The sequence below is a fragment of the Pleurodeles waltl genome, chromosome 1_2, assembly GCF_031143425.1.
Source record: "Pleurodeles waltl isolate 20211129_DDA chromosome 1_2, aPleWal1.hap1.20221129, whole genome shotgun sequence".
Classification (NCBI taxonomy): Eukaryota; Metazoa; Chordata; class Amphibia; order Caudata; family Salamandridae; genus Pleurodeles; species Pleurodeles waltl.
This window is the reverse complement of record NC_090437.1, coordinates 801,363,590-801,468,620: the sequence shown is the minus strand read 5'-3', so window position 1 is coordinate 801,468,620 and position 105,031 is coordinate 801,363,590. Positions and strand designations below refer to the sequence as shown.

The 105,031-nt window shown below is 46.3% G+C and overlaps 1 long non-coding RNA gene across 1 annotated transcript; it reads left to right on the top strand.

The window, feature by feature from the left end:
• The first annotated feature begins 2,131 nt into the window (after positions 1-2,131).
• Positions 2,132-94,766, top strand: LOC138295849 (uncharacterized). The gene is made up of 5 exons (XR_011203701.1): positions 2,132-2,305; positions 2,401-2,480; positions 2,618-2,686; positions 9,311-9,380; positions 92,812-94,766. It is a non-coding gene; the product is annotated as an uncharacterized lncRNA (long non-coding RNA).
• The last annotated feature ends 10,265 nt before the right edge of the window (positions 94,767-105,031 follow it).

Sequence of the window (105,031 nt, the reverse complement as noted above, 5' to 3'; positions counted from 1 at the left end):
GATTGCAAAAGATCCCGCCAGGAGTTCCAGGTAATTGATATGGAGAGAGAGTTCTTCCTCTGACCATCTGCCTCCCATGGATATGTCCCCGCAATTAGCTCCCCATCCCAGACGACTGGCATCTGATTCTATTATCATGTCTGGTGATGTGCGGAATATTGCTGTCCTGTTCCAAGCTTCCATGTGGCGTATCCACCACTGGAGCTCTGTCTTGGCTTCGGATATAAAGAGATTATCCCTGAATAAGTCAGTCCTCTCTGGAGATGAAACACATTTAGTCTATGTAATGCACAGTATTGAAGGGGTCCCAGAAACATGGCCTGAATTGACGAGGATAGAAGTCCCACTAACATGGCCTGTTGCAGAGAGATATTCTTTCTCTTCTGAGACCTTTCCTGAGTTCTTTCTGAATCTTGGTAAGTTTTGTTAGTGGAAGGCTGAGAGATGCCGTGACTGAGTTTATGAGGATCCCCAGGAATACAATCTGTTGGGTTGGAAGCAGTTCCAATTTTGATGAGTTGATTACAAAGCAGAGATTTTGAAGGAGCATAATAGTTGTGTTCAGATTGAATCTCAGCTGAACTAAGGATTGTTCCGCTAGTTGTATGATTTGAGTCAAAGGGCCAACCACGTCTAGGAGTTTATCCTGGCATCCCCTCTAAGATCTATCAATCCCCTTTTTTGGTCTTTAATGTATTTGCTGAAAAAGGTACATAATTTTGGGTTAATGTCAGCAGTGACAGCTACCTTGCCAGGAAGGGAAGGTCTGGGTCATTGTGCACTAAGCTTTGCCCGGACGCCTTTTTCCAGAGGCTGGCGAATCTTATTGGCCACATAATCAGCCACCTTAGGTTCAGGAACCCATTGCGAGGATCTGGGTCGATAATTTTCGGATGTATTAAACATATCAGATACTTCCTCTAGAGAATCAGGGGAAACAGAACTAGGACACCGGGGTCTATTTATATCATGTTCCTCGTCCAAGGAGTTTTCGGCATCTGATACACCCTCCTCTCCAAGGGGGGCCCCATTGAAAGGGTTTACATTTTTTGCAAGAAAGTTGCTCATTTCCTCTCAGTAGGGCAGATGTTTCAGCGTGCGAGCACTCTTATGGAAGGTCTCTGTATGCTTATCAAAACCTTCCAGGTGCCCTGCGTCACGCTTAGTGGCCTTTACCCCTGATTTAAGACCACTAGGGCCCGGTTTAGATTGTACGGAGTCACTAGAAAGACCTTGAATGCTCTTAGCGAGCTTGTCAACCTGTTTCCGGAGAGCGAAGCGCATTCGCAATGGCGGTGGAAAGTGATTGATTAATCTCTGGGGAAGGTGTTGAGGAGGCCACTCCTGTTCAGCATCCTGAAAGGATGAATTTTCATTACCACTATTATGGTCAATTATGAGGATGGGAGCACAAAGAAAATAAAAATATTTTGTTTAAAATATTAAAATATATTTTATATGTTTTATTAAAATATTTTTAGAATCTAATAAAATATTTATAAACTATTTATTCACCCATGTTTAATTATGGGTAGCCCCCTCGCTGCTGCTCCTAAATAAAATATATTTAGCAACATATCAAATTACTTAAAACACCACTAGGTGCTGCTATTGCTTTGAATATACATCAACCGTTGTCTCAAGTGAGTATTGGTTCAAGGATACTGAAGAATCTGACAGTAATTCAAAGAATTTCCTGTCAGGCTTCCCACAAATCATGCGCAGCAGTCAGCTGGAGCGCTCCCAAGAAGCCGCCTCAGACACTGCTGACGCACCTGACAAGTTGTCGGGTGGCGCACACGTACCCTCGTCAGACCTGTGAACTAAAATAATAAACGAGCGCTCGGGCAGAAACCTACTGCACCAACACAGAAAATGATATTAGCGTTTATAAAACTATTAATACTAAAGCATTTCAGTCGTAAGGAAAACGTCACAGAGGATTTCACTTAACTGACGAGCAGTAAAGAAAGACAGAACAGGAAGCAACGTCATATGTTTATATATGTTGGACTTAACTCTGATTGGACTGTGTTTGGCCTCTGATACCCAGAGCCTCATGGGACATGTAGTATTCCATGGAATGTTTATCTTTATTTCTTCAAATCTGCTGTATGAATAAAGTGAAGAAAGTTATGCATAATCCTCACTTCCGGTCCTGACAGAATTGCAGCAGGCACAGGGAGGCTTCAAGAGAAAGAGGAAATGAAGTGGATGGTAGAGAGAGAGACATCAGAGAAGGTGAAGAGAGGAGAGAATGAAAGTGGACGGATGGAAAGAGAGGGATTGCACGAGGAGATGAAAGGTGCGGGCTGGGCAGAGCAAATTTTTCAAGTCTGCTTTTGGTTCCCCGGTTCGCCCCTGTTTGTCAGCTATAACTTTGTGATGGGTTCTTTTCAGGTTTGTTTGTGAAAGACAAAAGATTGGATACAACTGGTTCATATACTGGATGAATTTATTTGAAATGCTGTATTGCACAGGTAAGTGGTCTTAATTTACTTTCTTTCTTTATCTCTTTTTATAGTCCCCTTTTTTTTCTTTTCTTTGTCTAATTCATAATTAGGTTTCCTCTGGTTGTTGTGTCTAATGTCTCTTAGTTTTCTTTTCTTGTTTTAAGTGTATATCTTCCTAAGCTAACCTCCCACATCGGCGGGACCATGCGGGAAAACAGAACCAGGATAAAGAGGTAAGTGGATCTCTTTTTATTATCTTGTCATTATAACAGTAAAATAGGTAGGGGGAAGTGGGCAAATAGTGTGAGAGGAAACAGAAATAAAAAAAATAAAAGAAATCCCGGGTGGGAAATGGAAGGGTACAGTGTAATCACCTTGTATTGCGCATGAATGTAAGAAACTTTCAAGGCTCAGTGGTAATGTAGTGCAAGCCCAGGTGTACAGGGATTCTTTCCCTCTTTATTTTACATCTGCTTGTTCTCGTCTCACAAGTTATCCTTCCCGCCTCCCCGCTTCCACCAATACCCTGTGGGGTTCGGTATACATGCACGTACCAGCATGAGCCACGTCTCTCCGGGGACGTGGCTGGGTTCTTCATCTTGTCTTGCATTGGTGTCTTCGCTACCCACGTCGGTTTCCTCAATCTGCACGGCGTTCTCCTCCTCCTTCGCACTTCGTTGCGCTTCCACGTTCTTCTCCTCTGTCACGTTCCCTTGCGCTTCCGTGTTCTTCTCCTCTGTCGCATTCCCTTGCGCTTCCGTGTTCTTCTCCTCTGTCGTGTTCCCTTGCGCTTCCACGCTCTCTTCCTCCGTCGTGCTCCTTTTATCCCAGATATCTGGGTTTTAGAAAAGAGTCGGGCCCTCTTTCCTCTCGCCAGGACCCCCAGGGTACGATTATATCGGCCCCGTTTCCTTGTTCTGTGACAGGGTTACCGCAACCCTGTTACACACACTCCCCCTTGGGAAGGGCTGATGGAGACCTTGCTCCATGGGTTGTCTGGGGAGATAGCCCACAGTAGGTAACTGGCTACCTGGGAGGTGGTGAACCTGGAACATAAATGGTTTGAGCTCCATATACCATCTCAGTATCCTTGGATTTGTGTCTTTATGTCGAGCTAACCAGGTGAGGGGAGCATGATCAGTATGTAAACTAAAGAGATGTCCTAACAAGTAATATTGGAGGGTTTCTATCGCCCATTTAATTGCCAGACATTCCCTTTCTCTTACCGGATAACATTGTTCCTGGGGTAGTAGTTTTCTACTGATAAAAATAATGGGGTAAGTAGAATCTTGTTCGTTCTGCTGGGACAAGACGGCACCTATACCGACGTCGGATGCGTCCGTCTGTAGATAGAACATTTTAGTGAAGTCAGGGAACTGTAAAACTGGTTCTGTTGTCAGATTCCTTTTGAGTGTCTCATAGCTACAGAGTTGGTGGGGATTTAAGTCCTTAATCTTGGTGGGTTTCTCTTTTTTTCAAAGATCAGTCAAAGGGGCCACGATATTTGAGTAATTTGGAATAAACCAACTGTAATATCCCACCATTCCTAGAAAGGACCGTACTTCCTTTTTTGTGGTAGATGGAGGTACATTGAGGATTGCTTCAACTTTATTTAATTGGGGTCTTATCTGTCCTTTCCCTATATGATATCCTAAGTAGGCAATATCATCAAGGGGCAGGTTACATTGCTCAGGATTAGCAGTTAATCCTGCTTTGAGTAGTGTTTGAAATACCTTATCAAGTTGTTGTAAATGGTCGTCACAGGTGTTGCTATATATATTACGATGTCATCAAGATATGCTGCCGCATATCCTGTATGAGCACGTAAGAGTCTGTCCATTAATCTTTGAAATGTTGCAGGGGCCCCATGTAAACCGAAAGGTAGGACTGTAAATTGGTATAGTCCAGATGGTGTGGAGAAGGAAATAACTTCCTTATCTGGGGGGTGAAAAGGGTCTGCCAGTAGCCCTTCGTAAGATCTAATGTGGGCATATATTGTGCTCTACCTAGTTGTTCGAGCAATTTGTCTGCCCGGGGTATGGGGTATGTATCAAATTGGTAAATACAATTTAATTGTCGAAAGTCAATACAAAATCAGATAGAGCTATTGGGTTTTGGAACTAGTACTACTGGCGAACACCAAGGACTAATAGAAGGTTCTATGTTACCTACCTTCAGCATGTCTTGGACTTCTTGTTTAGGTACCTTTCTATGTGCTTCTGGGATTCTGTATGGTCGGATACAAATAATTTTTCCGTCTTGGGTTTTGATAGCGTGTTGAACTAACAGGTTTTTCCCCGAAATTAGTGAAACTAATTTTTTATGTCTATTTAATACCTCCCTCAAATGATTCAGTTGGTTTGGAAAGAGAGTGGAATTAATCAAAGGAAGACAATCAGATGCTTCTTTGGGACATAAATTAATTTCCTGGGGTTTCACATTGTTTATTAAGAACCCGGTTTTTGTTGATCCAGAGGGGTCATCTGCTTCTTCCCATTTCTTTAAGAGGTTAACGTGATATATCTGTGTTCTTTTGGGATTTTTTGGATAATTCTATTTTGTATGTGAGGGGACTCACGGGTTCTAGTATCTTATAAGGGCCTTGCCACTTGGCTAATAATTTGTTCTCTAAACTGGGAAGTAATACCACTACCTTGTCTCTGGTCTTGAATTGTCTAAGAACAGTGTTTCTATCATAGCATTTTGTTTGTTTTTCCTGGGCCCCCTCTAGGTGTATTCTGACATCTTCCCAAACATTATGAACCTGGTCTTTTAACTGTTGTGTGTAGTCCAAAATGTCTTTATCTTCACTTTCATTTTCCTCCCACCTCTCTGCAGCCATATCTGGTAGGCTTCAGGGTTCTCGTCCGAATACTAACTCAAACGGACTATGGCCAGTGGACGATTGGACATGTGTTCGTATGGGATAAAGCACTAAGGTTAACTTTTTATCCAAGTCTTTACCAGAGTCTGCTATGGTTTTTGTTAATAACGTTTTAAGGGTGTGTCAACTTTGTACGTTCGGACTTAGTCTCTTTTTTGGAGATTTTCTTCACCGGGACAAACCTGCAAATCAGGCCGGGTCGCGGTTGAGGCAAGCCGGCTAGAGTTGCTGCGGCGGGTCAGTCCCTCTATGGAGCTTTTTTCCAAAAGTTCTCCAAACTTCTGGATCTTCTCCCAGATGTTCCTTTAAGGTTCTTTTGGGGTCCACACCTCACCCCAAGGGTCCAGAAGCTCTGAGATGATCATTGGGGGGGGTGGACTACAACTCCCAGAATGCACCTGGCACAAACTCCTTTTTGGCCGCTGGGCAGTGGTCAGCTGGTTGATTTCTTCAGGAGTTGGTGCAGGGGACTCTGGTTAGCAATTTTTCACCTGTTGCAAACAGGGAGTCCCTCTTTGAACCAGTTGAAGCCAGGCAAGGTCCTTCTTGCGGTTAAGCCCAAGTGTGCAGCTGGTGCAGTCCTTCAGAGTGCAGGTTCCAGGTGCAGGCCAGGGGTTCAGCAGGGCAGTCATTCTTCTCCTTTGGTTCTTCCTTGTTGGAATCTGATGGGGATCTGGTAGGGAACTGAGGTGTGGGTGCAGGTCTGCCAGTTTTATCCTTGCTCCTGGGTGAAAAACAGGGGGGTCCTGGTTTTCCAATCAGGGGCAGGGTCCTTCCCCCTGTGATGACCACTTCCTGTGAAGTGTGGCAAAAATCAATCCCAGGAGGCAACAGTCCTAAAAAATCCATCATGGCTGAAAGTGATTTTTGGAGGTTACATCTGGCTGAGCCCACCCACTGGTGTGGCTAAAAAGCATAAACACACCCATCTCCTGCCCTCTCCTAATCTAATTAAGGGGGCAACTAGTTGTCTGGGGTTGCAGGATGTGGGTGTGTTGCTGGGTTGCTCCAAATGTCCTTCTCTGCCTTTGAAGGCCAGTTTGGCAGCCCTACCCCTTCCTGCCTCACCATCTGCTGAGGGGAGATCCCCGCACACAGGCACATCTCTTTGGGTGAAATCAGGCCACTTCACACCTCATCAAGGCAGCCTGGCCAGGCTGCCAGAGGCTGGCCAATCAGAGCACAGCAGCAAAAACAATGCAGGGCTGAAGTTGACAACTTTTCAGGTAAAGTTTAAAACTCTTTACCTGAACAAGTTATATTAAATCCAACAACTGGAAGTTGTGGGATTTATTATAACAATTAATTTGATACCAAACTCTTTGTATCTGTCACTTAAGGGGACTTTTAGAATTAAAATAAAGTCTCCCCATTCTAGCCTATGAAAGCCATTCACTACAATGAGGGAAAAACTAATTTGGCTGTTTTTACCTCACCAGGGCTCATAAAACTATTTGTATAAGGTCCCTGCTTATAGTTACATGGCACCCAGCCCTAGGGCCACATAGGGCACACCTTAGGGGGTGACATATATGTAAAAATAAGGTAGTTTAAGACTTTGGAACTACTTTCAATTCCAAAGTCGAAATTGCATATGTGTTTAATTTAAAAGCAGTCAGCAAGGCAGGCCTGCCTTTAAAATGACACTGGGCACCTCAGCAGTGCACCTATGGGTGCACTACCAATGCTGGGGTCCCTGAACCTACATGCCCTCCCATATACTAGGGACTTATAGGTAGATTGACTTAGCCAATCATAATTAGGTTAATTTGCATACTGATTTTACACAGAGCGCAGGCCCTGGGACTGGTTAACAGTACCCAGAGCACCATCAGAGTCAGGAAAACCCCAGCAAAAAGTGGTGCAATGGGGGCAAAAAGTTAGGGGGCCTCTGCAATCAGCCCTGTTTTCTCACAGGGTGCAATTGTATCTCTCTACTAGCCCTTCTGTTAGGGGGTGGTAGACTGAAGTGCAAATTTGTTTTAACCCCTAGTATTTGGCAAATCTGTGACATCAATCTGGGCATGAATGGAGTTCCCTGGTCTGTGAGTAGTTCCCTGGGGAATCCCACCCTGGAGAAGAACCCTATCATGGCCTGTGCCACACTTTTGGTGGTCATGCTACTCATAGGAATGGCTTCCGGGTATCTCGTTGCCTAGTCCACCAAAATGAGAATATACATGTATCCCCTTGAGGAGGGATTTAGAGGTCCCACGAAATGCATACCTACACGTGAAAAAGGAATATCTATAACCAGCAAGGGGAAGAGGGGAGCTTTTCTGTGGGGTCTGGGATTGATAAGTTGACATTTAGGGCACTGTTGACAAAACCTGTGAATCTCTGAAAAGACCCCTGGCCAATAGAACCATCCTAATAGATATTCTTTCGTCTTTTCTCCACCAAAAAGGCCACCTCCCATGTGGTTGTGTGCCAAATGTAGGGTCTGTGTACGATATAGATGGGGCACTACTAACTGTGTTTTTTCTTAGTTGTTATGTTGGGTCACACTATGTAACAGACCTTTCTGGACAAGAAAACAGGGACCCACCTTTCCTGGTTTTTTGGTTACAGCGGTCTCCCCTGCATGTTGCAGGGTAGGGTCATCTCTCTGGCTAATCCGGAAAGGGGGTAGTGTCGCCAACACCGGTTTGTCTGCTGGGTTTGAACTACTAGACAGGTTACCCATTTGGTAAGATTGCTTTCCTTCTCTTTTCTTTTTTTTGCTTAATCTCAGTTTTTCCTTCTCTGGAGTGATAGAGATTTGGGAAAAAGGAGCTTCACTCCACCATAACTCTAGTTTCTGTTTGTCATGGACACTGTCCAATAGCATAGGGAAATTGTCGTAGTCTGTGCCTATAATTACTTCTTCTAGTAGGCGTTGTATTACCCCCATCATCAGAGTCTGATTCTGTCCTCTCCATTTGATAGATACTTTTACTAAAGGATATTGCTTCATATATTAATGGATGCAGCAAATGGAGACATATTCATCATTTGATGATACTGTCTTAGGGATTAAGTTCTCACGAACTAATGACTGACTACATCCTGAATCGATTAGTACTCTGATGGGTTGTCCGTTTATTAACATTTCCTTGACGTAGCGAGAAACTTCTTTGCCCGTATAGAGAACTCTACCTCTGGTGACCCCAATTTCCATTGGCTCAGTTTTGTCTAATTTGTGGGGACAGTTCCGTGCTATGTGTCCCTATTCAGCACAATTATAGCACTGGGGTAACTGATTAGGATACTTATATGGTAGTATTTATTTCCGGATAAGGTGTGATACCTCCAGGATTCACAGCCTGATATGCGGCCTGTAAGGTTCCAGTTAGTAGTGGGGCTATATATTGTCCCCACCTATCCTCTGCCCATGTAGCTGAAGCGGCTACTCATTCAAAATTAGAAAAAAACTCATCTGGATCTTCTCCCTCTTGGAACTTCTGTAAAACTGAACTTGGAAAATTGGGATGAACGCAACTGGAAGCAATAGTGTCTGTTAGTTTTTGTAGTGCGGTTTCATGTACCAGTTGGTTATTAGCTATTATTCTAGCTTGACTTTTCAGGGCATTTTGGAGTGTTTCTCGATCATTGCGAGCCTCTCTCTGCTGCTCCTCCCATACCAATTGCAGAAGTCGTTGACCTTCTGCCAATCGCTGAATCATATACTCTAAGGTGGGTTTGCCTTCCATTGTGGTTGTATGTCTTTCACCCAATATCACACTTCTGACACCACTGTGATGGGTTCTTTTGGGGTTTGTTTGTGAAAGACACAAGAATGGATACGACCAGTTCATATACTGAATGAATTTTTTTTAAATGCTGTATTGCACAGGAAAGTTGTCTTAATTTACTTTCTTTCTTTATCTCTTTTTACTGTATAGTCCCCTTTTTTTTCTTTTTTTCTTCTTCATACTTAGGTTTTCTCTGATTGCTGTGTCTAAGGTCTCTTCATTTTCTTTTCTTCTTTTAGGTGTATATCTTCCTAAGTTCACCTCCCACGTTGGCTGGACCATGCGGGAAAACAGAACCAGGATAAAGAGGTAAGTGGATCTCTTTTTCTTATTTTGTCGTTATTATGGAAAAATAGGTAGGGGGAAGTGGGCAAATAGGTTGGGAGAGAAACAAAAAAAAAAATCCAGTGTGGGAAATGGCAGGGTACAGTGTAATCACCTTGTAGTACGTGTGAATATCAGAAACGTTCAAGGCATAGCAGTGCTGTAGTTCAAGCCCAGGCGCAGAGGTATTCTTTCCCTCATTATTTTACATCTGCTTGTTCTCATCTCACAAGCTTTCCTTCCTGCCTCCTCACTTCCACCAATACCCCGTAGGGTTCGGTATACATGCACGTACCTGCATGAGCTACGTCCCTCCAGGGATGTGGATGGGTTCTTCGTCTTGTCCCGCGTTGGTGCCTTCGCGATCCAGGTTGGTTTCCTCACTCTGCACGGAGTTCTCCTCCTTCTTTGCGTTACCTTGCGCTTCCGCGTACTTCTCCTCTGTGGCGTTCCCTTGCGCTTCCGTGTTCTTCTCCTCTGTTGCATTCCCTTGCGCTTCCGTGCTCTCCTCCTTCATCGCGCCCCCTTTAACCTGGATATCCGGGTTTCTGAAAAGAGGCTGGGCTTCTTTCCTCTTGCCAGGACCCACGGGGTACAATAATATCAGCCCCGTTTCCTTGTTCTGTGACAGGGTTACTGCAACCCTGTTACAAACTTTATCTGGAAAGGACTAAGTAAGAGGCATTTGTTTTTGGGATGTCCATGAGTTGTGGTTGAATTTCTTAGAACTGAATACCGTTTGTAGCCTCACAATGTCTTACTAAGTCCCCCATTCTGAGCTCCCCATTGATCTTTGGGCAAATATTGGGGTCCACATTTAACGATCCAGCAGGCATCACCCTGTGAATTAATGATGATATTGAGTTAAGCTCCCTGGAATGGGAAATAACTTCTCAACTAGAATTACCGGGGCCTTTAAGACAGATTTTCCCATATTCAGCAGAGTTTCAAGGCAACACCAGCTGCTCTAAGCAAGTGGTAAATATGTGCAGTGGGCCACTGCCCATCAGGGAGGGTTGGGTGAGGCAGGGAAGGTGTCTGGGGATTGTAGAGGATGTGGCCTCTTTATGGAAGCATAGGCTGTTCCCTCATGGTGCTGGAGGATGCCCACAGGGGCAAAGCTGAACATTTACCCCTATTGCTTGTCCTTCTCTGCACATGGTTTTATCCAGTGCAAATCTGCAACTGGAAAAAACAAGTAAATTTTTTCCAGATCCAGACTTTTTGGGAAGCCCTCTAACTCCAAGTGATTCAGCTCTGGGCAACTCGTAATGGGGGCCAACATGGATTATCAGAGCTGTTGTTGATCTATGCAAGATGTTCTATCTACAGTGTTCTTTTGTGTCTTGGACTCTCCAGTGGGAATCACATTGTTTGAAAAGAATGAAAACAAGGCAGACTTAGAGTTGAGGCTACATTTCTTTCTTTTTTAGTTCACTTTTTCCTTTCATTCTTTTCCGTTTTTCACTTTGTGTGATCACCAACATAGTGTTTTTTTCCCTTTTCACCAAGGATTTCTTTTCTGTATGTTACAATTTAATGTTGTTCTATTAAAGTATATCTTCTTGTACATTTTTCCTTCTTACACTTTATATTTTTCTATCACTAATCTGCTATTGTTTTTATCTAGTTAAATTATAATTGATGTATTCAATTAATTGAATCAAATATGAGCAGTGCTCTGAATTTAAGTTTGATAATATGTATGCACTTTGGGCCAGATGTATCATTTATCTGAGTAGTGATTACCTAGCTGTGATTTTCTGCGAATCGCAATTAGGTAATCACTGTTTGAATGCATGAAACTCCAGGAGTTTCATTTAGCCATTCTCAATGGATCGCAAATTGACCTACCTCATTAACATTCATGAGGTGGGTCGCAGTTGGCAACCCATTGTGAATGGCTACAATCACAGGGACTGGGCTCAGCAGACCACCATGTCTGTGATTGCTTTTAAATACCGAAATCTTTTTTTTAATTGCGGACCGTTTTCCTTACAGGAAAATGGGATGCGTTTTTTAAAAAAATTAACGTTTTCTTTTCATTTTTTAAGAGTAGGCAGCCTGTTCTAAAAAAAAAATTTTGCATGTATTCACAAAGGAGAAGAGGTCCCGTGGGGACCCCTTCTAGTGTGCAAATGGGAAATGTATATGTTTCGGGCCATTTGAGACCACAAAAATGCATAATACATTTGACCCCATGTTCTTTATTTCATTCCAGAAGTCGCATAAAGTTTATGCACTTCCACTGCCTGCAAGATTATTCATGTTGTTTTTTGTCCTCATGCAGATGTTTCAGATCGTTATTATACCACCAAAAAATGTGCCTTTGCATTTTTATTGGTTCTGTTGGTTATGACCAAGACGTAGCTAAATCATAGGAAAATAGATTGATCACTACTATTTTTAAATATGTATGAGAGCGGATATGTGGGTGATGCCTAAGGGTTTATCATTGAATGATACTTTATCTGTAAGAATATATATAATTTTTTTGACTTGCCTATAGCCTTGGCACGGTTTGACAAATCTTCACAACAGTTTCCAAAAAAAAGGTGTCCTATTGTGTCTTATTGTGCATGGTAAGTTTCGGGGTGATTCGTCAAGTGGCGGCTGAGCAAATGAGGGGGGGGTAAAAAAAAGTGCATTTCCCTTGTTAATTTCCATAGGGATTTTTAACACTACTACAGCCCGAACCACCGGGTGTAATTACACCAAATTTGGCATCAAGCTGGCTCTTGGTCCAGAAAGCATACATTCTTTTTGGAATTTGATCTAAATTAGTTCAGCAGTTTTTGAGATATTCAAGGAAAAAGAAATATAGATAACTCCGCTGAGCATAAGCACAGATCTCATGGTGAGCACTTCAACCAGAAAGGCTGACCAATATGCATGATAGTGTTAGTGCTTCTGACCTTAATAAGTAAACTTACAAGGGGAACGAATAGGTCGATGAACCTTTTGACTCGCAATTAAGATGTTCGTACCATAGCACCAGTGCATGATCAATAATCATTAGTATTCAATACCATCAGTAATCAATGGAGTCAGTAAACTGTCACACACCATGAGCTTTCAGCCATAAATAACCACGCCTTTTAGTAAGAGTTAGAATATTTATTTCCCTAAATTAACAATTCTAAGGTCATGTAGCTTCATCTTAGAATCAAATGAAACATATACAAAAACAACACTGGCTGTCCAAAGCGGCGGAAGAAATGTAATCTAATCAAAGCTTGGACAACAACACATTCTAAGGTTATGGTGCAAATCAATAGCAAAGTCAACTGCGTCCATGTAAATATATACGTGAAGTTTAGCAGAGAACTTCACCAAGCATTACCTAGAAAGAAAAAGCAAATGTGCATAATAATATGCATAATAATCACAGTTTAGGTTATACCTATCCTCAGTATAGATCAGAAGGCAGAATCAGTCTTCGTCCTCAGGACATCAGTCGATCAGCAAAGCATCAGGATTCAGCATCAAAGTTCAGGAAAGGCAAAGTCTTAAGCATCAAAGTTAAGCACGTCTCTTGTCAAAATGCAATATGGGTAATGGTCAGAATGACTTTTCGGCTAGCAAGAAAATGGGCAATGGGCTGGCTTCTCTCAGTGTACTCTTGTTAAGCCAAAACTGTTAAAACTACCCCCCAAATCCCTATTGGTCAGTTAATTGTATGTTCACACTTCGTCCAATAAAACTAAAATCCCAAATCTATGAATTCTAATATTACTTTGTTCACATGTCGTCGATCGGTTTGTCTTGCAATGTCCTCATGATCCGGTTTGTCAGGTAAAAATATTGTTGCAGCTTCTACTTTAGTCAGTATCTTCATTGTTCTTATCCTAGGAAAGTCAGTCTCACACACATTACACATAAAATGTTGCATTTGCTGGAACATCATCTCCTAGCAGTCGGGTTTCATGAGAATATTCAGTTATGAGCACATTTAAACAATACAATAGAAATTCACAGTTTAACTTTCTAGAATACCCATTTTATTAAGCGCTAAGAAATACAGCTTTTACATTAGGCCTGGCAAGTAGGCCAAGACGCTCGCTAAGCTAAGGCCTACAACTTGTAAAGCTAAAGCTAAAGCTTATTGCATAACTCTTAATATGACATATTACTGCATTAGTCTTACATATATTCAACAGTTCATAAGTATTAAATCATTGATTAGTACATTTTGTTAATATTGGTGGCCATTCTTCGTAATCACATTTTCAAATGTGTGCATTATTTTTCTACGTTATTATGTTTTCTACACAAACCTATTATTCAGAATACATAAACACTCTTTAATAATTTTTTTCAAATCACCTGCGCTAGCAATAGCACCCATTGAAATACATTTTAGTGAATGGCAGGGTTTGAAGGTCACTAAAAGGAGGATCGATAAAGGGTGATAATAGATTTTAGTTCCAATACAATTCATTTGTTGCCAAAGTGATTTTACCCTTCGAAAAAAACTTCTGCTGGGCAGTGTTGCCAGATTTTTAAAGCCTTCTAAAGCCCAAAGCCATTAAACTACCACCCAAACTAAGCCCAAAATGAACCGATCCTAGCCCAAAAAGTAGCCCAAAAGTTTAACACTGAAATAATGCAATCATAGGTGGAAGCAAACATTTTAAAGCGCAAATCGAATTTCTATTTTAAGCAAATATATGGAACTCACAGTGCCTGAATTATGCATTGCTTTACACACTAAAAATGGCAATGAACATGGAAAAATGGTCACTCGCTTCTTATGATGAGCAACAAAATGGAAGAAGTAGTAGAGAAGGTGGAAGGGGGTCAGGGGCAGCAAGCTGACCATATAGAGTAGGTAGGAGAGCCAGTAGCAGCACAAAAGACTGTGTATTGCAAGCGGGAGGGCTAGTAGTCGCACAATGGCCATGGTGGCTAGGGGGGGAGGTGGGCTATGCACTAAGGACCACGGAGAGCGTAAAAACCTAGACATTCACTGTAAAAAGTGAAGCTATAAATAGGAATTGTAAGAATATCTAACTATGTTAAAAAACCTTAGAAATTCACTGAAAAAACAAAGGTTAAAGGGATGTTATATTTAGGTGACAATGTAAAATATACCGGTTGAAACTAACAAAATCACTGAAATTCACCCTAAACTATTACTTGTACATTCGTCATGTACTGCTTTCGTCCTTGCATATTAAATTACTCACGACATTCGTTGACTACATTTATAACAATGCGAATCACATCTGAAATGCTATCATTCTCCTACACCACACAAGATATTTGTACAGCTTCACACCAGATATTTGCTACAAATCTCTTCGCCATAGTACTCTACATATGAACTAAACCTGCTACTGCTTCCCTTTACAGCCCTCTCCTTCCATGTAGTTTATAAAACTTTTATTGTAAATCTCCCAAATGCTTCTGTAGCCCTGCAGGTGAGGCATGTACTCCTATTGCTACATATAGGCGGTCATTACAACATTGGCGGTAAAAGGCGCTTACCGCCGTGCAGAAGACCGCCAACACACCGCCGCGGCCGCGGAATTCCGCCACAGCTATTACGACCCACATCTCGGAATCCGACAAAATCCAGACACCCACACAAGTCCGCAACACAAAAGGTCAGTGATAAACTTGCGAAAACAAAACCTCCACCGTCACGCCAACAGAAATACACCCATGCTATCACGACCCACGAATCCACGTGGCGGTCTTTCAACCGCGGTATTCCATTGGCGGTACACACCGCTGCGCTCAAAATACACACACATCTCCAAAACACCACCACATTGGACAATTTGAAATACACACAACTGATACACACACCACTCCCACAAACCCAATACAATATAAAACACACACCCACCTCACCCACAAACCCCTATGACCAATATTACAGAGAGAAGGGCAGAGAGAGACACCAGCATCCACAAACTAGCATTCACAGGCACTCAACACCATCACCCACATAACAACCACGCACCTCACACAACACACCACTAAATATCACCCCACACAGCACAACACACACCAACCCACACATCACCCACACCACCTCATGGCACGGCAAAGACACCCCAGGTTCTCGGAGGAGGAGCTCAGGGTCATGGTGGAGGAAATCGTCCGGGTAGAGCCACAGCTATTTGGAGCACAGGTGCAGCACACCTCCATAGCTAGGAAGATGGAGCTATGGCGAAGAATAGTCGACAGGGTCAACGCAGTGGGACAGCACCCAAGAAATCGGGACGACATCAGGAACAGGTGGAACGACCTACAGGGGAAGGTGCGTTCCGTGGTCTCAGGACACCACCTGGCGGTACGGCGGACTGGCGGCGGACCCCCACCTCATCACCCACAACTAACAACATGGGAGGAGCAGGTCTTGGCTATTCTGCATCCTGAGGGCCTCGCAGGAGTCGGTGGAGGAATGGACTCTGGTAAGTCAAACCTTTAACTATCATATCCCCCACCCTACCTGCATGCTATCACAGACCCCCACCCTCACCCCCTCCCCTATCACTACAACTCCTCACAAATGAACTAATAACACAAACCACACATCCCAACACCAAGCCCTGCATGACACAACAAAGCATGGACACCCATCACTAAAGCATGCCCACTGCACATACCCAAAACACCCCCCTCAACCATCATCACACAAGCTCCCACACAGGAATGCTAGCACTGGGGTACACGGTCACCCACCCATTGCACACCATGACACACACAGATGCAATAATCATGCCTTTACACTCCTGCAGAACCACTACCCAACGTCACCAGACAGGAGGATCCGGACATTTCCACCCCACCCACAGAAGAGGCCCACAGTGATGACAGCAGCTCTGTCCAACTGGAACCTGATGACCAGCCCGGACCATCGTGGGCCTCGGGACAGTCGGTTCACCTCACACAGGCACAGCCCACCACAGACCTTCCACCCTCTGGTAAAACCAGCACAGCACCCACCCAGCGGGCCCATACCTCCGTCCCCAGGACACGTCTATCAGCTGTGTGTCCACCCCTACAGGGAACCCAGGATAACCCACCACCCCAACAACAACAGGGACCTGGGGGCAGTGGCAGTGGGCACACGGTCCAGGGGACGGAGGCACAGGAACACAGGGGAACTGGGAGGGCTGCCGTGCAACAGGGGGCGGACAGGCCAAGGGAACCCACTCTCCACGAGACCCTCTCCTCCATCATGAGAGCATACCACCACTCCCAGGAGACGATGGCAACGGTCCTGGCCAAGTTTCAAGAGACCCAGCGCATGCAGGAGGAACAGTATTTGGGGTTCAGGGAGGAACTCAGAACCATTAGCTCTGCCCTGGGCACCATCGTAGGGGTGCTGAAGGAAATACTTAACACCAGGAGGGACACTGTGGCACTCCAAGGGGCCCCTGACACTAGCATGGACGATGAACTGCCCACCACCTCCGCTGGCGCTAGTGGACAGGAGGCACCGCCACAGGACCACCACACCAGCACCCCACCCCCTGCAGACGGAGAACCACCCCGCAAGCGGTCCCTGAGATCCAGGAACAAGACAGAGCACATTGCCAAGACCCCCGCCAAGAAATGAGACCACCCTGATTGTCATCCTACTGTCCCACTTTGTCACCCTGTCCATAATTAAACTGCCCCAGCTCCACTTCCTATGCCCATATGGGCAATGCACCTGTGAGACTAATAGAGTGGACTCTGCCATGGACCTTCCTCCACCATCACCCCTCACCATTTTACAACCCCCCTCCAATATTGAGCACTTAAATAAACACCCTTGAAGCACAAAACAATCTGGAGTCAGTCTGTGATTTCGAAAATGTGTATTAGCAATGACAGTGACAAAATGCGTTTTCAAATGTAATGTCAACATACCTATGTCACTCATCTCAAGTCCATGCGGAATCGAAGCAGATGACACACGTTGGAAATCACACCTGTGAAACCGTAAGGGAAATGTACAACTCAGTGACCATATACTGGATGAAATCGACAGACAGGATAGAGGTAGAAGTGTTAAAGTACTTGTAGTAGGCAGGAATGTTTTCTCACCTGTGTGTCACTGGAAATATCGCTGGATGACTGAGTCCCTGTTGTCAATGTCTTCTTCCTCTGCTTCCTCCTCATCACTGTCCACAGGCTCCACAGCTGCCACAACACCGTCATCTGGACCATCCTCCTGCAGAAAAGACACCTGTTGTCGCAAAGCCAAGTTGTGAAGCATACAGCAGGCCACGATGATCTGGCACACCTTCTTTGGTGAGTAGAATAGGGAACCACCTGTCATATGGAGGCACCTGAATCTGGCCTTCAGGAGGCCGAAGGTGCGTTCGATCACCCTCCTAGTCCGCCCATGGGCCTCATTGTAGCGTTCCTCTGCCCTGGTCCTGGGATTCCTCACTGGGGTCAGTAGCCATGACAGGTTGGGGTAACCAGAGTCCCCTAATAGCCACACCCGGTGCCTCTGGAGTTGACCCATCACATAAGGGATGCTGCTATTCCGCAGGATGTAGGCGTCATGCACAGAGCCAGGGAACATAGCATTTACCTGGGAGATGTACTGGTCGGCCAAACATACCATCTGTACATTCATGGAATGATAACTCTTCCGGTTCCTGTACACCTGTTCACTCCTGTGGGGGGGGACCAGAGCTACATGGATCCCATCAATGGCACCTATGATGCTGGGGATATGTCCAAGGGCATACAAGTCACCTTTCACTGTAGGCAAATCCTCCACCTTAGGGAAAACGATGTAGCTCCGCATGTGTTTCAGCAGGGCAGACAACACTCTGGACAACACGTTAGAAAACATAGGCTGGGACATCCCTGATGCCATGGCCACTGTTGTTTGAAATGACCCACTTGCCAGGAAATGGAGCCCTGATAGCACCTGCACTTAAGGGGGATTCCTGTGGGATGGCGGATTGCTGACATCAGGTCAGGCTCCAACTGGGCACACAGTTCCTGGATTGTGGCACGGTCAAACCTGTAGGTGATGATCAAACTTCTTTCCTCCATTGTCGACAGGTCCACCAGCGGTCTGTACACCGGAGGATTCTGCCATCTCCTCACATGTCCCAGCGGACGGTGCCTAGGAAGGACAACAGCGACCACAGAGTCAAACTACTCAGAGGTATGTACCCACAGTCTACACAGAACACCATTCATACACAAAATGTGGCCTGTATTTGTGTTGTGAGACAAGGCCTAAGTATGTGTGACGCAGTTGGTAATTAGGCCATGTGGGCCCCTGAAATGGCGGCTGTCTGACCTATAAACTGGCACAATGGGATGTGAGGTAAATGCGCTGGCGTTGTAGACCGTCGCGGTAGGCGGTCGAAGACCACGGCGCAATGCTGCATTGGTTAACATTGGACCCTATGGGTCCCAGGAGCCAATGACGATGGACGCCGGCGGTGATGGTACGCACCGCCGCGGACGTGACCGCTGCGGACGTGACCGCCATTTTCTATCTGTTCAATCACTCGATACCTGATCTTCGACAGGAGAGGACCTACACTGCAAGTGCTGCTGTGACCTCGGTCTGGAAGAGACAATGGCTCGTGCGTCTGGGGAAAGGGCCCCTGCCTTCACTGCAGAGGATTTGGAGAAGCTCGTCGACGGGGTCCTCCCCCAGTACACTCTACTCTACGGTCCTCCAGACCAACAGGTAAATACACAGGGAGCATGCTGTATGGGCTATGCCTCTGTGGAGAGGGCTGGTTGTAAGAATGAAGGGGGCACAGTTCTGTGTGCAGGAAGGACTGTGAATGCATGTGCCACATGGCAAGGGTAGGGATGTGGGCCACTCACTTAGACGGTGCAGTTGGTAATGACTTCTCTTCTTCCCCTGTACATGTCATGTAGGTCAGCGCCCACCAGAAGAAGGATATTTGGCGTGCCATCGCCAAGGACGTCCGTACCCTGGGGGTCCACCACAGACGTAGCACCCACTGCTGGAAAAGATGGGAGGACATTCGCCGCTGGAGCAAGAAGACGGTGGAGGCTCAGCTGGGGATGGCCTCCCAACGTGGGAGGGGTGCCCGTTGAACCATGACCACCCTGATGTTCCGGATCCTGGCGGTGGCCTACCCTGAGTTGGATGGGCGCTTGAGGGCATCACAGCAGACACAAGGGGGTGAGTACAACATCATTCAGCGGACTTAGCGTGCAGTGAAGGTGTCTGGGTGGGGGAGGAGGGCTGTGGGTTTCCCTAGGCCAGGGCGAGTACCGTAGCCTAGGCCCCTCCGTAATGCAGGCAATGTGGCACCCCACCCCAACTCTGTAGAGTGCCAAGTACAGGTATTAATGCCCCTGTGTCATCTATGTGTGCAGATGTCGTCCATAGCCATGTAGGCCATATCCCAGGAATTGCATCTGTAGAGCCCAACAGCGCGACGTAGTGCAGGGGGCTGCTGTGTCTGTATTGTCGGTAGCGGTAAGCCGTGCACTCAACCTGTCTTTCTTCTGTCGTCCCCCCCCTTTTTGTGGTCTCCCTGTTCTTGTGTGCATCAGCATCATCAGGCGGAGGTACAGTGGCACCAGAGCACGAGGGAGCTGCATCCCACATGGCCATGGAGGGCCACAGCACAGACTCAGAATACACCAGTGGGACGGAGGGCGAGGGGAGCACCACGGCTGTCACAGGATCTGCAACCAGCGACACGGACTCGTCCTCCGATGGGAGCTCCCTTGTGGTGGCGGCAAAATCTGTGCCCCCCACTTCTACAGGTACAGCCGCCACCCCCCTACCAGCACCGCCCTTCCAGCAGCCCCTCAGCCTTCGCCCCGTGCCCACTCACCCAGGAGGGTGGGCATCACCTTCGCCCAGGCACCTCAGCCCCTTCCCCTGTCACCTCTGCTGCCCTCAGTGAGGAGGCCATTGACCTCCTCAGGTCCCTCACTGTTGGGCAGTCTACCATTTTGAATGCTATCCAGGGTGTAGAAAGGGAATTGCAACACACAAATGCATTCCTGGAGGGCATTCATTCTGGTCAGGCTGCCCTTCATCGAACCCTGCAAACTCTGGCCTCAGCACTGATGGCAGCCATTGTCCCTGTATCTAGCCTCCCCCCTCCAACTTCCTCCACCCAGACCCAATCCCCTGCACCCCAGCCTATCCCAAGCACACCATCAGACCAGCCTGCACACACCTCACCACACAGGGGAAGCTCAGGAAAACATAAGCACCACACATCCCACAGGCACTCACGCAAGCATCACACACATACAGACACACCAACATCCACTGCCTCCACTGTGTCCTCCTCCTCCTCGTCTCTCTCCTCCCTCCCAGTCTCGTCTACACTCACACCTGCATGCTCTACCACTACAGCCACTATGTCCCGCACCAGCACACCCACCACCACACCCCGCTCACGTGCAGTCACCACCCCACTACCATTTCCACGTCCCCTGTGTCCTCTCCCAGTGTGTCTGTCACGCCCCCTCCGAAGATACACAAACGCAGGCATACACCCACCCAACAGCCATCCACCTCACGACAGCCTCCAGCCCATGCACCTGCACCCAAAGCCACAAAAGTTACACCTCCTACAACCACCACCTCTTCCTCCACTCCCAAACCCCCTCCAGCTACCCATCCCAGTGTCTCCCAAAAACTTTTCCTGTCCACCCTTAACCTATTTCCCCTCCCCCTTCCAACTCATAGGTCCCGTACTAGCACCTCAGCCAAAAAATCTCCGGGACCAGTGGTGCCTGTTGTTACAGGTATGTGGAGTGCACCGGCCACCAGGCCAGCCAGTGTGGCACGGAGCCACAGCACAGCCAGCCCCCCCCCCCCTGTGAAGCACCAGAAGTTGGACAGTGCCCGGCGGGAGAGGGGGAAGACTCCAGCCAGCAAAGCTGCTCACAAGGGTCCCGGGGGGAGTGTCGACTCAGCTGTGACTCCTCCCAAGGTGGGGAAGGGGCAGAAGAAATCTCCAAAGTCTGGGAGAAGCAGCACGGCGTAGAAGACCGCCATCATCCCCACTGCCCAGGAGGACACCGCCAGCCCCATCGTCACTGCCCAGGAGGCCAGCCCCATCGTCACTGGCCAGGAGGCCACCGCCAGAGTCACTGCCCAGGAGGCTAGCCCCATCGTCACTGGCCAGGAGGCCACCGCCAGCCACAGCCCAGCTGGCCAGGAGGGCCCCGCAAGTCAAAGCCCAGCTGACCCATAAAGGACTGCCAGCCACAGCCCTGCTGGGCAATGAAGGACCGCCTTGGCAAGGACCGCTGAACAGGCCAGGGACCGCTGAACAGGGCAAAGACCGCCATGGAATGCACCGCTGAACAGGTCTGACACTGGCAACCCAAGCACCGCTGAACAGGCCAGGGACCGCTGAACAGGGCAAAGACCGCCATGGAATGCACCGCTGAACAAGTCTGACACTGGCAACTCAAGCACCGCTGAACAGGCCAGGGACTGCTGAACAGGGCAAAGACCGCCATGGAATGCACCGCTGAACAGGTCTGACACTGGCAACTCAAGCACCGCTGAACAGGCCATGGACCGCTGAACAGGGCAAAGACCGCCATGGAATGCACCGCTAGCCCATTTGCCGCAGGGGCAGTGACGCAACTGGGACCGTCACGGGGTGTGTGCTGCACTCTGGGCACCAGTTCCCCTCCAGAACCAGTGGAGACCTGCATCCACTCCGTCTGTCCTGCACAGGATGAAACACTCTGGGCACTAGTCCCCCTCCAGAACCAGTGGAGAAATACATCCACTACCTCAGTCCTTGGCAGGATGAAGCACTCTGGGCACAAAGCCCCCTCCAGAACCAGTGGAGATTGACATCTACTACCTCAGTCCTTGGCAGGATGAAGCACTCTGGGCACAAAGCCCCCTCCAGAACCAGTGGAGATTGACATCCACTACCTCAATCCTTGGCAGGATGAAGCACTCTGGGCACAAAGCCCCCTCCAGAACCAGTGGAGACATGCATCCACTACCTCAGTCCTTGGCAGGATGAAGCAATGAAGCACTCTGGGCACAAAGGCCCCTCCAGAACCAGTGGAGACATGCATCCACTACCTCTGTCCTGCACAGGATGAATCACTCTGGGCACCAGTCCCCCTCCAGAACCAGTGGAGATTGACATCCACTACCTCAGTCCTTGGCAGGATGAAGCACTCTGGGCACAAAGCCCCCTCCAGAACCAGTGGAGACTGTTATCCACTTGAGAGACTGTGGCTTTGCACTCCCCAGGATGGTACAGTGGGCAAACCACCCACTGTAGAGACTTGAGAGACTGTGGCTTTGCACTCCCCAGGATGGTACAGTGGGGAAATCACCCACTGCAGAGACTTGAGAGACTGTGGCTTTGCACTCCCCAGGATGGTACAGTGGGCAAATCACCCACTACAGAGACTTGAGAGACTGTGGCTTTGCACTCCCCAGGATACATCAATGGGCATGGAGGCCCCTCGTGGATCTGGCGTCGTGCACTCATCCGGCTGAGGTGCCCCCCCTTCCCTTCCCCCTGAGGTGCCTGTTGTATTTCTATCTGATGCCCCTGCAGTGTTCTCTCCGTTTTGATCGGGTATCTTGTGTGCGCCTCGCCCATGCATTTTGAGCCCAGTGGTCCATGGACTATGAATGATGCAAAACCTGGACTATTAATCGTGGTGCATATTTTGTTTATAGTGTATATATATATGTACATTTTTGCTTACTGAATTTTGATATATTACAATAGTTACACTCATTTCCTTTTGTCTTTGCATTCTTCCGGGGGGGTTGAGGGGTGTTACTGTAATGTATAGATATGCATTGGTGTGTGTGTTGTAGTGGGTGAGGGTCGGGGTGGGGTTTGGGATGTTGGTTGTGTGTGTCCCTGTGTTTTTGCCTCCCCCCTCTCCTGTGTCGTAGGTGCAGTACTCACCGTGGTCTTCGCCGCCGGCGTTGATGATCCTCGTATAGGAGCAGGAAGACTATCGCAGGGAGAATATGGAGTTCCGTCTCCATGGTGCCCTCCTTCCTCGTGGAGTGTGTAGAGGTGAGCGTTTTCCCTTTGAAATGGCTGTTTCCGCCGTGTTTTTATCCGCGGTGAATCCGCCCCGGAAAAGGTGGTGGATTGGTAGGTTGTGATACTGTGGGCGGTACATTGTCCTCCGCTTGTCTGTTGGCGGTGACCGCCGCGCTGTTTGTCTGTACCGCCGTGGCGGTCGGAGTGTTAAAGTGGCTGTCTTTGTTGGCGGTTTCTGCCATGGTCATAATTCCAGATTTTTTACCGCCGGCCTGTTGGCAGTCTTAACACCGTCCGCCAGGGTTGTAATGACCACCATAATTCTGTAACTCTACGAGTGGGATAGGTTGTGCAATATAAACATCCAAAATATAATTATCCCATTGTGTTACCACCTAAGACCCAGAAAGACAACATCCATTCAGCCCATGATGTCCTCACTGTGCGCCTTGTGGCAGCCAAATAAATACTCTTTAAAATATGAACTGGGCTGTAAAGTGCGTTCTTTTAAGGACACCTATATAAATAAAAAGTGGTTAAGGTGCGGGGGGAGTTCTAAAATCGAATTTTTTGAAAGCACCATTTTATATTAAACATTTGTGTACATTTTGCAGCAGTGTATCTTACACTGTGTATGATGTAAGTTTAAAATAAAGACATACATATTCATAGTGCTTTCTGTCACCGGCAGCACTACAAGTACACAAGTCACTATTCTCCAAAATCTCCACTGCACCAACAAGATTTAATGCTGTGCCTCTCTGGTTACACCCATACCTCTGCATCACATTAAGTAACAGGGATTTCTTAAATTTAGAGTATTTACCACTGATTAACTTGATCTTTTAATTTATTTCTCCTTTATTCTGTGCAAAATTTTATATGTAGCTACCTGAGGGTGTCAGACCAAAAATATAGATTTGTTTTCAACCACTCTTGACCCTCCCCCATTGCATGTGGCATTACAGTTCCCCTAATTAGAAATTCCTTCCCATACTGTGCAGAAGAGAACAGTCCAGTTAGTCAGTAGTGTGTGCAATCCCAGCTGTCAGTGGAATCCAGCCAAGCCTCACATGACCGTCACTGGGGGCAGCCAGCGGCAACTACGGCCAGGTGCATGGCCCGAAGTGGCTGCGCCTCCACTGTCCAACATACTCACACACTGTAAGTTACCTAAACCATTGGTTGAAGTGCTAGTGCTAATACACATCAACCTCTGGTTTCGTTAACCTACAGTGTGTAGGTTGGACAGTGCCCCCAGTGATGATCATGTGAGGCTTGCGTTGCAGCGGGGGATTGCATACACAGGCACAGTGCACTTTGATGTTCTAACAGAACTTTTTATTTTAAACATGCGCAGCTACATTGTTCAAGCATACAACACAGCACATAGCAGCACTTCTTGTTGTGAGAGAGTGCTGTGCGAGTACGCTGAGACCACCTGAGTTGCAAGTTGCGGGGCACAGCTGGGCCTGAGGGCCGCAGCTCACACGAGGACTGCCAGCTGGGCTGCCCACACCCCACACCAGCAAGGAGAGGGAAGTTGGCTGGGAGACTATAGTGCATATACCACTAATCAACGTAACCTTTTTATTTATTTCTCCTTTATGCTGTGCAATATTTTATATGTAGCTACTTGAGGGTGACAGACCAAAAAATCAATACCCTGGTACTAGAACATTTAGGAGGTCATTACTCCGAGTCTAAGTTTATCCTTAAATTGGCAGGGAAATACACGCTGTACAAAGATTACGTTGAATGAAGTTGAAAGACAATTGATGCCAGTATGTCATTGATGTGTCGACAATGGCAATTCGGCCTCTGGCACCGCACAATAGAGACCCTCACCACATTGCCCAGGGCAATTGGTAGCGCTTTCGACCGCTACTAGAATGATGGCCCTGTGTCCCTATTACAGATACACCCATCGCACCTTAGCTAGGATACATCAGTACATGGGCAGCATGTGTGCTTGCAGTTCACACACACGCTGCAGCAGCACTTATACAGTATTAATGTTTCACTGTATCCACTTGTCACTCCCTGTCCGATCATGAAGTTGCACGCTTTGCTCAGTTGTAGTCACGCGTCGCCACTCACCACTGGCAGCAGCTTCATCAACAATGATCAAATTCCTTATAGCTGAGGCTGGCGCCGCCCACACACAACGGGCTAATAAACGCCCAAAATGTAGGCACCCGCAATTAGGGTTTTTTCTCGCACAAATGAGAAAAATATCACCCATTTGTGCTGGAAATAGCCCAATCTGGCAACACTGCTGCTGGGAATACAGGAATCATGTCTGAGAGAAAACAGTTTTTTCATGATTTTCCCATAGAGATTATGGAAGGTGCTTCAGAAGCTAAAATGAGAGCATATTTTCTGTAAATTCACACTATCTTTCTCAACCATATGAGAATGAAGTCTTACATTCTCAGTAAAACATGTACTTTCAACAGGAGTGACCTGTCAGTTGATTCCCTTGTGGTCTACTGCAACCTTCCAGAGTGTCCTAAAGAACAACTAGCGCGCTAACAGTCTAACTTATGGCAGAAGATGGGCATTTTACTTAACATTAAAAAACCCTAGAAATTCAATGGAAAAAACAAAGGTTACAGGGACGTTATAGTTAGGTTCAGTTTTTAAACGTATAAAACCATAGAAATTCAGCTGTTATAGTTGGAGTTATTTCAAGTAACTACAACTCGTGCCCCAAGGTGACTATAACTCATGACCTCGCCATGCACAGTTCTCATCAATAATTTGAATGCAAATGTTACAGCGATATTATCAAATATGTCATACAAGATGTCTTGATTGATGTAATATCTCGGGTAATTAGCAGTGCATGGTGAGGGCACGAGTTATAGTTACCTTAAGGCATGAACAGCTGAATTTTTGGTTTTGTGCATGTAAAATCTGAACCCTAACTATAATGTCCCTGTAACCTTTGGTGTTTTATTGAATTTCTAAGCTGTTTTTAAATTCTATTTCCTAACACTTACGTCCCTGCAACCTTTGCTTTTTTCAGTGATTTTCTAGTTTTTTTTTAAGGTTCATTAAAATGCCCATTGCAATGCACAGTGGGGGGGGAGGGTTGGGCGCAGGGGCTGGCCTGGTATTGTGCTGCCCCACCCAAGCTTACTGCTCCTGCCCCCTCCTTGCCATCCATTGTCACCGGCACACTTTTTAAAAATATTTCATGAAGATTCGTCAAATGACGCCAAAGATATGGGCACGTCAAAAAACGCTTTTCCTATGGAAACATGGTCCTAACTATAACTACCTACTGGTGCACGCCAGTAGGTAACAGGGACATTATAGTCCGATTCACATTTTAAATGTACAAAACTATTGAAATTTACCAGTTATGACCAACATCCCCCAGGGCTGGCTCCCTATCACCCAAAGTGCCACCCTCGGGAGACAGCAGTTTCCTTTTGCTTGGGAGGAGCTTTGACCGCCAAGCAAGAGCAAACTGTAAGTCTGCTCCAAGCAGGTGGGAGCAGGACAACTGCTCCCTCTCGCTGGTAGCGGACTTTTCTTCTGTTTTCCTGCCTGCTGTCAAGCGGGAAGTAAAACAGATAAATCGATTGCTCCCACATGCAATGAGTAGCATTTTTAGCTGCTCCCTTCATGGAGGAGCAATGCCAGCTCCCGCTGGAGGCGGGGAGTGAGCAGGGACTGGGGGGGCCTTGAGAATCTCCCCACGAGCCCCAGTGGAGGAGTTCGAATTGTTGCTCTTTCGAGCATAATATCTTATGTAGTGACTGTCAAGTGGATTCTTTTTCTAAAATCTGCTGATGAGACCAGAGATTGTCTTTCTCACTTTAATCACTACAAGTACGTAAAATGACCTTGAAGCCTCACATATATTTCCATGCTGCATATACGTTAGTGGTATGCAATGTCTTCTCGCCTTTTTACAGCATGATGGACAATTTACTAAAAAGCTGCCGGAGAACATTTCCGACCGGTTTTAGAGATGAGTTCTTGATACAGAGGAATATGAGCCCATCTCCACCAAACAGAAGTACTTACTACATATAAATAAGACGTAATACCCTTGTTTAGGGGACATTCAACTCTTTGTAGTCAAGTACTCTTTTCTTCATGAAAATTCTTGTTATTGCAGTTTTCCGTATGAAGATGCTTGAGGAACAATCCCATTGCCAAAATTACAGACACACAAGGTCACTGGAGACATTACCTCAGGCACTTTTATGCAGCTGTAGTGTGGAATATGCACTCTACATTGCCCAATGAGGTAGAACTTACTAATTATCCAGTAGAAAGTACTCCAGTGGGGTACATATTTTGCATAAACTGTGTCCTTTTCATTGATAATCAAGCAGGTTAGGATGCATTCTGGCACTGATGCTCATTTCACACATTGCTACACTTGGCGAAAGGCTGTGCGTGGTGCAGGGTTAGATGTCAACGGAGGGTTGGCTGTATTGCTTGGCCACAGGTCAAAGCCTGCTGCCAACCCACCACCTTGCAAGGCCGAAGGTTGTGCCTTGCACCATGCCCTGTGGCCAAAGACCACGTGTGGCACCGGGATAGATGTCTATTGATGGTTGGCTGCAGGCCCGGACATGGGCCAGGCCCTGTGTCCAACTCCCCACTCTGTTTAAAAAACCTACAAATTCTTTGAAAAAAACAAAGAGTACAGAGACTTTATAGTTAGGTTCTGAATTTACACGCACAAAACCATCGAAATTCAGCTGTCATAGTTAGTTATTTTAAGTAACCATAACTGATGCCCTAAGAGAACTTTAACTTGTGCCCTCATCCTATGCAGCTAATTACCCCACATATTACATCATTAATGATATCTTCTATGGAATCATTGATATTATCACTGCAAATTTTGCAATAAAATTATTGTTGAGAAAATACTGCATGGCAATATATATTTATTTGGATATTGATGGAATTGTCTTAATATACTTGTTATGTGTATCAAATATACCATTTGTGTATAAAGAATGGAGTTAATTTGTTGATTCTTTAGTTTCTGATAATACACTGTATATATGTGTATGTCTTTAATAACAGACCACACTTTAGTCAGTAGAACTGCTTATACATGGATTTAAGCTAAGCAGGGTTCAGCTAGATGAGAATAACATGGTACTTTTTTTAATTTACACCATTTTGTTTTCCCTTTTATCTCTTGCGTCTTAGGCCCACATCCTTGCTATTTATTTGACCTTATTATTTTAACATGTCTAAGCCTAAAACTCTTTTTTATTTTATTTTAATTTCTTTTCTTTCATTTATTTGCTGTTTTTTACATTTCTTTCGTTGTGATTTCATTTCAGAGTAATTTCTCAACCAAAGTAGCTTTGGCCATACAGAGTCCCTTTTTTATGTTGATTCCGACACTAAACTGTTGTAGCTACCAGGGAGGTACAATTTCACCTTACCTATATATTCTCAACGGCAACAGGCCCATGCAGATCACATTGCTCACCCAAATGAGTATAGCCCAGCGCCTTTTTAACCTGCCTTTCATTTACACCTTTTTGCTTTAACTTGTTCTAGTCTTGTACCCACCGCTTCATTATTTACCTTAGCTTGTTATTATTTCTTGACTAAGGCCATGGAGTTCTTTGCTCTTTTTAGCTTTTATTCTATCTCGGTTTAATATGCTATGTTATGCTATGTTACAATTTTCTTGAGCGCATGCATAACCAAAGCTGTCTTGGTGCTAGCTCAACTAAACTTAATTATTTCCATCCCAGGGGCAATTATTGTTTGAAAAAAAAGGTTTTATGAGTTTTTCTGAAGAGGAGTGGATTGTTGATGGCTATTAGATAGAGAGGTAGGGCATTCCACGTTTTGGGGGCACTATTGACAAAGCTTCTTCCTCCCCAGAAGGCTAAACTGAATCTTGAGATAGAGACATTTTTTGCAGTTGAGGATCTCAGGGTCCTCTGAATGGAGTGTCACTTGAATTTCTTCTTCAGGTAGTCCAGTCTTATACCATGTAAGGACTTAGATGTGATGCAAAGAGCCTTAAAGATGACTCTTTGTCTGACAGGCAGCCAGTGCAGCTGTCTGAGTGCTGGTGAGACATATGGGAATTTTGGAATACCTAAGAGCAAGTAAGCAGCATTCTGAAGGCTTTGCAATTTATTCAGATGTTGTTGCATGTTCATGTATAGAGCATTGTAGTAGTCCATTTTTGAAAACACCATAGATGTCACTACTATTTTTTGAAGCTCGGATGGTATAAAAAGCAGGACTTTTTCAAAGTCCTCAGAGGGTACAAACAAGATATGTAACTGCATTGACCTGGGTTGCAAAGGTGAGTTTATCATCCAGCAGTACTTCCAGGTTGTGAATCTTTCTAACAGGACTGGGAAGAGATCCTAGTTCAGGTGGCCACCAGGAAAGAGATCAAAGTGAAATTGGGTTTCCAAATGGAATGACCTCGGTCTTTGTTGAGTTGAGTTTCAGGCAGCTATTAGCCATTCACTCACTGACGGGTCACATGCAATTATGAAATCTCATGCCGGTGACCTGATCACTCTGTGTCAGAGAGACCACAATTTGTGTGTTTTTCACATAGGATGTAAGTGGGAATCCAAAAGATCTAATTAAGTCGGCCTGAAACATAAATATTAAATAGTGTCGGAGTCAACGACAATGCCTGGGGACTCCCACAGGGAAAGGAAAATAAATCCTAGGTGAATTTGTTAAGTGCCACTGATTGCTTCCAATCATGCAGGAAGGAGCTTAATAGAGCAAGAGCAGGTCCACCATCCCCGATGATTAGAGGCAGCCAATGAGGAGATCATGGTGAACAGTATCACAGGCTGCTGTAAGATCTAACAAGATAAGAGCAGCACTCCCTCCTTGATCAAGAGATTCTCTGACTTCTTCCCTGCCCTTAATAAGGGCAGTTTAAGTACTTTAGCTACTATGGAACCCATATTGAGTGGTTTCAATAGTTAATCTCCGTTATGTAGGTTGTAAGTTATTGGTTCATTAATTTTGTTACACAATCTTCACAGGGAAAGGTAGCCGAGAAATGGGCCGATAGCTGTTGGGATCAGTAGGGAGCAAAGTTATTTTTTTAAATCAAGGCAAGTATTGAGATTCTCTTCCATTGCTTAGGAAAGTATCCTTTAGCAAACATCTGGGTGAACATGATTGTTAAATGGGAAGCTGTAGTTTCTGATGTTACTTTTGCTACCGTTGGAGAACAAGGGTCCAAAGGTGAGCCTGACTCTATGATTTTTTATAAGCTGAGTGACCTGATCAGTGGAGGTATTTATAAAGTTAAGAAAAGGCTCAGACACAGTGCGGATGGGGGAGATGGTCACCTTTGATTAGAGACCGGAATTGGGGGAGGAAAATCCAGAAAAGATTTTATACACTTTATTGTGGTAGATACGTGCCAGTGAGTTGCAAAATGGTTGACCACTGGTTGCTGGGTTACTACAGGGAATAGTTGTTAGTTTGTTGATCGTAAGAGAGAGTTCTTTGAGTGAGTTTTTGTCAGCCTCGATCCTTTGATGGAAGTAGGTAGATTTACTTTTAATGAGGAGTTTTTTATATTCGGTCATGAGTTGCTTATGTTCCTCTTTTTCTACCTGTAGCTGTTTTTTTCTCCATTTCCTTTCTTGCCGTCTACACCATTGTTTTAGGGCTCTGAGTTCTTCATTGAATCACAGTGCAGAGGGATTCTGTCCTTTGGAGAATGATTTTTTAACCATTAATTGTTGATCCAAGATGAATATTCATCAAATGAAGTGTCTGGGTCATCTGTCAATATGGGCCTAGAATTTGTTAGGGCCTGTTGGAGGTGATCTGATGAGATGTTGTGCTTTAGTAGGTGGAATACTTATCTAATCTTTAGGGGGCCCAATGTAGGTCAAATAAAACTGCATGATGATCTGACCACATTCATAGCAAAGTGTTTAAGTTCTTTAGCTCAGTATTGTTTGAGAAGATACCGTCTAAACAGTGACCTACAGAGTGAGTTGGGCCTCACACTATTTGATTGAGGCCAGCAGTAGATGTTAAATCTCGTAGGGCTCTGTATCTTTGGCTGAGAGGTCTTCCAAATTATAATTAAGGTCACTAAGTAAAGTAAAGTCCTTTACTAATGAGCCAGATTCCAGTATGGTGATCAGGTCTGGCAGAAAGGTTCTTCTAAGGCCAGACGGCCAATGGATCATAAAACCGTTTAGGGTTTAGGTGTTGGAGAGTCCAATGGAATAAGAGAGAGCCTCACATTTTAAAAGAGCTACAGGCTGACAGTTAATAGTCATGTTGGTGTTGTCGATTATAGCTAGACCACCCCTTCTTCTCTTCAGTTTATCTGCTCTATAACTATTGTAGCCCTGTGTACAAGCTGAAATCATATCTGCTCTTGATGTGAGGCCAGGTTTCCATGACAAAGAGAAGATCTACCTTTTGTGTTTTAGTGAAGTCATCTGCTTCATATTTATGTGTTATTTGGGATCTAGCGTTAACTAATGCACTCCGTATTTTGTTGTTTGAGGTTTTCTTATTACTGTGCTGCACAGGACGTAGCGTATTTCGACAGTTCCACTCCACTGTTGTTAACAGCGTGCTGTCCTCCTCCTTGATACTCAAGCCGCATCTCCGACATACAATGGAGGAGTCATCTGTTAAAGCTAATGAGTTAACTTACAAGAATTCAGTATTCTCACCTGGGCCATAGATCCCAGTAAGTTGGCATTTCGTATAGGTTAGACTTCCCAAGTGATGAAGACCAACAGATGTAGGAGGTCTGGCTCTTGGTGTGATCCGAGCGCAGATGGGTGCACATGGGCTTGCCCTTGACGTGCCAGCAGCGTGCCCGCTGCACGCGGACGGACTCTGAGTAGCTTTAAATAGCTTGGCATGAATAGGGGTGTGGCAGGGGGGCATTGTCTCAGAACTTGTCGGCGCTAAAGTGAGTCAGAAAAACAAAAGGACACTGTAAAAAGTTAACGGGGCCAGCAACTTTAGATCCTTTTAACAGGCTCCCCTGTTAGAAGGAAAAACTGTTAACATAACACAAACTAACAGTGAGAAAGAAATCCATAAAATCAATTAAAAAAGGATTAACCCTTTGATAAGATGGCGCCCACATTGTAGAAGCCAGGCACCTCCCAACAAAGTGCATGCTGTATGCTACAAGGAAATCAAAATGTGATACGATTTGTGCGGTTCGGGTTTGGTGTCCAGTAGAGCTGCACAGATTTGCTCTGAGTACCTTCAAATGCTTGCCATGAACAAGGGGTGTGGCGGGGGCATGGCCTCAGCACTTGTCGATGCTATAGTGAGGCAGAAAAATGAAAGGGCCAAATAAAAAGTTAACGGGGGTTAGCAACCCCAGATGTTTTTACCAGGCTCCCCTAAAATCAATTAAGAAAGGGATTAACCCTTTGAACTTGGAAAGTTGACTGGGGGGGGCCACACTACACCCACCAGTAGTCCAGGTGGCAGGGGAATCTGCACACAGACATTTCTGGTGCCTAAAGGCCAAGACAGGGCCTGTCATCGCCCAGAGGAGGCCGGGCCCGGGCCTACTCTCTTGGTGTTTTATCTGTAATTATATGGGCTGAGGGAAGGCTTACTATGAGATGAGAGATTATGCCTATGCCTCGTGTTTGTTGGGACTCATATTATTCTCATATTATTTTTGCAGTATGCCTAGTGTTAAGACATCTAGTCATGAAACAACCAGCAAGGCTGCCCCAGGGACTATGAGCCCTATAGGTCAAGCAGGCCCCTGCAAGTCCAGTATGGACAAATTTATAGTAAGTACTGTGGGCATAATTGACAAAGAAATTGAGCTGGCAGAACGTCAGCTCTCTGTATCCTCTCTAAGCTCCCCTCCTCTGGGAATATGGGGGTCTCTGTTATCATGCTGACGAAGAGTCGGTTGGGAGGGGAGGAAGTAGGGTTGAGATGACCTGTTTTGACCTGGTGATAGATGGGACCCAGGGGGGTGTGGACGAGTCCAAACAGGTTTCAACGCAGGCAAAAGTACCTTCAGAGTCTAGAGCCGTAGTTATAGCTTCCCCACAAAGTTCAGGTGTAGATATCGCAACAGGTGGGAAGAGGAAAGGACCTGACTCTTATAGGAATTATAAGCACCAAAGGAGTGGCAGTAACCAGCTGCTAACTCAATGTTCCACTCAATCCAAAAAAAAGGGGCAGAAGGATTGCTGACCCACCAAGTAATAAGTAGGGAAAGAGGACCACTAGTAACTAATGAACCCACAAAGGGAACTTCCCAACGCCCATGTAGTGATCATCTTGCGGGTGAACTGGAAGAGGCAGCGGACCCAGCTAGTGGTACAGAGGAAATAGGGACTTCGTGTTTACACCCTGATACCCCTGATATACGACCTAGTATTCCCCTGGAATGCACGCCATATATTATCACTCTAGAGAACGTTCCACGGCTATCAAGTGGGATAAGTGAGTCGCATAACTCATTACTATATAAAGTTGCATACTGGCGATGGAAACAGTCGGGCTGGCCACAGGATCTCGCTGGGTAAATTATTACTACCCAAAAGATGGCTTGGGTGGGTCCTACGGCACAATCCTCACAGGGTGACTGTATAATTGTGAACTTCAAGACACCAAATTGTGTCAAATTTTTGTCAAATTTGATTAGCCCAAAAATCAAGAGAACAGGGGCATTAGAGTGCTACCCTTGTTCTTTTTTTATCCCCCAGTAGCAGGGGACATTGGGAAGATCCAGTCGGATGTACATCGACCACCACAACTTCGGGGTATACACCATACTTCTTTTAGGGTACCAATTTGCAACTGCTCATTACTACTCATTGACCTCGTGAGATCAGCTAGACTGACTAGGTTTGTCGGGGCTACAATCTGACAGGAGAACTCTTATACCCCCCGGACCTGCTGTCAATGAATCAACCTTGGAGGCTCCCTTTGGGGGAGCATTCAGTATACTGGTAGACGGCGTTCATAGGGACATTTCTCCTGATACGTCATTTGAATGCAGGACAAATTTATCATTCATTTTCTGGAACGTGTTGGGAGTGAACCCTAAGATGGTAGATACAGAGTGGATCTCTCTTATAGGGAAATATGATGTCTGTGTGTTTCAAGAAACATGGGCTGTTATAAAGTTCTTTGTCTGTGGATGTACCACATATAGGCCCTCATTATGTTCCTGGCGAACATCTGACTACCAGGGATAATGTAGCGGTATGACTGCCACATTATAAGATTGGTGGGTTGGCTGCAGCCAACCCGCCACTTCTCCACTTATACCGCCATGGTGGTATGAGCCGCCGGAGATGTCTATCTCCAGCCCGGCGGCCGGTATAGTACCACCCATGGCATTATGAGCCAGCCTACCACCATGGTTTTCTTGACGTTAGCAACACCACGAAAACCATGGCAAATTCCTTCTCTGTCACTGGTAGGTGGCTTCCCCACCCCTCCAAAACTCACCTGACACCCCCACCCCCTCCATCCAAACTCAGAATACTCACACCCGATACACATACTAACCCCGCACCCTCTCCGATCCACTCACTCACCCCCATACACACACACACCACACAACTGACCTCACCCCCCACAGCCACACACGCACATATCACCCCACTCACCCCAACCCCACTACAGTCACAATGCCCCTCACCCCACACCCCCTCCCCACATACATGCAGACAGACACCCACACGCACCAGTCATACACCCTTTCACTTACACTAAAATACACACATTCATTCACACACTGACATAGACGCATTAATCCATGCATGCTTCCAGACATGCTCACGCACATTCTTACACACAATCACACTGACATGCAGACATGAACTCACTTCACCATTCTTACACCCATTCACTCACACGCATATACCCACGCAAACAACACACACAGACACATTTACACACACACTCAGACATTCATGCACAAACTCAGACACACACACACACCACCGCCCACCCTTCCAGCCCCCTCCCCTGTCAGAAGCCCGACTTACCTTGGGTGAGGAGGTCTTCCAGCACCGCTCCACCAGCAGAACACCGCCAGTCTGTATTACTGGCCATAATACAGCTGGCGGCGTTCTACTGGTGTAGCGGTGCTGGTGGTAGCCGCAATGGCGGCTGTCACCGCGGCATAAGGAGGTATGTACCACTGATGTTAAAATGAGGGCCATTGTGTGGAGACCCTGCCACCTAGGAAAATGGGCTGGGCAATGGGAGGACTCATGATCTTGGTTAGAAATGATATAGCTTGCAGGCACGAATTACTAAGAATAGACTCCTCTGATTTAATGGGCATCAGATTATGATTCCCTAGGGGGTTGACTCTAGTGATATTAAATGTGTATGCGCGCTCATTGCCAACAAATATGAATTCCTCGGTTTTGGTCATGCTTGAAAAGTTAGTGGAGACTCATAAATGTAAATCAAGAATGGTAGTGGCTGGTGACTTCAATACCTCATTTGAACCTTGTTTTGCTCTCAACCTGGTAACTAAAGAAGAGGGTGAGCAATGTTGTGTTCCCCAGTTGGTTGGCAAGCCACTAAGCCAATTTTTTGATACCGCCCTACAGATAGTGGCAATGGTGTCGGCCCATGTGCCACGTGCCTGTAATGGGAGAACTAACTTGGACCAAGCGCGAGTGACTACATTCAGAAGGGCCCTTTAGGAAACAATTCTCACACACCTATTACTTTGCATCTTACCCCAACGTACAGCATGGATCCCAACTTAAACAAACAATCCTTTATTTTAAATCTAAAATGTGTTGCTTACTTTTCTATACAAAATTTACAATCCCCCATCGTGACAACAGAAAAGAAGGACAGAAAAAGAGTGCAATTGGATCAAGTGCTCGTGAACATGAGAAAAGAGAAAGAATAATCAATTCCCACAATACAATTCAAAAAGTAAAAAATTATATATAAAAGCCTGTTGGCTTTGCAAGGTGTGCGGGCACTCTGGAGGCCTCTGAGTAGCCAGTGCCAGCAGGTGAAGTCAGAGACCCCGCCTGATAGGTCCATACCTGATAAGGTAGCCAATCTACCTCTCAGGACTATTTAGGGTCTCTCCTCTGGGTTCTCTTCAGATTCTACTTGCAAGTTTCCAGCAGGAATCCTCTGCAACTACTACTTCATCCTCTGACCTTGGATCAACCACAGCCTATTCCAGGAATAGCTGTTCCCTCTGCAACTTCAGCTCCAGGCGGCAACTGCAACAGTTTTCCACAGTCTGCACGCTCTGAGGACTCCCTGTCTTCACCCTGCACCAGAAGGACCGAAGAAATCTCCTGTGGGGTGATGGAGTCACTCCCCTGCTGAAGCAGACACCTTCTAAGTCAATGACCAGTTCTCTTGGGCTCCTCTCCTAGTGACGAGCGTGCTCCTTGGAACACAGAGGGTGGACCGCATCGACACAGACTATCCTGAGGTCCTGCTGTCCCAATTTGGAGGAGGTAAGACCCTGCCTTCCCCCAGAACAACAGTACCCCTCTGCTCTGCATCTTCTTCACCTCCTGAGCCCTCTGTGCACTATTTGCAAAATTCCTTTGTCCACATCCTGGCCCAGGTCACCAGCACTCTATCCTGTGGCGCTCAACTCACTGAGTTGTTCTCTAGCGGCGTGGTACCTTCCTTTGTAGTGCTGCACCAACTGCATTTTGAACCTCTTTTGTCCCCGTGTCCTGGGGCGCCTGTGGGTGCTATCTGGTGCTCTGAGGGCTCTCTGAATGCTGAGAGCCTCCTCTTCCTCCTCAAACAGAGTTGAGGCCCGCAGGTCTCTCCTGGGTCCAGGTAGCGCCTACTTGACGCAAAACACGACTTTGCCAGAACCAAGGCTTGTTGGAGGAATCCAGTGCCACAACTCGCCTGAATACAACTTCACGACGTGGGACATCCAGTGCATCATGCAGGAACCTGCTGACATCTTTCTAGGGTGCATTTCTGCAGTCTTCGTCCAACGGGGGACTCTTCTTTTGCACCCTCTTCTGGGTTGGCAGGGGCTCCTGTCCTTCCTGGAACTTCTTTCGACTTCTGGACTTGGTCTCCTTCCTGAGGTACTGGGTTTTTCAGAACCGGTACTGATCCGGTAACCCAGCGGTGCCAGGGTACACCCAAAGACCTCGGGTACTTTCCTGATTCAGACCACAGAAACTCAGAGTCTTCTAGGTGAAGTCAAAGATCGAATTTATTGGCTGCAGCCAAGTAACAAGCGTCCTAGAAGTACAACAGCACGGTTTGTATGTTCTCAGGAGACTGTGTTTCAATGCAAAGTCAAGTTTCCTTATATACAGTTTTTTAAGCTTCAGGCAAACATTCTTGACATTTTGGTTGGTCATTCACATGTTTTCACTACAAAGGAAAAAACAGTGTCATGATGAAACCTCATATTTCATGTCATCCAACCCATAATAAATTACCCGGCAAGGCCTAGTATTTTACATCAGATAAGTGTGGACCCCCAATAAAAACGGGCACCTCCCCCTTGTAAAGTAAGAAGAAGAAAAGAGCAGGTGCAGGTGTGAGCAAGATTAGGCAGGGTGTGTGAGCGATAATAAAGATTTTATGGCATGGTGTGCCTTGATGCTATCTGATTCGGCCACTGGGAGAGGGACTGACCAAACAGGTTTGGCCTGAGGCAATGGTTCCAGCTTGCCCAGGTCAGAGAAAAGTCAATCAAGGTGTACGTGTCCTTGGAATCAAATCTGACTGTATTATAAGCCTATGTGAGGGCAACTTTTAAAAATGGCTGCCGTGTATAAAATGGGAGCCACGAGTGCAGGACGAAAATGGCAATTTCGAGGTGAAAACGCTGCTGGAATTGAGCGAAAATGCTCATGCTTAGTGTACTAGTCATTATCGGTCTTTTGATACTAAAATCGTACTGCTGTGGCAAAGTAAATTACATGGGTCCAGAATTTTTAGAACCACAAACCCTCCTTTTGCCCTTACATAGGCAATAAACCTATTCTCATGCTAATCTGAGTCCAGGTCTATGTTTATAAGGCCATGGAGATGTTGCTGGAGCAAAATTCTAGTACTTGGTAACTCTCTCTGGACAGGTCTCCTCGAACATGAAGTAGCACAAAAGGCCACATATGGCAGGACAAAATAAGGAATACCTCTATCTGCAGTAGGTGGCATAAGATCACACACCCAACAATTATTGATGTTCACTACTAACTAGTGTTGATGCAGAAGCTGTACAAAAGAATTGCTTACGAATTCTGATCTTCTAACCTGCTCATGTTCAGGAAAAGGGTGAAAAGAGTGCAAAGAAACAATAGTAGGAAAAGACATAGGTTGGGAAGTGGGTGCAGAAGTCAATTGAGTAGAGAAAAACAATCCCACCCATAAATGACAACGTCATGTTTAAAAGACACTAGAAAACACGTTATTAAGAACATATAGACAACGGGAGAAAGTAGTGACCACTATTACAAATGAAATAATAATTTTTCACAACCCTAACCAAAAAGCAAATCCTAAAATTATCTAGTAACATTTTTAGGGCTCCTCTGCATTTCAGTAATTTTTGTATGTTCAGGTGGAACAGTGGTGACTCTCATCAATGCTCTAAGGTGAAAAGGGGGTACTCTTTCCACAGAAAATGGACTTTATTCTGCTTTTACTAAACAGAATAGTACTTTAAAACAATGCCAGCAAAACAATCAGTCTCCTAACACCTAGTCTATACAATCACACGGAAACCTCTTGTGAAACCAACTATGCCCAGAGTCCGTTCAAAAAGCCTCTCTGGCAGGCTTCTATTGTCCATCAAATTTTCTTTTGTTGTTTTCTTTCGCATGGGCCTCTCAATTCAGGCCTCTTCGTGAGAAAAGTACTGCTTAGTTGGAGTGCCCTCCTGGCAAACACCCACAGCTCACTCGAAAGTCTCAATGTCTTAAAGCAATGCACCAGTGTCTCTCCTCTGTGGCAGACACTACAAACAATGTGCTCTTCATTGATCAAGGGCACAAATCATCTCGTGCAGACCCAAGCACCATTAATTGGGAAATAGCTCAAGCTCAGCAGCACTTTCAGACTCCAACACTCATTATTTAGTGTCAGAGGACGCTCAAGCTGCTCTTTCATGGGCACCACAATATAGTGCCTTTTTCCAAACTTGAAATCTCCGGTGCACTGCCCTTCTTCCGTTGGAGCAAAGAAAAGGGTGTGTGTGGCCAAAACTCAGGCCAAGGGGCTCAAGGGATTGCACACTGTCAGAGGTTACCAGCACATGACAGGTAGAGAAATGAAACCTCAAAACAGCTCTGCCATCAACAACAGGAATCCTTCTCTTTAGCTCCTTTACACTGAAACTTTGGTTTTGTGATGTCCAACGCCGTCTGATGGAGCAAGTACGATACCATGCGCTGGCGATCGCTGTCCAGCTTTGCTACTTTCTGGGTGCTGAGACTGTAGGGCCAAGACGTCCGTCTTTCATCTGTAGCTGTCACTGATGGGAATTAGGCTTAAATCAATGTCCTGCAGGTTATTATGACTTGATACCCGCAGAATCTAGTGACGTAGGAAATGTGCCACAGTTGTTAGTTTCCTTCAATTTAGTGAAAAAAAACAGTTCATGGTTTTTAACAAGGAGACTGCAAGCAGGTGATCTGCAATCTTCAAAGGAGTAGCCATACACTATGGGCATAAAATACAAAGACAAAGGCAGAAGGGCAAAACAGGGTCTCTAGCATCTTTAATTGGGTTCTCTCCATTATTCTCTGCCATCTATAGCTACATGAGAATTCCATCTGAATGGATTTCCTCACACAGTGGCATTGTCTAATGGGGTAAACACATATTTTCCTCAATGATTAAGTCTAGGTGTTCCTCCTTACCTTAGAACATCTCAATAGAGAAATCACATGATACCGATTATCAGGGACATGTAGAAACCTTCCTTTAAAAACTGTGCATCAGGTGCACTATGCAATACACAGGCTAATAGTCAAATGTGCAAACAAAAAGACAAGAACTAGAGGGTCCTGATATTTGCATGATTAGGACACATCTGATCCCACCAAAAATTAAAGTAGCAGGAACAGAAGGGAACCGAAAACCAAAATAAAATAGACATTCAAAATTCGTCATGTTCAAAAAGGTAAACATAAGATATCTCCTATTGAAATGGAAAACTTGTCTTACTATAATATTGAGTCAGTTAACCAGTCTATCGCTACCCTGACAGTCAGGCTGGAAAACATTGAAGCAGGCCTAAGGCAAATTCTTGAAAACCAGTCTGGTCATACCAAAGGGAATTATACATAACATGGGGGTCCCTGGTACATCACTGCAGTCTGGAAATGTGAACCTGAACAATACATCAATAATATTAAAAGGGCTGACTGGTGAAAGGAATTCGAAAAAGAGAAATGGGACTAGGACATAGCTAAAATCTCAATAACTAAGCATGATGCGACATTGGTCACGGGAAGTAACAAAAGAAAAAATCTATAGGAAGAACAAAAAAAAAAATTATTTGGGTGATAGTCAGGCATGTGACACAACACCGAGAGTACGGGTGATACACAAAGGCCAAAGTTACACAAATTTTAACTCTACCGTTGGCGACTACACCATATACGGTACTCCTAGCCAATGTTTCAGTTCCTTCTTCAGGAAAAAATGAAAACCTGGTTTTCTTTTAAGGAACGAAAGCCATATGCTACTTAGGAAACAGAACATCATTAACTAATGTAATATAGAAATTAGGCCACCTTGAGTCACAGATCTATAATTTCATCCTTAGGTCCAATCAAGGCTACATAAATGTAGGGCTGCCTGTTCCTTTAAGGGAAGGGGCAGTAACGTGACTAACTGCAGGTGACACACTTTGATCCTGTATACCTCTTTTTATTTTCCTTCAATACCATTATAGCCAAATAGACATGCACTGGTGAAGTGTTGTCTTTTATGTTCACAGCATGAAATATCATTATCTGTGGAATTTAGTAACCAGAACAAGTTCAACCAACTGTTGCGTAGCGATGGGCATCGTCATGACCATCCCCTCACAACACAGGGGAGCTTGTAATAGTATCAAAAGCAGCAACAAACATGCAAAAAACAAATAAAAAATAATAAAAACGCACAAAACGTCAAGCCATCAGATATACTTGCTGTGTATCAAGCACAAAAAGCATAGACAAAACAATAGCATGTGTGAATAAGCGGTGACACACAACACTATGGCGGTCATTCTGACCTTGGCGGGCGGCGGAGGCCGCCCGCCAAAGTCCCGCCGTCAGGTTACCGTTCCGCGGTCGAAAGACCGCGGCGGTAATTCTGACTTTCCCGCTGGGCTGGCGGGCGGTCGCCTTCAGACCGCCCGCCAGCCCCGCGGGAAAGAGGCTTCCACGATGAAGCCGGCTCGGAATCGAGCCGGCGGAGTGGAAGCTGTGCGACGGGTGCAGTTGCACCCGTCGCGTATTTCACTGTCTGCACAGCAGACAGTGAAATACATGTAGGGGCCCTCTTACGGGGGCCCCTGCAATGCCCATGCCAGTGGCATGGGCACTGCAGGGGCCCCCAGGGGCCCCGCGACCCCCCCTACCGCCATCCGGATCCCGGCGGTCGGACCGCCGGGATCTGGATGGCGGTAGGGGGGGGTCGGAATCCCCGCGGCGGTGCAGCAAGCTGCGCCGCCGTGGAGGATTCAATGGGGCGGCGGTACACTGGCGGGAGCCCGCCAGTGGTGCCGGTCCGACCGCGGCTTTACCGCCGCGGTCGGAATCCCCATTGGAGCACCGCCGGCCTGTCGGCGGTGCTCCCGCGGTCCTCCGCCCTGGCGGTCTTTGACCGCCAGGGTCAGAATGACCGCCTTTGTCATGTACTTTATGCACTGTAAACCTGCAGCCCAAAACCCAATATTTGGGCCTGTTTAATTTGTCAGGTTTAAAATCCTTACCCTCCTTTTGACAGTAGATCACCAGGCAATGGAAATCTGCTGTCAAATATAACTTTACTGTTTCTCTTCTAACATACAGGACCAGCAAGAACAATTCATGATAGGACCAAATACATGAAAATAAATTTCCATTACTTAACTGTTACCCTCTTGTCAGTTACTTCGCAACATCAAGCCACCTTAGTTTTACCTTTCTAAAAGTAAAAATTGTTACACTGACACTCCATATTAATTTGGCACCTACAATTTCCACTGTGAAAAATAAGTCTTAATTGGCAAATCGTTCTCATTAAGGCATGTAGCCTTCAAAATTTTAAAAAAGGGCTGCATCTTATTTTCTGTCTAAGACTTAATGCAACACTTCGTTTTCTGTCAAATAAAAGCAACTAGCAGGCATCATTCTATTTTTTTAGAGCGGAGACACAAATGTATCAGTTCTGCAGAGCATTTAACATGATGTTGGGACTTTCGAAGAAACCCCTTTTTTTATATTTTCCCTTTGGAATTAAGTTCTTTAATTGTATTGATGTTCTTCTGGAGAAACCAGAAATCCCACTTTTAGAGGCCCGTAGGGTCATTCTGCATTTCACAGAGACAAGGCCCTAAGTTAAAAGGTCACCAGTGTCAACATGACAGCCTCCTCCATTGTTTATGGGAAAACTAAAGATAGCATCTCAGGAGCGTGACTTGAGCCAGCCTCTGTAGCTCTCCTAGCTTCTGCCACTCTGAATCTGTCAAAGACAGTAGGCCTTCCTATTTTCCTTCTAACCTGGAATAATTCACTCTATTTTAAAAAAATAATAATTTTTCCTTTTTAGGCGCTAAAAAAAATGTATCTCTATTTCCAGATTATTAAACTACATTTACTGTGAATAATTCACAAACCTTAATAACACACATACCAGTTGTTAGAATAAATGCTTGTTGCAATCCCATGCAATGGTACATATTTCATCAACCTCGAATGAATGAACGTCTCAGTAGGCCCAGCTGAAGTTAGAACCTTCAACCTTGATATTAAAACAAGCCTTTGTACTGACACGTTGACTCATTGAATCATAAGAAGGCACAACCTGCAAATATATATCAAACCTAAATGTATGCATTTACTGAAGCTTGAGAAACTTTAAAAAGTACTCTGAATGAAAGAAAATGCAGTTTAAACAGTGCTTTTGCCCAAAATCGACTTTGATATTTTAGGCATTAAAAAATCAATATCCTACAATTTTCTTGCATAATATGCATTACCAGAATGTCTATTACACAATCCATGAGTCAGCCATTGAAAATATTAACTTATACTTTATAGAAATGAGCTTGTTTGCTCCTGCGCCAAGGGAAAATTGCACATACAAATGTCATTTTAGCGGTGCAACATAACTTAAATTAAATTTTAATGTTAGGAGGTCATAGTATAGGTATTAAGCTTTATAAATATTAAAAAACGATTTTGAAAGGCACTTATTTTTAAAATAATTTTTCCATAATTAATAATTTTCTTTAAAAAAAACTTTTTTTTGTGATAATTCCACATATAAAAGCAAGCTGCATCCCTTGCCTATTATTTGGGATACATTAACTCACAAGCCTAAGCGCATAAGCCTAACTTGAAATGCGTCACATTTTTGCGCCACTTTCATTTAAAAGGAAGGTTATGCAAAATTCCACCCATGTTTAACTGGGAAAGTGCTGGCTGAATTGAACATTCCTATCAAATATACTGCAGCTGAAAAGTTTGCCTGTGAATATCTAATACAATGCATCTAAGAAAAATGCTGTAAATGTATTTTTTTTGTTTTTTGCAAAAATAGATAATTTCGTTTTTTTGGGGCCCTATTTATATCTATTGAATGTGTTTTCTAATTTATTAAGCATTTAAAGGCAGTTTTGTATATGTGCACAATTGCTCATTCTATAAATTAAAGAGCAACATATAGCTATGTTAGCACGTCACATGGTTCATTTCTGGATTTTTTCTAAGTTTCTACCTAATATTAATTAACCAACATTTTACTTAACAAACTGTAAACGTCAAGAAGACCCACAAACACACATTGAGCTCATTTCAGATATAAACAGAAAACACTCAGTACACACAATACAGCACGCTTTAGCCATTTTTCATAAATAGCGCCGTCGCAATTTACTTACAGAATCGTTTGCAGATCCTAGTTGTAAGTCATATTTACAAGAAAAAAAGAAAACTTTTCTCAATTATTTCCAAGAATAGCGGACCCATACTTTATTAAACGTGATGGGGCCTACTCCGTGCTTCACATATAGTTCATAGGTTGGAGTTCCAATCGGAGGAACCGGACATGAGTCCTCCAACCGGGAGTCCCTTTTACAACCAAGACAAAACAAATTTCCAAGTCTGCTAAGACCAGGCATCTTCGCTCATTAGTCTAGCTTCAAACTTCAAAGGATTATCGTTTACGATAGTCTCGTGAATACACGAGTCCTTCGGCTTTGGTACTTGCAACTTCCAAATCAAAGTGATCCCAAAGGGATACCAAACCAGATGTCCAACTTAAGGACCAAACCAAGTGTCCAACTAAGGACTGGGAGACGCTCCACTTATACTTAACTGAAAATATCGATGACGTTACCAGAAGACTCGTCTTATCGTTTCGCTCTACCAAACATCAAGGGTCCAAATCAGGGCGATAGCCAGAGCAGCAGTCCTTCGTAGCCGTCGGGAAGCGGGGAACCTCGCAGCAAAGACTTTCGGACCACGTCGACATGCAGGGGTCGATGAAGTGGCGGCCTTCCTCCAGAATTTTCACACGAAGCTCCCCACGGACCTCAGGCTTGGACCGGTACCGCTGGTATCGCCCCACGTTGGGCGCCAACTGAGGTACTGGGTTTTTCAGAACCGGTACTGATCCGGTAACCCAGCGGTGCCAGGGTACACCCAAAGACCTCGGGTACTTTCCTGATTCAGACCACAGAAACTCAGAGTCTTCTAGGTGAAGTCAAAGATCGAATTTATTGGCTGCAGCCAAGTAACAAGCGTCCTAGAAGTACAACAGCACGGTTTGCATGTTCTCAGGAGACTGTGTTTCAATGCAAAGTCAGGTTTCCTTATATACAGTTTTTTAAGCTTCAGGCAAACATTCTTGACATTTTGGTTGGTCATTCACATGTTTTTACTACAAAGGAAAAAACAGTGTCATGATGAAACCTCATATTTCATGTCATCCAACCCATAATAAATTACCCGGCAAGGCCTAGTATTTTACATCAGATAAGTGTGGACCCCCATTAAAAACGGGCACCTCCCCCTTGTAAAGTAAGAAGAAGAAAAGAGCAGGTGCAGGTGTGAGCAAGATTAGGCAGGGTGTGTGAGCGATAATAAGGGTTTTATGGCATGGTGTGCCTTGATGCTATCTGATTCGGCCACTGGGAGAGGGACTGACCAAACAGGTTTGGCCTGAGGCAATGGTTCCAGCTTGCCCAGGTCAGAGAAAAGTCAATCAAGGTGTACGTGTCCTTGGAATCAAATCTGACTGTATTATAAGCCTATGTGAGGGCAACTTTTAAAAATGGCTGCTGTGTATAAAATGGGAGCCACGAGTGCAGGACGAAAATGGCGATTTCGAGGTGAAAACGCTGCTGGAATTGAGCGAAAATGCTCATGCTTAGTGTACTAGTCATTATCGGTCTTTTGATACTAAAATCGTACTGCTGTGGCAAAGTAAATTACATGGGTCCAGAATTTTTAGAACCACATTCCTTTGCAGGGCTTCAGCTCCAGGAATCCACCATTTGTTGCTTGCAGTCTTGGTTGGTTCTTGCAATAACTCTAATCACGACTTGTAGTGTGTCCTAAGGAAACTTGCAGTACTTTACTCCTGTTTTCTGGGTTCTGGCGTGGGGTAATTTACTTACCTTTACTGTATTCTTACCAGCGATTCTGCACACACTACACTTGTCTAGGGGGGAATTCGTGATTTGCATTCCACTTTCTTAGTATATGGTTTGTGTTGCCCCTAGACCTGTTTTCTCCCATTGCATCATATAGCATTTCCTATTGTTTGCACTATCCTATGTCTAATTACTTACCTTATTTTGGTGTCTAGTGTACATATTGCGTATAATACTTACCTCCAGAAAGAGTATTGCCTCTTGGTACTGTATCACCCAAATAAACTACCTTTATTTTTGGTAATACTGAGTATTGTTCTTACTTGTGTATAAGTACTGTGTAACTATAAGTGGTATTGCAGGAGCTTTGCATGTCTCCTAGTTCAGCCTAAGCTGCTCTGCTATAGCTACCTCTATCAGCCTAAGCTGCTGGAACACGACTACATTTCACTAATAAGGGATGACTGGACCTGGTGTAAGGTGTAAGTACCGAGGTACCCACTACAAACCAGGCCAGCCTCCTACACTGGGGTGCCTGGGGTGAAGGAGATGCCCACCCTCCTGGGTGAGCGGGCACGGGCAACTCAATGAGCAGCTACAGGGAGGGCGATGCTGGTACGGGGGCAGTGGCTGTACCTATCGCTTGGGTGGCCCTAGAGGTGTCCGCCACCACCAGGGAGCTTTCATCGGAGGAGGAATCAGAGTCAGTGTTGTCATCTCCTGTCTCTGCCGTGGTGCTCCCCTCGCCCTCTGTCCCACTGGTCCCCTCAGCGTCGGTGGACTCTGCCTCCTGGGTCCTGTGGGATGCAGCTACCTCTGTCGCCTGTGCCCCTGTTCCTCCGCCAGATGATGCTAATGCACACATGGACAGGATGACAGAAGACAAAGGTGGGGATACAGAGAAAGGGAGCACTGGGTCAATTACAGCACCAACACCACATATGACATGCACATTACCGTCACACACAGGGATCAGGATTGTGTCCCATGCATTGCACTGGCATTACATTGGCTAGGTACCACAGCAAGATGAGAGCCAAACACCGCCAACTGCACCCCTCCTGGGACCCCCTACGCACTGTCTGACATGGTATGCAACCTAGCTATGTTACCAGATTTGGCAATACACCCATTACCCCTGAGCTGGCTCACATTGCATTCTCTGAGCTGGCATTAAGGGGCACCCACTAACTGACAGCCACCACCAGGTTCCCATGTCACCTACCAATCATAGTTGTAATGCACACTGTACTCATCCCCTTGTGGCTGCTGTGATGCCCTCAAGCGCCCATCCAGCTCTGGGTAGGCCACCACCAGTATCCGGGCCATCAGGGGGGTCAGGTTTCCGACGGGCACCCCGCACTCATTGGGAGGCCATCCCCAGCTGGGCTTCTGAGGTCTTCCAGGCTCAGTGTCTCAGGTCCTCCCACCTCTTCCTACAGTGGGTGCTCCACCTGCTGTAGACCCCCAGGGTCAGCACATCCTTGGCAATGGCACTCCACAATCCCTTCTTCTGATGGGCGCTGACCTGCAGAGGAAACACAGACATGAGGACACCATTACACATACAATCCAGCCTTTCACAAAATGGCACACAAATCCCCTATCATCCCATTGCCGCACACATTACTCAGCGCCCACCATATACACTACCACCAGACATACGACCTCCCCAAATGACAAGATGCTTGCACACACATTTCCATGCAACCCTGTCACATTCCTTGTGCCCAAGGTGTACTCACCTGTTGGTGAGGAGGCCCATACAGCTGGCCATACTAGGGTAGGACCCCATCCACTAAACGCTCCATCTCCTCCTAAGTGAAGGCAGGGGCCCTTTCCCCGGAATCTGGGGCCATGGCAGGATCCAGACACAGGTCACAGCAGCAAACGCAGTGTAGGTGTTGTCCTGTGGAAAGTCAGGAATTGAGTGAGGTTATGGACAGAAAATGGTGATCACGTCCGAGGCGGGGTACACCGTCACCGTCGTCGGTGAGCCCAATTGGCCACTGTACTCCATAGAGCCACATGTTATCCAATGAGGAATAGCATGGTAGTGCAAGACCGCCTTGCGCCATGACGCACAACGCCGGCTGAGTTACCTCACTTCCACCTGTCCCGACATACAGGACAGGCGTTGGACATTTTATGGTAGTGGACAATATTCAGATAATCGAGAACTGCATCATTTCCATTTTTTGCACATACATTGCCATTCCCAATGTCCCATCACGTTCCTTCTGTGTACACTGAGGTGATGGATCCATTGCTTAAATTGTGACAGCATACTCACTCTTGTGTCCCTTAGATACCTACCACTGCAGAGGAATCAGAGGACGAGACAAGCCCCTGTGTACAGACACCTTGTGGACTTGGCTGCACTGGAGTAGAGGCATATAATACTAACCCATAGACTTGACAGAGCCACAATCACAGAGCTATGTGCTCAATTGGAGTCTGATCTGAAATCAGCTATTCATCATCCCACTGAGATCCCCCCTCTAGTGCAGGTTCCATCAGTGCTCCATTTCCTGGCAAGTGGTTAATTCCAAGTGATAGTGGGCTTGGCAGCAGGAATGTCACAGCCAATGTTCTTAATTGTGCTGGCAAGGATTTTGTCTACCCTGGTGAAACAAATGCGCAGCTACATTGCTTTCCCCCAAGTGGAAGATTTGGCCACTGTGAAGGCAGGATTCTATGCAATGGGACATTATCCCAACATTGTTGGGGTGATTGATGGTACACATGTTGCATTTGTTCCCCTCTGCCAGAATGAACAGGTGTTCAGGAATCTGAAGAGTTTCCACTCACTCAATGTGCAAATGGTGTGCCTGGCTGACCAGTACATCTCCCATGTCACTGTCAAGTAACCTGGGTCAGTGCATGACGCCTTCGCCCGGAGGAATAGCAGCATTCCACATGTGATGGCACAACTACAGAGGCAGTGTGGCTAATTAGTGAGGCTGTGTCCCCACCCAATGTATGTCAGTGTATGCCTTCTGGTGTTGACCCCATACCAGTCTGTAAGGCTAATGTTTGTCCCTCAATACTTGCAGGTGACTCTGGCTACCCAAACCTATCATGGCTCCTGACCTCTGTGAGGAATGCCAGGACAGGGGCTGAGAATCGTTATAATGATGCATATGGACGAACCACAAGAATTATTGAGAGGACCTTCAGCCTCCTGAAGGGCAGGTACAGATGCCTCCAGCTAAGCGGTGGATCCCTGTGCTACTCACCCGAGAAGGTTCGCCAGATAGTAGTGGCATGCTGCATGTTGCACAACTTGGCCCTCAGATGACAAGTGCCTTAACTGGAGGAGGAGACTGGAAATGCCCCTGTGGCTGCAGTGGACCCTGAGGGTTGTGAGGATGAGGAAGTGGAGGATGAGGATGTGGACACTAGAACAGTGGAACTGACGATTCCTCTGATTATTGATGTGTTCTGTGTGACTGTAGCAGGATGGTATTCACTACCTTTGCATCTCTACTTACTGTCACCCATGGCTCCTCATTTTGCAGATGTTGGTGATATGACAACAGTGTACTGATTTGATGTCTACAGACAGATACAGGTCTTAAAATATGTATGCTATCACAGTGTTCAGATCATTTGCACAAGATGTAACTGTTTCATACATGCACATTTTCATCACATAAAAGACTTTCACTTAGGTTGTGTTCAAGGGTGTTTATTGTAGCGCAAATAATTGACGGAGAAGTGCAATGGAATGGGGGGATGGTAGAGGTTAGCCCAGGGTATTTCCCAGTCTGTTTGTTGCACAGGTTCAGTGTCCAAGGGGTTATAGGAAGGGGAGCAAAGGCAGTTCAAAGTGGAATAGGTAACAAGGTAGGACACAAGGGGGACATTCAGGAGGGTCTCATTTCCTGGCTGTGGTCTTGGTATTCGCAAGTGTCTCTGACTTCTGTCTGGGTCGCAGGGAACGTTTGCGGGGGGGTTCACCTTCTGCAGGAGGAGGGGTGCTGGTGGCCTGTGGGTCGTGTGGCAGAGCCTCCTGTCCAATAGCTGCAGCGGAAGTGGTGGGCTGGTCAGTAGACTGGCTAGTGGTAGGGGCCCGCTGGTATGCTGTCTATTCCATCATGATGTTGGCCATATCTGCCAGCCCCCCTGCTATGGAGACCATGGTGGTGTTGAGGGCCTGCAAATCCTTTCTGATCTCCTGATGGTGTACCTCCTGCAGTTGCTTGTTCTCCTGCATGTTAGTAAGGATCTGGCCCATCTTGTCCTGGGATTGTTGGTAAGCCCCCAGGACATTAGTGAGTGCCTCCTTGAGAGTCAGTTCCCTTGGCCTGTCCTCCCCCGGCACATGGCGGTCCTCCCTGTGCTTCTGTCCCCTGAACGGTGTGCCCACTGACTCCAGGTCCCTGATTGTCTTGGGTGTGAGGTGTGGACTGGAGTCACTGTACAGGTGGGCACACTACTGATTGACATGTCCTGGGGACAGAGGTGTGGGGACATTGGGTGGGTGCTGTGGTGTTGAATACTGATGGGGAGGCTCTGTGGTGGACTGTGAGTGGGCTGGGGTGGCAGACTGACCAGTTGTCTTGATGGGCCAGGTAGTTCATCCAGATCCTGAAGTCCAGAGTTACTGTCATCACTGGGGGAGTCTTCTGTTGGGGGACTGTTTAGTCATGGCACCTCCTCATCGCTGAGATTGTCTTAGGCACCTGTGGGGATGTAAGTGATGTATTATACTTCATGTCTGTGACATATTGTACATCCCCTACTTCCCCTCAATTGTTGCTGTTGCCCTGCCACCTTTGTTTGTGTATGGTGATGGATTGTGTGCTTGTTAGTTCTCCATGCTGTGCATGCTTTGGTGATGGGTGTCCATGCAGGGCTGGGAGGGCTGTACATGCATTGGTATGGCATACAGGGCTTGGCATTGGGGTTAGTCATGGAGTGGAGTGATGGGAGTGAGGGTGAGATGGCATGCAGGTATGAGGGGTGATAAGTAGTAAATCTTGACTCTCACACATCCATTGGATGTCATGCTTCATCCTCGGGTCTGCTCCTCATCGGGCTGGTGCTGCAATGCCCGACGGGCCCCTACAAGGGGGCTCTATGCCGGAGATCTTTTAAAAGTGCCTGCCACAAAGATGAGTAGGAAAAAATTCAGCCCTACTGCGAAGAACAAGGAAGTAGAACATTAAAGTTGGCTAGAGAACCACCCTGCAACAAATTTATTGTGAATGATGGGTCTCGGTCAAGGTTAAAAACAGGGGAAGTATAAGGGAAATAATGTTCCTCTACTCTAACCATTAACATGTAGGGCAAAAAGGACATAGACTCTAGCCCTAACTATAAGGTCGACATGTTTCACAACTCAGGTGTCCCTAAGGATCAATTGGCGTTTCATCAGGACCACGAAAACCTTAGCTACTCAAAAAAACAATGAGCGTAAGCAAAACAAGAAACTTACATGAAAAGCTGCGCAAAAGAAAAAAAGCCACAATCGGCGCAGACTTGTAAAAAGAACAGACAACAACAAACAACACGAAAAAAATGTGTGAAAAACCACAAATGTGATAGAAATTAGTGATGGCATACTAACATGCTGAAAGTGACAATGCATACAATGTTTCATACAACCATCAAAAGAAACCCCATTAATAGCCTCTTAAGTTAAGCAAATGATAAGAAGCTTACCCTCCTATATTAAGAAAAGGCCATCATGGGTAAAGTGCTGGCCGAAGGGCTGTCGTCACCTTAAATTAAAGCAACAATTGTAAATATATACGCTATCACATAGTGCTGTACGATCATAAAAATACATTATCCGGATGTATGTGAGACACATGGAATGAGTATGTAACCCAACCTAAAGGGGGTGTCAAAATATCATGGTGTACAAAACTAACTCACCCCCAGGGAATCTAGAGTAGTGTCAGTGGAAACATACAGACATGGTGAATATAAAGACCCTCTTTATGTGGGAGATCCTATCTAATAAACAGGACAGGAAATCTGGAGCATCGCAAAAAGGGTTAGTAACACTCAAAAACCCATCACGTAAGGAAACCGTTTAGGAAACAGAACATGTCAGAAGAGGGGAGACTTGTGGTAGTGGACGGCAAAACAAATTTGTACTTACAATTGCAGATGGAGCCCCCGCTGGAGAACCTACCCGCGGCCGCACAACCAGAAGTGGCAGTAACATCGAACTGTCGGGTTAAATGTAAAAAAGTTGTCGCCCACGGACCAATCAAATGAAAGTCCCGGTAGAGGGCAGTTTCTCTATTGCAGAGCGGCTCAACAACGTGGGCCGAGAACCGAGAAAGGACAAATTGCTTGGTAAATAAGCAACCGTTATCACAATGGTGGTCACGGTTGCATAGAGGTAGCTGCTCTTCTAATCGTGAAAAGAAAAAGTGACATCCAGTATTATTGGTAAGGAATGCATGGCAGGGGTCACTAGAAAAGGAATTCAACCTCAAAAATAAATCAAAAAAAGGTCCTGGGTGTGTCCAGAAGCCTCGCAACAAATATATACATTTAAAAAAAGGGACAGAAAAACTTGTAAATATAAGGAAAAGTTAACAGAAAGGTGCTGAACAATGCTTTCTAAAAAGAGAGGGCAACTCAGGGCTAATAATAGCAAGGCTTCCTTTTACTATAAATCTGTACCATTACATCCTGGAACAAAAGTTCATCCATTGTATTTTGTCATTTAAACCCCTGATATGAGTTTTAAGCTAGAAAACCCAACGTTGTTCCTTTTCTAATAGAAAGAGTGGGTTAATTCTCGGGTCATCAAATGCCTCAAGAATGATCCAACTGAGGTCATTGGGAGAATGTTTAATGTCTATGTAGTGTATACTCAGTTTTGTAGAAGAGCGTCCACATTTGATGTTGCTACGGTGTTCATTGATCCGAACCCTGACTGGTCTTGCTGTAACGCAAATTGCATGGGCATGTGATCATATAAATACAATTACGAGTGTCACAATTAGTATGTTTGGTAAGGTGCCAAATACCAATAGGTTCCCGAACTAAGGGCGAGGGTTTTAGCTTTTAAATTTAGAAGTGCCTCTGTGTCTTCTTTCTTCCTCCTTTTTAGGAACAGTGTGCCCAGTTTGATTTTTACTATTGTCTAGGGAGACTGCACACTCGACCTGTCCTAACACTCCCTGTCCCTCGTATCTTGACGTAAATCTTGACTCACCAGTGTCCAGTCTTCTGGCTACTCCAGTGAGTCACTCAGGATGCAGTATTGCCAAGACTTGCTCCTCCCATGCTGTGAGCTGTGGGGGGAGGTGGGGGTCCACTGCCATTCCTCAGTATAGCGAACTGGTGCCTTGCCTCGTAGGTCGTTCCACCTCTTTCTGATGTTGTCCCTTGTTCTTGGATGCTGTCCCACGGCGTTCACCCTGTCCACGATTCTCTGCCATAGCTCCACCTTCCTGGTAATGGATAGTTGCTGTACCTGTGCTCCAAACAACTGTTGCTCTACCCTGACTATTTCCTCGACCATGACCCACAACCCCTTATCTGTGAAACGGGGGTGCCTTTGTGGGGACATGGGTGTTGTGTGGGGTGTGTTGTGCAGAGGGTGTTAAGTGATGTAATGGGGTGTGGGATGTGGGGTGCGTGACGGATGTATGGGTGTTTGTGGTGTGTGTGTGTAGTTGTCTCAGTGGTTTTCGTGTTAGTCTTGTAGTGCTTATTGGTATTCATAAAGGGTGGTGTGTGATGTGGGTGTGTGTTTTATAGTGTTATGGGTGGGTGGGTGTGGTGTGTGTATGAGTGTCATGTGTGTGTGTTTAGTTTTGTCCATTGTTGTTTTGTTTTGTATTAGGGTGGCCATTCTGAGCGCGCCGGTGTGTACTGCCTATGGTTTACTGCCATTGAATGTCCGCCGTGGTGATTCATGGATCATAATGTGGTGGGCGTTGTTTTGTTGGCTTAACGGTATGGGTGTTCGTACCGCCACTTTAGCACTGACCTTTGGGCTGGAGGATTTGTGTTTATGGCAGTATTCTGTTGGTTTGGTGTCTGTGTTATAATATCGCGAATGGATAGTTGCCACTGCGGTGGTATGTTGGCGGCCATCACCGCGGCGGTAAGCGGGATTTACCACCATTGTCATAATGAGGGCCTAAGTGTGCTCGAGCAAGGTACAAAAAGGCTCTAAGGGTGGCAAGGAAAAAGAGGATTGAAGAAAAGTGGCAGGAGCTACTTCAGGCCATGAAGATCAGAGACAGTCACACCTTTTGGGCAATAATCTCTGATAGAACTGGTGAATCGGGTATTCTGAGTCACTGCAATACTGCGCCGGATAAGTGGGAGGAACACTTCGTGTTCTATATTCGGCGAGCTCTAATGACAAGGGGGAGGATCCCTGTGGTCATCTATATCAACACATTGTGAGCCCCATAGCAGATTATATCACAGCCTTAGGGGTGGAGAATCCATGCGCATCTTTGGACATGGCAGATGCTGCAGATAGTCTTATAACCTTCTTTTCATTGAAAGACACGCTGTCAGCTATAGATAGTCTAAAACCCCTAAAAGCTCCCAGTTAGGATGAAATTCCTGGAGACTTGTATAAGTCTGAACCTCGAGTATGGGCTGGGTATATAAATCTTCCATCTAATGCAATAGCAAGCGGGGACAGAATGCCGGACACCTGGAAAGGGGCTGAAATTATTCCAGTGTTTAAAAAAGGTGACACGAGCTACCCTGCTAACCATCACCATATTAGCCTGTTGGATAACTTCCCAAAAATATTTGCTAGGCAGGTACTCGATAAATTGCTGTGTTGGGCGGTTAGTGAAGAGGTATTCTCGCCCCTGGAGGTAGGATTTTGCCCAAAGACAAGTGCTATTTAGGTTTTCAGTATTGTACTGGAAGCAGGTCCTCCTCCAATGTCAGAGGTTATACGTAGCCTTTGTTGACCATTGAGCTGCTTTTGATTTAATCCCATGCAACAATCTGTGGAAAGTCTTAAGGAAGATGGGAGCTCCTAGTAGTCTAGGTGACATCCTAAATAGATTATATAGTGGGAACTATGCCAAAGTCCGTTGGGGAGGGCCTGGAGAAGTGACATCTAGAATCCCAATATTAAGTGGAATACGTCAAGGCTGCGTGCTGGCCCCCACACTTTTTTCTTTATATATGAATGACGTCATAGAATATCTTGTCCAGTGTATAAATGATTCCCCATCATTAACAGTGGGAAAATTCCTATCTTGCTGTTTGCGGATGACTCACTGATAATTTCTAAGTCCCCAATTGAACTGCAAAACCTGGTGACAAAATTTGAGGTCTTTTGAAGAGAAAGAGGGTTGGACATAAATTGCTCTAAGACCAAGTATATGGTTTTGGGGAATTCTATAGCAAGAACGAGGAGCATAAGAGTGGATGATTCCAATCTTGTAAAAGTGTCAGAGTTTGATTATCTAGGTATTATCATGTCTCCAAAACTAAAATGGGATTTCCAAGTAGTAAAAAGCTCCCTAACATTACTACATAGATCTAAGGCCATTCTTGCCTTTTTCAAAGCCACAGGCCCCCTGTTCTGCTTTCCTACTTATCTCTTATCAGAGCTTACAGAACATATCAAGAATGCACTTCTGAGTTCAAAGAAGACCTTTATTGTTGTTAATTCTTCCCCACCCACAGGTTCTTGAGGGACGAATTAATAGATTTCAAGCACAAAAGTAGTCACAGCATTAAAACAAAATATATCTCAGTTGCAATGTACACAGCAGGTTATATTTATAAGATATTGAATGCAAAGCAAAACAAATACTATACCGTGTGAGAAACTGTTTACAGCTTCATCTTTCTGGGGTCTGCAAGTTGATGACTCCGGTCAACTGCGAGAAAGAGATTATCTACCCACACGGGAGACTGGCAACTGGCACCAAGTTCCAGTCCGAAGTCAGGCAGATTTCAATCTAATTCTCTGAAGCCCGAGCCATCCCTACAAAAGCGTGCCCCCTCCTCTCAGACCTGGGAAAACTACGCAAGCCTTTGGAGACTGGCCAGATCTCCTAGACTCCTCCTCTTCCCAAGACTGAGCAGAAAGGAAAACACCAAATGTACTCTCTCTTATCAGGTCTAGTCTGGTGTGAGAAAAACAGTTTGGTTCATCTTGTGGAAAAAACACAGCTTGGAAAAATACAGCTTGGATTCTCAACTGCAATGTCTAACTCCACGTTAAAGGCAATAGGCAGCTAACCTAAATATCAAATGTAATGTCTAATGTCATGTCAAAGCCAATAGGCAGCTAAGCTGAATACAAAATGCAATGTCTAATATCATGTCAAAGCCAATAGGCCGCTAAACTGAATACAAAATGCAATGTCTAATATCATGTCAAAGCCAATAGGCAGCTAAGCTGAATACAAAATGCAATGTCTAATATCATGTCAAAGCCAATAGGCAGCTGAACTGAATACAAAATGCAATGTCTAATATCATGTCAAAGCCAATAGGCAGCTGAACTGGATACAGCATGTCAAAGCCCATAGGCAGAATACAGAATGTAATGGCTAATGCAATGTCAAAGCCAATAGGCGGCTAGGCTGAACAAAACATATAGGGCCTGATTACAACTTTGGAGGAGGTGTTAATCCGTCCCAAAAGTGACGGTAAAGTGACGGATATACCACCAGCCGTATTACGAGTTCCATAGGATATAATGGACTCGTAATACGGCTGGTGGTATATCCGTCACTTTATCGTCACTTTTGGGACGGATTAACACCTCCTCCAAAGTTGTAATCAGGCCCATAATGTGCTACTGGTGAACATTGAGCAACTAATATGCGCAGTGGTCAAACACAAAGTCATTGGTCAAACTCCATTAATAGCATCACATTCCACCCTATGACCAATGAAATTTTGTTTCACATATCTCTTGTTTCAAACAAAAAACAAAAAAAACATCAGTACAAAAAAAAACATTATCAGCAAATCAGATTTGAATGATCAAAGCAATCCCTGTAAAGCAATGGAAGTGGATTAACATATTGATCTCATAACCTTTCACATCAGATACATCTACACAGAAAAGACTGATACTTTTATACTCTGAATGAGATGATAGTGTCTCTAAAATAGCAATTTGATGTAGCATGAGTACTACTCATGTAAAGGTGCACGGTCCACCTGAAAGGTTTGCAGGAAGGTAAGTGAAAGTCGGAGTTCCACACGAAAAAACACAGACAGTTAACTGTTAAGGTTGCTTAGTTCCAGTGGAAGAATGTAATCAAACAAGTTGAACTTGAACTGAAGGCGCCATTTGCGCAAAATGGATCCATGGTGCTTGTACTTTACTCAGTCAGGTTCAGGTTGGGGGTTCGGTCCCTTCCCCGACCCCACACGCACACACCCGAAGGGGGACCACACAGCACACTCAGGGACAGTGGCGAAACGTGGTAGGATCTGCAAAAGAAAAAAGTATGACTTTTCTTTCAAATAACATTTGTCATTTGAAATGTACCCTTCCTCTTTCTTTCCCTGTTTTATAATCAGCAGGACATTTTTGGGGCCCTTTATTATAATTTCTGCAGATTCTGGAGGGTCACTTGGGTCTTCAACCCACACCTCAGCACAGAGGTTTTTATCTGCTGCACCACAGCTTCCCTTTTCTTGCACTGTCAGAAGGGCTGGGGCAGACTCCTTCTTTACCAAACCTCCATTCACTGCATTTTTGACAATTTGGGCCATTCTGTCTCCAATTTGTATGCATAAATCAGATTCTTTTCTAGTTATCAGCACAATTTTGATTTCTCCTTGGTAATCAGCAGCAATCACTTCCCCTAAAACCTGATCAATTTGCCATTTCTGTTCTGGTAACTTTCCTCTCCCCAACTTCTCTGTGACTGCTTGTGGGACAGATTGCTTTTGTGCGTGCGGCACAGTTTTTATAAAATCTAGGGGAATGTGCATCCCTCTCATCTCTGCCCACCTGTAAGTGGCTTTTTCTCCCAGCTGTTCACATTTCTGGTGCACCCACTTAGCCATCACCACTAAGTCAGAATTCTGGGTGAACACTTCTCTCTCTGAATTTTTCTCATTAACATCTGCAAGGGAATTGAACCAGTTAGGTGCAAGCCATGTGGAAAACCAAACGGCTAAACCATTGGCAATGAACCAAGAATCAGTGTAAAAATGACACATCTCACGCAGCTCTTGCTTTAAAATCTGACACACATTGTACAACACTGCTCCTTCTACTGTGCCAGAAAACAACATTTGAGTCAATGAATCATTAGTCAAACAAACATGCTTTTTATCCTCAGTGGACACGAATTCAAATGGTGCACACAATTTCACTGGTGACGCTTTTACCTGTGGTACTCTAGCCCTGTCTTGCATGTACCAGATCCAGTGTATGATCCTAGCTAGGGGCACTCTTTTCTTCCCCTGTTCCTGATTTACATGTACATCAGTGTTTCCCTCTTGCACTGCGCAGAAACCTAAAGTCTGAATTAATTCATTTACCAAATCACAAGCACGCAGCTGCATATAATTTTTCCCAATGACCATATACCAAAGTGTTAGGATTTCACTCAGATGAGGGCTATTCTGTTTCCAAAAATCAAACAAGCTAATGAAACTCAGTGTCTCTTGCTTAATGCAAACAGTAAGAAACTCTAATATCTTTCGTTTTACTTCATTTTGCAACGGTAACTCGTAAATCACATTCTGAGCATCGCTCTCTGTGTTATCAGTTAAGGAATGCACTTTGACTGCCAAAAAACCTGGCTCACACAAAGGCTCAGAGTAGCTCACAGCTGTCTTAATCCCCTCATTACTGGAATGGGAAAAGACAGATTCTTCTAAAAACAACATTTTTATACATTTCAGCATTATCTTGCATTAATGTATTCTGGCTAATTTGCTCACGTAAATTCTCATTTTCATGTTCCAACTGCCTACATTTCTCCTGCATTTCTCTGTAAGCAGATAAAAGTATCCAAACCCTTCTGTCAAAAACAAAAGGAACATCACTGCTCTCCAAAGGCACATTTACTAAATATGCTTCATCACAACAATAAAACATGTTTCTCACAGCACCATCAGTCAGTTTAACTACACATGCATTTTCAAACATGGTCTGCCGTGCCTCTGTAATTCTCCAAACAACAAAAAACAATTACACTTTTAAATTGTGCACGTAGAAATCTATAATTCGACCCTACCCCACTCCTGGTACCAAAATGTTCTGCTTTCCTACTTATCTCGTATCAGAGCTTACAGAACATATCAAGAATGCACTTCTGAGTTCAAAGAAGACCTTTATTGTTGTTAATTCTTCTCCACCCACAGGTTCTTGAGGGACGAATTAATAGATTTCAAGCACAAAAGTAGTCACAGCATTAAAACAAAATATATCTCAGTTGCAATGTACACAGCAGGTTATATTTATAAGATATTGAATGCAAAGCAAAACAAATACTATACCGTGTGAGAAACTGTTTACAGCTTCATCTTTCTGGGGTCTGCAAGTTGATGACTCCGGTCAACTGCGAGAAAGAGATTATCTACCCACACGGGAGACTGGCAACTGGCACCAAGTTCCAGTCCGAAGTCAGGCAGATTTCAATCTAATTCTCTGAAGCCCGAGCCATCCCTACAAAAGCGTGCCCCCTCCTCTCAGACCTGGGAAAACTACGCAAGCCTTTGGAGACTGGCCAGATCTCCTAGACTCCTCCTCTTCCCAAGACTGAGCAGAAAGGAAAACACCATATGTACTCTCTCTTATCAGGTCTAGTCTGGTGTGAGAAAAACAGTTTGGTTCATCTTGTGGAAAAAACACTGCTTGGAAAAATACAGCTTGGATTCTCAACTGCAATGTCTAACTCCACGTTAAAGGCAATAGGCAGCTAACCTAAATATCAAATGTAATGTCTAATGTCATGTCAAAGCCAATAGGCAGCTAAGCTGAAAACAAAATGCAATGTCTAATATCATGTCAAAGCCAATAGGCAGCTAAACTGAATACAAAATGCAATGTCTAATATCATGTCAAAGCCAATAGGCAGCTGAGCTGAATACAAAATGCAATGTCTAATATCATGTCAAAGCCAATAGGCAGCTGAACTGAATACAAAATTCAATGTCTAATATCATGTCAAAGCCAATAGGCAGCTGAACTGGATACAGCATGTCAAAGCCCATAGGCAGAATACAGAATGTAATGGCTAATGCAATGTCAAAGCCAATAGGCGGCTAGGCTGAGCAAAACATATAATGTGCTACTGGTGAACATTGAGCAACTAATATGCGCAGTGGTGAAACACAAAGTCATTGGTCAAACTCCATTAATAGCATCACACCCCCTTTCTATTTCACAGCCCTTAAGGCATATCACGCCAATGCCCTCAATACAGCAATGTACTGTGCAGAAATTTGGGGGTATGCAAATACACATAGGTTAGAGGTAGCTGAAAATAATTTCATTAGTGAACTAGTGGCCATACCAACTAGCACCCCGCTTATCCCCTTGAGATATGACATGGGCATCAACCGAGTGACTGATCAATTACAGCTAAACCCCCTAATCTACCAGGTATGGGTTTTGTCTACCCCTGAACTGGCCACGTACAGTGCATGTCTGGGCCACTTGGCAAAGCTTGACTTAGCTCAGAAAGTCCCATGGCTGGTTTGGTACAAACAGTTGAAGCTTGAGGCACTCTGGGAACAGCCGGATCAAATTCACAGAGAAGATAAACAGGTAATGAAGGTGGCTTATTGGCAGTATATTAGGGAGTGCCATCAGACTAGGGCCAACCAGGGCCACCTAACATAAGCGAATTTGGAGTTTAACATTGTGCCTAAATTTGAAGAACTCTTGGATTATGTTAGTCCCCCGAGGGCAAAGAGTTTGTATTTGCGATTTAGATATGGCTGCTTGCAGCTGAATGCTTTTGTAGCTCCTGGCGAGGAGATAGGTCATCTGCCTTATGCCCTCTTTGCAAATTAATGCCTGAAACGGTGAACCATATTGTTATTGTCTATCCAGGGCATTGAGCCTCTAGGCGGCGCTGGCTTAGGCCAGAGTGTCTATCCCTAGGGATCATGGATTATCGAGTGACAAGTACAGATAAGACGATGGTTTACCCAATGAGTCGTTTTCTCCTGGGCGTGTGGACTAGAAGAGATAGGTTTCTGGCTCAGGAAGGGGCTGGGGGAGCTAATGTATAGTTAACCAAAGGACAAAAGAAAAGTACGGGCCTTGATAGGCTCGACGTTGCACTGAGCACTTTATGTAGATCGAGAGCTGGATAGCATCTAAGAGTTGACACGGAGGCTAAAGATTTTGATGAACACTGGTCTTACTGATGGGCGGGGCAGAAACGTTTAAATTGGTTTTATTTTTTGGTTTGAATCGGGTTTTAAGGATGATAGTTGATTATGTTGATCTAATAAGCACTTCATATAAATCAACTAAGTATTATATAATGGCATGTACTACAGGACTATCAAGAGATGGAGTATACTGTAGACTATTGATTGATCCGCCCTTGTTGGTTTTTAAGTGTATTGATTTTAAGTATTTATGTATTTATGCACTTTTATGGATTATACAAATCCGAATCAAGTTATTATTGATTAACCCTTTGATAAGATGGCACCCACGTTGTAGGAGTCAGGCACCTCCCAGTAAAGGGCACGCACTGTGCTACAAGGAAATCAAACTGGGATACGATTTTGGAGGTTCAGTCCTTGTGTCCAGTAGAGCTGTGCGGACGCGCTTTGAGTACCTTCAAATAGCTCGCTATGAACAGGGGGCGTGACAGGGGGACATAGCTCAGCACTTGTTAGTACCAGAGTGAGACAGGAAAACCAAACAGCACAGTAAAATATTAATGGGGGTCCAGCAACTCCAGATCCTTTTAAGAGGCTCCCCTGTTAGAAGGAAATACTGGTAACATAACACAAACTAACCCAACAGTGAGAAAGAAAACCATAAAATCAAGTAAAAAAAGTATTAACCCTTCGATAAGATGGCGCCGACGTTGCGGAAGCCAGGCACCTCCAAGCAAAGTGCATGCAGTGTGCTACATGGAAATCAAAATGCGATACGATTTGGGCCGTTCTGTTCTGGTGTCCAGTAGAGCTGCGGGGATGTGCTCTGACTACCTTCATATAGGCCGTCATGGAAAGGGGGCATGGCCTCAGTGCTCATCTGCACTAGAGTGAGGCAGAAAAATAAAATGACAAAGTAAAAAGTTAACCGGGGTCTAGGAACCCCAGACCCTTTTAACAGGCTCCGCTATTAGGAAATACTGGTAATATAACACAATCTAACACAACAGTGAGAAAGAAAACCATTAGGAAAGTGATTAACCCTGTGATAAGATGGTGCCTACGTTGCAGGAACCAGGCACCTCTCAGTAAAGTACGCATAGTGTGCTACAAGGAAATCAAAGTGTGATACGATTTGGGCGGTTAAGCTCTAGTGTCCAGTAGAGTGTAGTGTCGGCCTACCGCCCTCGTAGCCGGCACAACTGTGTGAAATAAGGAGGCCACACCAATAGTAGATATTTGTGGCTCAATAGAGGGTACATGCTTAGACCTCGTCTAATGCTCTACTGCCCTGCCTATTCGCCACACCTTTATTTATACACTATGTCACGTGACCTGTAGGTCGAACATATTAAATAATACACAGAGGGGGTCAAAGACTCTCCCCTCCGCCTCCATGACTTGTAGAGATGGTAGTGTCCTGCGACCAGTTACGTCACTGGCGCAACACTACATTCCTCCCAAAAATAAATAGCACGAAGCAAAAAAAAAATCCAAACAGAAACACAGAACTTATTACATTAGGGGATTTCGCAGTCTCTGGGACGGAGCAGAATTGCCTTGTAAACTTCAACGTGTACGAGTAGACCGGTCAGTGTTCAAATTTTGACCTGCAACACTTTCGGGTGTTGAATCGGTCATAGCGGGTTCCAGGCTTGGAGTGGGCACCAGGGTAGGTGGCGAGATACAGCCATGCACGTCAGGCACGGAAACCTGATCTATGTCCCGCAGAGGTAGACCACTATCTTCTCGACTATCCAGTTGCGGGGAATTAAACTTCTTTAACATGTAAATATTTCTGGTGATAGTTGATGTGCCCCGCTGGGCTACAACCATAGACCCATTCCGGCGCACAATAGTCCATGAATTTCTGTCAAATGGTAGGCGAAACTTGCTCCCAGGGGTGTTCCTTTATTAACACTTGATTCCCCACCTGCAGATCAGAGGAAGTAGCACGACACTTGCAGCTGGCTTTCTGGTTGACACTAACATGCTTCTGATACACATGATCATCGTTGATAGCCCCTGGGACCCACACCTGGTGATGCGGGATAGCGTCTACCACTGCACGACCCAATGAGATATGCCCCGGAGCCTGTCCAGTAGTTAAGTGGGGAGTCTGTCTGTAGTTCCACAGAAAAGAATATATGGCATATTCGTTCGACTGTCCGCTGGCTATAGCGATGTGTATGACTTTGTTCAGTGTCCGCATTAATCTTTCGACCTCCCCATTTGCTTGAGGCCATCGCGGAGTAATACGCCGATGCCGGACACCAGTGGTCTCAAAGCAGGAAGCACGCTCCCTGCTGTGAAATGGAGGTCCATTATCAGTCTTTATCTCCGTGATGAGGCCATGGGTAGCCAGTATCTTTTCAATACGTGGGATTACCACCTCGGCCATGAGAGATGGAAAACTTCCACTTCGGGATACTTCGAGAAGTCATCGATCATCAACATGTTGTATTGTCCATCTGGAAGACTACCAAAGTCAAGACTGGCAGAATCCCAGGGCAGATGTGGATCTGGTTCAGTCTCAATAGGAACAGGCTGGTTAGGCTCTCCCGACGCGTGGCACCACTCACCAGACCTCATGGCACTCTCCACGAGTTCATCCATTAAAGGAAACCACTCCTTGGACCTTAGACGGCTCTTAGTCTTCACCATGCCTTGGTGACCATTGTGTGCCAGTTGCACACCCTGTCAGTGAGGGAGGACAGAATCACTAACCTGTATCCTCTTAGCAAACAACCCTCAGTAGCCACAGTTAATTCATCATGGACATGATACAGACTCTCCATTATCCATTTGGAGGTATGAGTGAGCGAGGATATCTGCTTTTTGACAGCATGCCACTGATTGCAAAGGACAGCCTGCAGAGCTCTTTGAAGGCACTCACCTTGTACTGTGGCTTGAACTATGGTCTCAATGGAGATGTGCAACGGTCTTGACCAGTCAGACACATACCTCACATATTCTTAGCTAGCCTCGTGAACTTCAATGCAGTGGCCACTCTGGGGTGACAAGACAAGTACTGAGTGGGGTTATCGGAGCCTAGGCGATACTCTAGCCAACATCCATACTCCTGCAATTGGAGCATCCACTTCTCTATTTGTGGTGGGGATTTTGAGGCAGTTCCATTAAAAAGAGGTATGAGAGGCTTATGGTCAGTGGTGATGAGAAAAGTTCGGCCATATACATAGATGTGGAAATGTTTGCACCCCAGTGCACAGCAATGGCTTCTTTTTCTATTTGCGAATACCGTTGCTCAGTGTCACTCAATGACTGGCTCGCAAATGCCACCGGGGACCACTCATCATTTTCCTGCCTTTGAAGTAGAACGGACCCCAGGCCTTTTGGGCCTGCATCAACTGCAATCTTTGTGTCCTTACTGGGGTCAAAGTACCTCAGAATGGTGTCACTGGATAAAACTTCCTTAACGGTTTCAAACGCAGTTTGCTGTGTTGTATTCCATATCCAAGGCTCTGAGGACTTTGTTAAGTTTCGAAGTGGTTGAGTCAATGAGGATAGGTCCTTAATGAAATGGCCACAGTAATTTACCATTCCAAGAAAACTGCGGACCTCAGTTATACAGGTTGGTGGGGGTGCACGCTTAATGTCTTGCACCTTGTCCGGATCAGGCGCCACACTGTCGGCTGAAAAGACATATCCAAAGAACTGGATTCGGCTGGTAAGGAATTCACACTTTCTGCGGTGAAGGGTCAGACTGGACTCTTTGATCCTTTGTAACACATTTCTGAGTCGGGTGTTGTGTTCAACAACAGTCTTTGCATGGATTAAAATGTCGTCGCTAACATTGATTGTGCCTGGCAGATTTGCTAAGAGCTCGTGAACGACATTTTGAAATACCTCAGCTGCACTCGAGATGCCAAAGTTCAATCTTTTGTATCGCCGCAGCTCAACATGTGTTGAGACAGTGGTTATATAATGCGACTCCACAGCTAGGACTAGCTGGTGATATCCTGAGTGCAAGTCTAATTTGGAGAACCAGCAAGATCCACTTAATTCACCTATTAAATCGTCAATAGTGGGTGTCAGGTGCCTTTCATGTTTGATGGCAACATTGGGAAGGCGCATATCCACACAGATGTGCACTTGTCCGGTCTGTTTGGGCTTCCGGGCAACAACTATTGATGAGAACCAGGGTGTGGGTTCGGTAACACGTTCTATGATGCCTGCTGCCTCGAGGTGAACCAACTCTTTCTATGGCCTGAGGTGGAATGCAATGTGTCGGTGTCAGAGCACTACTGACTGCACAGTCTTATCAATGTGTAGTTTTACCTCTCTGTGACGTAGACTTCCCATTCCTTCAAACACACCATGGAACTGGTGAAGGAGCTCATTTATGGATTCTTAATGTATGCCAAAGGCAAACGTGACAACGCCTAAACCTTCTGCTGTCCGGCACCCTAATAGCATTCTATGTCCTTCTTCTGCAACATATACTTTGGCTGGGACTGCTTTGGATCCATATGCAATCGATGTTTGGAATGTGCCCTTTAGGGCAAGCAGTGTATTCTGTCCATACGCTTGGACTTTTATCTTGGTCTCCATTAGGTTGGGGGCAGGGACCATTTGGTGATACACTTTGCTGCAAGGATGCTTATGGAGGTCCCTGTGTCAATGCCAGCAAGTGTCGGATGGGTGCCTACCTGGATTTGGCACAGTGGCAACTTCTTGGACAACTGGGCTGCATTGCTAATGGTGAATAAGGAATGGATGACATGTTACTCGGCTTCATCATCATCATCCATGTCAGTGCCCCTTTCAGATTTGCTTGCAGTGGATTTGACGGAGGCAGTTCCGGCTCGCAGGTTGCTTGACCTGCACACTTTCACAAAGTGGTGCAGCTTCCCACAGGCGGCCCACTTTTTCCAACGAGCTGGGCATTCAGATGGTCGGTGTGAAGGCCCACCACAGTATCCACATTGACGTGGCGGGGGTCGGCTGTTTCGAGATCTCCCTTTGTTCAGAGAAGACGTCACAGCGATGACAGGCTCTTCTTTGATAGGCCTCTAGAGTGCAGCTTCCATATGTGAAGCTCGAACCTTTGACAATTCTTTTGTGTGCCCCATCGTAAGGATGTCGGTTAAAGACCTTCCTGACTCTTCAAGGATTCTCTCTCGCAGTTTTGCTGATGCACATCCTTGTATCACTTGGCCTCTGATCTCCCCTGTCTCATTGGTGAACCTACACGTACTGGCTGGGTCTTTCAGCCTCATGTAAAATAAGTAGATGGATTCTTCTGTCTGTTGTCATGCTTGCCTGAACACAAAACGTTCGTAGACTGTGTTGGCCATGGGTTCAAAGTGTCTATTTAAAGCAGTTTTTAGAGTTGCATGCGTTTTGGGGGTGTCTTCAGGGAAGTTCTTGGATATTTTGTAGATGTCTTTCCCCCCTAGATGTAGGATCATGGCTCTTTTCTGGGCCTTTTCGACTTTGGTGGCCTCGCAAAATAGTAAGACTCTTTCCATCCATTCCTTCCATCGCGGGGCTTGCGCAGACGGGGCTCCTTCCACGAAAAATGGCTGTACTGGAGGTATGGCATACATGTTGGGTCAACGCTGGTTGTTACACTGTGTGGCCGACTCTGGTAGGCCAGGCACTCAGCAAGGAGACTGCTGAGTGCCCCTTTCTTCAATTGCTCACTTTTGACTGGCATTTATCATACAGATCCTGTCTTCTCCAGCATTACTAAGTCTAAACACTCTGTCCCCCTTGTGCCTGAGGATGCAATACTTTGTGAACAATCTGTACCTTGTGTGAACTTGCTTCAGTCCTTGGTTCCTCTACCTTTTGAGTGTTATTTCTCATTCAGGCTTCAAAAGGGTGCAGAAACACTTTTCCTGGGGCCACAGGCTTCAATGGGATGCAAAACACTGTTCCTGGTGCCATATGGAGCAGCCTGTCAGCAGTCACTTGGCCGTCTTAGAGCCTGACCCCGTGACTCGGCAGTAGGCAGCGCGCTGCAGTTCAGCCCAGCATTCAAGGCGGGTCCATAAGGGGTGGGGCCCAGCGGCCCGGTTACGTGCTTTGAGAGTGCTAAATATAGAGCAAACCCAGCACTCAAAGGAGAGAGCTGGTCAAGGCAAAACGCGGCTCGGCCGAGACACAGGAGGCCCCACATGGATGACAGGCCCAGAAGCACCTGCGTCGATGAAATGCACCCGGCACGTGCACCATGCTGGAAACGCAGCCGTCACGGCAACAGGGGAGTGAAGGTAGATCGCGACACCCTCGTCGCCAAAGTGTAGTGTCAGCCTGCCGCCCTTGTAGCCGGCAGTACTGTGTGAAATAAGGAGGCCACACCAATAGTAGATATTCGTGGCTCAATAGACGACACACGCTTAGACCTTGTCTAATGCTCTACTGCCCCGCATATTCGCTACACCTTTATTTATACACTATATCACGTGACCTGTAGATCGAACATATTAACTAACATACGGAGGGGGTCAAAGACTTTTCCCTCTGCCTCCATGACTTGTAGAGATGATATTGTTCTTCTACCAGTTACATCACTGGCGCAACACAACATAGAGCCATGCGTACGCGCTCTGAGTACCTTCAAATAGCCCGCCATGAACAGGGGCTATGACCTCAGCACTTGACGGTGTTAGAGTGAGGCAGAAAAAGGAAAGGGCAAAGTAAACAGTTAACTGGGTCCAGCAACCCCAGATCCTTTTAACAGGCTCCCCTTTCAGAAGGAAATACTGGGAACATAATACAAACTAACACAACAGTTTAAATTTAAAAAGTAAAGTAAAAAAGTATTTCCTCAAAAAGATAGCTTGCTGATGGAAAAGGATGCATCTTGACAGCAGCTGTTTTCTTCTTTTGACCACAGGTACTCCTCTTTATTATTTCTTTCACACCAATAACAATTTTAGTCATTAGCGAGGTAGGACTTTACCTTGCCTGTTTATTCTCAGTGACTATGTTTCATTGCAGATCTGACTACTCAGCCAGATGGACAGATGATGGCACCTTTTTAATACACCTTTCATAAACAGATTTTTGTTGTGCCATGTATTGTTTGTCTCTTGCCCGTGTCATATCGTTATTTTTTTACCTTATTATTTTAACCAGACTAAGCACTTGCTATTTTTTTTTTTTCATTGTTTGCTTCGATTCTGTAAGGTGATGCTGCACCTTGGATCGGGCCGCTGCAGGTATCTCACACAGCGCTGCAAAAAGGTTATGAAGACACAGCTTAGTGGATATCTCTCAGTGATCATGAGCGATCACTCAGCATTTATTTATAACTTTGAGCCACGCTCGGCATTCAGGTTGTACATAAGCTAGAAGGCCGGGTGGTACTCTACACCTCCTTCAACTTTCACTACTGAGGAACAACACCAGGGAATTCAATGGGTGGTAGTGTAACACATATAGGGCCACATGTACAAAGTATTTTTCTAGTCGCAAAAGTGCCGATTCTCAGAATCGGCCAGTTTGCGACTAGAAAAATGCTTTTTGGGATGTACAAAGCCCAAACTGTGATTCGGTAACTTATTACCGAATTGCAATTTGGGTTTGGCGATTCGGTATTAGAAGGGGCGTGTCCAGGACATCCCTTCATAATACCGAATCTAAATGGTATGTATGATTGTTTTGTGCCGTGAATGCAGTCGCAAAACAATCCCAGTTAGCACCAATTTAAAATTGGTGCTAACCCATTTGCAAAGGGGAAGAGGTCCCTGAGGGACCCTTTCCCTTTCTGAATGCATGTGAAAAAGGGTTTTAAGAGCAGGCACTGGCCCGTGGGTCCATGGTCCTACTCTTAACAAATTAAACTGAAACTTTTCATTTTTTTCCTTTTTAAACACAGCCAGTTTTCTTTTATGGAAAACGGGCTATGTTTAAAAAAAAAGATTGCTTTATTTGAAAACAGTCACAGACATGGTGGTCTGCTGATCCCTGTGATTTTTGCGATCCCCAGTGGGTTTCAAATTGCGACCTACCTCATTCATATTAATGAGGGAGGTCTATTTGCGACCTACCGGGAATCGCAAAAGAAACTCAATGGAGTTACTTACATTTGGAATTCTGATTCCCTGATTGCGATTCGCATGGAATCGCAATTAGGAAATTGCAATTCCAAATATTTGTACATGTGGTCCATAGTCCTTTCATTTCTGGCTTGGTGCGTGATTGGGCTGGAGTTCATACTTCTGGTTGTGACCACTCACACCTCGACTCATGGCTTGTACTTCACTCATACCCATTCAAATGGCTGGTGCTTGGCTACTTGACTCCCAGCGGAATTTGGTCTTGCTGATGTTATGTCCATCTCTGATTCACAGGGTTCCCCCACCACTTTATGGATGTTGTCCTGCTCTTCTTCCATAGATTTGACCTGCTTAAATCAGGATATATTCCTTGATACCGTAGACAAACCTTGCAGAACAGTTACCATTGTTTCTTGGAATTTTGCGATTTCCCATAGTTCTTTTTTGAATGGAGAGCGGAACTTCCAGCCAGGGTGTCAATCTTTCTTGATCACCTTGTCTATGACAGCCAAATCTGGGATGACAGCACATACATTTTTGCCAGCTTTGTCATTTTTTGCTTGCCGCTTGGATGTCTATAGCTGTGGTCCAGTTGAAATGATGTCTAGAATGCACCTCTTCAGCAATAGGTCCATTGGTGCACACTCCCGGGTGCTGTGTGGCGTCAGCCAGTAGGCTCCCAGGAATCGATGCAGGCAGCACTCAGCGTCTTCTCCACGATTCGGAATGCTCTGTTCAAGGGGCGCATGAAGCACTCCACCTCCCCGTTGGCCAAGGGCCACTAAGAGGGTCCCCTTCCAATGCTTTATGTTCAAGCTGTAGAGGTACAACAGGAACTGGAATTCCTGCCCCTGGAAGGGAGTCCATTGTCCGTCTTTATTTCATCAGTAATCCCCAGAAAGGGTGAAGATCCCTTCCAACATAGGCTTGACATACCTGAATGCCCTGAATTGCACTAGTTCCACCACAAGGTACTTTGTGCAGCAGTCTACTACGACAGCTGTGAGGCAGCCCTCTGGAAAACTGCCAAAGTCAATACTAACGATTGACCCAAGTGTTGTGAAGGTTTCCACTATATCACTGGGGCAACTGGCTAGACTCTGCTCGTGATGGTTCAGGAGTGACAGCTCCTGATCAAGATAAGATAAGATCAGGACCACCAGCAAATGTTGATGATTAAAATCATAGGAAAGAAAATATAATATGCACAGATGTAACGTATACAAGTCAATGTATCATTTAAAGCATTTAAAGAGTGTGATACTGGTGATGAAATCATCAAATCGACCAGGTAAGCACCTGGCATCAGAAAAGCATTTCAAACTTGAGATTGATGTATCAACACACACCTCACCATCAACCTCACCCAAACATTTCTGTACCATATCTGCTTTGTCATTTGGAATTAATATGAGTCTGTCCTTGTTCCACACATGACCATCACTTATACATACCGCATGCGGCCAAGCACTCACCACACGTATTGGAGGGAAAAAAACTTGATTCACCTTTGGACACATTACCTGGTTTCTTTATCCATACCCAACAACTCTCTCACTCTTACTCTCACTCTTACTCTCACACCATTCCTAGTTTTACCATGATACACATTCATGATTTTCTCTCTGACATCCACTATTCTTCTGAACTTAGAAGAATCGACATCAACATGTCCCATCCATTCACTATTTAACTTAGACCCAGAAACATGCCCTTGAAGCAAGATGAACAGATAGACACCAGTAGTCCCACTAGTTGTAGAAAGTGCCCTCTAAGTAAGGCAAATTAAGAGACACCAGTAGTCTTACTAGGTGTGAAACATGCACTCCATTACATCTCTCTCATAGCATGTTTCCAATTCAACTTATTGACAAATGCTAACTGCATTTGATACGTCAGTGTAGACTGAAGCGCTCCACCTATCCATTGCTCCTGGGATGATCCACGGAAGTACAAGTCTACATATGAAAAACTCACCCAGAAATTCCTTCATCTCCTCAGATACTAATTGGGTCCCATTATCTGTAACCAACTCAGTGGAGTACCCTTCAGTGCTGAAAACATTTTGGAAAGCTTCAATAATGGCACTGGCCTCAGTGTTGTTTGCAAATACAAATTCAGACCACTTAGATGCATAATCAACATCTAGTGCCCCGCAATTTGGACTTTCAGCAGGATCTTTAAAAGGACCCAAAGTTTCTAAACCTAACTTGAGCTAAGGGCAAATGTCCACCTCTAGAGGAGCAACAGGGGATGGTTTGGTAGAATTGCTCTATCAAGTGAAAAGACAACTCACACAATCATGCACATAACTCTCCACAGATCTATCAATTCCTAGCCACCAAAATTTCTCCCTAATCCTGAGTTTCAATGCATGTTTATCCAAATGCCCCTCATGGGCCATCTGAAGTACTGTTTTTCTTAAATTGGCTGGTGCTACCAACTATTCCACTCATATCAGTCCTTCAACACTCATTAACTCCAATGTCACAGGCTTATAAGGATCAAACTCAGTTTTCAAACATTTAGGCCCTCATTACAACTTTTGTGGTTTTTGGGTAAGACCGGCATGCGAAATGTCGCCACCATACCACGTAGTGGTGGTGGTACAGCAATCACCGTTTTAGGAGTCACAAAGAACAAACCACCCAAATATAGCCACCAGGCCTTCCGACGGTGAAATGCCAACTGATGAACCACCAGCCCTGACATGCTGAGCCCATTCTGGCCGCCCAATTACAAGTCCTTTTTCAGCACAGCAGTACATGCACGGCAGTAAACCAATGGCAGTCCACACTGCTGTGGTACAGAAATGAACTGCCAATAGTAGCCAACACTCCATTGGACTGTTTGAATACCCCACACCTGAAACACATAAACACACCACACATACCTGCTCACGACACCATATAACACCCACACCAAAAATCTCTTGTGATTACCATGATCAGCCAGAGACACAAGCCACGAAGCACACCCCATACGCAACAAACACCTGCACATTGCACACTTTGCACACACCACCACCACAACTCACCAACACCCACAACCAAATACCCCCACACCACCAATCACCCTGCACTGCACCCTACCTGCATAGCACACGCCCACCCCGCCAACATGACATTCCAGCAGCATCCACGGTTCACAAACAATGAGTTGCGGGTCATGGTGGGTGAGGAAAACGAAGTTATGGCAGAGGATCATCGACAGGGTAAATTCAGTCGGCACCTATCCACGAACAAGGGAGGATATCAGGGAGAGGTGGACCTCAGGGTTAAAGACCATTCCATGGCGTTCAGGCACAGGATTGCCCAGAACAAGACTGGCGGTCGGCCCCCACCTCCACCCCTTGACTTAACATCCTGGGAGGAGAAGGACTTGGACATCATACAAATGCAAAAACAAAAAGTGATGGACGGAATGGTGTTTTGCTTTCCTTATCTTATGACGGAGCTGACAAAACTTCTCTGGAATGCACTTCTTAGTTTAAAGAAGACATTTATTATTATTACTTCACCACGAGGTTCCTGACAGACGAGATTAGTAGGTTGGAAGCACACGTTTAAAAGTAGTCACAGCAATGAAAGGAAAATATATCAAAGTACTTCTCAATTGCAATGTACACAGCAAATATATGTGATTATATTATAGCATAACTTCAAAGCAAAGAATAAAAAGTCAAAATTCATCACCGTAGGGCCTATCACTGCTCGTCATCTTTCTCATGCCTGCAACTTGATGACTCCTGTTCAACTGCGAGAAAGAGATTTTCCATCCAAACGGGAGGTCAGGCAGCTGACGTCCGCTCCTGACTGAAGTCTTGGAAAATCCCCCCCCCCAGCTGCTGCTCAGGGACACAGTCTTTTAATGAAAAAGCCTGCTAACAGGCCCTGTCCTCTAATAGTCAAAACATGCAGCGTTGGGAAGAAAACAAGCCATTGGAGATTGGCCAGATCTCCTAAACCTTGCTCCTTCCCAAGGCTGAGTAGAGAGGAAAACACAAAATATACGCTCTCATATCACGCTAGGGTATGGTGTGAAGCAATACGAAAAACACAGCTTGGTCTACCATGTGGAAAAACACAGCTCATCTGCAATGTCTCCACTGCAATGTCGAACTCCACGATAAAGCCAATAGGCAGAATGTAATGTCTAATGCCACATTAAAGCCAATAGGCAGCTAACCAAAATACAAAATGTAAAGTCTAATGCCACGGTAAAGCCAATAGGCAGCTAAACTGAATACAACATGTAATGTGCTACTAATGAACATTGAACAACTAATATGCGCAGTGATGAAACACAAAGTCAGTGGTCAAACACAATTAATGGCATAACATATCCACCCTATGACCAATGACTTTTGTTTACATTCCTCTTATTTAAAAAAAAAAACAAAAAAACAACATTATAAGCAAATCAGATTTGAATGATAAAAACAATCACTGTAAAGCAGTGGAAGTGGATTAACATATTGATCTCATAACCTTTCAAATCAGATGCACCTACAATGAAAAGACTGAAGCTTATATACTCTGATTGGGATAATAACAGATTGAATAGTGTCTCTAAAATAGCAAGTTGATGTAGCATGAGTTCTACTCATGTAAAGGTACACGTTCCACCTGAAAGGTTTGCTGGAATGTAAGTGAATGTCAGGTTTCCATACAAAAAAACACAGAGAGTTAACTGGCAATGTTGCTTAGGGAGACTGGCAGCAGTCATCCAATAATAAGCCATGAGTTAGTTCCAGTGGAAGAATGTAATCAAACAAGTTGACAAACTTTATATTGATCCCATGTGGAACTTGAACTGAAGGCGCCAGTTGCACAAAATGGATCCATGGGGTTTGTACTTTAATGAATCAGGTTCAGGTTGGGGGTGCAGTCCCTCCCCCGACCCCACACGCAAACACCCGAAGGGAGAACACACAGCACACTCATGGTCAGTGGCGTATCGTGGTAGGATCTGCACAAGAAAAAAGTATGACTTTTCTTGCAAATAACATTTGTCATCTGGAATATGTTCCCATTTTTCCTGTTCTGGTTTTATGATCAACAGAACATTGTTGGGACCCTTTGCTATAATTTCTGCATGTTCTGGAGGGTCATTTGGGATTCAACCCACACTTTAGCACTGAGGTTTTTATCTGCTGCACCACAGCTTCCCTTTCCTTGCACCGTCAGAAGGGCTGGGGCAGACTCCTTCCTTATCATACCTCCATTCACTGCACTTATGGCAAGTTGGGCAATTATGTCTCCAATCTGTATGAATGAATCAGATTCTCTTCTAGTTATCAGCATCATTTTGATTTCGATTTGGTAATCTGCAGCAATCACTCCCCCTAAAACCTGATCAATTTGCCATATTTTTCCTGGTAACTTTCCTCTCCCCAACTGATCTTTGGCTGTATATGGGACATATCTCTGTTGTATGTGCTTACAAATAGGACATTGCAAAATCACAGTTTTTATCAAATCTAGGGGAATGTGCATCTCTCTAATCTCTGCCCACCTATAAGTGGCTTTTTTCCCAGATGTCCACATTTCTGGTGCACCCACTTAGCCATCCCCACCAAGTCAGAATTTTGGGCTGACACTTCTGTCTTTGCACTTTTCTCTTTAACATCTGCAAGGGAATTGAACCAGTTGTGTACAAGCCATGTGGAAAACCAAACAGCTAATCCATTGGCAGTGAACCAAGAATCAGTGTAAAAATGACGACACGTCTCAAGCAGCTCTTGCTTTAAAGTCTGACACACATTGTACAACTCTGCATATTGGTTACTTTTTCCTTCTCCTGTGGTAGACAAAAAAATTTCAGTAACTGGATGGTATGACACTGCTTTCCATTGTCTTTTAGTACTCATGCATTTCAATGAATCATTAGTCAAACAAACACGCTTTTTATCCTCAGGGGACAAGAATTCAAATGGTGCATTAAATTTCTCTCATGACTCTTTTGCCTGTGGTACCTTCTGCACTCTCTGATCATCCTGTAAAGGGACTTGTGCCACCTGTTCATGTAGGGCTGCAGTGACTCATCACCCACTGCATGATTGATATTTCAGGTTTCAGAATTACCTTATCATTTAATGTAATTTGCTCAGTATTCATTGGAGCCCAATAACAAGTCAAAAACTGTTTTTCAAAAGGAGTACAGCGCTCCACAAAGTCAGATCGTTTTCTAATCCAAAGCTCCAGGGTCACCCTTGTCCTCACCTGATTCTGACCCATACTCAAGGTGGCATCAGTGTTTCCCTCTTGCCCTGCGCACACTCGGTGTCTCTTGCTTAGTGCAAATAGTAAGAAACTCTCAAATCTTTTGTTTTACCTGTGACAACATCTGTCTATTTTCTGGATTCCACTGAATTCCCAGAAACTGCCCTTTTTCGACAGTACCTCTGTGTTGTCTGAATTAATTTTACACATCGTACTTTGAAAAAGCGGTCTGGATATAACATTCTCAACTTCGTGCTCAGTGTAATCTTTTAAGGAATGCACTTGAACTCCTGCCAAAAACCGTGGGCTGCTCTGCGCACGGAGATCTACAATCTGCTTATGAGGCTCACACTGGCCCCCATCTTTTTTAACCTCCTCATTACTGGAATGGGAAAAGCCAGTTTCTCCTGCAACAGCTTTCTAAATTTCAGTTTTATCTTGCAACAATGTGTTATGGCTAATTTGCTCACGTAAATTCTTATTTTCATGTTCTAACTGCCTGCATTTTTCTGTAAGCAGACAAAAGAATCCAAACCCTTCTGTCAAGAACAAAAGGAACATCATTTCTTTCAAAAAGCACATTTTCTAAGTATGAAAACACTTTTGCTTGATCCAAGCACTCATCCCAAGACTCAGAAAGTCCTGATAAAAAAGAAAACATGTTTCTCACAGCACCATAAGGCAGTTTAACTTCACATGCATTTTCAAACTTGGTCTGCCGTGCTTCTTCAATTCTCTAAACAACAAAAACAATTACACTTTTAAATCGTGCACCTCCAATCTCCAATTCGACTCCCAGACTGACGACTCACGCCAAAATGTTTTGCTTTCCTTATCTTATGACCGAGCTGACAAAACTTCTCTGGAATGCACTTCTTAGTTTAAAGAAGACATTTATTATTATTACTTCACCACGAGGTTCCTGACAGACGAGATTAGTAGGTTGGAAGCACACATTTAAAAGTAGTCACAGCAATGAAAGGACAATATATCAAAGTACTTCTCAATTGCAATGTACACAGCAAATATATGTGATGATATTATAACATAACTTCAAAGCAAAGAATAAAAGTCAAAATTCATCACCGTAGGGCCTATCACTACTCGTCATCTTTCTCATGCCTGCAAGTTGATAACTCCTGTTCAACTGCGAGAAAGAGATTTTTCACCCAAACGGGAGGTCAGGCAGCTGACGTCCGCTCCTGACTGCAGTCTTGGAAAATTCCCCCTTGCTGCTGCCCAGGAACACTGTCTTATAATGAAAAAGCCTGCTAACAGGACCTTTCCTCTAATAGTCAAAACATGCAGAGTTGGGAAGAAAACAAGCCATTGGAGATTGGCCAGATCTCCTAAACCTCGCTCCTTCCCAAGGCTGAGTACAGAGGAAAACACAAAATATACGCTCTCTTATCACGCTAGGGTTCGGTGTGAACTCAATACGAAAAACACAGCTTGGTCTACCATGTGGAAAAACACAGCTCATCTGCAATGTCTCCACTGCAATGTCGAACTCCACGATAAAGCCAATAGGCAAAATGTAATGTCTAATGCCACATTAAAGCCAATAGGCAGCTAACCTAAATACAAAATGTAATGTCTAGTGCCACGTTAAAGCCAATAGGCAGCTAAACTGAATACAAAATGTAATGTGCTACTGATGAACATTGAACAACTAACATGCGCAGTGGTGAAACACAAAGTCAGTGGTCAAACACAATTAATGGCATAACATATGCTGAACAATGTCAAACATTCACCCCCAGTACAGAGATCTGGGCCTAAATCCATAATTTTTTTGCTACCCATGCCGTTCCAGTTTGGACCCAGCCATATGCAAATCAGTCTTGACCATTTTCCCCCATGGGAACAGTCCAGCCTGAACTGCCAAGTCAGGTCCTCCCTGGACTGGAAACAAGCATCCTAGGACCGGTTTCAGAGTATCACCCTTCATCAGCCAGGCTAGCTTGATTCCAGTGGCATGGGGAGCACAGGACCCACGTCTGGGCATACCCTTCCCACTTGGGGCAGCAAATGCAAAAAGCATCAGCATCATGCATCCAGAGGGACTTACTGGAATTGACAGAAGGCTCAACACTGGTAAGGCAACAATACCCCCTCCCCCAGGCAACAACTACTCCTAACCTGCATGCCTACCCACCAATTGCCTAAGCAGCCCATCCAACACAACTGCAACCCCAAATCACCCCACGCCAGTCCCCTGCATGCCACAGCAATCCTCTCCCACCATACCCACAACATCCCCCAATGTTTGGATAATGAGCACTATGTGAGGAACCACACCTCCCACAATGCATCACACCCTACTCAGCTAACATTCACTGTACCACTTCACAGTGGGACACCTGCATGGACGATCATATTACAGCCCACACCTACTGTTTGCTACGATTGCCTCCCAACACATGACAATGACAGCAATGCAAACCACCATCCACAACTCATCATGGCAATAGAAACCATGGCACAGTCCCCATAACCAAATCAATGACTGCAGTGCTGCAGCTGTTACTTCCATCACTGAGAAGCAAATGAAGCCACTGCATGCACCACACCATGAAAATGACAACTACACATCCACATACAAACTCTCCCCTTTTCCATCCACAGGTAACCCTGCCACTGCTACCCAGCAGAGGATACCAGGCTCATACAGCCTTCCCTGTGATGAAGACTGCATTCGATGTGTGGATGGGGACGAGTTGCCGGTGCCATCTGGAGCAACTGGTCAGTCCACTCCCAGAAGCTCCACCCTGGACACAACAGACTCCCCATCCCATGTGGCTACAACACCTCAGCAAGCCCCTCCTCCCCCAACCTGTGCCCAAGGGACATCTCAATTAGAAGTGTGCCACACAGTATAGGTGCCAGAGTCAAGGGCACACACGCCTGATAATGAAGCGCCTGGTGCTACTGGGAGTGGGCACACTGTGCCAGAGGCACAGCCACAGGGGCTAGTGGCAGTGGGAGGGGATCAGTGGCCCAACGGATGGGGCAGACACAACAACTGGCTGCTCAGGAGGCCCTCGACCAAATCCTGGGTGCATACCACCAAACCCAGGACACAATGGGCCAGATCCTCGCCACTGTGAAGGAGATCCACAGGCTGCAGAGTGAATATCATCAGGAGGTTATGCAGGCGTGGCAGACCTTCAATACCACCATGGCCTCCATGGCAGGGGTGCGGAAGGAACTCACCACCATCCTGCGTGAGTCCATCTTCCACCAGAAGGCCCCTTCCATTCGCCACACGACTTCTGAGCCCTCCACGTCAGTGGCAGCTAGTGGAATGGAGGCCCTGCCACAGGACCCACAGGAAACCAGCACCGCTACCCCTGTAGCTGACAAGCCCCCACGCACGCGACGAGACATCCTGCCGAAACTAATTCCAGACCAAGACCACCACCAGGAAATGACTTCTCCTGAACATTCGCCCTTGTGTGTCACGTAGGCACCCTGTTGACTGTCCACTGTCAAGTCGCCGTACTCTCATGGTCACCATACTGGACCTCGACTACCCACAGCTGGCCCAAGTACTCTGTTGAGCCCACCCACCATGACCCCACTCATCACCCCTTGCACTTACATCCCAAATAAACACCACTGACCACAATTAATGGCTATGGGGGTCATTCCGACCCCGGCGGGCGGCGGGCGCCCAAACACCGCCCATGGTCAAATGACCGCGGGGACCATTCCAACTTTCCCGCTGGGCCGGCGGGCGATCTTCAAAAGATCGCCCGCCGGCCCAGCGGGAAAGCCCCAGCAAAGATGAAGCCGGCTCCGAATGGCGCCGGCGGATTTGCTGGGGTGCGACGGGTGCAGTTGCACCCGTCGCGATTTTCAGTGTCTGCCAAGCAGACACTGAAAATCTTAATGGGGCCCTGTTCCCACCAGCCTCTTCCTGGCGGTGTAAACCGCCAGGAACAGGCTGGCGGGAAGGGAAGGGGGTCGGAATCCCCATGGCGGCGCTGCATGGAGGATTCCCCAAGCCGGGGGAAATCCGACGGGAAACCGCCGGACCCGGCTGGGTGACCGCGGCTTCACAGCCGCGGTCGGAATACCTGATGTAGCACCGCCAGCCTGTTGGCGGTGCTACCTCCGGCCTCCACCCTGGCGGTCTATGACCGCCAGGGTCGTAATGATGCCCTATGTCTTTATTGTCATGAGCACAAAAGATACAGCTATTATGTCTGCAACAGTTAAACATTTGTCATGGCAATGTATGTGTGAGGCGCAGAGGGGGAGTGATATGTAGCAAGGATCACAGTGGATCAGGCAGTGGCTAGAGAGATGGGTCAAGGAAGGCAACAGGTGAGGCAGGGACCAGAGTGCACCACAACAATGAAAGTAGAACAAGACAGGGACTTCAATCACTTTAGGCATCACCTATGCCAAATCAAGACACATGCACTGTAAGTAAAGGAAGCCAAGTTAGAGATGGCAAGTCAAGTCCACAAAAACCCACATTCACAAGACATACCTCCCACATGGTCCCACACTCACAGCAAACAGAGCCACATGTTAGGGAGATCACACTGCCACGAACAGTAGTGTTGCACCACCTCCTAATGTTGAATCCCAGGAAAGGATGCAATACACACGAAACCACCTAATGTAGCACACCGATTGCACTGGATCTGGCAGTTGAGGGAACAATGGACCTGCACATTGATGTCAGAAGTGCAGCAACACAACAGCAGGATGAGAACAGCCCTGACCTGTGCACATGAACCACCAAACTCATGACCTGTGCACATGAACCACCAAACGCATGGCCCATGTAACCCCCCCCAACCACCCAGAGTCTGATCTCCAATATCTCCAGTTAACACAGAAGACAGGTGGCAACATGGCACAAAGCAGAAAGTGGAACAGTACATATACAACACATATGACACATACTCAGTGTAAGTATTGCCGTATCAGCTCTGCTCTAGAGTCAGCTGCATCCTCATCATTTTCCTCATCAACACTCCCCATGTTCCCTTCATCAGCCACTGGTACAGCTGCCACCTCCTCTGCATCCAGCAATGGGATGTGACGTTGTCTCAGGGCCAGATTGTGTAGCATGCAGCAAGCAACAATGATCTGGGACACTTTCTGCGGTGTGTAGAGTAGAGCACCTCTGGAGATGTGCAGACACCGGAATCTGGCCTTCAGTAGGCCAATGGTCCACTCAATCACCCATCTTGTACTACTGTGGGCCTCATTGTACCTGTTTTCTGCAGCTATAGTTGGATGCCTCACAGGTGTCAGTAGCTAGGGAAGGTTGGGGTAGCCAGAGTCACCTGTGTGCACAGAGGTAAGAGCCATGTCAGTACCAGGAGGGTGTAGTGCAGCTTGGGAAGAGTGTTCAGAGCAGAGGGGCACACATATGTGAGGATACATACCGATGAGGCAGGCCCGGTCCCTCTGTAGTGGTGCCATCATGTGTGGGACAGTGCTGTTCTGCAGAATGTAGGATTCATGCACAGACCCAGAGAACCTGGCCGTCACTTATGTGATATATTGGTCAACCAGACACACCACTTGCACATTGGTGGAATGGAAGATTTTACGGTTCATATACACTTGTTCACTCCTGGGTGGCACCAGTGCAATGTGGGTGCCATCTATGGCCCCTATCACACGAGGGACATGTTCCAGGTTATAGAAGGCAGTTTTCACAGTGGGCAAATCAGCATGATGTGGGAACCTGATGTAGCTGGCCATATGCTGTAGCAGGGCACATAGGACGTCCTTCAGGACATTGCTAAACATGGGCTATGACATCCCTGCAGCGAAACCCACTGTCATCTGGAAGGACCCTGAGGCAAGGAAGTGGAGGACTGACAAGACCTGTACTGTGGGAGGGATGGCATTGGGATGTCGAATAGCAGGCAATAGTTCCGGCTCCAACTGGGTCACCAGATCCATGATGGTCTGACGGTTCAGACATTAGGTCTGTATGACGTGTCGCTCTTCCAGGGTGGCACGGACAACCAGTGACCTGTACACCGGAACATTTCACATCCTCAACCTTCCACCGTACCTGCAAATAGGAGGGAGTAGAAATCATGATATGCAGCATTTCCTGTGTGAACGCTCATCAGCTTTATCAGCTGTGCACAGGGCAATATATGTCACACATGACGCACCTTAAATGCAACCTGAATACACATTACATATGTAAAATGGCGGCCATCTGTCCTGCATGCACTGGACAGATTGAAGTGTGCTCACCCTGCCGGCATAACACAGCACAGTGGTAGGCGGTCTCAACCACCGTGCAACTCCTCATTGGTTAACATGGTTGCCTATGGGAGACAGGAGCCAATGGCGATCGCCGCCGACATTGACAGTGCTGTCCGCGGTGGCCGTGACCGCCATTTCATGTGCTCATGGTCACTTGACTCCTGACAGTCATGCACAGAAGACCTCCACTGCGTGTGCTGATGTGTTCTGACTCTGGTCGCCAAGATGCCATGTCCTGCAGGAGATAGGACCCCAGCCTTCACCCAGGAGGAATTGGAGCTGCTCGTGGAGGGGGTAGTACCACTGAATGGACAGTTGTATAGGGCACCAGAGCTGCAGGTAAGGCCAATGTGACTGTGCTGTCTTTGAGTGGTGTGCATGGGGATGGGGGCCTTGGGACGAGTCAGTGTAACTGGAGAATGGACATGGGTGAGGAGTCTGAGCCTACGTGGATTGATGACATGTGGGTGTGGTCGTGAGATGTGTGCTGTCCACTGCTGTCTCTGTGATGCCACTCTACATTAATGTGTCCTTCTGTCTGTGTCACCCATGCAGGTCAGCGCTCATCAGAAGAAGGGGATATGCCGTGCCATTGCCAAACAAGTGCAGACCCTGGGGGTCCATAAACGGCAGAGCACCCACTGCAGAAAGAGGTGGGAGGACCTAAGACGTTGGGCCCGGAAGACCACAGAGGCTCAGCTGGGACCGTCCTCCCAATGTGGGAGGGGTGCCTGTCAGACCCTGACCCCCCCCTGATGGCCCACATTTTGGTGGTGGCCTACCCTGAGGTGGATGTGTGCTTGAGGGCAGCACAGCAGCCACGTGAGGGTGAGTACACACTCTCACTTATGATGTGTGTTGCCATTGTGGCTTTATGTGTACACTATTGTGAAGCTGTGTCATCGCTACTAGATGGATTCATGTCCACTATAGGTATGAACCAGCCAGGCAGGATTCGCATCATGGATGTGTGACCATGCAGTATGTGAATGGAGACGCAGCTAGCTCCAATGTGGTATCTGTGTTGTCACCTACTACCAAAATGTGCTAGGCAGCACATGCCACCAGGATCATAGCATCTGTGGTGTCAGGGCATTATAATCAGTTGATGCCAACCAGTATGCCAGGGATGACTGTTGAGTCCTCAATCTGCTGCCAGGTACTGTATGTGCAGTGAGGTAGGGTGGGCCAAGATGTCTCTGTGCTATTGTACAATGGCCTAGTTGACATCTGTTGGTTCTGTAGTCCAGGAATAGTGTGTCTCTATGGGCATGTGAAGAGTGCAGAAGACATTGTAGTTACTCTTTGTGACTGTTGTTCTGGCATTGACCAATTGCACCCTGTCTCTCTCTCACCCACCGTCCCTTCCTCTCCTCCTCTCTCTTTGTGTGCATCAGCATCATTTGGAGAAGGAGAAGGGGCACCGGCGAATGGGGATGCTGAAGCCCACGGAACCCATGAGGCTGATACCAGAGGAGCCGAGGGGACCAGTGGGATGGAGGGTGGAGGGAGTGCCACAAGGGAGACAGGATTGACAACATCAGCTTCAGATTCTTCCTCCGATGGATGCTCCCTGGAGGTGGCAGAGCCATCTGGGACCATCCCAGCACTGCCTTGTCGACCACCCCCCTGACCAGCACTGCCCTCCCTGTAGCTCCCCACCCAGCTGCCCGTGCCCACTCACACAGGAGGGTGGGAATCTCCTTCGGTTCAGGCACCTCTGCCTCTGCCCCAATCAGCCCTCCTGCCCTCAATGAGGAGGCTATTGACCTCCTGAGGTCCAACTCTGTGGGGCAGACAACTATCGTGAATGCTATCCAGGGACTGTCATCCCAGATGCAGCAGACCAGTGCATTCCTGGAAGGCATTCACGGTGCCCTGTCTGGCCTGCAGAGATCGTTTCAGGCTCAGGCCTCCTCCTTGATGGCAGCCAGTGTCCCTTCTTCTTCTGTCTCCCTCCAGATACCTGTTCCCAAACCCACATCCCTCTCCCCTCACCCATCCAAGGAACACTTACTGACTCATATGCATCCACATCAACAGACACAGTACGCAAGGACAGACACAAGCACCACAAACGCCACCACCGCCATGCACACACACAACATTCAGACTCAAATATGGCAACATCCACTCCCTTCACCTACTCCTCCACCACCACCCCCTGACAGTCACAACACCACTCACACCTGCAGTCAGCACCTCATCAGTGCCAGATCATGCCACATGTGCCCTCACTTGCACCATCACCACAATATCAGACTCCCATAAATGCATCCTTTACACCACATGCGCACGCACCACAACAATGAACACCCCCATATGCAGCACATCCTCCCTACCTGCAGACACCACCTCAACATTCACTCATACATCTCCCCTGCCATCTCCCTGCATCTATTCCACCCCTCTTCCCAGTACACCTAAAAGTCCACACTCACCCACCCAACACTCACCCAGCACACACATGGCACACACCCACGCACCTGCACCCAAGTCATCTCCACGTACACATCTCTCAACCAGACCCTGTCCCTCCATTCTCAAACATCCTTTCCACGACCTACCTTGTGCCCCTACAAAACGTTTCCTGACTAAGTTTTCCCTGTTCCCCACCACTGGCCCAGTCCCTGTCCCCCCTGGTGCCCTACTACCATTCCCAGATCCCTGCCTTCCACCTCCCAGGCCTCCACTAGTAATGGCCTTGCCCCTCTCCTGCCTAAGACATCAACCCCTAGCAAGGTCACAGTTACCCATCCCACAGCCCAGGCCAAGCCCACTCCCTCCACTTCCAGAGCCAGGCCCAAACCACCCCCCTCCCAGCTAAACCACCTCCGTCCAGGGGCAGGCCTAAGGACCCCCCTCCAGGCCCAACCCAAAGGACCCCCATCCAAGCCCAGCCCGAAGGACTCCCTTCCAAGCCCAAACCCCTCCTCACCCCTGAGGTGCCTGCATGCCCCATTGATGCCTCTGCCCTGTGGAGCGCCTCAGACTGTGCCCTGTGTTGTTGGGGCACAATGGACAATTTTGGACTAGCCCTTGTGGCTCATTGTACATACTTTTATTGTTTTTAAGTTATTTATTATCTATGCACCACTGCCCCGTTGGTGTTGATGGAGACAACCTTGTCCTGGCTTTCCTTCAACATGTATGTGCATGTGTGTGTGTGTGGCTTCCCGTGCTGTGTGTGTGTGTGTAGTGTGCTAGGCAGCACATGCCACCAGGATCATAGCATCTGTGGTGTCAGGGCATTATAATCAGTTGATGCCAACCAGTATGCCAGGGATGACTGTTGAGTCCTCAATCTGCTGCCAGGTACTGTATGTGCAGTGAGGTAGGGTGGGCCAAGATGTCTCTGTGCTATTGTACAATGGCCTAGTTGACATCTGTTGGTTCTGTAGTCCAGGAATAGTGTGTCTCTATGGGCATGTGAAGAGTGCAGAAGACATTGTAGTTACTCTTTGTGACTGTTGTTCTGGCATTGACCAATTGCACCCTGTCTCTCTCTCACCCACCGTCCCTTCCTCTCCTCCTCTATCTTTGTGTGCATCAGCATCATTTGGAGAAGGAGAAGGGGCACCGGCGAATGGGGATGCTGAAGCCCACGGGACCCATAAGGCTGATACCAGAGGAGCCGAGGGGACCAGTGGGATGGAGGGTGGAGGGAGTGCCACAAGGGAGACAGTATTGACAACATCAGCTTCAGATTCTTCCTCCGATGGATGCTCCCTGGCGGTGGCAGAGCCATCTGGGACCATCCCAGCACTGCCTTGTCGACCACCCCCCTGACCAGCACTGCCCTCCCTGTAGCTCCCCACCCAGCTGCCCGTGCCCACTCACACAGGAGGGTGGGAATCTCCTTCGGTTCAGGCACCTCTGCCTCTGCCCCAATCAGCCCTCCTGCCCTCAATGAGGAGGCTATTGACCTCCTGAGGTCCAACTCTGTGGGGCAGACAACTATCGTGAATGCTATCCAGGGACTGTCATCCCAGATGCAGCAGACCAGTGCATTCCTGGAAGGCATTCACGGTGCCCTGTCTGGCCTGCAGAGATCGTTTCAGGCTCAGGCCTCCTCCTTGATGGCAGCCAGTGTCCCTTCTTCTTCTGTCTCCCTCCAGATACCTGTTCCCAAACCCACATCCCTCTCCCCTCACCCATCCAAGGAACACTTACTGACCCATATGCATCCACATCAACAGACACAGTACGCATGGACAGACACAAGCACCACAAACACCACCACCGCCATGCACACACACAACATTCAGACTCAAATATGGCAACATCCACTCCCTTCACCTACTCCTCCACCACCACCCCCTGACAGTCACAACACCACTCACACCTGCAGTCAGCACCTCATCAGTGCCAGATCATGCCACATGTGCCCTCACTTGCACCATCACCACAATATCAGACTCCCATAAATGCATCCGTTACACCACATGCGCACGCACCACAACAATGAACACCCCCATATGCAGCACATCCTCCCTACCTGCAGACACCACCTCAACATTCACTCATACATCTCCCCTGCCATCTCCCTGCATCTATTCCACCCCTCTTCCCAGTACACCTAAAAGTCCACACTCACCCACCCAACACTCACCCAGCACACACATGGCACACACCCACGCACCTGCACCCAAGTCATCTCCACGTACACATCTCTCAACCAGACCCTGTCCCTCCATTCTCAAACATCCTTTCCACGACCTACCTTGTGCCCCTACAAAACGTTTCCTGACTAAGTTTTCCCTGTTCCCCACCACTGGCCCAGTCCCCGTCCCCCCTGGTGCCCTACTACCATTCCCAGATCCCTGCCTTCCACCTCCCAGGCCTCCACTAGTAATGGCCTTGCCCCTCTCCTGCCTAAGACATCAACCCCTAGCAAGGTCACAGTTACCCATCCCACAGCCCAGGCCAAGCCCACTCCCTCCACTTCCAGAGCCAGGCCCAAACCACCCCCCTCCCAGCTAAACCACCTTCGTCCAGGGGCAGGCCTAAGGACCCCCCTCCAGGCCCAACCCAAAGGACCCCCATCCAAGCCCAGACCGAAGGACTCCCTTCCAAGCCCAAACCCCTCCTCACCCCTGAGGTGCCTGCATGCCCCATTGATGCCTCTGCCCTGTGGAGCGCCTCAGACTGTGCCCTGTGTTGTTGGGGCACAATGGACAATTTTGGACTAGCCCTTGTGGCTCATTGTACATACTTTTATTGTTTTTAAGTTATTTATTATCTATGCACCACTGCCCCGTTGGTGTTGATGGAGACAACCTTGTCCTGGCTTTCCTTCAACATGTATGTGCATGTGTGTGTGTGTGGCTTCCCGTGCTGTGTGTGTGTGTGTAGTGTGTGTGTACTAATGTCCTTCCCTCCAGTGCATGCTAGGCTGGTGTACTTACGGTTGGTGTCTTGGTCAGCGTCGCTAGTCCTGGAAGTCAATGGCTAGTTGGAGCATTGGGAAGACTTGCAATTCACGTTCCATGGCGCCTACGGACGTGCCTGTTTTCCTGAAGGTGAGTGTTCCTTTTCATGCTGTTCGTTTACGCCATGCTTTTCATGGCGGTGGGATCGCCCTGGAAATCTTGGCGGTGTGCAGCCTTGTAATGCGGACTGGAGATGCGTGCCGCCGGCTGCGGTGGTCCGTCCACACTGGCGGTCCCGACAGAAACCTAGCCATGTTCTGCAGTTGCTTTCCCCCGGTAGGAATCTGGCCCTCTATGTAGTGTGCAAAACTAGGCACACTATGCAGGGGGTCGAGAAAACCACAAGTTGGTTTCCAGAGGTAAAAATTAGACCACCTAATGCCCCAATTTTTATGGTAGCTGGTCGAGCAGTTAGGCTAATCCAGGAGATGTGCGAAGTATTTGCTGTACTCACAAATCCAATCATGCACCACACATAATCAATGAATAACTCGGGACCAGAATTAAAAAAAACTTCAGACTTTTATATAAATTTTAAGACCAAGATTTTTAGGGTACGTTAAGTACTTTTTGAGTTATGACTTTTCAAAATGTTAATAAAGTTAGTCTTTCTGTGCGTAATTACACACCATAGGAATCAATGGACAGTCACCTTCAAAAATGCATTGAAAATCGTACATTTGAGTTACCAGTCTCTTCTTTTGCAGGGTGGTTGAAGTAGTTAGCGGGCACACTGTGCCAGCTGGAGAGCCTCAGGTGGCTCCCGGGTCCAGTGGGAGCAGCATTGGAAAACCTCCTGGAACAGGCACAGGGCCTCTTGGAGGGGCCACTTGGAAAAGGAGCTGGTTTGCAGATTTATAGATGTTGACTTGGGGTCACCTTGGGCTGTTGAGGTCGCAAGGGGTGGGGACCCGGGATACACAGTAGATCCTGAAATGCAAGGCTCAGGGTGGCCAGGTGCAGGGTGATTTCAAGGTCTTGGATGCTGTGCGCAAAAGGACCCTTTGGAGCTGGAGGTGACTCTTCTGTGGGCCTTGCAGGACATCACGGGCACTCTGGTGGGAGGTCCATGATGTCACTGAAGTCCCTTGACTGGAGCTTCCTCCTGGTCCAGTTGCACCTCTGGGAGAGCTGTTTTGGGGGTTGTCTGATGTGCACTGACCAGTACCTTGGGTATTGGCAAAACTCGGCCATGGGACGGTGCTGGGCCGCCAAAGTTGGCACACTTGCAGGTCTCATCCAGGCTGTCACAGGTGTGTTGTTGGGTCCAGCTGCAACTTCCATTTGCAAATATATCATCCAGTCGGTGAAGTATCCCTCACTGATATCCTGGTCCCTTAAAGGTTTCTTTAGTTTTCTGAGTGGTGCCTCCACTCAGGAGGGAGATTTTGGGCTATTTGCAAAGCCTGGAGGTCCTCTGGGTCTTTTGAGGTTGGCCCAGTGGTCAGCTCCTCCACAGCTGCGATTGTCGGGACTCTGGTGCAGCAAGCAGGGGTCTTGGAGCCTCTTCTGGTGCAGCAGGTCCTCTGTTCTCGTCCTGTCAGTTCATTTGGTGCTGTCTTCTTTTCACCCAGATGAATCTAGATTCTTGGCCTAGGGGAGCCCACTAAATACTGAATTTAGTGTGCCTTTTAGGGGGAACCTGGTAGTGTTCAATGGGACACTTACCCTTGGGTGGCTACACCCCCTACAGGGACCACTTCCTGTAGGGAGGGTCACTTCTCCAAACCTCATTGGCTATTTTCCGGCCATCCAACATGGAGGAAAATCAAATGGAGGGTCCACTTCGCCTGCAAGCCCTTAGGGGTGGTGCATGCCGAGTGAGGCCACTCCTCATACCCTTTGTTTGGTTTCCCACCTGTGCTCCCGCCAAAAGTGGAGGGGTGCAAAAGGGGAAGCCATCTGCTGCTAGCAGCAGGCCTGGAGGTTCAAGTTTCAGGGGCACTACCAACTTCTAGGACACATCACCATCAGGTAAAAAATGGGGGCTAACCATGCAAAAAGAGGCCTCCTCCCACACTCCCCACCCCAAACGAAAGAGGATGAGACTAGCCTTTCCCTAATGAGTCTTCATCTTCTACGTGGAAGAACCTGGAGAGGCCATGTGCATTGGCATGGGAAGTCTCAGGTCTGTGTTCCACTTTAAAGTCCATCCCCTGTAGGGAAACGGACCACCTAAGCAGTTTGGGGTTTTCACCTTTTATTGTTGTAGCCATCTAAGAGGCCTCAACTTTTTCAGAGCCCAAACCACAGCAAAGGCTTCCCTCTCTATGGCACTCCATTTTCGTAGATGTTTGCTAATAAAAGCAAGTGGCTGATCATGTCCATCATCATTCCTTTGGGAGAGTGTCCTGCCATTTGATAAGTTTTGTTTTGACCAATGACTTTGTGTTTCACCACTGCGCATATTAGTTGCTCAATGTTCACCAGTAGCACATGGTATGTTTTGTTCAGTTGAGCCGCCTATTGGCTTTGACATGGCATTAGCCATTACTTTCTGTATTCAGTTTAGCCGCCTATGGGCTTTGACATTGCATTAGTCATTACATTCTGTATTGTGCCTATTGGCTTTGACATGGCATTAGCCATTACTTTCTGTATTCAGTTGAGCCGCCTATGGGCTTTGACATTGCATTAGCCATTACATTCTGTATTCTGCCTATTGGCTTTGACATGCTGTATCCAGTCTAGCCGCCTATTGGCTTTGACATTGCATGCCTATTGACTTTGACATGATATTATATATTGCATTTTGTATTCAGCTTAACTGCCTATTGGCTTTGACATGATATTCAGCTCCGCTGCCTATTGGCTTTGACATGATATTATACATTGCATTTTGTATTCAGCTCAGCTGCCTATTGGCTTTGACATGATATTATACATTGCATTTTGTATTCAGCTCAGCTGCCTATGGGCTTTGACATGATATAAGACATTGTATTTTGTATTCAGCTTAGATGCCTATTGGCTTTGACATGACACTAGACATTGCATTTGATATTTAGGTTAGCTGCCTATTGCCTTTAACATGACATTGCATTTGATATTTAGGTTAGCTGCCCATTGCCTTTAACGTGGAGTTAGACATTGCAGTTGAGAATCCAAGCTGTATTTTTCCAAGCTGTGTTTTTGCACCAGAGAACCAAGATGTTTTGCTCTCACAGTAGACTAGACCTGATAAGAGAGAGTACATGGGCGTTGTTTTTCCTCGCTTGAGCTTGGGAACAGGAGTAGTCTTGGAGACCTGGCCAGTCTCCAAAAGGCTTGCTCAGTTTCCCAGGTCTGAGAGGAGGGGGCACACCTTTGTAACGAATGTAACAGGCTGCAGAGAGTGAGATTCGAATCTGCCGGACCTCGTGCTGGAGCTTGGCGCCAGCTGCCAGCATCCCGTGTGGGTAGATGAAACTCTTTCTCGCGGCTGACAGGGGTCATCAGCTTGCAGACCTTAGAAAGATGTAGCTGTAAATAGTTCCTACACGGTGAAGTATTTGTTTTGCTTTGCATTCAATATCTTATAAATATAACCTGCTGTGTATATTGCAAACTGATATATTTTGTTTGATTAACGCGGACTGGAAAGCTACTAATTCGTCATTCATTCATAAATATTGTGGTTGGGGAAGAATTAACAACAATAAAAAGTCTTCTTTGACCTCACAAGTGCATTTCTGTTGTGTTATGTTAGTGCTTAGAAACTAAATAAGAGGAAAGCACTACAATTGGTACCTGGAGTCGTGGGGTCGGTCATTAAGAGGTGATTAAGAAGGGGTTTGACGAGTTAGTAGATTTCTAAGTGCACACTTTAAAAGTGTAATTGTTTTTTGTTGTTTGGAGAATTACAGAAATTGTTTTCTGTTTGGAGAATCACAGTAGCACGGCAGACCATGTCTGAGAATACATGTGTTGATGAACTGCCTGATGGTGCTAAGAAAAACTGTGAATTGTTTTCTGTTTGGGGAATTACAGAAGAAAATGCATGTGTAGCTAAAAGGCCTGATAATGTTTTGAGAAATAATTCCTGTTGTATATATAGGAATTTACGTGAGCAAATTAGCCCGACTGAAAGTTATAAAAGGGCTGTTTTTGAAGAATCTTTCTTGTCCCATTCCAGTAATGAGGGGGTTAAGACAGCTCCGAGCTGCACTGAGTTTTCGTGTGAGCCAGGGTTTTTGGCTGCCAAAATGCATTCCTTAACTGATAACATGGACGAGAATGCACAAGTAAAACGAAAGATTTTAGAGCAAGAGCCGACTTTCATTAGCTTGTTTGATTTTTGGAAAAAGAATAGCCCTCATTTGAGTGAAATCCTAACACTTTTGTATATGGTCACTGTGAAAAATAATATGCAGCTGCGCGCGTGTGATTTGGCAAATGAAATAATGCAGACTTTAGGTTTTTGCGCAGTGCAAGAAGGAAATACTTATGTACATTTAACTCAAGAACAAGGAAAGAAAATAGTGCCCCTAGCTAGAATCATACAATGGATCTGGTACTTGCAAGACAGGGCTAGAGTACCACAGGTAAAAGAATTACCGTGAAATTGTGTGCACCATTTGAATTCGTGTCTACTGAAGATAAAAAGCATGTTTATTTTACTAATGATTCATTGACTGAAATGTTGTTTTCTGGCACCGTAGAAGGAACAGCGTTGTATAATGTGTGTCAGATTTTAAAGCAAGAGCTACGTGGTATGTGTCATTTTTATGCTGATTTTTGGTTCTTTGATAATGTTTTAGCCACATGGCTTGTACCTAACTGGTTCAATTACCTTGCAGATGTTAATGAGAAAAATTCAGAGAGAGAAGTGTTCACCCAGAATTCTGCCTTAGTGGGGATGGCTAAGTGGGTGCCCCAGAAATGTGAACAGCTGAGAGAAAAAGCCACTTACAGGTGGGCAGAGATGAGAGAGATGCACATTCCCCTAGATTTGATAAAAACTGTGCAGCACGCACAAAAGCAATCTGTCATGCAAGCAGTCACAGAGCAGTTGGGGAGAGGAAAGTTACCAGGACAGAAATGGCAAATTGATCAGGTTTTAGGGGAAGTGATTGCTGCAAATTACCAAGGAAAAATCGAAATTATGCTGATACCTAGAAAAGAATCTGATTCATTCATACAAATTGGAGACAGAATGGCCCAAATTGGCAAAAGTGCAGTGAATGGAGGTTTGGTAAAGAATGAGTCTGCCCCAGCCCTTCTGACAGTGCAAGAAAAGGGAAGCTGTGGCGCAGCAGATAAAAACCTCAGTACTGATGTGTGGGCTGAAGCCCCAAGTGATCCTCCAGAACCTGCAGAAAATATAACAAAGGGCCCCAAAAACGTCCTGCTGATTATAAAACAGGGAAAGAAAGAGGAAGGGTACATTTTAAATGAAAAATGTTACTTGCAAGAAAAGTCATACTTGTTTCTTTTGCAGATCCTACCACGTTTCGCCACTGTCCCTGAGTGTGCTGTGTGGTCCCCCTTCCGGTGTGTGCGTGTGGGGTCGGGGAAGGGACCGAATCCCCAACCTGAACCTGGCTGAGTAAAGTGCCAGCACCATGGATCCATTTTGCGCAAACTGCGGCTTCAGTTCTGTGATTTTTTTTTTTTTTTTTTTTCCTCTCGTATGGAACTCTGACTTTTGCTTATCTTCCAGCAAACCTTTCAAGTGGACCGTGCACCTTTACATGAGCAGAACTCATGCCACATCAAATTGCTAACACTGTTGAATTAGAGACTCATTCAGAGTATAAAAATTGCCCAGTCTTTTCTATGTAGATGTATCTGATGTGAAAGGTTATGAAATCAATGTGTTAATTCACTTCTATTGCTTTACAGGGATTGCTTTGATCATAATGTTTTTTTTGTGCTGATGTTTTTTTTTGTTTGTTTGAAATATGAGATATGTGAAACAAAAATTCATTGGTCAAAGGGCGGAATGTCCTGCCATTTGATAAGTTTTGTTTTGACCAATGACTTTGTGTTTCACCACTGCGCATATTAGTTGCTCAATGTTCACCAGTAGCACATGGTATGTTTTGTTCAGTTGAGCCGCCTATTGGCTTTGACATGGCATTAGCCATTACTTTCTGTATTCAGTTTAGCCGCCTATGGGCTTTGACATTGCATTAGTCATTACATTCTGTATTGTGCCTATTGGCTTTGACATGGCATTAGCCATTACTTTCTGTATTCAGTTGAGCCGCCTATGGGCTTTGACATTGCATTAGCCATTACATTCTGTATTCTGCCTATTGGCTTTGACATGCTGTATCCAGTCTAGCCGCCTATTGGCTTTGACATTGCATGCCTATTGACTTTGACATGATATTATATATTGCATTTTGTATTCAGCTTAACTGCCTATTGGCTTTGACATGATATTCAGCTCCGCTGCCTATTGGCTTTGACATGATATTATACATTGCATTTTGTATTCAGCTCAGCTGCCTATTGGCTTTGACATGATATTATACATTGCATTTTGTATTCAGCTCAGCTGCCTATGGGCTTTGACATGATATAAGACATTGTATTTTGTATTCAGCTTAGATGCCTATTGGCTTTGACATGACACTAGACATTGCATTTGATATTTAGGTTAGCTGCCTATTGCCTTTAACATGACATTGCATTTGATATTTAGGTTAGCTGCCCATTGCCTTTAACGTGGAGTTAGACATTGCAGTTGAGAATCCAAGCTGTATTTTTCCAAGCTGTGTTTTTGCACCAGAGAACCAAGATGTTTTGCTCTCACAGTAGACTAGACCTGATAAGAGAGAGTACATGGGCGTTGTTTTTCCTCGCTTGAGCTTGGGAACAGGAGTAGTCTTGGAGACCTGGCCAGTCTCCAAAAGGCTTGCTCAGTTTCCCAGGTCTGAGAGGAGGGGGCACACCTTTGTAACGAATGTAACAGGCTGCAGAGAGTGAGATTCGAATCTGCCGGACCTCGTGCTGGAGCTTGGCGCCAGCTGCCAGCATCCCGTGTGGGTAGATGAAACTCTTTCTCGCGGCTGACAGGGGTCATCAGCTTGCAGACCTTAGAAAGATGTAGCTGTAAATAGTTCCTACACGGTGAAGTATTTGTTTTGCTTTGCATTCAATATCTTATAAATATAACCTGCTGTGTATATTGCAAACTGATATATTTTGTTTGATTAACGCGGACTGGAAAGCTACTAATTCGTCATTCATTCATAAATATTGTGGTTGGGGAAGAATTAACAACAATAAAAAGTCTTCTTTGACCTCACAAGTGCATTTCTGTTGTGTTATGTTAGTGCTTAGAAACTAAATAAGAGGAAAGCACTACAGAGAGGACTGCTCCTATCCCCATCTCTGAAGCATCTGTCTGGGCTATGAATTCCCTAGAGTAGTCTGGTGCTTGTAGAACTGGAACAGAGCACATAGCTTTCTTCAGAATGTCAAATGCCTCTTGACAACTCACTGTCTAGTTGATCTTTCTGGGCATCTTTTTGGAGGTGAGTTCTGTGAGGGGGCAACTATTGTGCCATAATCCTTCACAAACCTCCTGTAACATTAAGTTAAGTCAAGGAATGCCCTGACTTGTGTCTGGGTTGTAGGAGCTTCCCAAGCCAGAATAGTCTGAATATTTGGTTGTAGAGGTTGTACTTGGCCTCCACCAACTAGGTGCCCAGGTTGTAGGTGGCTGGCCTGGTTTGTAGTGGGTACCTAAAGTACTTACACCTTATACCAGGTCCAGTTATCCCCTATTAATGAAATTTAGGCAGTATTCTAGCAGCTTAGGCTGTCTAGAGGTAGCTGTGGCAGAGCAGCTTAGGCTGAACTAGGAGACATGCAAAGTTCCTGTAATACCACTATAGTTACACAATACTTATACACAATAAAAGACAATACTCAGTGTTACCAAAAATAAAGGTACTTTTTAGTGACACAAGGTCAAAAATATCTTAGAGGCAATATTCCTTCTAAAGGTAAGTATTATACACAATATATACACTAGTAACCAAAATCAGGTAAGTAAACTGTCAGAGAATAGTGCAAACAGTGGAAAATACAATAGATTGCAATGGGCCTAGGGGCAACACAAACCATATACTAAGAAAGGGGAATGCGAATCACTAATTCCCCCCTAGGCAAGTGTAGTGTGTAGAGAGGCGCTGGTAGTGTAAGAAAACACCTAAGGTAAGTAATGTACCCCACCCCAGAGTCCAGGAAAGTAGGAGTAAAGTACTGCAAGTTTCCTCAGGACACACTACAAGTCGTGATAAGAGATTTTGCAAGAATCAAGCAAGACTGCAATCAACAAATGGTGGATTCCTGGATCTGAAGACCTGTGAAGAGAGGAGACCAAGTCCGTAAGTCGCAGAAGATTCCATGAAGGACAGGAGCCCCTGCCAACCTAGAAGATGGTGCAAAAGTGGATTCTCCGGTAAGAAGAAGAGTAGAGAAAAAAAGATGGCTGCTGGTTCCTGCGTGGTGCAGGAGATGTCCCATGTCGAGTTGTTGGATGCAGGCTGTTTGCATCGCTGGATTCTGCCTTGGTTCACGCAAGTATGCGGTTTGCCTCAAAAGGGAGCTGCCTGGACCCAGGACGGACCTGGGGGTCTCAACTCTTAACGAGGAGGCAGAGGGGGCTCTCAGCACTTCAGAGAGCCCACAGAAGACCAGGCAGTGCCTATGGGAGTCCCAGGACACAGGGACAAAGAAGATGCAAAGTGCGGTCATCGCAGCACAACAGAGGAAGGTCCCACGTCGCCGGAGAGCAACTCAGCGAGTTGTGCGTCACAGGATTGAGTGCTGGGGACCTGGGCCACACTGTGGACGAAGGACTCTTGGGAGAAGTGCACAGAAGCCCAAGGAGCTGGAGATGACGCGTTGCACAGGGGTACTGTCGCAGCATGGGGAGGCAAGCTCTTACCTCTACCAAATTTGGACAGCTGGACCTTACGACAGTGTGGGTCACATTGTTCCACCACCTGTGTTCTAGGGAGCATGCTCATCGTCAGGAGAGGAGTCTCAGAGAACCAGTCGTCGTCACAGAAGGGTGCCTGCAGAAGCAGGGAAGTGACTCCGTCACTCCATGGGAGATTCCTTCAGTTCTTCTGGTGCCGGATGAAGGCAGGCAGTCCTCAGATCGTTCACACCTTGGACACTGTTGCAAATGCTGGTTGGAGCTGAAGTTGCAGGTCACAGGAGTCATCCTGGGTACTTTGTTGCAGTTACAGCGGTTACTGGAGCAGTCTGCAGTTGATCGACGGTCAGAAGCTGAAGCAGAGGATGCATAGGATTCCTGGAGGAGTCTTGCAAGCTGAATCTGAGGGAACACCCAGTGGAGAGACCCTAAATAGCCCTGAGAGGGGGATTGGCTACCTACTCAGCTATGCACCAAGGGGTCTCTGACGTCACCTGCTAGCACTGGCCACTCAGAGGTCTACAGAGTGTCCCCACACCTTGGAATCCAAGATGGCTAACGCCAGGGACACACTGACAGGGGAGTGGTCACTCCCCTTTCCTTTGTCCAGTTTCATGCCAGAGCAGGGACTGGGGGTCCCTGAACCGGTTGTAGCCTGGCTTATGCAAGGAGGGCACCATCTGTGCCCTGCAAAGCATTTCCAGAGGCTCCGGGAGGCTACCCCTTCCAAGACTGTAACACCTATTTCCAAAGGGAGACGGTGTAACACCCTCCTCCCAAAGGAAATGCATTGTTCTGCCTTCCTGGGATTGAGCTGCTCAGGCCCCAGGAGGGCAGAAACCTGCCTGTGAGGTGGCAGCAGCTGGGGCTGCAGTGGAAACCTCAGAGAGCTGGTTTGACAGTACTGGTGGTCCATGGTGGAACTCCCAGGATGCATGGGATTGACCCCCCAATACAAAATTTGGAATGGGGGATAATTCCATGATTTTAGACACCTCACATGGCCATATTCGGAGTTACCATTGTGAAGCTACAGATAAGTATTGACACATGTAGTGCATGCGTGTAATGGTATCCCTGCACTCTCGAAGTCCGGGGAATTGGCTCTGGACAGTGTGGGGGCACCTTTGCTAGTGCAAGGGTGCCCTCACACTTAGTAACTTTGCACCTAGCCTTCAGTAAATGAAGATTAGACATATAAGTGACTTATAGGTTACTTCAGTGCAGGGAAAATGGCTGTGAAATAGTGTGGGCACTATTTCACTCCAGTGGCAGTCCTGAAGAAAGGTTTGTCTGAGCTCCTTATGGGTGGCAAAAGAAATGCCGCAGCCCATAAGGATCTCCAGGAACACCAATGCCCTGGGTACCTACGTACCATATACTAGGTACTTATAAGAGGGGTCCAGTGTGCCAATTGGAATTGGACTATGGAGTCACTAAACTATAGTGACTAATTTGGTAAGTAGAGAGAGCATAAGCACTGGAGTTCTGGTTAGCAGAACTTCAGTGACACAGTTAAGCATACTGACAACACAAACATTAGGCCACAGACTATGATCACTGGGGTCCTGGCTAGCAGGATCCCAGTAAGACAGGCAAAACACACTGACAAACAGGCAGAAATTGGGGGTAACATGCCAAGAAAGATGGTACTTTCCTACACAGGTATACAACTTTTCCCTGCCCTATCTGGCACTTACTGGCATTGATAGTGAGGCCTGCCTTCTGCAGAGCCTCAAGGACCTTGTCAAGGTGGATCAGGTGATCCTGCCAGGTGGAACTATAGACAGCTATGTCATCTAAGTAAGCTATACTAAAAGTTTCCAGTCCAGCAGGACTTGGTTCACCAACCTTTGGAAGGTGACAGGTGCATATTTGAGTCCAAAGGGCATAACAGTGAACTGATAATGCCCACTAGGAGTAGAAACTTCTGACCTCTCTTTTGCTCCTGAGGTCAGGCCAAACTGCCAGTCCTTGATGTTAAATCAAAAGTACCCAGATACTTGGCTGCCCTAGTCTGTCAATGAGCTCATCAGCTGTTGGGATTGGGTGTGCGTCTGTTTTGGTTACTGAGTTGAGGCCCCCGTAGTCCACACAGAACCTCATTTCTTTCATGTCATCATTGGAGTGAGGTTTGGGGACTAACACTACTGGGCTAGCTCAGGGGCTCTCTGAAGGTTCAATGACACCTAAATCCAACATTTTCTTAACTTCAGCTTCTATGCTTTCTCTGACATGGTCAGACTGTCTGTAAATTTTATTTTTGACAGGCAAGCTGTCACCAGTGTCCACATCATGGGTGCACCAGTTCGTCTTCCCAGGGGTCAGAGAAAATAGTTCTGCATACTGGTTGAGGACTTTCCTGCAATCAGACTACTGTTGTTCTGTGAGGGTGTCTGGCAAGACGACTCCATAAACAGAATCATCTTGGGGATTGCTGGAGGTGAACCTCTTCCCTCTCATCCTCCTGTCCCTCATCTGTAACCATGTCATAAAAGGGTTTTAGGCGGTCAACATGTATGATTCTTCTGGCGTTTTTTAAACTGCCTAGGTCAACTAGATAAGTGACCTCCCCTTTCTTTTCAAGGATGGGATAAGGCCCAGACCATTTGTTCTGGAGGGCCCTTCGAGCAACAGACTACAACACCCAAACTTTCTGCACTGGTTGGAACTCCACCATAGCAGCTTTTTGATCATACCAAAGCTTTTGAATCTCTTGGCTGGCCTGAAGAGTTTTTCTGGCTTTCTCCATGTAGTCAGCCATTCTAGAATGTAGTCCAAGCACATAGTCTACAATATCCTGTTTGGCCTCTTTGAGAGGTCTTTCCCAGCCTTCCCTTACAAGACTCAGTGGTCCCCTAACAGGGTGCCCAAACAAAAGTTCAAAGGGTGAAAAGCCCACTCCCTTCTGTGGCACTTCCCTGTAGGCAAACAGCAGGCAAGGACGTAGGACATCCCATCTCCTTCTGAGTTTTTCATGGAGCCCTCCAATCATGCGTTTTAGGGTCTGGATGAACCTCTCCACCAGCCCATTGGTTTGTGGATGGTATGGGGTAGTGAACTTAGATGTCACCCCAACATTCCTGCCACATGTGTTTTAAGTATGCAGACAAAGTTTGACCCTCTGTCTGATGCTACCTCCTTAGGGAATCCAACCGTGGTAAAGATACCCAGGAGGGCTTTTGCAACTGCAGGTGCAGTGATTGTCCGAAAGGGGATAGCCTCTGGATACCTAGTGGCATGATCCACTAGCATTAAGATGTATGTATGTCCTGATGCTGTTGGAGGGTCAAGGGGCCCAACAATGTCAACCCCTACCCTTTCAGAGGGAACCCCAACCACAGGCAGTGGTAGTAACGGGGCCTTTAAGTGCCCACCTGTTTTGCCACTAGCCTGGCAGGTAGGACAGGACTGACAAAAGTCCTTCACTTTTTGGAAGATCCCTGGCCAATAGAAGTAGTTAACTAACCTATTTCCAGTCTGTCATGTTGTGGCCCAGATACCCTGTAGGGGGATGTCATGGGCTAGAGTGAGGAGAAACTCTATGAACTTCTGGGGTACTACCACTCTCCTGGTTGCACCAGGCTTGAGGTCTCTGGCCTTAGTGAACAGGAGCCCCTCGTTCCAGTAGACTCTTTGGGTACCACTGACATTTCCTAGCTCCTCTTGAGCAGCTTGCTGTCTCATGCCTTCAAGAGTGGGACACTCCCTTTGTCCCTGGCACAGATCTTCCCTAGAGGGTCCCCCTGGGCCCAAGACCTCTAGGTGGTAAGGCCCAAGCTCCTCAGTCTCAGTTCCCTCTAAGGTGGGTCACTCCTCTTCCTGAGAAGAGGGATCCTGTCTTTGGATCTGTTTGGAACTGGTCTCCCAGTCTTCCTGCCTTTTCTCTTGGGAGTTTGGTCCACTATTTTAGGATCTAGCTCTCCTTTGTCTCTCTGAAGTTTGCTCTGTGCCCTAATCTTGACACAAGCCCACTTAGGGATCTCAAGCATTGCTGCATTGGTCTTTAGCTCTACCTCAGCACAGGGGGAATGCTCCAGATCATTAACAAGTGAGCAATCTACAGGTATGGATGAGGACACAACCACTTCTTTCTGCCCTGCTACTCCTCCCCATTCAAAGTTTACCATAGCCATGGGGTGGAACTCGGTCCCATTGTCAGCATTGGTAACAAGATAAGACCTCCTTACCAGGAACTGAGTAGAGGGAACCAGGTGCTGAGACACCGTAGTGATACAAGCCCCTATATCCATCAAGGCTTCTGTGTTTTTTCTATTAAATGTGCTGCCTGTATTTTTTCATGTTACTTGGCCAGGCAGCACAGGCTAAATCTACACCACCCTCAGTGACTAATGTTGCCTCTGTGGGAACACTGACATGGCCAGGCCACATAGCTGTCCCCATCTGGATATTGGCAACTGCATATACTGCAGGTTGACTAGAGGCATTTGTCTTATTTTTACAGCCAGAGTCTCCAGTTTGGTGCCCTTTTGTTTCACAGTCATGGCACCAAGCCTTGTTGGGGTCAAACTGTTTCCCTTTGTACCCTCCACTGGACTGTGAGGAGTCTCTGGGCCCACCCTCCTGTGCAGATTTTTGGGGGCCTTGAGAAGACTCTTTGTTGTTTTTACCCTGGCTCCTATCTTTCCCGGGGGGGGGGGCTTTGGCCTCTTTCTTTGGTCTCCCCCACCAGTGGTAGTTTTGGTCACCCTTGTATTGACCCAATGGTCTGCCTTCCTCCCCAACTCTTGAGGGGAAAGTGGAGCCAGGTCTACCAGATGTTGATGTAGCCTATCATTGAAACAATTACACAACAGATGCTCTTTCATAAATAATTTATACAGCTCATCATAATATTGTACCTTGTTCCCAGCTAACCAACCACCCAGCATTTTTACTGAATAATCCACAAAGCCAACCCAGGTCTGGCTCTGGGATTTTCGAGCCTCCCTGACCTTTATTCTGTACTGTTCAGTTGTAAATCCAAAGCCCTCAATCAAGGTATAGGGCCATAGGATTTAGAATCTGCCTCATTCTGTGTCAGGAGCCTATCCCTGCACTTTCCTGAGAATAACTCTCACAACAGTGGTCCCATTATTTCTTTTCAATTTCCTACCCAATGCAGGCTCTTTCAAAGGGAGAAAACAATTTCACTATATCATCCCCTTTAGTGAAGGGAGGGACAACTCCTTTTGGGAGTTTAATGTTGAAAGATTACTCTTTCAACACTTGTACGCTTCCCTCAGAGATAGGTGCAGAGCCCAACTCTTTTCTTTGCGTTTCTATCTCCAAAAGCTGTCTTTCTAAAGCCAGTCTCTTGGTCAGCCTGGCAAGTTCCAGGTCTGTGTCTGTGGGTGCTTTAGAGCTGCTGTGGGAAGAGGAGATACCCTCATACCCATCTCCACAGGAACGTCATCCTCCTCAGATGTATCATCATCATCAGCTGGGAGATGGTCTTTTTCATACTGGGCAACAAGAAACCTACGTTTCTCTGTTTTGGTGCTTTTTCCAGTTTGATTCTTGAATAGTCTGCAGAGTCCCCTTAATTGGTCATAGGTATATGCCTCATAAGGTTCCAGGTTGAGCTCCTGGGTTCTGGCCTCTGTGTCAGACATGTTTATCTTACTAAAGTTGGGACCTTTTCAGAATTTAGAACTCCCCTTTTTGGATAATAAACTAAAGTAAAATACTTTTAAACTTTTTCTAAGGTGTAGGGACCTAACCAGGGCCCTAACAATTACTTTTAGAAATGTTGTAAAAAGTAAATTACAAAATAAAAAAATATATATTTAAAGACAATTTAGAGAGTTATTCATGTGTTCACACAATTGAAAAAGTGGTATCTCTATCCCATCGTTGATACACCAAATGTAGGAGGCTGGCCCTTTATATAGTGTGCAAAGCTAGGCACACTATGCAGGGGGTCCAGGCAACCACACGTTGGTTTCCAGGGATAAAAATTCTACCACCTAATGCACCACACACACTCAATGAATAACGCAAGACCAGAATACAAAAAAATACTTCAGACTTTTACATAACTTTTAAGACCAAGATTTTTAAGTACTTTTCAAGTTATGACTTTTCAAGGTTTTAATAAAGTTAGTCTTTTTGTGCATAATTACACACCATAGGAATCAATCAACAGTCGCCTTTATAAATGCGTTAAAAATCATACATTTGAGTTACAAGTATCTTCTTTTGCAGGGTGGTAGAAGTAGTCGGTGGGCACACTGTGCCAGCTGGAGAGCCTTAGGCGGATCCTGGTTCCGGCAGGAGCAGCGTTGGAAAACCTCTTGGCACAGTGCCACTTTGAGGGGCCATTTGGCAAAGGAGCTAGTTTACAGATTTAAAGATGGTGCCTTGGGATCCCCTTGGGCTGTTGAAGTAGCAAGGGGTTGAGGACCCAGGGCACACAGCAGATCCTGCGATGCAAGACTCAGGGTGGCCAGGTGCAGGGCGATTTGAAGGTCTTGGATGCTGTGTGCAAAGGGACCCTTTGGAGCTGGAGGTAAGTCTTCTTCTGTGGGCCTTGCAGGACGTTGAAGGCACTCTGGTGGGAGGTACAGGGTGCCACTGAAGTCCCTTGACTGGTGCTTCCTCCTGGTCCAGTTGCAGTTCTGGGGAAGCTGTTTTTGGGGTTGTCTGACGTTGTCTGATGTGCACTGACCAGTACTTGGGGTATTGGCACAACTCGGCCACGGGAGGGTGCTGGGCCACCAAAGTTTACACACTTGCAGGTCTCATCTGGGCTGTTGGTGTGTCGTCGGGTCCAGCTGCAACTTCCAGTTGCAGAGATATCATCCAGTTGGTGAAATGTCCCTCACTGGTTTGCTGGATCCTTGCAGGTTTCTTCAGTTTCCTGAGTGGTGCCTCCACTCAGGAGGGAGATCTTGGGCTATTTGCAAAGCCTGGAGGTCCTCTGGGTCTTTTGAGGTTGCTCCAGAGGTCAGCTCCTCCACAGCGGCGAATGTCTGGACTCTGGTGCAGCAAGCTGGGGTCTTGGAGCCTCTTCTGGTGCAGCAGGTCCTCAGTTCTCATGCAGTCGGGTTCTTTGGTGCTCTTAACATGGCGGTTTTCACTGCTGGGCCCGCAATGGTCCAACTGCCACCTTCACCATGGCGGTCCACTGAACACCATCCACGCAATGAGGGACATAGAGTTGCACCAACCCCTCTCAATTCAGTTTCTATATTGGGAAAAACAGCATCTTGACCCAGGCCTCTGCGTTGTTCACAAATGCAACTTCAGGCTGCTTGGACACATAGGCCCTCATTACGAGTGTGGCGGTCTTAAGACCACCACACTCACGGTGGCAGTTGGACCGCTGCACACAGGGCGGTCCGACCGCCCCATTATGATCATGGCTAAGCTGCCACAGTCAAGCCGCCGACACCGCCAGGCTGCAACCAGCCTGCAGCCTGGCAGTCCCGGCGGTTGTAATCTGCCAGGGCAGCGCTATGAGCAGTGCTGCCCTGGGGATTACGAGTCCCCATCCGCCAGCCTTTCCATGGTGGTAAACACCTCCATGGAAAGGCTGGTGGAATGGGGGCATCGGGGGGGAACTGGGGGCCTCTGCACTGCCCAGGCACTTTCCATGGGCAGTGGAGGGGCCCCCCATGTACAACCCTATCGCGCATTTTACTGCCTGAGTGAAATGTGCGATTGGTGTTGTTGCACCCAACACACCACAACATTGCCGCCGTCTCAATTATGAGCCAGCGTCAGTGTTGTGGTGAGTGTTCCACTGGGCCAGCGGAACACCCTAATATGGTGGGCAAAAGACCTCCAGGACTGGAAGTCGTTATGAGGCCCATAATGAACTACTACCACCCCAACTTTCACCAGAATCTTTAAAAGGACCCAAAACATTTAAACCCATTGTGAGCCCACCTCACATGGACCCCAGGCCACACCTCATACCCAAGACAATCAGGGAGCTGGGGTCAGTGGCAGTGGGCACACCGTTCAGGGTACAGAGGCACAGACCAACAGGGAAACTGGGAGGACTGCTGTGCGCCAGGGGAAGGACAGGCCCAGGGAACCGACTCTCCAGGAGGTACTCTCTGAGATCCTGGGAGCCTATCAACATTCCCAGGACACGATGGGCCAGTTTCTGGACAACGTGCAGGAGAACAGGTACCTGCAGGAGGGACAGTACCAAGGGTTCAAGGAGGACTTGCATGCCATCAACAATACCCTGATCTTCATAGCAGGGGTGCTGGCAGACATTGTCACCATTATGAGGGAGGCAGTCTCACACCAGCGGCCCCTGCCACTAGCCATACATCGAACAGCCTTCCACTTCTGCTGCTGCTAGTGGCCAGCAGGTCCCACCACAGGACTCACAGGCCACCAGCATCCCTTCCCCTGCAGAAGGTGAACCACCCCACAAACGTTCCCTTCAATCCAGACAAAAGCCAGAGACACATGCCAAGACCCCCACCAGGAAATCAGACTCTCCTGATTGTCCCTCTTGTGTCCCATTCAGTCACCCTGTCCACCTTGAACTGCCATTGCTCTACTTCCTATGTCCCCTTGAACAATGCACCTGTGCTACAAACAGACTGGAAGAATACCCTGGACTTTCCTCCATCATCACCCCATTGCATTTCCCCCTATATGTTAGCACTTAATAAACACCCATGGAAAAAAAACTATTTTGAGTATGTCATGTATATCAAATATGTATTTTAAGAAACAGGTACAAACATTGCAAATGAACTGTACATAGAATGAGCATAGATTAATGACCTGT